This window comes from Emydura macquarii, unplaced genomic scaffold (genome assembly GCF_026122565.2).
Source record: "Emydura macquarii macquarii isolate MOO-44397 ecotype Brisbane River unplaced genomic scaffold, CSIRO-AGI_Emac_v2 contig_1483, whole genome shotgun sequence".
Lineage (NCBI taxonomy): Eukaryota > Metazoa > Chordata > Testudines > Chelidae > Emydura > Emydura macquarii.
In genome coordinates this window covers 1,740,718-1,880,203 of record NW_027131620.1, presented here as the reverse complement: position 1 = coordinate 1,880,203, position 139,486 = coordinate 1,740,718, and the positions used below count along the sequence as shown (strand labels likewise).

General features: G+C 50.5%; 7 protein-coding genes across 7 annotated transcripts in view; 6 read left to right on the top strand and 1 right to left on the bottom strand.

The window, feature by feature from the left end:
* Nucleotides 1-11,730, top strand: part of XKR7 (XK related 7) — a 21,951-nt gene extending 10,221 nt beyond the window's left edge. The window contains exons 2-3 of the mRNA XM_067554569.1: nt 7,328-7,527; nt 8,119-11,730. Coding sequence (XP_067410670.1) covers nt 7,328-7,527; nt 8,119-9,071 — 1,153 coding nt within the window. The 3' untranslated portion in view covers nt 9,072-11,730. The remainder of the gene's footprint in view (nt 1-7,327; nt 7,528-8,118) is intronic.
* Nucleotides 11,731-22,087: 10,357 nt separating this feature from the next.
* Nucleotides 22,088-37,733, top strand: CCM2L (CCM2 like scaffold protein). The gene is made up of 12 exons (XM_067553974.1): nt 22,088-22,117; nt 23,371-23,538; nt 24,645-24,728; nt 25,117-25,300; nt 26,610-27,085; nt 27,183-27,318; nt 27,546-27,609; nt 28,635-28,782; nt 28,973-29,111; nt 30,119-30,392; nt 32,891-33,014; nt 37,305-37,733. The coding sequence occupies exons 1-12, from the start codon at nt 22,088-22,090 to the stop codon at nt 37,347-37,349; spliced, it is 1,872 nt and encodes a 623-aa protein (XP_067410075.1). The 3' UTR covers nt 37,350-37,733.
* A 6,059-nt stretch (nt 37,734-43,792) lies between these two features.
* On the top strand, nt 43,793-67,250 carry HCK (HCK proto-oncogene, Src family tyrosine kinase). Its single transcript, XM_067553972.1, is given in 15 exon segments — nt 43,793-43,902; nt 44,092-44,152; nt 51,596-51,713; nt 52,462-52,489; nt 52,492-52,503; nt 53,328-53,427; nt 54,859-54,954; nt 55,821-55,924; nt 56,939-57,088; nt 57,985-58,137; nt 58,752-58,934; nt 59,570-59,646; nt 63,686-63,839; nt 64,178-64,309; nt 65,701-67,250. Coding segments are annotated over 13 exon segments (1,509 nt in total). The 5' UTR covers nt 43,793-43,902; nt 44,092-44,152; nt 51,596; the 3' UTR covers nt 65,904-67,250.
* Nucleotides 67,251-68,912: 1,662 nt separating this feature from the next.
* Nucleotides 68,913-91,578, top strand: TM9SF4 (transmembrane 9 superfamily member 4). Its single transcript, XM_067553970.1, has 18 exons — nt 68,913-68,953; nt 77,464-77,574; nt 79,030-79,129; nt 79,725-79,893; nt 80,017-80,143; nt 81,739-81,862; nt 82,896-83,014; nt 83,216-83,327; nt 83,952-84,022; nt 84,495-84,627; nt 85,270-85,351; nt 85,441-85,516; nt 85,894-85,977; nt 86,567-86,742; nt 87,149-87,212; nt 87,918-88,037; nt 88,633-88,722; nt 89,350-91,578. The coding sequence occupies exons 1-18, from the start codon at nt 68,933-68,935 to the stop codon at nt 89,497-89,499; spliced, it is 1,929 nt and encodes a 642-aa protein (XP_067410071.1). The 5' UTR covers nt 68,913-68,932; the 3' UTR covers nt 89,500-91,578.
* A 4,043-nt stretch (nt 91,579-95,621) lies between these two features.
* On the bottom strand, nt 95,622-102,485 carry PLAGL2 (PLAG1 like zinc finger 2). Its single transcript, XM_067553973.1, has 2 exons — nt 102,110-102,485; nt 95,622-101,148 (listed from the first exon to the last, which is right to left on the bottom strand). The coding sequence occupies exons 1-2, from the start codon at nt 102,370-102,372 to the stop codon at nt 99,927-99,929; spliced, it is 1,485 nt and encodes a 494-aa protein (XP_067410074.1). The 5' UTR covers nt 102,373-102,485; the 3' UTR covers nt 95,622-99,926.
* Nucleotides 102,486-105,526: 3,041 nt separating this feature from the next.
* On the top strand, nt 105,527-114,688 carry POFUT1 (protein O-fucosyltransferase 1). The gene is made up of 7 exons (XM_067553969.1): nt 105,527-106,363; nt 107,149-107,270; nt 108,897-109,079; nt 109,801-109,913; nt 111,275-111,467; nt 111,748-111,990; nt 112,740-114,688. Exons 1-7 carry the CDS (start codon nt 106,255-106,257, stop codon nt 112,926-112,928), a joined length of 1,152 nt encoding a protein of 383 aa, XP_067410070.1. The 5' UTR covers nt 105,527-106,254; the 3' UTR covers nt 112,929-114,688.
* Nucleotides 114,689-118,994: 4,306 nt separating this feature from the next.
* Nucleotides 118,995-131,503, top strand: KIF3B (kinesin family member 3B). The gene is made up of 9 exons (XM_067553968.1): nt 118,995-119,108; nt 125,866-127,316; nt 127,972-128,073; nt 128,811-128,933; nt 129,045-129,163; nt 129,405-129,518; nt 130,308-130,413; nt 130,891-131,069; nt 131,327-131,503. Exons 2-9 carry the CDS (start codon nt 125,934-125,936, stop codon nt 131,418-131,420), a joined length of 2,220 nt encoding a protein of 739 aa, XP_067410069.1. The 5' UTR covers nt 118,995-119,108; nt 125,866-125,933; the 3' UTR covers nt 131,421-131,503.
* The last annotated feature ends 7,983 nt before the right edge of the window (nt 131,504-139,486 follow it).

Genomic DNA, 139,486 nt, shown 5'->3' with positions numbered 1-139,486 from the left:
CTCCGTGCCTCAGTTTCCCCAGCTGCAAAACAAAAGTGATCCTACCTGCTGGGGGAGGGGAAGTTAGTGTGTGTAAAGTGCTAGGAAGAGCGAAACGCTGTTAAAGATGGTCTGGTTGTTATTTTATTTGTGTTTTGTGACTAAAACCTCCCCGTTCTCCATCAGAACAGGGCGGTGGAGGATTCTGAGACGTCTGCACATGCCACTGCAGAAAACACATTCACACCCGGCTTGGACACCGGCCCTGGCTTGTCCTTTGAGCAAAAGCTGCAGCTATTGCTAGGGTGTTAAAACCCGTTTGGTGCGGGTGAACTTGGGCTCCCGTGAGGTCAGACCGTGTCCTGCACGAGAGAGGGGATCCCGGGCACACAGCAGGACTTTGCCTTGTTTGCTCCCTTGCGCAGACACAGCCTGAGCCCGGACATCCAAGGGCTTGCACACGTGCTGAACTACAAACACGTAGCTGAGGCTTTGCCCGGTTGGGGCCTGGTGGAGGACGCGTCTCCTGTCTGAGAGGGAGCAGGGAGGTCTGGGCTGCACAAACTGCTCGAATTAGCCCCGCCTTCCGAGCAGCACATTAAACCCTCGTTCTTACACTAATGCAAATAACCAGCTTGGAGGCCGGGAGCCTGGCGGCAGGGTCCCCGGCCAGCACACAGCCGTAATTGGCACATAATGAAACTGGAATTGAACTATTAAAATCGCATTATTTGCTGACGCTAATGTTCCGTTGGGCTGCCAATGCTCTGAAGGTCCTTCGGTGACTCTCGGCAGGCGAGATGCGTAACTATCTTGCAGAAAGCGGGGGGGTGAGGGGGCTGGGAAATAAGGAAACGAGGCCATTAAAGCAGCTCCTAAAGGCACTATCCCAGCGACCGCTTGAGCATGACACTGCACCGGAAAAAGGGCCTTTTGTCCTCGCGTTACGCTGAGGGAAGAGCTGTTCTCAGCCCGGCCACGCAGGCTGGCGAGCGAGTGAGCGAGCTGCCCAGCCTTCCGTACGGTGCACCAGGAACGAACCCGTTCACACAGGAGATCGCAGCTTTTCAACTCCGTCGCTTTCCACCTGATGCTCCTCAGGCCCCATGCTGGCAGCGGCGCAGGCACTCAGGGAACAAACCCTGCAGGACGAAGAGATGGGGTGATGGCCAGGGAGGGAGATCCAGGGACCTGGGGTGAGATGCACTGGTGTCTCCCATCCCGGCCACCCGCAGGTCGCGGTTTCGTTACTTTCGCAGATTGAAGGCAGGCCGGCGTGTGGTTTGCTGGCTGGCAGAATTTCTTCTCTGCTCTCAGCTCGCTCCGGCGGCGATAAGGGTCTCTTTTCATCCAGGCCCTTCCCTGCCTTCCCAAAGCAACGGATTGAGGTTTGCACCATTCAGAGCCACTGCCAGACATCCTGGCCGTTCAGTGCAGCTGGGAAATTGTCGAGAGCTCTGTGAATCGCCCTCCCTGCTGTATATTGAGAATGTGGGATTAACAATAGCTGTCAGACGACAGTGTCCTGGGTCACGCGGCCTGCCCGGGCACTGCCAGCGCCGTGACAGCAGAGGGGCCCCCCATCGCTCCACCACCCATCCCAGCCTTCAGTCCCACTCTGCCTTCCCCCATCCCTCTGGCAGTCTGTCTGTCTTACTGTCCGTCACTTCCCCTCTGTTCCCCCCTTTGTTCATTCGTCTCCCTTCTCCCCTGGTGTCTGCATCCCACAGACCAGACACCCCTTTCCAGTGCACCAGCAGCCGGGAGGGCTTCCCCCGCCACACGGAGGGGATCTCTAGCAGGACTCCAGTTCTGCCGGGCTGTCTTTAGTGGGGCTCTGAGATTTCTGCAGGGCTCTAGCACTGCAGGCCGGGTCCCTTAGCAGGAGCCAGGCACTGTGTAGTTGGTTAAATCCAGCCAGGCCTTGGCAGCAGGGGGCATGTATTCCTGACAGGGCATCAGCAGGGCGGGGTGGGCAGCTCCAACACCAGTCTGCCACGGCAGAAAGGTATTGCGGGCATTATCCATCTTCCCTCTGTCTCTAGGGGCATCTCTCCCTCCTCTGCTGCTCCCTCGTTCCAGGGTCCAGGCACCCACCCTAGCCCACGCACCGTCCAAATTACCCCACGCTGCTGGGTCTTCTCCCCTCAGCCCAATTGTCACTTTTCAGCTGCTCTGGAACCTGCAGCATCCCCTGCAAATTTCCCTCCCTGCGGTTTCATGCTAGTCAGAGCATCCTTCAGGGCCGGGCTCCTTTCCCTGGCAGTTTCCATTGCCGGTGTGTGCAAGAGGTGGCTACAACACTGGGGAAAGTTTCCTCCGCTGGAGGCTGGGGAGCCGCTGCTCCGGTTCTGCCAGTCGGCTCCATATCAGCACACGGAGCAGCAGCCGCGAGGGTGGCTCAGTGCTCGTTTAAAGACAAGGTGGTTCCAGGGGCTAGTGGTGCATGTTTCACTGGAAGAGGGTCGTGCAGTTCATTTGCCACGGACTCAGTCAGGCCCAGCTGTCGGGCTGAAGTCAGAAAGACCCAGGATTTCCAGCAGAGGCCCCCTGCCCACCTATCCCTACCTGAGCACAGGTGCTGCTGGCTGTCCCGCACTTTCCCTCCCTCCGGGGCAAATTCATCTGTCTGCTTCAGTATAAAAAGGACTGCCCCATTAGAGCAAAGAACAGGCACTATTCCCAGGGCAGGATCCAATATTATCCGCTTGCCCCGCACTTCCTGCTGGTGTGGTTCCTGCGGGAGGTCTGAGGATGAGCTGTATTTCAGGTCCCAGCGGCCCTGCCCTGTCCCCCCAGCCTGCTGCTGCTGCATGATCTCATCCTCTCTCCTTCCCACGCCACGCCTTGCGCACTCCCCCTTTCTTCTTCCTCCTGCCCAAATCCCTCCCGCTGAGCTCTGGGAGCCGAGCGGTGCCTGCAGCTCGCTGCATGCCTGCTGGGCTGGATGAAGAGCGGGACACCTGGCGGAGCCCCAGGCCCTGGCCTGCCAGGCATCCTAGATGAGGACTAATGCCTTGGGGCCAGACTTTTATGTGGAGTTGTGCAAGGTGTGGAGTTCTGCTGCCATGTTCTCTTTGGCTCCTCCCTGTCCGGAACCGAGCTGCAGCTTTCGGGGGGGCATCTCATCTCTCCTTTGTCCCGCATTGGAGCCAGGCTGTCCTGCAGAACAGTGCCTGGATCCCTGCATTCTGCACCGTCTAGACACCCTGCACCCGGATCAACCTGCTGCCGGCCCCCTGCCACCACTGATGCTCCTAGCTCTAAGGTTACTGCTAGCACTAGCTGGCTCTGGTTGGTAAATAGACGCTGCCTTGCTCACTCCGGTTTGCCCGCTGGGCCAGAGTCTCACACACAGCCCCAAATCCCACTCTCCCAGGCTCCCTTCCGTGGACTCCCTCCCTTCGTGCCTCCTGAGCAGAGCTGGGTGAAACATTTTCGGCAACTCGCATTTTTCAGGACCCTGAACCTGTCCGTGAACTCAGCTCTAATTCAGCAAAGACCTCTGGCTGACAAAGCACCTGGCAACAGCGATTTCAAGGTTTTGTTCTGAAGAAATCAAAACCCACCATTCTGAAAATGCCCGATTTGATTCAACATTTGAAACGTCTCATGCTGACCTCAGCATATTTCCTTCTCTGCTTTATCCCACCAAGAAAATCCCCCCCAAATCAGTTTGGTTTGAAACAAACCAGTTTTTTCCCTTGGACTTTTCAGTTCAGCCGCCAAACGGACAATCAGTTATTTGTTCAGCTTGGCTCCTGAGTGCTGTGTTCTCAGCTCCGGACCAGCATTACCTTCCCGCACTGGGAATTACAGCCGGGCCATGGCGATGCAGTGATTCCCCAGCAGACTCAGCCATCTGAGCTTCCTCCCAGCCGTGCCCAGCCAGGGCCTCCAGGAGAAACCATGCAGAAAGCCAACCCTATGCCCCGAAGCTGACGTCCCCGTTTCCGGCTTTGCAAAGTTGATCTTTCCAGGAGCAGAACTTTGTAAAACCTTCCAGCACCGGTGGCCCACCCCACTGAAAGCATTCACCAGGCAGCTCACCCCCTCTGCTCACACAGCCTCATGTAGCCCCACCCTGAGTACAGAGGGCTCCTAGCACAAGGCATCCGAAGGAACATGTGAGCTGGTGCTGTGTGTGAGAAGCTGTTATGGAAAAGGACTCCAGGCCCCTGCTCTACCATCCTTCCTCTGCAGATCGCCCCTGCCCAGGTTCATCCCGTTCTTCCTATCTTTCTCAGCTCAAAGATCGCACAGGCTGTGCACAGGTTGGGAGGTAGCCCAACCCCTGGTGCTTGACGTCCACGGGGCATTGCTTGGAGCCGCGTTATTCAGGGGGAAACACGCCCAGAGACTCCAGCGGGAAGTCCCACGGGACTCTGGGAGCATCCTTCCCTGCCCTTCTCCGCGCACTGAAATCTTCGATGCGATCCCTCCGGCGGTGGGACACCACTTCCCGCGCTAACGGGAGGAGGAGAGCCGGGAGCTAGCAGGAGCCCTCGGAGGCACAGATGAGCTGACTGCGCGCGAGGGCGGTTTGTTGCAGGGGCTTTGCAAGACGTATGACATTGCAGCTGCCAGAGGAGCGTTATTTGTCTGTTCCCTGGCAATTTCCCTTCACGGTTTTACTGGCTAAATACGGCCCTGTCTCCGCTCAGCCTTTTATCACGCACCCCACAGCCAGGGGAGCATTTCCCAGGTAATAGTCACTAAGGAGCATTGACTTATCGCGGCTGAGAAAATGAACAAATGAACCCAGCGCATTCCTGTGTGCACGGGGGGGGGCCGCCAGGCCTTGGTGTCTTGCAGCTGTCTGAGCGGGGCCAGTCCCCACCTCCGTGGAGCTGATGGATGGGCTGAAAGTGCTGGGATAAGGTGTTCTCCTGGCTCTCACCAGCTAATGGAGTCGACTGGCAGCGGTTTATGGCTCTGACACAAAGGCCATCAGTTTGTGTGACAGTTTTACTAGGTTGGGAGGAAGCTTTATAGTCCAACTTCCTTCTGCTTAATCTTGCTGTTCTCCTGCTCGTTTGTCTCTCACCTTCCTACCCCCTCCGGAGGCGCTTTCAGCAGTGGAGCAGCGTGGAGCTGAGGCCAGCGCAGGTGCACAGGATCCAGCTCCCCCCGGCTTGCAGAGTTTTCCTCCTGCCTGGGGTGAGAAGAGAGAGAGGGATTTAATGGGGAGGGAATAATGCCGAGGATGTAATTGACTGTGAGCTCTGAGGGACAGGGACAGGGACAGGACAGGGACAGGGAGCCTCTGCCTGCGAATCCCCGGCCCGTGAGCTGGCTAAGGCAGGAGCGCCAGCACTGCGGCTCCCTTCACAGGGGGTCAATATCCCTGGAGCACCTGTGAATGGGGGATAATGAACAGCCGGGATTGGGGTGACAGGGCACTGCTGTGGGGAAGCTCAGACCTCGGGGACCTTATGGCCTGGGTCAGGCAGGGCTCCCACGCTGCCTTGCTCACTGACCTGCATTGCAGCGGGAAATTCCCACCGCGTGAGGCCAGGGGCGAGAAGACGGACGGGAATTTGCAGCTTGAACCTTTCTCACCCTGCGGGTCTGTCTACACTGCGCTCCGAGGTGTGGCTGCAGCACGTGTAGACGTGCCGGCACCAGTAGCAGGGAAGCCGTGGCCGCACAGGCAGGAGCCGGGTGATACCCGCCAGCCTTGTGCATGCCCTTGAAGGCGAGCTCAGGAAGCCACCCGTCTGCTGTTGTGTGTGGAGCTGGCTCCATCAAAGCCAGGCGGGTGTGTCTGCACATGCAGCAGCCTCACCTCGGATTGGAGTGCAGACAGGATCCCAGTGGCCCACTGGCTGCCTCGGAGCTCTCTGCTTCATTTGGGCAGAGGCCAGTGGAAAAGGAATCAACACAAATGCCTCTTCCTAGGCCCCTGTCAATGGCTCAGCACAGCCCCAGCGCAGCGGGTCTGTCTTGGCTTGCGGCTGTGGAGAGGGAAGGGACCCCTGTTTGCAAGGAAAAGGCCGGCCTGTCTGTAAATCACGAGCGTGCATCCACACAAACGCCTCCGCTGACCCCGGCCTGGCTACCAGATGGCAGGCACAAGCCATCTGATGGCAGCAGCAAGAGCCAAGGAAGGCTCCGTCATCAAAACCCTGTGAGTTTCCTGCCTGCACCTCCCTAGGTCTCAGTCAGAGCAGCTGTTGCCTTCTTCCTGAATGAGCAGCCTGGCAGGGGGAGAGGGGCAGGCTTCAGTCTGGCTGGGCAAAAAGAGATGGTCCGCTTCGGGAAAGCGGCGTGCGGTGTTCTCCGTGTGAGAGCAGCGCTGCCACGCCACAGGCCAGGCGTCGGGGTGCAGTCGGACGCAAGCCAGTGAAAGAGCGTGGCCAGGAGCCCCGTGAAATAGGCCAGAGCTCTGCATCCTCCAGGGGAAAAGTACGGGGATGTCCCAGGGCCATAGACCGGGACTCAGTGTGCAAAGAGGCCAGCCTCCGTGGCGTGGGCAACCGGGCTCTGTGCAGCCAGGAGCCCCCGAGTGTCCTGAGAGGGGGGCATGGCCACAGGGGCAGCCGTGTAAGCCCGATTCCTGCCCCTGCCCAGCACGCCCAGGCTTCCTTTGGTCCCTGGGAGGGTGGGTTAGTCTCTTGCTGATTGATTGATTGCCCTCAGGCTGAGCCGTCCTCTACCGCGCCCATGCTGCTCCCAGCCACCAAAGCCTCCTGCGCACGCTGCTGCAGGGAGTCTGCACGGGGCTTTCTTTCACGGTGTGCCGGGGACCCCTGCATGAGCCCCTGGCATTCTGCCCCACCTGGCCCGGGGGAGGGGAGGGGAGCGCACCAGTTCGGCTGCCTCGGGGGCCCTCCGCCCCCCGTCAGTAACAGCTATTAACATGCGACTTCCAGCAGTTAGAGCACAGCAAAGCCTTCGCACGCGGACTCGCTTGTCCTGCCCCGCGTCGTCTCGCCCAGCAAAGGCGTTGGCAGAACGGCGCCAGCCCCGGGGAGGTAGCACGGAAGTGAGAGTCGTGTGTGATTTTACAGGGCTCCTGTCGCACTCCGGGTATCTCTAAGGGCTTTGCGAAGTGGGGAGTTAAACGCAATTCGGGCAGGTGGGGCGGGAGGGGTCCAGCTATTGACGTGCCCGTGATGAATCTGAAAATACATGGAAGGATCCTGGAGCCCCCCCAACTTCAGTGCCTGACGCTGGCCCCACAGGGCGAGATTCTGCCGCCTCGCTCTTGTCCCCCGGCTCGGCCCACCCCCCAGCCCAGACTGCGTCTCTGGGCCAGCCGGTCTCTGCCATGAAGGCGTAGGGCCGAGTGGGGAGCCGCGGCTCGCCCGGGTCTCACCCGCTGTCTTCCCTGCCTTCTGCACAGGTACCTCCGGACCCTGTACCTCGGCCTGCAGAGCCGCTGGCAGTCGGACCACCGGCAGCGCCACTTCTACTGGAGGATGATGTTCGAGAGTGCAGACATCAGCATGCTGCGGCTGCTGGAGGCCTTCCTGAAGAGCGCCCCGCAGCTGGTGCTGCAGCTGAGCATCATGGTGCAGCAGACCAGCATCGAGCCCTTGCAGGGTAAGAGACCCCCCCCCCTCGCCCGCCCTGCCCCGCTTCTGCTTCTGTCTCGGCCCGGCCCGCCTCCTGCCCTCCGCCCACCTCTGGTCACCGCCCGCTGAAGGGGGCAGTCCAGGAAATTCAAAGGTGGCCAATTCCAAGCGGAGCGAAGGAAAAAGCTTCGCGCGCCCCGTGGGCTGAGCCTGTGGAACTCACTGCCACAGGGAGCTGGTGAGGCCAAGAATTTAGCAAGAGGCAGAAAGGGCTGGGAGGCTCCTAGGGGTCAAAGAAATAGCCGAGTTGTCAATCGTCGATAACATCCTGGAAAGGACAGAAAACCTCCAGCTTCAGGGCTGACACCAGCCTCTCACTACGAGGGGCCAGGAAGGGACCAAATGTGGCGGCAGATTATCCCCTAGCAGCTCCTGTGGCGTGCGCCACCTTTCCCTGCAGCACCTGGCGCTGGGCCCTGTCACAGACAGGACACCGGGCTAGACGGAGCCGGGATCTGATCCAGCCTGGCCATTCCCCCGTTCCAGCTTCTCTCTTTCCTCTCATCTCCTCCCGCTGTCCCTCTCCTCCAACTCCCTGTCTCGCTCCGTGTCTCCACAGGTCTCTCAGCCTCGGCCTCCCTGGTGTCCCTGGCGTGGATGATCGCCTCCTACCAGAAGGTGCTGCGGGACTCGCGGGAGGACAAATTGCCCATGTCCTACAAAGGGGCAGTGGTGCAGATCCTCTGGCATCTCTTCACCATCGCCGCCCGCGCCATCGCCTTCGCCCTCTTTGCCTCCGTGTTCCAGCTGTACTTTGGCATCTTCATCGTCACGCACTGGTGCATCATGACCTTCTGGATCATCCAGGGGGAGACGGACTTCTGCATGTCCAAGTGGGAGGAGATCATCTACAACATGGTGGTGGGCATCATCTACGTCTTCTGCTGGTTCAACGTGAAGGAGGGCCAGAGCCGCTGCCGCATGTCCGTCTACTACGTCATCACGCTGGCGGAGAACGCGGCCCTCACCGTGCTCTGGTACATGTACTACGACCGCCAGACCACCTCCGACTTCGACGCCTTACTCATCGTCTGCGTGGTCTCCTCCAGCTTCGCCCTGGGCGTCTTCTTCATGTTCATCTACTACTGCCTCTTGCACCCCAACGGGCCCATGTTTGGCCCCCAGGCCACAGGCTGCGTTTTCAAAAAGGCGCCAGCCGCCTGCGTGGGGCCCCCTGAGGATGTTATCACCAGCCCCCCGCGCTCCCTGCCGCGGACTACAGGAGGGGAGAGGGAAGGGGTACCAGGGGACAGAGACAGCTGTGGGCCTGTGTTTCAGGTCAGGCCAAGCGTCCCCCCGACCCCCGTTACCCGTGCCCCACGGACAGAAGGGCCCGTCATCCGAATAGATCTGCCCAGGAAGAAGTACCCTGCCTGGGACGCCCATTTTATTGACAGGCGGCTCCGTAAGACGATCTTAGCGCTGGAGTATTCTTCTCCGGCTACCCCACGCCTGCAGTACCGCAGCGTGGGGGCCTCGCAGGAAGTGCTGGAGTATGAGACCACGGTGTAGGGCCGCCACGGGAGCCACGTAACGGCCTGGCATGCACCCCCCCACCCCCGCCGTGGGGCTGACACGAGGGTGCATTTTCAGAGCCCAAGGGGTCACTGGTTGGCGCTCACTGGCCACCCACCAGGCCCGGCCTTCCGCTGCCTGCAGAGGGGCAGTCCTGTATCTTCTTAGCATTTTGCCTTTTGTGTTCATTAGCACTGACGGCCCCTCCCGCCTCCCCCGCTCTAAACCCCCTCCCAGAGGGGTTGGTGAGGTCAGCTGGTGCTACCCCCCTTCCCTGCCTTTACCAGCTCTCCCGCTAGTCGGTGCCGCCCGGGGCAAAGTTTTCCTGCCCGCACCCCAGTTGCATCCAGGCTGCCTCCCTGGCAGCCCCACAGACAGGCCCGGAGCAATCTGTCCTGGGTTTGTTGGTGCTGAAATACCTCACCTGTACCCGAGCCCAAACAGCCCCGGGTCTCTGGCGTAGGGACAGGGGAGCACTGGCGCAGGGGGAATTGCTCAGAGCCAGGCTGCAGAGGGTGGGGAGCAGCTTCCCTGTGGGGGCGAGGACCGGCCGGAGCCGTGGAGCAGCGTGTAGGAGGAGAGGGGCAGCGGAGTGCGCAGGGGGCCAAGGAATTGGGACACGCTGAGTGCCCCGGATACAGAAATGCACCGCAAGCCCCTGCCACTTTGGGCACAGTGGGGCCCTGGGAATTGGGGCACAGGCGTGGGGAGCTCTGGGGGAAAGGTGGGGCCCTTGATGCTGGAACACCCGCTGGCTGCTGGGTGCGGGGTACGGTGCACCGGGGCCATCGATCAACAGGCAAGATCAACGTCCAATCCTCTAGCATTCCTGCAGGGAGTCTGTCCCCGTGGTTCCCTGGGCCATGGAATTGGGGGAATGGTCTTGGGCCCTGTCTTCTTCGCTTCCCCCCACCCAACACACCCTAAGACGCCTGCAACTGTCAGGCCAGCCCACGGGGGCAGATGCACTTCGGCCTCTGGGGAAGGGATGCATAGGAAGGTTAAACATCCCAGAGTCCCATGGCCAGGGGGATTCTCCCTAGAGTGTCGGGGTCACAGCGGAGAGAGCCCAGGGGGTCCCCAGGAGCACATCGGCACAGCTGGGCCGGCAGGAGCTGGAGCCAGCAGGGGGGGAGTTGGAGAAGAACGAGGTGTTTGCTTGAGGCCAGGCCAACCCTGTGCCAACGGCCCTGGCAGACCCAACGCCAGACTCGGGCGATGGCCAAACTCCCTGGAACTGCAGTGGGAGCGGCTGAGCCCGGCGTCACCACGGTGCAAGAGCCCCAGGACCGCAGCCGTGCCAGCCGCTCTCACACGCCCTGCCTTGGCCGCTCTGCAGGGACTTCCTGTGCTAGGATACACAACCGAGGGGCCGGGATTGACTCGGGGGCCTGGGGCGGCGCGTGTTGAGTCTGCAGGAGGCTGGGTGGGCCCTGCTGGTGCAGGGATGTGGTGTCCCGTCCCGGCTCTGCAGGCATGACGCTGAGAGCTGAGCAGGCGGCAGTGGTTTCAGCGTGAGGGTGAACTGGCTGGTGTGTATCACCAGCACGCCAGGAAAACCTGCCACCTTTTCAATGATTGCTGGGGGGGGGGGAGAAGGCTGCCTTTTAGACTGAAGGTTAACAGGTCACAGAGCAAGCCGCACGCAGGCCAGCCCCGTCTCTTTTCCGACCTGACTTCCTGGCGGGCACGCAGCTGTGCGGGAGGGCAGAGTGAGGCCTGCATGCATAGCTGCAGACGTGGGTCTCAAGGGACAGATTGAAAACAAACGGTTAGGTGCCCAGGGGCTCACGGATTCCTGTGGCTGCGTGCGCAGAGCAGAGCACGGCATGTGCAAAAGTGCATTTACCATTCGGCCTGGGCAGCTGCATTCATTCAGAGCAAAAATTAGGTGCCCCTTTTACACATGCAGTTAAGAGCTGAAGCTTGCTGGATGTCTGGCCCACCTAGAAGATGCAGCAGGATCCCCCCGTGCCCTTCGGTCGCACATAGAGAGCTAGGGCTCCCAGTACTAGCCCCAGCACTGCAAAGCCCAAGGTCACCGTCCAGGCTGAAATGGAGGAAACTCAAGTAGCAAGAAGGCAGGAGCGTGTGGGACTGGGGGAGGCTAGATGTAGATTTACAGGAGGATGCTCTCTACAGAGCCCCCTACCTTCCCCCACCACATTCAGGCTGCTCACACTCCCCTGATCAAAGACCCACCAGCTCTCGGAGTCTCTCCGTCTACATGGGCAAGGTGCAGCCCCCAGCTGGGCCCTGCCCGTCAGGAGAGCACGCCCTGGCGCTCCCCTCTCTGCTGCCACTCTGGCTTCATCGTCAATGTGACGCTGGCTTGGGCTGGGGTGGGAGAAGCGGGGCAGTTCCCTGCTCTTCCTTATGGGAGGCTTGGAAATATCCAATTTCTTTCTGCCCTCACCCTTGGGTTTAAGCCTTCGGCCCCTGCAGCTGTTGGCTGTCCTGACTCTGGCCCCCGTGTGGGGGTTGGTTCTGCAGCCTGCTTACCCTGGGTCCTCTCACACAGCTGAGCAGCCTGTGGCTGGCGCCCCAGGGGGGCAGTGGGCATATGGGGGCACTGCTCACATGGGAATACCCAAGTCTGTCCTGTAGCTGGGCTGAGCCGCATCAGCTCTGGGGCTGGGAGGGTTAATGTGTAACTGACCCAGAGAACAAAGCAGCTGCCGCTGAGTCTCCTGACCAGTCTTAAATGCATTGCTTGCATTGGCTCCAGCTGGGCCCTAGGTGCCGGCAGCCTCTGCTCCTGTTGGGTGCCAGGCAGGACAGGGAGAGAGGGGGCAGGAGTTGGGTACCAAGGGTGGGAGCTCTGCTGGGCCATTGCCCCGGCCGGTTGGCGTTCCTGCCCCGGCTGCGTTCTCGTGAGCCTGGCACCGTTGGTTTGTCTGATTTGCAAGAACTGTTTTTTCTGGTTTGTTTTATTTTAAGTGAAATGATCTACCTCAGCAACGGCTGCTGGCTTCCATTGCTGCAGCTGGCCCCGCCGGCAGGGGTTGCTGTGGGGGTGGCTTCCCTGGGTGCTGCGGGGTGCGTCACCAGGTCAGAAAACCATGCGTTCGTTGCTCCACACGTCCCCCAGGCAAGCGAGATCCGTGGCTCTATGCCAGCTGAACCGTGGCTGCCAGCTCCCCTGGAGGGGCTGCTTCCCAGGTGAGACAGGCCCAAGTGTGGCTCTCGGGGGGGGGGAGGCACCCCCAAAGCAGAGAGCAGAATCTGCCCTTGGTCATCATCTGGGGCCAGATCCTGAGGGCCCTTGCTAAGATTTTAAGCAGTCCTTACTCAGGCAAGCTCTCACCGCTGTCAGCCTGTGCCTGAGGATTTATCCCTCGCTCAGCACTGGCGTGTGTGAGTTTGCCTGGGTAAAACCGAGCAGGGCTCCATGATCTGGCCTGCTCCTTCCCATTTCCACCTGGCTGTGCTGTGTGATGTATTCCCGCAGAGAGATTACACTGAGCGCCTCTCTCTGGGGGGCCAGGCCCATGCAGCGAGCGCAGCGCTGTGCCTCTTGGATGGCTTGCACGTGCCTGGCTGGCTGGACCCCAGGCCCTGTGACCTCACTAGAGGGCAAGCACAAAGCACGGTGCGTGCCCCCTCCCTGCACACTGATGGGTGCGCTACGGCCTGACTACAGCAGGTGCTGGGCACGCTGACTGCACGGCTCGCGCCAGGACCTGCACACACCAGACACTCTACGCTGAGTGCTGCGAATCCCCTGCACCCACTACCTGGAGTCCCACAAGCAGGGCTTAAAGGGCAGGGAGCCACGGTGACGTCTAATCTCAAGCCTCACAACTCCCCAGTCCCCTGTGGTCACAGGCCCAGTGCCGGTTAGAACAAGGTGGGCATGGCTGCATCTAAACTAAGGGGCAATCCAGCCCCCTCCTCCTTAGCTGGTGCAGTGAGAACCTCCTCCCCACTCCCCGTTTCAATCCACCTTAACCCTGGGCTTGGAGTTGTCAGTGCAGACTGTGCCGTAAATCGGTTCTGACTGTACCGTGCATCTGCCCCCTCCGCTATACACTTCTAGTGCACACTGGGAGCTAAATTACCCTCCCTTTTACATCACAACAGCCTCACTGAAGTTCATGGGATCATATGGGCTGGAAATCAGGACAGGATTTGGCCCCCCTGGACACCTGCCGCATACCCTACGGCAAGACTGTAGCATGTGATTGTAGCGGTGGTCCGTGGTGGACAATATGCACTGTGTACTGACTGTACGCTGCGCCCCGCACCGGCGCTGTTCTGACTGTGCTGAACCCTGCATTAGCTGTAAAGTACACCTCACTGTATCATGTTCTTGAACAACAGCCCCTGCTCCAGGTGTGCTACACAGACCATACTGCCCGCCCTGGGTACCTGTACTGATGGTGCTAAATAGACCGCCTGTACTTTGTCCCTGTGTTACACCAGGCACTGGTTGTGTTATGTACCATACGCTATGTGCTGACTGTGCTGTGCCTGCATCATGTGCTGTATCTTCCTACAGCCTGTGCAGCTGCATTGCTTTCTGTACGTGGCCTGCAATAGGTGCCTTCTTACACGTCACGCTGCAGTGCAGCCCCTGGCTTGGTGGCTGTGAGCTCCATATAACTCTGCAGACCTCACATTGTAACTGCACCATTGGCACTGCCTACACCAGGAGAGCTACACCTCTCAATCTGACTGTATTTTGCACACCAACCGCCACGCTCTTGTCCTGTACACCATGCTGCACGTTGATAGTAGCACACTCTACAGACATTGCACCATATGTCCACTGTCCTTTTCAGGCACCCCTGGTCCTGTTGTACCAGGGACTGTCCCAGCTTATGATCTCAGTTCAGGGGCATAGATCCAGAGTAACGCCACAGTCAGTGGAGTCTGCCAGTGTAAGTGAGGGCAGACTCCGACCCAGTCCACATGGTGCTGCCGCAGCATGCTGACTGTCCCATACCCCCGGCCCAGCCTGCCCCATGGCACTGCACGCGTGCTGCCCCGCAGGCGGGCCCGTCTGTACTGTAGCACTAAGCGCTGTCTGCAGCGTGGCTGGCCAGTGCAATAAGCAGAACGTTCGCGTCTTCCATGGCAGAGTGTAACCAAGGGAGGCCGACCTGCTAGCAGGCAGAGTGCAGCTGGAGGCCAGCTCCTGAGGATGGGTTGAAACAGATGATAGAGCGATCGCTGGGGGGGGAGAGAAATAGACACGTCTGGACAGAAGCTGTTTCTGTGCAAATTCTGCAAGTGACTGTCCACGTGGTCTGAGGGCTAGTCTCACCTGGATGAGGCCAGCTGAAGAAACGGGTCCAATCCCATAGCAAGGGCATCGAGGCAGCCAAAGCATCTCGTGCAAAAGAGCTGGTCAGTGCCCCTGCAGCTGGAACCTGGGCTTTTGCTTTCGCCCTGGGCTTGTTTGTGTCGCTGTTTTGGAGGCAGCCTGTTGACGCGAAGCCCCGTAGCATTAACTGGTGTGTCTCAGCGTCTCAGCCAGACCAAGAGCTAGCAGCTGTCTGGCTTCGGGGAACCGGCGGCTGAGACTTGCTTGGACCTGCAGTATTGCGAGGTCATCGTGGTGTTCTGCAAGCCCCCTCTCTACCCCCCCAAAATCGCTGAGGTACCGAGGGTCTCCCCAGGCGTTGCTGGGCTGCTGCTCTGTGCAATGTATCACAGTGGACGCATTGCCTGGTGCGTTGTATTTTTTGTAATCTGAAGAACTGGGATAATCTGTTGTCTGGGCTGTTTTAAAGATTTCCGTATTGCATGGCGGGCGCAGAAGCCTTTGCTGCAGACATTTCTGTTTGGCTCCAGATTGTGGATGGCGGATCGCGTCCTCACCCACACGAGCCACTTTACAATAATGAAGGGCCAAAAAGCTGTTCTGCTTGCGTAGTTCCTCTGGCCCCCCCAGTGCTGACGGGAATTTCAGCCCCTCAGAGCACCTGGCTGGGTCAGGAATAGCCCCTGTGAATTGGCCCTGTGGGACGCGCTGAGTTTGGGGTCAGGTTTGGGTGTCTGTTTCTCAATGGCTCTTTTGCATCAAGGCGCCATTTACGGGTCTGAAATACTGGGACAGCCACTCCCCTGGGGTCGTGCAGAAGGAGAACTGACGAGGAGCATTGTATAGTGGCCGGAGCGTGGGGCTGGCAGTGCAGAGTTCGGGGTTCTGGCCGTAGTGCTGATCCGAAGTGACTGCATGACCTAGGGCAAGCTCACTTAATCTTTCCTTGGCTCACTCTGTGCCTCAGTTTCCCATTCTGTAAGATGGGGGCGGTGACACTTCCCTACCTGACGGGCGCTATGAGGAGTAATCAGTGTTTGTAAAGGGTCTTGAGATGCCCAGCAAAAAGGTGTCAGGGAAGTGAGAACCGATTAATATTATTAGTTCCTCCATCCACGGACTGCCATGCCAGGAGGTCAGTATTTTGGCTATTGGAGAGATGAGGTGGGGAGGTGATACTGTTTATTGGATCAGCCTCTGACGATGCCTGACAGTTACAAATACTGGAGCCTGCCTTTCCCACTGGTCAGGATCTAATTCGGCTCTAGCGTTGAGTCCTACGTGAACGTGACAGCTGTGGGCGCACCTTTACCTCGTACACTTAAGGAAATAGTTTTGTAGCGAGTTTGGAAGTGTTTCTTCATGTTACTTGGGTCTTAGGCAGACAGACAGACGGACAGAGACAGAATTAGCAACTATGGAGAAGAGAGAATAAAACCGTTTGAGATCATGTGCCAGACTAGAACCAACCTACAAATCTACAGTGTAAGCAAATGGGTCTGGTCGTCAGTTCTCTGGCCTCCAGTTACCCCAGCTGTTATTAAGGGGTAGATACATTCTCAAGCCTGCCTCAAAGCCTGGGGCCAGCTCCTGTGCAGAGGCCAGGGGGGCAGTGAAAGGGGCAGGAATAGCCTTCGGGAGCTGAAGCTCTTTTTCTGGCTGAAGCACACACCCACTGAGGCCCACACGCTGCCAGTGCAGAGCTGACGCCAGGGTTTGGATTTATGCTGCGGTGAGAGCACAGGGCTGCCTGGCGCGCGTGGGGTATTTGGCACCTTAGGGCATGTCCTGTGTGTCTCTAGCATAAAAGCAGCAGGACAAAGGGGTCGAACCAGCAGCCAAACCCAGGAAATAACCAATCAAACCGTAAATCAACCCAAACGGCACCCCCATCCCTTCAGCACACCATCCCCAGAGCACCCGCCCGCCCCAGAAGGGTAGGGCTTGCCAGTGTGTCTCAGAGGTCAGGAGATGTGGGGTGGGTTAGGCCAGGGGGTGTCAATAGGCGGACGGACCGTGGGCCAAATCCGGACTGCCAGACGCTTTTGAATGGACCCTGAAAATCTTTGTATTTACTTATTCGTCTTGTTGTTATTGTTGTTATTTTCTCTGGAGTCTGGACCTTGGCTGGACCTTGACCAAGAAATGTGGACCTGGGCAAAAAGGTAACTGGCCAGCCCCGGTTTAGACTGAGGTGGGAGTGAATTCCCGAGTCCAGGGCGCTTGTGGCCTCCAGCCCAGACGTCTCTGCTGAGCATCGCAACGGCAGCAGGCTGGCCTGAAGGAAGCCGCGCACAGAGGGGCAGGTCCCAAGGCGCTCAGGGTAATTGCTACTCTGCAGTTAGACACCCACGGCTGACTCAGGGCTAGGGGCTGTTTCACTGCAGTGTAGACGTTTGGGCTCGGATTCACACCCAGGGCCGTGCAAGGCGGGAGGGTCCCAGGCTGCAGCTGGAGGAGGAATGCCTCCAAGGCAATTAAACAGCCCCCCAGCCCCGCGAGCCCACGTCAGCTGGCCCCAGGCCAGCCGCAGGGGTCTCATTGCAAACTTTCCAACCACTGCACTGCAATCCTGGCTGTATCCTTGCTGGGCCTGGGTCTCACCGTCCTGCTAATGGGTCCGTACCTGCACCTTCCAACTTGGCTTTGCAGTCTGAGCTGTGTCCACACCGCAAAATGCCAGGGCTGGGACCAGAGTCAGAGCAGGACGCGGGCTCTGACCCACCCCAGCAGGGCCCTGGGACCTAGGCCCTGAGGGTTTGCTGACACAAAGTCCGACCGATTTGTATGTGGACAGAAAAGGGGCTTGGGCTCAAGCCAGAGTCAGAGCTGGGGCTTAGTGCACAGTGTAGACGCACCCAGAGAGCCTTAAACTTCACCCAGGATGCAGCTGGCAGCCAGGGCAGATCCCAGCGGTCGGTGCCTCGCACTCCGAGGGGTTCTCTGCTTGACACGTGGCAGCAGCGCTGAGACGGGGTCAGTCAATCACCGCTTGGATCCTCAGGATGCAGGTCAGAGGCTCCTTTTGCTGCTACAGCCCAGGGGCTGGGATAGCAGCCATGCGGCATCCAGCCACCAGGTCCGGGGGCGGGGGGAGGACGACACCTTCCTCCATACCCCTGCTTCGCTCTCCTGCACAAATCCCCTTGGCCTGGGCTTTGTGGGAGAGGCGAGGAGACCGGCGTGAGCCCCTTAGACACTAGGGCAGCTTCCCATGTCCCGGGTTTGCTTCAGCTTCGATCGGTATTGGCCATTGTTAGCCAGAGGGCGTCTGTCAGCGGTCGGGGCATCGCCACCCTCCACTGACACCCGTGCTGTGGGCCTCTGCGGGAAGCCTCAGGAGCTTTCTCTAGGGAAGCGATGCCTCGCTGGGCTTGTCACGGGATCCTTACCGCCGCATATCCGCATACCCTCCTCGTTAGAGTCCCGGCCCCACCCCAGCCCCAGGGCATGAACGCAGAGGGGGCAGTCGTTCCACGGGGGATTCTTGAGTGGTTCCAGGGCACTGGGGGGGATGTTCTCCTTTGCTTTGCTCAGCAGTTTGCTCCTTGGTATAGAGAAGCTAGAGCCTCAGCTGCCATCATCTGCATCGCCCGCTGAGCCCAGCCCCGGTGCAGCAGAAAACCAGCTGTGTCCGCAGTTCTTCGCAGCCACTTGCTGGGACCCAGCAAAAAGCCTTTCCGGGGGCCAGGCCGGCGTTGTGTGAGACGGGCGGGCCGCTGGGTGTTTATACTGGACGTGTCTACGTCTGGGACAGCTCGAGAGCTCCTGACCGTGTCCAGGGTCTCACGTGGGCGGACAGTGGTGTGGGGGGTGGGTTTCCGGTGTTTTGCTCTGTGTCGACGTGTGTACGTGTGTTTGTGGGCCACGTGACGTGGTCTTGTCCGGCACTCATGACCTGAGACCTCCAGCCCAGTGCTGGGGATCAGGTGTCTGACACGCCTCAGGGAAGGGGGGCAGCCTGGGGGTCTCTGGGCTCTGTGCACCGTGACTGGACGTGGAGCGGCCACGCTCTCCTGGGAGGTGGGTGTGGGCCCTGCTGGCAGGTAGCAGGGGATCGCCCGAGGTGGCCACAGCTTGCTACAGGCACGGGAGAGTCTGGCCTGGGCTGTCCAATATAAGACTCCTCCCACCCAGCGGTTATGTGGCTCTCACGAAGGAACGCGTCACCGGGGAAGGGCGGGTGTCTTGGAAGCTGGCCCGTCACCATGTGGGAGACAGGCTCCCGATCAGCGGTGGGCTTGCGGTGGTCGCTGGCTCCCGGGGCTGGCGGGGGGCGCGGGGTGGGAGCACGGCCGGATGACTGTGAGGAAGGGGCAGGTTTTTCTGTGCACTGAGCCATGGGCACGGGAACCTGCTCAGAGCACGAGCTGGGAAAGCGAAGCCCACTGATAAAAGGGTCCGTTTTCTATGCACTCTAGCCACGGTATTCCCAGCCTCTCAGCTGCTCACGGGAGAGGGGAAATGCTCCCTAGCCCCTGCAATAATTTCAGGGCCGATCCTGCAGCCAGCACGCCGTGGGGGGTGCATGTGGGGATGGGGGGCGGCGAGGCAGCCGCGGGAATGGCTGGTGGGAGAAGGGCACTGCAGCAGGGGAAACAGATCAGCCCGTGCGAGTCTCTGCTCTCCTGGCAGATGATCCCTCCAATGCAGCCTCTTGCTTGTCTGGCCCATCTATGCCATCTCCACGTCAGAGCTCCAAAGAGGAAGTCCCTAGGCGTCCCCTGGCTAGCGCCTGAGGGACTCGGGAGTCCAGCCCCCACCCAGAAGTAAGCCCGTTCTCTGCAATGTCACGACTGTTGTGAAGTTCTCAATAGGGCGGAATGACCCAAACGGGGCGGAAAAACTGCCCCTCGCTGCTGGGCCCTGGGTTTGCAGATCTGCTCTTCTCTAGCTGCTGGGCACACGCCGCCGGTGCAGGACAGCACGGCATCCCAACAACCCCGGAACCAGGCCACCCGGAACGGGCCCGGGAGCTCTTCCATGAGGGGAGAGGTGGGTTCCCCCCCTACCCCTCGACCCCACAAAAAGTCCCAGACCAAGATTTTGGCCCAACCAAAGGGACACCTGCAAACTTTGGGCTCAGGGCCAGGTGTGGATTCTGCTCCCGCTGTAAGGATCGGGCCGGGGGGGGGTGGGAGTTTGGTTCCGATTGAGGGCTGGCTTCTGCCCACTGGTGCCGGTGGTTCTGAGTCCTGCTAACCCCCCAGAAGTCAGGGCGCTGGAGCTGGGCTTCACCTGGGTTAAGCCAGTGAGAACGAAGCACCCGCCGGTTACGGACTTGTTGGGGCGCTGGAGCAGATCTGGCAGAGACGTTTGTTTCCCCTCTCCCTCTTGTCCAGCATCTGGAAGCACTTCCATCATGTACTGTAAATACTCTGTCTGCCACCTTCTTCTTCTTCCTTCCCTTGGGAGGCGGGAGGGGCCGGGAGGGGGGGCCGGGGGGGGGGGGGGGGTGAGACCGAGGTTCTGGACTAAGACTTTTTTGTACACCACAAACTTTTTGTATATTTTTAATTTTGCTGCAACATGAGATATTAAATTCCTTTCAATACTCCCTGCCTGCGGGCTCTTCTCATTGCTGTCACACAGGCTCGGCCCGCCTTCCCCGCACAGCACCGCACAGCTAGCAGCGGGTCTCCCACGTGGCAGAGCAGCAGGGGTTGGCAACAGAGGCGACGGTGCTGAGACTCTGCATCCCTTGGGTGTGGCTGACTTGGGCTTGTCTGTTGGCCAGAGCGTGGGGACGGGGGAGCCAGGACTCCTGGGTTCCATTCCCAGAGCTGCCCCTCCCTCGGGGAAGTTGCCTCTCTCTGTGTCTCGGTTTCCCCGTCTGTAGAATGGAGACAATGACTCGGCCCTCCCTCCCGAGGGGTGGCACCAATGCACGGCTGCGGGTGACGCACTTTGAGACCATCGGGGAGGCAGCGGTAGAAGAGCGGAGTGTTATTCTGAGCAGGTTGGTGAGACAGGGCAGCAAGGGGGCTGTGATCCCCCCCGCCCCTGTATCTCATCAGGGATCTAGCCCCGCACGTGGCGGGAGTTCAGCTCTCCACAGCCCAGCTCTAGGGGCAGGCTGGGCTGGGTCCAGGCACGCAGGCGTGTGGGGGGCGGGATCTAGGAAAAGGAATCCGGGGGGCAGGACCCCCCACCTCACTGGCTCTTCTGATCCCCACAGCAGATACTGATCAGCCCCAGCGAGAGGCTACTGCTTAATGCCAGCCCCCGTCTGCTCCGGCCCCACGCTCTTTAGCCGGCTATTTTGCTAGGACCATCTCCTGTTGGCGGCGTGGCAGGAAACAGCAGCCTGGCTCGGTACCTATGCCCCTGGGAGCAGCGCCGGAGACCGCCAGCACTGCCTGAGTGCACCAAGCGGGAAACGGACACACCACCCCCCAGGCAAGCCCTTGCAACTCCAGGAGACTGCCTGGGGGCAGAAATCAGGACACGACGCCCGTTTTAGTGCACCCGGCGGGCCAGGTCCATTCCTGACTTCCATGGGCCTGCACCAGGGATGAGACTGGCCCCCGGGAGAGCGGCGCTTGCTCTTTGGAGAAAGCTGCCATCATGGTAGCAAGTCACCTTCCCCCCGGGAGCCAGGGGGCTCACGCGGGAGAAATAATGAGGCTTTGCTGTCCCCAGGAGATCCCCTGCTGAGCCCAGAGATTTACACGCGCCTGCAGGCGTCAGTCCCCGCATGTCTGTCCCCTGTCCTGGCCTTCGCTCGCTGCTGAGGCTCGCCCGGGAATCGGCTGCTGCTGGGACCCTGCTCAGGAAGGGGAAGTCTCTGCAGCTGCCGGGCAGGATGCAGAGCACAGGCGGGAAGGAACATCCCTTCTAGCCTGGAATTGCTCTTCCCACCCAATCTCCCCCACTCCTGTGCGGGGCCCTGCCCCAGGCCGAGCTCCCCAAAGATCACCGGCCGTTTCAGCCGTGGGGGCCGCGGCGTGGGCCTTGCGTTTCCTTCTCCAGAGCCGGGGCTCCTTGGCGGTGGGGGTTTGGGTCCCTGCTGATATTTTATGAAGCCCCAGGGCCTTGATGCCTCCCACCACGAGCAGCATCTCAGCTCCCTGCTCTCCTCACGGCCCCGGGGCCAGCTCGGGTTCCTGCCTAGCCCTCCCGTGGCACTGCGTCCCCCACAAAGGCACCCTGGTGCTCCTTGATGCCAGGCCCCGGAGCAAGTCAGAGACAGGCGAGCACCCGAGGAGCTGGCAGGAGCGCCTGCTGCAGAGGAGACCCGGGAGAGCCTTGGAGAACGTCCCGTCAGCAGCGGCACTAGCAGCACCACCGAGATCTCCCCGATGGGCTGTTAAAATGATGAGGCCTGACAATGCAGGGAGGCAAACAAAACCTTTCCCAGCACGGAGAGCGAGACGGAGGGTGTGTGACAGAGCCGGACAGACGGGGTGTATGAGAGAGGCAGACAGACAGCATCGGTGCCTGGAGACAACGCGTGTCAGGAGCTGGACAGAGGGCCGGGGGGGGCTGTGATCCTGATGGGAACGGGGTCCCAAGTGGCTGAGCAGAGTGGCTGTAGCGGGGCAGAGCCCAGCAGCCCCAGAGCTCTGTCTGCTCGGCAAACGCCCAGCTCCAGGCACATCTCCCTCCCCGGAGGGGCAGGAACTCGGCGAGTTCACATCAGAGCCGGCCCTGGTGGAGTTTCCGACACAGGAAAAAAACAAAGGAGCCGCCCGTAGTGGAAAGAACTGCCTTGGCCGTGACAGGAGCGGAGCAGGGACAGGACATGGAGTACGAGGCCAAAAAGGGAAAGAAGGTACGGCCGCGCCGAGCTGCCATTTTCTTACGGCCCAGCTCCGCGGGGGAGCGTGGCAGTGCCCGATGGCGCTACTGCACGGGGAACCGAGGCACTGCCTTGGCCTGAGACGAAGGGCCCAGTGCTCGGCTCTGTGAGACAGCATGGAGAGGAGCCGACGGGTGGGATTCAGGCAGAGCGGGCCCCACAGGGGAGAACAGCCGCCATGATTCCTCCCTCCTTACACCAGGCCTGAGAAGAGGGATATGGCCTAGCAGAAAGGGGTGGTGCCAGCTGACCCCTTGGGTGTGGTAAAGCAATGATCGCACAGCCCCAGGGCCAGCCGGGCTGCAGCCGGTGGTGCTGGGAGCTGCATGCAGGATCCAGGAGGCATTGGACTGCCTCTCCACGTGCACACAGCTGGCTCCGCTCTCTGTCCTGCGTGGCCGGTGGGACACGATGGTGCAGGTGTGGATCTCAGAAGCCAGCTAAATGCTTTCCCTTCTGGGACTGCACCGAGGGGCATGCACAGCCTGACCCTGGGGCCTCTCATTTCCCCTTCCTCCCTGCAACTGCCCTACACAGTCAGAGCCCCCGGGGCAGAGGCCCCTGGAACCGCGTCCGGCAGAGCCCCACTGGTGGCCCGGCGTCCTGGCTGGGTTTGCCACGAGGCAGCGCCAGGCTCTGCGACTGCACGCCTGGCGTTCTGAGCTGCTCGGCCTGGCGCCCGATCCCGGGGAGCCTGGGAGAGACTCACAGTTCTGCTCTTTCTGGCTGGAAATTCCAGCCCCGATTAGCCCATTTCTCTCCCCCTAAGGCACATCTTTCATCTCCTCGCTGCCAGGGGGTTGCACAGGGCTTGCTTGCTCGAGCCCCTGCCCCCGGTAACGGTATCCCCTAACACCTGCCTGTGCCCTTCATCCAAACCCATCTGCCGGTCCTCTTCCAGGCAGCGCAGACGCCTTAGGCCCAGGGTCCTATGTTCATGGGATTTATTTATCTGGCGCCGTTAGAGCCAACCCCCGAGGGAGCTCTCCCTGTCTCTTGGAATAGCTCCTTTCTCTCTCGCAGCATTTCCAATGCACCCGTTACTGCACATGATCTGGGGGCCCCCGGGGGACACTGGCTTCCTCTCATTGGGGGACTGTTGTTGAACGTGTGAGTGACATGTTAATGCACGTATGATCCTGCCAGGTTGCAGAGCAAACACCAGCCCCTCTGCTGTCACAGGAGATGAGAGACTCCCGCTTCTCAGCCTTCCTGTTTGTTCGCAGGGGTTTGTGTCTCCCATCAAGCGGCTGGTTTTCCCCAAGGCCGCTCGCAGGCAGGCACTCAGGAGCAGTGTTTACCGGAGGCCTCTGCATTCGGTCCCTCTCTACCCTCCAGATTATCTCATCGATCCCCAAATACTGCTGCACGACTATGTGGAGAAGGAGGTGAAGGTAAGGAGGGGTGTCGTGGGGGGCCAGGCAGCATCCCAGTGGCTCAGATCTTCTTGGTAGCTGGCAGGAGCGGAGGTCACACGCAGGCCTGGTTTCCTTGACCCTGCTCCCCTTGCTGTGCTCCAGGGATGGGGATCGCCTCTCCCTGTAATCCGTAAACCCCGGCCTGTGGGAATCACCACCTGGGGATTTGGAGTGCGCGCGCCCAGAGAAACGGGCTGGCACCACACCAAACTGAATGGCTGTGCTGAGTGTCTGCCCAGACGCAGGCAAGGCCCAGCGAATACCCAGGAGGAAGGACATGCCGAGGTGGGGCTCTTCAAACTGTAAAGGGACCAGAGGATAAACTGCAGCTTCAGAGCTGCACACACGGCAGGGCCAGGGCGGGACCCCCACAGCTGTGAACCCTTTACCCACAGGGCATCCCCTATTCTCAAGGCTCCCCAGTGGGCACAGGGTTTAAATTGGGTTTCTTTTTCTCGGCCCGTGGAGGTCTCCAGTCCACAGTTTGCAGGGTGCTCCAGGCGACTTCGGGCCAGCCCCACACAGATGGGCATCACCAGGTGCTCGAATACCTTCCCTCTCCCCCCCTGGTCTGACAGGAGCAGCGCCCCACCCCTTGTGTTTGTTTGAAGGGGCAGCAAATTGCTTCCCCTTCAGCGTTGCTGCTGCACGTTCCCCCTGAATTCAGAGACCTGGGCCGGGCAGGACAGGGAGAGGGGACCCCTGCCCCTTGCGTCCTGCAGAGAGGGGCAGGGCTATAGACATACCCTGTGTGATGGGGGAGCATCCACCCAGACCTGAATGGGTTTGTGTGGGCCTGAGGGGCCAGGCCTGCTGCACCTGGAGGGTGGGCCAGACGTAACTGACCAGGCGTCCCAGCCGGGGAAGCAGCTGGGTGATCACTATAAACAGAGGACATGCAGGGCAGAAGGGGGCTACAGGCGGGGAAAACTCTGCGTCCCTCTCTGACACTGGGCTGTGCATTCTCTCTGAAGACATATCCCTGGGAGTGGAGATCCCCGGAGCACCCCGGGCTCCCCGCGGGGCCTGGACAGCAGGAATCTCCACCACCTGTCACATTCACACAAGTATTTTCTCTTTAGTTTTTAGGCCACCTGACCTGGGTGACGTCCTCCTTGAACCCCTCCAGCCGGGATGAGCTGCTGCAGCTCCTGGACACAGCCCGGGTAAGAAACCGGCCCCGGCCCTGGCAGGGTGCCGAGCTCCCACCCCAAAGCGCCTCCACTCAGCACCTGGGTTAGAAGGGAAATGTGTGTAGGTCACGGCACCAGCTGCCAGCTTCCCCACGCTGCAGAGGGGGTGGATGGGGTGCCAGGCTCAGGCTGCTTCGATTTAGGATAGGGCCGGCGTCCTGTGGAGAGAGGGGACAGGGTGATCTCCCCACGGCAGCGCCCTGGCAGTGCCCGTTCTGACTCAGGACCTGTTCGCTGCGTCTCCGCCCTGCCCGGCTCAGGCGAGCTGAGACCCAGCAAGGCGGGCTTCCGCAGAGCCCCAGCACCACCAGCTGGGCCGCCTCCGTCCTGCCTGTGACCGCCTTCCTTTGCCCACCTGCAGCAGCTGAAGGAACTGCCCCTCCAGACAAGCCCGGAGCAGGACAGCATCCTGAGCCTGTCCGCCCGCTGCCTCCTCCTCACCTGGAGGGACAACGAGGAGCTCATCCTGAGGATCCCCACCCATGAGATCGCCGCCGCCTCCTACCTGCGGGATGATGCCCTGCACCTCCTGGTGCTGAAAACAGGTGCGGAGACTCACCTGGCCCCAGGGCTGGGCTGGGTTCTTCCCTGGAAATCACTTGCACCGGCCAGGGTGACTGTGAGGAGCGGGCGAGCCCTGGGCTTATATCCCCAGTCAGACAAGCACGCAGAGGGGTTCCGCTCCGTGCACCATCCTTGCATGGGGCGATGCAGACGCATGCCGTGTCAGCAGGCCCAGCCACGTCCTTAGGGAGCTCTCCTGCCCCATGGGGGGCTCCAGAGTCCAGGCACGTCTCTGGCATGATCGAGGAGCAGCCCAGCAGGGCTCTGCTTGGCCTGGCAGCCCACTCCAGACCCTCCTCCGCCCCACAGCATTTCCCCATGGCCAGCGTGGAGTGAGAAGCAGGGAGCAGCAACATGCCCCACTCCGCAGTCATTGCACGGCCTCTCGTCTGCGGCCAGCTCTTGACTGAGCACCATGGGCCTGGGAGTTGCAGTACCAGGCGCACGCTGCTGGCATGAGGAGAGGGCCCTGCCCCCGGAGGATTGGGACCATCCTGGCTGCCCTCCGTTCATGCATGGGCCAAAGCCAGCTCTGCTCAGCTGGGGGTCCCTCTCCAAGGCTGCCCCTGGCTGGCAGGGCTCTGATGTTCCCAGCCCTGCCGTTTCCCCGGAGTGCATTTAAGGGCTGCAGGGGGGAGCTGGTTTCTTTCCCCTCACCCACCATATGCCAGGACCCACGCTGCGGATAAGAGGCTCTGAAAGTTTCTGACAGGAAACCACGGCCTCAGTCAGTGACTGCCGCCGGGATCTGCGGGGCAGGGCGTTTGCCTCAGGCTGCGCACACGGCGCCCCACGGCCCTCCCTTCCCACAGCCGCATCGCTTGGCCCGGGGACCTTCGTAGAGGGGGTGTCGTGTGCTCCTTCTCCACGGTAGGGTGCAGGGCTGCTACTGGCTGCTCAGGCGTCTCTCCCAGACATGGCCCAGCGATGGAGCTTCCCTCCTGGGGGGCGGGCGCAAGGAATGGATTCTCTGCCAGCTCTTCCAGCGCCCCACGGGGCTGGCTCCGGCTGTTACCCGCTGAGGGAAGGTGTGTGACACGTGGTGCCATGTCTGGGTTTTAGCGTTCCCTTACAGGGCGGCCCTGCATCCTACGCAGACGTTCAGGGACCTGACGGAGTGGGGAGGCGGGAGAGTCACCTTGTAAACCCCAGGGGAGGGGGCGAGACAGGGGCAGGGAACAGCATCAGGGTGGGTACCAGTCTGCCCCACAGTGGGGGAGGCGGCACCTCCTCACGCCCCCCAGGGGAGGGAGTTTTCTGAGCACAGGTCTCTCCTCGCCTCTATCCCAGGCCTGGGAGTGGACCCCGTTCCCGCAGGGGGCAGCCTGGACGCGTACCCAGGGGGCAGCCTGGAGAAGAAGTTCCCCGGAGGGGCCGGGGAGAAGAGGCAGGCGGGGGTCTGCCTGGAGCCCAAGCAGCTGGGGGGCACCATGGAGCGCCGGCACACCATCTGCAGCCTGGACTGGAAGATGGCCCGGGGCGGGCAGGAGGCCAGACCGGGCGGGGGCGGGAGCCTGGAGAGGAAGCAAGCCAGCGGCAGCTGGGAGAAGAAGCACAGCCGCAGAGCCAACGGCAGCTGGGAGCGGAGGCAGACCTACAGCGGCAGCTGGGAGAGGAGGCAGCTGGGCAAGCCTGGGGGCAGCTGGGAGAGGGGCAAGACCTACGGCAGCTGGGAGCGGAGGCACACGGGGAACAACCCGCTGGATCCCAAGGCGCTCAGCCCCGAGGCCTATTGCAACCTCATCATCCTGGCGGTGGCCAACCGGGTGAGTGGCCGCGTGCGCTGCCCCAGCCCTGCCCCTCCCGGCGTTTCACCACCCGCCCCCCGATCACCAGGGCAGCCGTTTTCTCTCCCGGGTGCAGGATGCCGCTGAAGAATCCTGCGCTCTCATCTGCCAGGTCTTCCAGATCATCTACGGGGACCAGACCATCGAGTGCGTGGACCGGGCCGGCTTCCACTACACCTCCACGCCCGAGCGCCCCTGGCTCTCCAGCAGGAGTGAGTGCGGGGCCCGCCGGGGCAGGCTGAGTGAGGTGACGGGACCTGGGGCCCTCCCGCTGCCGGGTGTTCGCCCTGGAGCTCTGAGGTGGGGTGGGTGAGGGGGAAGTGGTGTCCCTGGCTCCTGGGGTGATGGTTGCAGAGGCGGCGGCACGCTGACATGGGGCCAGGGGAACGCAGGGGTCGGGCTGTCCCCTCATCTTGCCCCTTGGGTTTTCTTTTCCCAGGTGAGAGCTGCCGCACGGATGGGACGTATGGATACGATGCTGATTTCAGCTGCTGCAGCTCATTGTACGTCCTGCTCCCCGCCTGTGTGAATGACCCCCCGATTCCTGCGTACGCGCTGGGCAGTGCTACACGGCCTCTTTGCCCCTTGTGCGAGGCACCCAGGACCAGTCGGGGGACTCAAAGCAGATGGAGTTAGAAAGCGGGGGACACATTTATCGGCCCTTAAAGTGCCTGCATCTGTGCAAGGGGCTGGGAACTCCCAGCCCAGGGGCCAGGACAGGGTGCATGAAACAAAATCTCTCCCTCCTAAAGAGAAAATGGGAAAGTACAGAAAAGAAACAGGAACACGCTCAGCCTGGTCCCAGGAGTTACTCTTGCTACCTGCTGGTGAGCTGAAGCCAGGCTCCACCTGCATCCAGCAGAGCCTGGACCCTACCTGGAAACATCCCAGCTGGTTGCTTGTAATGCAGACACCCCCATCTACTGGCTGGTTCCTTAGAGGATAACAGTCTACTACAGCTGCCAGCTGGTGGAGTTGCTCCTTTAGTTCAAACAGGTATTGCAGCCCTGGAGGTCCAAGGGTTCTATTCCTGTTGACCACCCGTGCAGAGAGTCATTACTTGTTCAGCTCAGCTCTCTGTATGGGAGGAGAAATTGCCCATAATCCACCCCGCAGCGATTTAAAACCTTCTACTTCAGCCAGCAAATAAATAACCAGCTAACACACAGCCAGTGCAGCTGACCGAGCCGCTCAGCACCGTATTTCATCATGAAAAAATCGTGCTTATTTTACTCAATTGCAAGCATGCCGGTAGCAAAATGGCCACCCGGCTATTGAACTACATTTCCCAGAATGCTGAGCGCTAGGTCAGAGGTCACGACCCCTTCTCAGGTATAAAAGGCTCCAGCTGCCAGAGCCAGCTCCCCTTTAGGGCAAGCTCCTAAGAAAAGGAAGCACTGTAAGAAGCAATCCCACCACTGCCTAGTAAATGAGGGGGTGGGTTGGGATGACCAGGGCTCATGTTTTGAGCAGGTCTCAGTGAGCATGTCTGGGCAGCCCAGGTGATCTCCTTCCCTTCTGCCTGCAGCAACGGCTCCCATGAGACGTTTGAAGCGTATTACAGTGGGACTTCTTCCCCTTCCTTCCGCGAGTCGCATCACAGCCTGGCCACCGCCTGCAGCGGGAGTGACCAGAGCAGCGTGGGACTGGAGCAGCTGCAGGACTACATGATCACAGTACTGCACTCCATTGCTACTGCCTCCCCGGGGGAGCCTTCCTCTCCGCTGGCCTCCTTCCATCCGCCTGCTGTCCAACCCCGAGTCCTACTGCATCACTTCCAGGGGGAGGCTGGGGCTGGGCTGGGCAGTGACTGCTCTGGTGGGTGTCTGCAGCCACCTCTAACCTTGCTCTCTCTCTGCTCTGCAGCTGAGGAACAAGCTGTCTCCCCAGGAGATCCAGCAGTTTGCGTTGCTGCTCAGGGAGTACCGGATGGGCATGTCCATCCAGGAATACTGTTCTGATCTCCTGCAGCTCTACGGGGACAAGAGGAAGTTTCTTCTTCTGGGTAAGTGGCTTGTTCTGAATGGTGTATCCCCGCGCCGGCTGAGCTGTCTAGTGCCCACGGCATCTTGGGTGTGAGACCTGGTGGGGCCTAAGGGAGTTAACGTGACCTTGTCTAGGATGCAGAGAGGTTGAGGGTTGCAGTATTCAGACTGGCACTGTCCCCGTAGAGACGCAGCCCAAACTAGGTTCCAAAGTTGAACTGCCCTGATCCGAGCACTCCTGAATGCTGGGTTCAGATTCTGCACACTGGGTTTCCCTCATCACCAACCCTCCTGCCCTGCAAAAAGCTCAGGGCCCAGGTGGATCCAAGGTGCTGCTTTGGACGACTGAAAAGAGACGCCTTCAGGATATAAAGGTTCTGATCCGACGGTGGCGACTCTGCCAGCCTCCGTGAACCATCCCCTCGCTTACACTGATGTGAGATCAGGATCAGGCCTTTGGTCCTGAGAATAGGACCCAGGATGAGGGACAGAAGGAACTAGGTGTGCGTGAGGGGGTGTCAGGAAGGTGGAAGCTGCCCCTGGGAGAGGAAGGATGGCCCAGAGGTTAGGGCACTAGCCTGGGCGTGGGGAGACGGGGAGTCAATGCCCAGCTCTGCCACCGTTGACTGGTGTGACCTTGGGAAGGCTCTAGGACTCAGTTCCCCCTCTGCATGATGGAGGGGACAGCCCGGCCAGGGCTGTGAGGAGAAATCCGTGAGCCAGCGTGAGGGCCATGGGTGCTGTGGTAACAAGGGTCCAGCCATGGACAGACTTGTCCACGGGCGTCCAGGGCAGATCAGGGAGTAGCAGCCAGATTGTCTGATATCCTTTCCCCTCCTGCATCCACTAGGCAAGGCTTCCCCCCAGCCCGCTGGCAGGGAGCTGCTTTTAAACACGCAGACCCAAGGGGGTGGTGGGTGAGCTCCCCTGACCCCGCTGGCCCCTGGGAACAGGAACGCTTCCCACCCAGGGCGCTAAACACCTGCCGGCTCCCCGCCCGCGCCTCATGGCTGTGTCCCCCCCTCAGGCATGCGGCCCTTCGTCCCCGACCAGGACGTCGGCTACTTCGAGAGCTTCCTGGGGAGCATTGGCATCCGGGAGGGGGGGATCCTGACCGACAGCTTCGGGCGCATAAAGCGCAGCATGAGCAACACGTCCGCCTCGGCCGTGCGCAGCTACGACGGCTGGTCCCTCCACTCCGAGTCGGAGTCCTTCAACCGCATGATCACCGACATCACCCACGACATCGAGGCCCTGGCGCGCGATGAGGAGGAGGAAGAGGAGGAGGAAGACAACTATCTGTGAGGGACTGTCCCACCCCCTCCCCAAAGGGTGCTGGGCGATTCACTCTGCGGCCAGGAGTTTCCTTGGTAGCCTGAAACCTCTGGGCTCCCGCCTGTCCTCAGGGCGGGGCTGGCCCCGATCCATCATAGCCGGCTCCTGGCCTTTGAACCCCCCCACGCTTCCAGCACTGCTGCTGTTGCCTCCCCTCCTCCATGGTGGTGGACTCTGCTGCGGGGGGATGGCGCTGTCGCCCCTCGCTGGGACTTGGCTTCGCCAGGATGGGCCTTGCCACCGGCTTGGATTGTCGCAGGAGAGGTCGGATACCTGCCTTGCCTGGCCTTGGGAGCAGCAATTTACCCTGAAAAGTTTGGGATCCGAATCTGCCTTGGCTGAGGCCTGTCCCCCATCGTAGGGCTGGGGAGGCTGCATGGGCAAGCAGAACATCTCTCCCCTTCATTGACGCTCATCCCAGCGGGACGGGGGCAGCCGCTGCCCTCCACGCGCCCTATGGCTCTCACCAGCGTTCGTGGCATTCCCGCGGCTGCCCCGAAGGGAGCAGAGACGCTGGGAGCCAGGCGCAGGCGAGCGTTGTGATGAAGTAGGGACAGAATTAAACTCCAGGGCTGGCCACTGCTGTGTGTTGTTGCAGAAGGCGCCAGACAAACTAGGCCGTCAGGCCGGAGGAATCCCCTGGGTCCGAAGCCTGGGACTGGTACCCTGTGTTAAGGGCCGCCAGGAAGGAAGGCCTTCTCTGGGGCAGCACCCCTTCCGGCGGGGGCGGGGGGGGAGGTCCCCCCAGTGTCTGAGCGCTGACACTGCTGACAACGGATGTGACAGGCCCTGGATCCCAGGATTTGCTGTCTAACAGGGCAAATCAAACACCCGGCGTGTTGTAATTAACGTGCCCCGGCTCAGCCCTGCTGTGGGTGGGTGGTGGCTCTTCTGAAATCAGGGTTGCTCCCAGTTACACTGGGGCTGAGCTGGCCCCAGGAATTGTTCTCTGAGGACTGAGCTCGAGCATGGGTCAGGGCCGTGGGTCAGGGCTGCCCCGCAGAGGTGTGGGGGGGGGGAGGAGTTTAAAGGAGAACCTTGGGCAGAAAGGTGAGCGCCCGGCTAATCCGCACCCAGGGCAGCCCAGTGCTGGGCGCTGAGGACGGCTGGGTTTGCGCCTCTCATCTCAAACAGCAGCCACCCGGGCAGTGGGCTTGCTCCACGTGTGGGACTGCTGACTCAAGAGTGGTTCGAAGGAGGACGTCTCCCCGCCGCTGAGATCTGCATAGCCTGCCCACTGGGTCCACAGAATCAGCCCCCCCGCGAGCCCCGGCAGTGAGGGGGCGGGAGAGCAGAGCGCGCGCTCTGCGGGGAGCGGCTGGTGCCCAGCGGTCGGCGTGCGAGAGGCTACGCACAGGCAGCGTCTCCTGGCACAGACAGTGGCCGTTCGCTCGGGCTCCTTTGCACGCCGCGGTGTCAGCAGAGACGGGGGCGACGCACCGGCCCGGGTGTGCGCTCGGTGCTGCGCGGTGGCTCGCTGCCCAGGCGCCAGCGGGCTGAGTTTCAGTAGTCCCTGCGCTGAAGGCTTCCGGGTTAACAGGCCCCCTTGGCTGGCGGGAACGAGCCAACAGCATGGCCCTGCCTGCCCAGGCCAACGGCCCGGCTGTAAATGGCCTCCAAAGCAAACATTCCTGTCCCAGGCCATTGCGGGAGATGGCACTAGGGGGTGGACGTGTGGGGTGGCAGTGACGTGTGTGGGGGGGAGGAGGCCTGTCTGCAGGGAGCCCTGGTGCTGGTTGCTGTCTGGTCAGTCAGCTGTGTGCTACACCTCCCTCCCTCCAGCCAAGGAGTCCCGCAGAATGCGAGAGCACGGGGCCGGGCGGGGGGAAATGCAGAGATGGGCTCCAGCAGCAAAGCCCAGAGCCCGTTTTTGAACCGTCCCTCCACTTCCCCAGAGCCCAGGGTGTTTGGAGCCGGGGGTCCGGTCCCGCAGCATCTGCTCGCTCGCTCTGCCGGCGCAGGGCTTAATCTGCCGCCCTGAACTCTTACCGCCTTGGCAGGAGAAGAGGCCAAGGTGGTTCTGCTGCGCCGCACCGTGACTGCTGGGCACCTGAATCCGGGCGCCACCTTGGAGTAATTCGGGAGAGAAATGTGGCTGTTGCTCTAGGCCGCTGTGCACGGGCTCCATGCTCCGGCGTGTGGTGTTAATGCTGCAGAAAGCCACTCGGCGGCACTGTCCCTCTCTTGGCTGGTCTGCAGGAGAGCCGTGCAGAGACATAACCTCAGTCGGCGTCTAAACCGAGCGGGGCACCCGTGTCAGAGGCTGTCCGCTTGCTCCCATTGGGGTATGGGAGGGAAGTAACAAGTTTCTTACGAAGAGGCTGAACTAAACAGCAATAAACCACTCGTCAGTGTCCACAGGGCCTTTTGCATTGGTTTAACACTTGATTTAAATCAACACCTCGTTCTACCCTGTAGCTGTCCTGGAGACAAGCTCTCACACGCCCCATTTTGTATTCGCAAGTGTCCCGTTGTGGGCTGGCCTGCCGAGCAGCCGTGGGGAAGATCCTGGTGGCCGGCCTTGCATGCTCGAATGTCCCGCGTCACTCCAGAGGGAGCCTCGCCGGCCAGCACCCATTGCAATGCAGGTGAGTCTTGGAGGGAGCTGCAGCCCAAGGGAGGGTCTCTGCGAACTGGGTGGGGGAAATCAAGGACAGTCCCCATGTGAGTGAGTCACTTCCCAGCGCTGGAGACAACACTCTAGTAATGGCTATTGGTGGTGAGAGTGTGGCGAAGACACCCCCGTCCCATTGCACCCCAGAGCACATGGGGCAGGGGTCGTGAGCGCTGCTGCTCTGGGCCCAGTGGGAAGCAGGGGCGCTGCTGATCTCACACGAGTCATTGCTGTGCCGGGAGGAGCCTCCTGCTTGAGTCAGGAGTGCCTGGCCGGTGCTGAGTGTGCAGCTGGCATCACGGAGTATATGCAGCGCGCCATCGCCTCTCAGGGCAGCTGACGGAGTCCGGGCAAGGCCTCCCCTGCTGGCTGATAAGCAAAGAGCTTATTGCATCAGAGCCACAAATGTGGAGCCATTTGCATTTCAGAAAGAGAAGTTCCCACCCTTCCGCTGACGATTCCTGCTCAGCAAAGAGCCCCGGTCCTCCGCCATTTGCAGAGGGTTTCTCACATCGGGCCCTGGGGCCTGCTCCCGCTCCGTTCAGTGGCAAAGCCTGCTGCGGCAGAGCCCGCTCGCTCTTGGCCAGTGGAATCCAGTGTGTCTTTGGGAGGCAGCGTGGCCCAGTGGTTGGAGCTGGGAGCTCCCAGCTCTGCCGCTGCTTTGCCGTGTTTCCTTGGGCAAGTAAGTCACGTCCACGTTCTGTGCCTCCACCCGGTTAGCTGTGCGGCTCAGCCGCCTGGCTGCTCACCAAGCACATGGGAGCCCTGGCTCGGGGGGACAAGTGACGTGCAATCACAGGGCAAGATGTTCAGTGTCTCCCACCATGGAGACCTCTCCCCAGACCTCTTCTCATGGCTTTTACACCAGAGCCCATCAGCCTGGAAGTGGGGAGTCTGCGCCTGGGTGTGCTCTAGGCCTGGTGTGTCCAAGGGATGGAAGAGGGGGGCAGATGTGATGAACCCTTCCCCCTGCCGTGCAGCCCCGCCCCGAGACCTTGTCTGCATCTTTCCCCCATTGCACAGGTGACAGTTCAGCTCCAGACGTGCCGCCTACCCTGGGAGCCCGGGTGTGGGCGGGGCCCAGGCAGCTGTCTGCATTTCCAGCAGGCTGTGATCTAGGCCTGCTGTGCACGGGGGCAGACGGCACCTTGGCTGACGCACCCGCACCCTCTGCGCTAGCGCTCCCAGCCGTGCTCCCGCGGATGGGGCTGCCCTGCCACGACAGGCTGCTGCAAAACTTGCAGCCCGAGCTCCGTGCAACCCCTGCCTCACCCTGCAGTTCTCCCGCACGCGGGTGCTGAGTGGGGATGCTGGTTATCCCTGTCTCTCACAGCCCTCTGAGCCGCCTCCTGGGAGCTGTCGCCCTCCTGCTTCCGCGAGTGAACAGGGGGAAAACAGGGCAACTGCAATCAAAAATTGGCCTTCCCTTTTCTTCCCCTCCCACCGCTCCAGGCTGCTAGTGCAATGCACACTCACCCCACAGCTGAGCGGGAGGGGGTCTGTTTAGTGTTGGTGATGGTGCGTAGGGCTGGAGCACCTCGAGGCCCCCGTCAGGGAGCAGGGCCCCAATGAGCCAGGTGATGCGCGCACACACAGAACAAAAAGGCGGTCCCTGCCGCAAAGAGCTTCCAGTCAGCGGCTCTGTCCCTTTGTGCCTTCCTCTGCTTTCATTCTGACAGTTCCGCCTGCCGGTGCCCAGAGCCCCACCCCAGTGTGGGGGGTGCCCCTGGCCAGGTGTTCTCGGGGGGGAACCTCCATGTTTCATATCACCTGTTTGCACCATTTCCTCCAGCAGCCCGAGGGCTTCATGTGGAGCGGGGCTCAGCCAGTTCCCGTTTCTAATCTGGTGCATTTACACAGCCCATGTGTGAGAACAACAGGAAAATGCCTCCCTCACAGCACCCGCAGCGCGACGCTCAGAACGGCAAAAGGGAAGTCCTTGATGTGGACTTGGTCCCATCTCCGCCACTGTCCTGAAAGCCCCCCGGCTTGCCCCTGGCTCTTCACTTGAGGCCGGTTCTGCTAGCGACATCCCAGACAGGAAGTGGTGGCTGGGTTATTCTAAGAACGCCCGGGGGGGTGGCTGAAGTTAACGAGCTCAATTTCCAACTCCCTCAAGTATGGCCAGGCTGAAAAGTGACCTGAGCTGGGCAGCTCGCGGGTTCATGGCCCATGCAGAGGAGAGTTTAGCAGGGTGGAGTGCTGGGGGGGGAGAGAGAAACCCTACCGAACGCTAAAGCCAGCTCCCAGCCCCTTGTGTCCCCAGGAGCAGCTCAGGCTGTTTTTATTGGGATCGTTTTAGGGAACATAAAAATACCTGGGCTTAAATGACAGGGTGAAAAAAAGGGTTTTACCAAAAAAACAAAGCGTCTGAGGGATTGCCAGCCCCCTGGGCGTCGCCCCGCCCTGAACAGACTCAGGTTAGATTCCAGGGGGCAGCTCAGAGACCCCAGCACCGCGGTCAGAACAACTGTGCATCTCGGCCAGGCGTCCCCAGCGTGGTTGCCATGGGCACAGGTGGGCATTGGTGCGCTGAAGGGCAGCCCTGCCTCCAGCCAGCTGTCCCTAAGGGCCGCTGGATGAGCAAGCAGCCGGCGATGTGTGTCACCCAGCCAGGCACGGGGCCGCACAGGGAAATGTTATGGCTGCTGGCATCTATTTAGTTATTTAAAACAAAAAAGAGATACGCAAATGGCAATGCAAATGAGGCGCCATTCGCAGGACGCCTGGTAAGCTTCCTGTAAGGCCATCGGAGCCGTGCATTTGAGCAAGCCCCAGGCTAAGATAAGCGTGCGTCCCTCCTCTTCCGTCTGGCCTGGAGGTGGTGCGCTCGCTTCTGGAGTCTGCAACTGTCTGCGTGATGCTGCAGCTGCAGCAGGCCCTGCCAGCTGCTGGACTTTCCAGTGGGAAGTCAGAGGTCCTGGGCCTTGTCAGCAGCCGTTAGGGGCTAAGCGGAAGGCCGGGGGTGGCAGAAGGAGTGTGAGCATTTCCTTTGGGAGGTGATGGGGCCGTGGGCGGCTGGAGACTGGCAGCAGTCCCCTGAGAATCAGCCAGCAGCACCCATTCAGTGGGGGGCCCCGTAGGAGACACTGTCACAGCAGAGAGGACCCTTCCCCTCTCCCTGACTGAAAGGAGTTTGTTCCCACTGGAAAAAAACAAGACAAACGGTGCATGGGGAAAGCAGGAGGCAGGGAGCCCCTCAGCAGGTCAGAGCCAGGCCTAGCCAGGTCTCCACACACGAGCTCACGCTGCCTTCCTGGCCAGCAGTTTCTGATTCAGGTTTGACTGTTAAAATACCACCTCCCCGCTGCATGACGCGTCAGCATTGCTGCACCGGGCAACTGCCATAGACGCTGGCCACAGCGCAGGCTGCAGAACAGCTGCGTCTGTTGCTAATGAGTTGTGCACCGAGCCTGGCGTGGGGCTGGCTTTCTAAAACCTACACGGGAAAATTGCCTTCAGTGCAAGAAGGCAAGCGGCGGGGGCGGGGGAGTGGCCTCCATCCTTTGGCTGGCTGGGGGGCCATCGTGCCTGGCAATGCCAAAGGGAACCAAAAGCCAGAGAGGCCCTCTGGCCTTAGCAAAGGGGAAAGTGGAATGACCTTCTCTGACCTGCACTTTCTTGCTCCGCTGAACTCAGATACCCCCCTCCAGCTGCTGCCCCTCCTACCACTTCCTCCTCTGCTGATGCGTCCCACCGCCCTGCGCCAGCGGTGTGCTCTGAAAAGTGCTGCTCCAGGGTAGCCTAAAACCATGTGCATATTCTGACAGGCGTCTGCCCACCGGCAGGATTCGGACCTTCCCAGGCCCTGTAGACAGGAGCAGAGTGCAACTCACCAGCCAACCCTTTCTGGAAGGAAGAGTGAGGAATGCAGATGGGAGAGTGACGCCTGGTCAGAATTTGCTGCCTGTTGTTCCAAGGAAGGGAAATGCCCTGGAAATGGGCAAACACTTCCCAAACCCACTACCTGCTAACAGGGAGGAGGAAGGAGGTGCTGAGTATTCATTATGGGCTTGATCCAATGCTCCCTGAAGGCAGCGGGAGTCTGGCTTTAACAGAGCAGCTTCAATACTGCTCAGGAAAACACTCCTGAGCCAGTTCCAAGCAGGGAACAGGGCCTGAGGCACAAACTGGGATGGGAAACAGCATTTCAGGAGCCAGCGCCCCATGGCAGGGACATCATCAGAACGCTTGAACTGTCTCCAGCTCTGGCTGGATTTTATAAGGACTGACGAATGCTGATATGGGCCATTTTTTGCCCCAGGCCCAGTGCTTCACCCCTGTGCTAGTACAACAGCTCCAAGTCTGAGAGGCTCCGGCCACGTCCCTTTTAACCAGTTTAACTGTGGGACCGGGCCCTGTGGATGCTGGTGAAGGACAGCTCCAACCACCGTTTGCCATGTAAATATCAGACAAAGAAGAAAAACAGCACGGACCCTCCACCCCAAGCCCCAGAGCACCATCTGGGCTGTACGGCCTAATGCAGGCGTCATGGCTTGGAGAGCAGGGAGGGGAAGTTGAGGGGTATTTCCTCTTTTCTCCTCCCCAGAGGCTGTGAGCTAGTTCATGCTTTAGACGAGTGACCGCCCCTGTCTCCCCTCCCTGCGGCCGCCCCAGTGACAGGAAGGGCACCAGCTGGGCATTCCAGTGCAGCTAAGCAAGAGAAGAACAGTCTCTGAGCAGTTCCTGTGGCATTTCTGTCCGTTTCAGGCCATTCTCCACAGGTCAGCGTGCGTCTCTGTTGATTCATTCCTCCGGACTCTCTGCGCTCTGCCTCACCGGGAGGAGGGGAGCAGCAGGGGCATTGCCAAGGGTCAGATTACCCAGCGGAAAGGACTAGTTTGTACAGCCTAGGTTAAAAAGTGACTATTGTGCCCTGAGATTTAAGTCTGCCAGCCTGCTGGGAGTCTGCTAAGATCCCAGAACATGACCTAGCCCGCGCAGCCTCACCTATCCTCCGGAGGGAGCCTGCCCGCAAACCACTGGACCGTACCGCTAACGCTGAGCACCTGCCATCAGACGGTTCCAGAGAACGTTGTAAGGTGAGTAAAGCCATTCTCCCCGTCTTACTGAAACAAGGTCCAGGGCTGAAGTGACTGGCCTGCAGCCACACCGAGGCATTAACAAACCAGAGGCCAGTGCCCTGTTCCCAGAGCCAGCAGGGCATAGATGTTGGCGCTGGCAAAGACCTGGCAGGTTAGAGCGTTCATCTACCAACAGGTGCAGAATGCAGCTCCCCTCTCCCCCAGCTAGAGGCTACTTGGGATATTGAATTCATGCTGCCCTTGAGATGGGGACAAACCCAGCCTGGCTTATGACACTTGTAGACCTGATCTGAGGTCCTTTCGTGTTTCAGTGCACTGGCTGGTGTGTATGCGTGCCACTTGCCACGTCTGGAGAGACTCACAACTGCTCAGCCATGTGCCATATCCCCTGTAGTGCTAATGGCGACTCTGCTGTGGCTAAGAGAGCAGGGAGCTGTGATGTTGGAGCAGACGCAGCTGAGTTCTTTCCCCATCCTTGCTGTGACGCGCCAGATGAGTGAGGTGTGCAGTGTACGGGGATAGCTGGCTACAGCAGGGATACAATGTGCAGTGAGATAAAGAGAGTTGCTAGTTTTTCCACAGGCCCCCTGCCTCATTCAGTGCCCAGGGTGGACAGGGCTCATTTCATGAGCAACTGGTTAGCATTTTATTTCATTGCCGTGTGTGTGCCCCAGCCCTTATCGACCAAGCACTATTCAAACCCTGCTCTGAAGACAGACTTATTCATTTCCTCAGAGACCTTTTATCAGGTGTTCATCGCTATCGTGTCTGAGTGCTTCACAAACATTAAGTGAGCATCACACTTCCCCTGTGAGATGAAGGGGTGATGCGACCCCCTTTTTCCAGATGAAGAACTGAGGCCCAGAGAGACTGTGAAAGGTTTCCACTAATTTTGGGTGCCCAAATTCAGAGGCCCCCCAGAGCTGGTTTTGCAGAGTACTTAGCATTACACAGCACGTTCGCTGTTCAAAGCCCTGCAGCTGTCAGTGCTCAGCACGTCTGCAAATCAGATGCCTGGGTCTCAAGTGGGGCACCCAGAAAATGAGGCACGCACAATTAGTGACCCTCTGCCACATGCTTGGTTTAAGTAAGTGTCCCAGTTTCAGGGTAACTCCATTCCCCTTCTGTGGTCCCTTGAGGGCACCCGTTTAACGCTCCCAGCCGTCACCTCTCCTGGGCGGAGACCCACGTCTCTCCCTCCTGGCTGAGGATTTGAAGGCAACACAGCTCCCTGCCTCCACTGTGCTATCCTTAGCCAGGCTGCCTATACAAGCCAGTGTCTGCCCTTTGCTTCTCCCCAAGGGCTACGCCCAGTGGAGGGCCTGCAGTTATATGTCACTGCACAGCTCCTTCTAAGCCAGCACAGTTATTCTTAAGGTGAAAGCACTACAGAGAAAACATATTAAAACAATAACAGAACCTAGGCGCATGCTAAAAAGCTCACCGGAGGTCACCCGTCAGTCTCATAGGGCCCTAGTAGGTAAAGTTCTTCCATCCCTTCCCCAAGGATTGGGACCCCCCTTGGACAGAAGGTCCTGTTCATTTGCTAGAGCAGAAAGCAGGCCGTGAGTCAAATTAAACTCAGCTTATTTATCCAAATATCATCGCTTTGTCCAATGGTGTCTGGAGAATCCAGTTCGGATGAGTAGCTACGAGCATTCCCAGGCGGTGTACCTGTTGTTTGTGTGTGGGGGTGGGGAAGGGAGGTTTACAACCTGGCTGATTTGCCTTCATCACCACCCACATGTTTAGTTCGTGTGGCAGCCCATCCCCATGGAGTGGAGCACAATCATACAGAACCATTTGTTTAAAACAATGGACCCCAAAGATACTGCAGGAAGTTGTCTTATCTGTCACCCAGCATCACGTAGGAACTCCAGGGTGGAGTCAGGGATAAAGTCCTGTTCTCCAAGGTAGCAGTCAACTGCCTTAGCAATGAGACCACCTTTTCCCTTCCTTCAAGCCCCTGCCTCATTCTCTGCACAGCCCTGATTAAACCCTAAAGCAGATCTCTCGTGTGCACTGAATGGGACAGTGGTTCCGCCGAAAAATAGTATGTGGGCGTGTAATTAAAGACTGTCTCATCATGCATACGAACAAGGGGGCTGACGTAAGGTTGCCCGGCCAACCTGAATGCTGGCATTTCCTTACTTTTGAGGGCTTGACTTTGCCACCTGAATACTGTTCTTTTAGCACAGTTACTGTGAATAATTTCCTGTATTTCAAAAATCAAAGAACTTCCCCCCCGACGTTCCATCATGCAGCATCATATTGACACCAGCGTGGGTCATCACATCTTTAGCGCCACCCACTCAGCCCTCTGCCACTTCAGCTAATGGCATAACGGTTAGCAGTAGTAGGCTGCATCCCCTGTGTGGCCCAGCACCACAGGGGACTAAGCCACGTGCTTTGCCAGGGGGTTTCACAGCTATTTGCTGGCAGCCAACGAATGGACTCTGGAATCTCGGGCTCAGTCCCGGGTGCTGGAGCGGGTGTGCTCAGTCCACACAAATGCTTCTGTCTATTCCCCCATGCCTGGCCCCTTCTGCCTCATCCCTCCAACTTGTCCCTGTCTCTGTCCCCATCTGTCTCTTCCCTGGTGCTTAGGCTTCTCCTCCCAGTGCCTTTGCCCAGCACAATCCCAGCTCACCCCTCCTGGCTCCTGTCGAAGCCATCTCTCCCCTCCCCCCATCTCCCAGTCCTAGTCTTGCTTCCTGGGCTCCTCAGCCAATCTCCGTCTCCCCCTCCCCTGCCCTGGCTATCCCCCGTTCCTTGTGTCCTTGTCTGCGTCTCTTTGCCCAGCTCCTTGTCAGAGCTGGCTGCCCCCTGCCCCGTCCCCCTGTCCTGGTTCCTAGCCCTAGTCTTCCTGTCCAGCCAGTCCTGGTTTCTCCCTCCATCCAGCGCCTTCTCCAAGCACAGTGTCTCTGCTCCCATCCAACCCCACCCCGGCTCCAGTCCCTGGCTCCCCCCAGCACCCAATCTCCTTGCCCAACCAGTTACAGCTATCCCAACTGAGTCCCCAGCCCAGCCTCCTTACCCAGCCCACCTCCTGGCTCCCAGTCCCACCCTCCCCGCCTTCTTGCCCAGCTAGTCCCAGTCTCCCCAGAGTCCACATCCCAATCTACTCCTTTCCCCCCTGTTGTCTGGCTTTTGTCCCCTCTGCATTTGAATCTGACAGCGTCCTCCTCCATGCTGCCTGGGCACCCTCAGCGGGGTTACTGGGAGCACAGGGGAGACATGCTTCCCGCTCCCACTTCTGGTGCCCGGCCCTAGCCCAGCATGGAGCAGAAGAGAGCTGCCATTGCAGTGAAAGATCAGCTCCCCCCTGTAACCCTGGGCTGTAGAGACCATGTTCTGTGGGGATGGCGCATACTCAGTCTGGTCCACCCCAGGAGCTGTGCGAGGATGGCGTGTGCTCAGTGAGGATGGATTCTTCCAAGATTTTAGCTGCTAAAACTGAAGAAGGCTCTACCAAGTATGTGCAAACGGCAGGTTTTCCAAGGCTTGGAGCTGGACCAAACGTGGGCAGTTTTGCCTGGGGATGGTAAAAGGCACATCCCTGACACAAAATCCACCCCTGCCAAATATCACGTCCCTGCTCCAAGGCATGGCGGTGCCAGGACAGTTCAAAGAAAAGCTCACCAGAATTTTTGAACGTGCATTTCCCCCCTTGCCTCATTCTCAGACCTGGCCAAACCGTTTGGGCAGAAATTAAAAAGCAAGACAGAGCAGTCAGCCTGAGGCAGACATCCAGAATGGAACACTTCAGCCTGAGTAGTTACACTTTGGCAAAGTTGTAAACAACTGAAAACAGATGGGAAGTGCCAGGCAACCGAATAAGCGGCAGCGCTGTCGGCCCTGTCGATAAGAACCCCAAAGAGAGAGCAAGAGAGCGAGCTGTTACACCTCCAGAGAGCCGAGGAAGAGCTCCGTGGAGCTGGAAAGCTGGGCTCTTTCGCCAACAGACCTTTGTCCCAGGCAAGCTGTTCCCTCCCCCACCTTGTCTCGCTCATATTTAGAGCAACAGAAATGGAGCGCGAGAAAGAGGCACGCTTCGAGAGAGATGGCCCAGGGTTCCCGGAGACACAGAATGGCTTGCTGCTCTTCCTGTTCCTAGCATGTTAAGCTGCATTCAGGGCCAGTTCCAATAACTGAAGAAGGAACTTGAGGGGTGTCATAAAGCAAGTTCCTTAATTTTGCTGAGAACTAATCTATTTGTAGCCATCACTGTTCAGTCCCTAGAAACGCCCCCAGTAAAAAGCTGCTGACCTCTGAGGTCCAGAAATAATGTTATTTTCTGAGGACACAAAAGGGGTTCAATCCAAGGGGAAGGTAGGTCAGATTCTGATCTCCCTTATGCCACTGCAAATCCAGAGAAGCGCCGTAGACAGTTCACGTGCCAGGGCGTCTGACGCTCCACTGCCAGGTCGCAAGGTGGCCTTTAAAACCCACCTTTCACGGCTCTCAGGGGCAACACAGAGTCAGGCAACGGAGAGTCAAGCCCTGGGATTCATTTGAAGGCCTCTCACTGAATTCATTGGTTTGTAGAACACAGCGAGCGCCGCAGATGAAGGACGCGAGACGGGCCGAGCATTGCCTGGACAGCTGGTGGCTGGGGTGACGGGTGGTGCAGTGTTTTCCTAAGTCTCGCTCAGGAGGCTTTTGTTCGACATGTCACTGGTCTGAACTGTCGCAGCATCAGAGGCCGGTGGAGTCTCCAGCTGTGCCCTCCTCCCGGGCCTGCACAAGTTCTCCCAGCTGCTCAGCTGAGAGGTGAAGGCATTACCCTGGTTCCACAACCAGGTGCCTCTGTTGACTCCAGTGTCCTAACACTGGCATCAATCTAGTATCAGAGCCAGGGAGCCAGGCCTGAGGGCTGGTGGCAGCCAGCTCCCTGAGGGGAAGGGGCCACAGTCCGGGGGAGAAGAAACAAAATCCTTGGGGGTAAGAGATGGTGGCTGTAGGAGGGGCCCTGGGGGCAGGGAAAGGAGCCTGGACTCCGAGGCAGTGGAGGGGACAGGGGGGTAGAGCCAGGTAGGTGCCAAACGGGTAGTGGGCGGGGCTAGAAGTCGGTGGGCGGGGCATGCGGTGGTGGGCGGGGAATGTGGAGTTTGCAGGTGGTGGCTCAGATGCCGGTGAGGAGGGCGGGGGCAGGGTTTGCTGGGGGGGGAGGAGCCGGCAGCCCGAGGGCGGGGCCGAAGGATGCTGCGCCCCCCTCCCGCCCAGTGCAATAGACAGCGGCCCCGCAGCTGGTGGGGCAGGGCCGGGGAGGAGAGCGGCAGCGGCACCCCAGGGGCTCCGGGCTCGGCGGGGAGCCATGCCGCACGGACGGAGGGGCTGAGCCCCGGCTGCGGGCGCTGGTGAGGACAGCGGGGAGCCCGGGAGCCTGCCCCGACGGGCGGGCCGAGCAGGGGGCTGGGCTCGGCGGGGCTGGGCTCGGCGAGCCCCGGGACAAGGCTCCGGAGCTGCTGTGGGACGCGCCCCGGCTTCCCCCCGCGAGCCCCCGGGCTGCCCCGGCTCGGTGGACTTCTGCAGCCGGCGGCCCCGGCCGGTGCTCGGCGCGGCAGAGCCCCGGGGAGCAGGGCCGGGGCAGTCACCCCGGCTCCGGCCGGGCGCTGGGCAGGGTCCCGAGGCAATGCGTGGGAAGGGAAAGCAGCTGTGGGCGTTCCGGGGCGAGGAGCGCAGGACGCGGCGCGGGGGGTCACTGGTCATTCCCCAGCCGCGGCAGGGGAGCAGCCAGGCCGGCTCTGGGGCAGGCCGGTCCAGCGGGCATCGTGCCTCCACCGCGGGCCGGGACCAGCTTCGTCAGAGGCAGGTGTAAGAAATGGCTCCGAGGGCAGTGAGGGGAGAGCCTGGCCCCAGGGGAAACTCCTCTCTCCTTTCCTTGCACCCAGCCGGAGTGCGCAGCGCCCAGACAGCGGGTGTGCACACACCCAGCCGCAGTGGGCGGGCAGGAGGCTGTCTGAGGATTAAGGCTGACTTTTCAAACGGGTCCTCTCTTTTCAGGGGCTGAGGGTCCTCGCCAGGCTGCGGAGAAGGAGAAGGAGCTGACCTTATCAGCACTCAGGTACTGGGGTTTGTTTGTTTTTTCCATGTGTGAGATGAAACCGCTGACATGTTGACCTGTGCGTTCCGTTCCACTTAAGAGCTGCCCTGTAACTGGTCCCATCCGCTGGTGTGTGTGTGCAACCCCTGAGAGCTAGGTGCTGGCAACTCAATGAATCTACCCCCCTCCTCCCTCCCCACATGCTTTTACCGCCAGCTACACCCTTCCCGGGTCCAGTGCCCCCCCAGATCTACAGCTGGGCCTGGCTGCCTGTGGTCAGAGGAAGGCGGTGTTGTTACCTCCCCTCGGACTTTCTGTTGTTGCTAAGGTCAGGGGATAATTTCGTCGCTGCTGGTGTAGCTGCTGACCTCAGTTCAGTGAGGTAGCAACACGTTTGGCCTCTGAAGTTTCACACATTGTGGTGACTTTCCCTCCCCTCCACCAGAAAGAAACACACCAGACACATTCTGATTATAGCCGTCCTCTCTCGGCCCCATTGCTCAGCGTCTCCGGCTGGAGCTGTGGGACGGGCACTAGCGCTGGACTTCTAGTACAATGGCGATCAATTCCAGCAACGATGCCTGTCACAGACCGGTGACCTCTGCTTCCAATAACCACCCAAAATGAAGGCCCACATTTCCAGCTGGGACACAACCTGGCTTCCCTATTTAGAGGTGCAATTTGGGCCTGCAAAATTGCCCTCCAGTTTTCCCTCCAGCTAGTGACTATCACTCATGGGCCGATGTGAGGAGCTGGGGGGCTAACTACAGGATGTGAGAGCCATCCATCTCCAAATATTTGCTCTTACAATTTGAGCCTGTAGCCAGGGGAGGCTGAGCTTTTGAAAACATAACGCTGACTTCTAGTACTGTGTCATAACGTCCTGGCCCTTAGATAGAAAATGTGTACCTTTAACTATTCCGCATTTATTATGAGAGTGACACAGAGAAAAGTCAGACCACAGTAAAACAAAGGGCTGGAGGGTCTCAGCCCCGTTCCTAGCAGGTATACCTTGTCACCAATGGCCCCCTGATTGACAGCCGCAGCAGAGACTGCAAGACAAAATAGGCCTGTGACCCGCTGACTGAGCAGTGTGGGGGGAAAGCTTGCACAGTACCTCCTCTCATGCTGGACCTGCTCTATGGAGAGATGACTCCTTCCATCTTTGGGCTTGTTCACCTGAACCCTTTGGCCAACACTAAATGGATCCAAACAAGTTGAGGGTGGAGGCAAACGAAAACAATAGACTAAAATTAGTCTCTAGTAAGCTGATTCCTAGTGCTATCAGGAAGGTGGCATCCATGCTTCTACTAAGCATTACAAAGAAAACCTTTAGTACTTTCTACTGCATAAAACTTACCGGACCAAACCCACAGGTTGGGGTATCCCCAAAAACTCCCCCTGACTCCTTGAGTAAGGACTTCAGGGCTGGCCTGCAGACATCCCGTCAGAATGACCCGTCAAGGTCAGAACTCTGCCCTGTGTTCTAAAGCCCGCTGCTGTAACTTTATTTCCCCTTTACCGAGGGCTACTGCTGTCTTGCTGCTCTGGGCAGGGCGTAAAGCACTATGCAGGGGGCCCAGAGGGCTCTTCATAAAGAAGGTGGCAAGTGTCTATGAATCTGGGAGCTCCTTCTGAGAAATGAGGTGCAGGACAGCTCAGTGGGGAAGGTATTTGCAGCTGCTTATTAGCAGACCCGTGTTACCAGGAAGCAGTGCCTTGCAGTGGGCGAGCCTGTGCTGGAGAGGGCATGTTCTCCTGGGCTCTGATGAGGCTGGTACTGGCAGAACAGAGGAGTCCAAGAACAGATCCTGGAGGACAGAAGGGCCCGAGTCTCTCTGCTGTTTGGAGAAATGCAGTTATATCCCTGAGCAGGCTACAATGTTCCTTCCAAAATGGAGAACTGTTGTCAAATGCCCCTTAGTTTGCTGTCCACAGCCTCGCCTGCAGCTGAGGTGCTGGGCCCCATCCTGAGAGGTGCTGGGTGCCCTCAGCTCCTGCTGGGAGCCACAGGAGTTCACCATCTCGCAGCATGGGACCCAAGCTGTGCTTCCTTCTCGGGGAACCCCCTTTGCTTTGCTCCCCACCTCCTGGTCTCCATCAGGGCTGGAGTAGTGCAGTGTGTGCTGTCAGTTACAGGGTGTCTCTTGCTGGGTGGTGGTTCTCCCTTTCCATCTACAGCACCAAGCTCTTCCCCTTTCGCTCGTACTGAATGAGGTCTCCACAGGATGCCAGGAAGCTGCTTTTTCCACTCTCTGCTTCGTGTGGTGCATTTACTGCTGACGCTCTAAAGCTTCACTGACCTTTCGCAGGGAACTCTGGACAATCCAGTGTTTGCAAAAGCTCCGTGAGAGGTTGGGCTGCTGCCATCCAAGTCCTCACTGCGCTCTTACGTACTGCGCCCAGAAAGGGCAGGGATGGACAGCACCGAAGACTGTACGGAGGAGTCATGGGAGGGCGTTAGAGAGGTTAAGTTAAGGTGGATATTAGGAGTTGCTCCCTGAAGCTGTGGAATATTCTCCCGAGGAAGGTGGTGGAAGCTCTGTCACTTGGCAGGTATAAAGCTACAGGCTGGACAAAGCCCTGGAGAATGTGCAGTAGGGAACAATCCTGCACTGGCACCAGGATGGACTGGACGATCTCATGGGTCTTTTCCATCTTGAACGGGTTTCAAAAAGAACTAGATAAGTTCATGGAGGATAGGTCCCTCAATGGCTGTTAGCCAGGATGGGCAGGGATGCAACACCAGGCTGTGAAGTGTCCTCAGCCTCTGTTTCCAGAGGCTGGGAATGGCCAACGGAAGGGATCACTTGATTACCTGTTCTGTTCATTGCCTGCACTGTGGGAAGACAGGATGCTGGGCTGGATGGACCATTGGTCTGTCCCAGTGTGGCCATTCTTAGCTTCTAAAACAACGGGAGTCCTGTAGCACTTTAAAGACTAACACATTTAATTTCTGCAGGTATAAGCTTTCGTGGGCTGTAACCCACTTCGTCAGGTGTGGACTCTCGTTTTTGCTGTATACAGACTAACACAGCCACCCCTCTGGAACTTATGCTTCTGTGATTTTTCTCCAGAAGTCCTTTGCCTCTGGCAAATTCAGTTCACGTGATGGGCTCCCCCACTCTGCATCTCCCATCGACCCCACACTGAACTCCCTTAGCCCTGGGATTTCTCCATAACCCTCCCCCCACCATTCCTTTTCTCTGTTAAGTCATTGTGTGGTATTTCGCTGGGCGGGCAGTTCTGCAGAGGACTGGATGTTACACTTGCCAGTTTACGGGATTTCTGTGTCTGTTATAATTTGTCCTTCCCCCACTTATTGAGGGTGGGGTTGCCTTTCTCATAATTCTCGGGGCCTGAGTCACTAACATGCTCTTATTGTTTTGCATCCCTGTGGCAGTGCCAGAGGCCGGGGTACACGGGGAATCTTGTTCTGGGTGTCCAAGAATGCTTCCAAGAGAGGGAACTGCAATGGGCAGGGATCACTAGAGTAGCTAGATGTTGTAGTAACTTTTTCTCTAACAAACCCCTGCTTGTTTGTCTGTGTTTTTCAAAGCAGGTGTCAATGGTTGTACTCATTTTGATGGACTCAGTGGGCCTACTGAGTCCAAGGTGTTAATCGGATTCCGTCACTGTACAACATTACACAGTTAAACATGGCTCGAGGTTTCAAGTGCAGTGACCTCAATCTGCTTTGCCCCAAAGCAAACACACCATTAAAAATCTTCCTAATCTTTTATTAAAGACTCAGAAAAGCAGGGAAAACAAAGCATTTGAATGTAAAGTACTAAGTAAGGTTTCATTTTAACAATATCCCTGGCTCCTGTTCGCTGTAGAGAGGAAACCCCCAGCTGGGGTTTTATTTTTAAGATGGTAATAACAGTCCTTTTGGGGGAAAAGAGAAACTGAGTTGAAATGGTCTGGAGCTGCTGTTAAAGTCCAGCCCCATTTCCTGGAAGATAAAGCAAGCCAAACACACATGATGGGGAGAGAAAATAACAGAACAGCAAAGGCAGAAAATGCAGCTTCTGTCTCCGGTACTTGCAATCTCACCGCTGGAAAACACCGGCCCAGCAGATGGTCTTATCAGCCGCTGGGAGACCTGGCAAACTTGTACCAACGCCAGGCTGTTGAGGGCACTGCTTTTAGCTCCTCTGGTCCCAGGCTCACAGCAGTGTTGCAAAAGATGCAGATGTCTTGGCTGGCTGAGCCAGACTCCCATTAAGCAGAAGGCAAAAGGAGAGAGATAGGAAGGGGAAGAAATTAAATGGGGAAGGAAAGGGTCACAGGAGGGAGGGGTGACAGCAGGAACCCAAGTCTCACTTTCAGTGCTCCAGTCCTAAAACAATGAATAGGAATGCAGGGCAGAGGGGTTCTGGGGGTGGTGCGCCACTCTCTGGTGACCCTGATATCTGGCTCCCAACATCCCCAGACTCCTGGTGGCTCCAGCCCCCTTGCTCCTCTGCCCAGTCCCAACTGCCATGCCCCATGCTCTCGCCGCACCGACCCGCCACCAAGTGCCCCTGGGCCTGGCACAGGCACCTGCCAGCTAGGAGGGAAAGGAGCTGCCTGGCCCGGGACAAGCAGAAGTACCCGGACGCCATTCCGGCTCTAAGAAAAGGGTGCCGGCATGGCGTTCTGTAACGTTCTGGCATGACTCGCACGCTGCTCACGTTCCAAGGGGTGGTCGGGATTTAGTGGGAGCTGGTGGGGTCCCAGGAGATTGAGGGGGTGACAGCTATGGGGTAAAGGTGGTGCCTTCAGTCTACCCTTCTCCTGGCCATTTTGATCCCCCCCACAAGTGTCTTTTTCCAGACCCCAGAAGGGAGGGATGGGCAGAATAGCCCAGCCCCTCATTATTTTGTCCTCCATTGAGGACTAGTATCTGACGTGCCAGTTTTGGGTCATTCATTTCCGGTTCCATTCTCCTTCTGTTGACCAGTCACGAACTTCCCATGGTGTTTGTATGGTGTCAGGAGACCTTTGGTTAAGTCTGATCTCCTGTTGGTACCGTCCATTTCCAGTCCTTGTAACAGATTATTGGGACATCTTAGGAACCTTCACCCACTTTCCAACAATTGAGCTCGCAGTTGGGATTGACTTTAAGGCCAGAAGGGACCATCGTAATGATCTAGTCTGACCTGCCCACTTCAGGCCACAGAACCTCGCCCACCCACTCACCCCTGCAATAGACCCATCACCTCTGGCTAAGTTAGTAAAGTCTTCAAACCAGGATTTAAAGACTTCAAGTGACAAAGAATCCACCATTTACTCTAGTTGAACCCAGCATGTGACCCATGCCCATGCTGCAGAGGAAGGCAAAAAAAACAAAACCCAGAGTCTCTGCCAATCTGACCTGGGGGAAAATTCCTTCCTGGCCCCAAATCTGGCAATCAGTTGGAGCCTGAGCATGTCAGCAAGACCCAGCAGCCAGACCCCTGGGAAAGAATTCTTCGTTGTAACTCTGAGCCTTTCCCATCTAAGGCCCCATCTCCAGCCACTGGGGATATTTGCTACTAGCAGTGGCAGGTTGCCTGCAGTGGCATGTAGCCCATCTCATCATATCATCCCCGCCATAATCTTATCAAGATCAGTCTTAAAACAATCTTAAATCTTGCCCCCACTGCTCCCCATGGAAAGCTGTTCCAGAACTTCACTCCTCTGATGGTAGCCCTGCTGGACCCTGTTATCACAACACTACCCCAGCAAATCCTCACTTGTGAAAAGCCCTTGGAGGGAGGGGTGGAAGGGACAGGAAACCTTTAACATTTTAGATTGAGGTTTTGTTTTTAAGTAAAGCCCCAACCATTAGTTTTGATGCAAATTTTAGATACAGCGCCATAGCACAAATAGACCAAAGCTGACCCGTGATGTGAAAGCCCTTGAACTGTGTGGACATTTTGAGCTGCATCTGAATCCTGTGGTGCAGGCCATACATTTATTTAAAACAGTGTTAAAACTCGCCGGCCTCCAGCCTGTGACCACAGTCGCAGTGTGTCTATCTTTGATGAAAGACGATTCAAAATAGCATTGCTGTCCAAGACAGATGAAAACTATCTGAGCGGACAGCAGAGAGCCACCAAAGCGAGCCGGGAGTAATGCGGCGTCATCACAGGGGTGGCTTGGATGAACAAGAGACAGGGAATACATTTTTGCCTTCCCAGGACTCTGAGACCCAGAAAATACCACGCAGTTTGCCGAGCTGTGGCGTAGGAGAAGTAGGGTCAAGCGCAGTCACTGCTGCAAGCAGATGTGGGAGGCAAAGCAGGTCACCGGTGGTGCGAGGAGCTCCGGCCCCATTAGTCGTGTGGGTGCTGGCATGCTCATTGAGCCAGACGTGTGCATCTCCCTCCCGGCCAGGGGCACGGTGCAGATTAACTAATGTTAGGAAGATGCTTCCACCACCCCAAAGATTTTTTTTTCTTTCTTTTCAAACAAGGATTATCATCATCTGGCCAAATCCTGCAGCCCTCCCTTAGGGGAACTCCCACTGAATTCAGGAGGCGCCGTCCTCAGAGATACTGTGTAGCTGCGGTTCCCACTGCAGTGGATGGGAATTTGGGCCTGGTGGGAGTCTTGTCTGAGTTCAGGCTCTGGTATTTGGGCTGTTGTTTGCATCTCGGTCCCCAAAGGTCCTCCCAGCTGGGCAGTGCTAGGGGGGCCGTGTCTGGGAGCCCACCGGTAGGGCTGGGCTGTGATTGTGGGTGTTTGAGGCGTGAGCTCTCTGCTCTGCAAGCCTGAATTGTGGGAAACGGTGTCATCACTCACAGCCTCCTCCGCTCTGCCAGTGGTGTTGGCCTCCATATGCCATTTGTCCCTTCTCCCACAGCTGTCTCCACCTGCCTTCTGTGCTCCCGACGCATGGAACGCTCTTCCCGCGTGGGTCTGCAAAGCCACCAATCCTCCTCAATCCTGCCCTGCCTTCAGGCCCATAGCAGCTGCGACACCCTCATGAAATTCACCAACTAAGACTTTTCTCCGAATAAAACACATTTTTTTAAAATCTCATCGTGATTCCTGAGTAAGCACAATATCCTACTGATAAGGCCCATCACGCCCGCCCCGTTCCTCTCTCTCTGTCCTGTCTAACGTTATTTTGTAAGCTTCTTGGCGTCAGGAATCCTTCTCTTTATGGAAGTTCCTACCATGTCTTTGGGCACTATTGGAAGTAGTAATAATAATAAAATCCTGCTATATGGTGTGAGTTGACTGCGTGGGATTAGGGAGAGATTTACGTCTGGACTGATTCTTCGGTAATTGCTCGTTATGGGGCTCCAGCACCTGGTACTGGCCGCTGCTGGTGACCGAGCAGAAGGCTAGATGAGTGTGGGTCTGAGTGGGTCTGGTGACTGCTATGTAGGCATTAGCATGGGTTTGTTTGTGTTGGAATTGTTTTCCTTTCTGTGCAGAGTTCAGCACTGAGCCGGAGAATTTGATTTCTTTCACTTCTTTCCCCTGCAGGATGGGCTGTGTGCAGTCCAAGGAAGCCGGGGTGACTGGCAAGGGCTTAAAAGCTGATTCTGGCCCCCAACTCCAGCAGGCCCACTATGTGAAAGACCCCACGTCCACTAACAAGAAAGTAAGTGGAAATGTCAGGAGAAATTCCTTTCTGCGAGCTAGGGAAGAGTCACTGCTACTCGTGTATTTACTGATGAGTCAAGGCCAGGGCCAAAGGGAAGCGAGGTGCAAGATCCAGCCATTAAAAGACAGAAGCTCTGGGCAGCTCTTCCCCCACCATCCAATGTTTCTGTTTTTGTTTGGATTTGACCTAGGAAGCAGGACAACCTGCTCTTGGAGCATCTGGGGAGTCTGTTACTGGTCCTGGTGCCTGTGGTTTGGGGGTAATGCTGGTTTAGTCTGGGTTGAGAGTGCAAATGAGTTGCAATCCTTCCTGGGGTTGGGCTGGAGGATAATCTGATGGAAATCCAGAAGCTAATGGAGAATGAAAAAGAGAGGAAGTAGTCAGAGAAGGAGGAAGACACTTCAGAGGGAGGAAGAGGAGGAGAGGACGGTCATGGGTCTCTTGGCGGTCAGCAGTGGGTTGCTTAAAGAGAGAAAATAAATATTGCAGGAGTTTCTCATCGAGAACGGGCTGTCCCGCTGGGGGTGACAGCTGTGGCACCCACAGGAGTGTGAGCTCCATCCCGCTGTCCATCCAGACTTTCACTGTGCAACTCCCAGCTCCACTGAGCCCAGTCTCCCTCGGTATGCCCTCTCCACATGGTCCCCAATGCCCTCCACCGCCTGTCTCCATTCCGCACGGGAGCAATTTGTCGGTGTAACATCTAGGGACATCATCCTCTAACCGTTCCCCTCTTGCTTTCCAGAGCAATAACGCCTCCAGTGCACCTCAGCCCCCCCAGCAAATGGTAGGTATAAAATGTGATCTGCAGGCAGATGTGTTCGGAGATGAATGCGAGCTGCAGCCACCAAATCTGGGTCAAATTCCCCCAGAGCAGGCAGAAAAGGGGATTTTTGGAGCTGGGGTCTTTGAGCTGGATCCCTCCCTAATACGAGATGTGTGAGTGTTGCCACACAGCAGGGGTCTGCAGTGCTGCATGCCACACACCAGAATTTCACCTTTGGGAACCTGGGTTCATATTCCACTTAGGTCCCAAGTGCCAGTGACTGTCATGGTGTCAGCGTCGTGATTCTCGAGGCTCAGACATGTCCCGTGCTGCCTACACTGGTTCATCAAAACCCCTGAAAACAGACCTGTACATAAATCATTACCCCCCCCCCAGGGGCCTCCCCCAGATCTGCAATCCCCTCAGTTACCCCAACTGAGTGGGGGAGAGGGATGCGTGTGCTGATTATTGGGAGGGAGACGCGTGTTTGCTGCTGGCTTTGTGGTTTCTGTTAGAGTGGAGGGGACTCAGCTACTCGAACGGGGTGGGCTGGGTGAATAGGGAAGGAGCCACCAGAAGGGCCTGATCCTGGCAAGTCAGGGTTTAGAATCCATCAGGGAAAACTGTGTGGAGTCAGCCAGGACTGAATGGACATGGAAGCTGAATTCCCATCACCCAGGTGGCCTCTCCAGGTGAATAAAGGAGAGGTCCCTGTGACCTGTGGACAGAGAGGGGTGAGGGCATCTCATGTATGAGTGACTTGCTTCCCCCCAAATCCCGCCCGTGCCCAGGATAAGCTTTTTTGCCATTCTGAGGGAAGGGGGGGGGCGTGTTTTGCCTTGCAGACTCCGACGACTACATCGCCCTGGCACTCTATGACTATGAAGCGATACACAACGAGGACCTGAGCTTCCGGAAGGGAGATCAGCTGAAGATCCTGGAGAAGTAAGTGCACTCCCAGCACATCTGCTCCCTGGCTGCAGGAGGAGAAGGCGCTGAGGTTAAATGAGTGGCTGCATAAGACTGTAGCCTGTGTTTTTTTTGAGCGCCTGGTGACCTCACACTGTGCCCTGGCTCTATGGGTCCTGGGGAGCCTTGAAGTTGTGACAGGATCCCCAAGGTACCACCTGGAACTATGGGATCACTGGGCCCCTTTTAACTCTCCAGCCTGGGCTGTCTCTCTCAAAGCTCTGTCAGTCACAAGCAGCAAACGCCTCGAGGCGCTGTGATCACCCAACCCAACCCAACTACATTGCATGAAGGTTCTCCAAGCCACTCATGAATTACACAGAGGCACCAGCCAGTTACCCCAGCCCCTAGCCTTGCACCTCAGAAATATACCGTCTTACACTGCTCACGGCTCCCTTGGACAATGCATGCTCATTAATCAGCTCTCCACTCTGACAAAGGGTAGTGGACATGCAACAGCCCTTGTTAACCTGAGCTAAACACTTCAACCAAAAACCCCACTGATTTAGATAAAATATAAAACAGATTTATTAACTACGGAAAGATAGAATTTAAGCGATTATAAGTGGCAGGCATAGAGACCAAAGTTGGTTACGTAAGAAATAAAAATAAAACCGCAGTCTAGATTCTACAGACTAAGCAAGATTTGAACCAAGCAGGTTCTCATCCTAATAGATGTTGCAGGCAGTTTACAGTTATTGTTACACAGGCTGTACTCTCTTTCCAGCCTGGGGCAAATCTCCCCACTTCAAAGTCTTTGTCTTCCAAACAATCTTCCAGGTGTTGAGATGAAGGAGGAGAGAGGCCCTCTTTTATCCTTACTTCCAGCTGCTAGAAAGATCCTTGCTGAGATGTGGGGGTTAGACAGTCCCCACTGCGTATATGCCCTCTCTGAGGAGTCTCTGCATGAATGGATTCTTCTTGATGGGCCATCAACACCTGTCTGGCTGGTCCGGATGTAAATCTGTCTTGCTAGGTGCTCCTTTGTTGCCACTGAAAGGCAGGCTGTGGGCACCTCCCACATATTTCAGTAACAGACCTAGAGTAATACTTCATCACTTCACATGCAATGAACAAGATATTAATGTTCAGCAGATCAAGACTTTTTAAATGATACCTCGCAAGGCATACTTTGTACAAAACAGAGCATAATCATGTCCCAGTGGTGAATGTGGGGGTTCCAGGGTGCTATTTTGAGGTACACAGAAGGTTTATTCCCTGTGATTACTCTTTTCTAGGTTTATGGCCCTGTAGAGTTTCCTCTGCTGCAGGGCAGCATGGCCTGGTGTGCAACATGCATTAGAACTGCTGCCTTTGGAGAGATAGGGAGAGCTGGAAATGCTCTTCAGACCCTGAGTGCGATGTCAGAGTGATGGGAGCGATCTAATGTCTGTCTCCTCTCCTCAGGTCGGGAGAGTGGTGGAGAGCAAAGGCGCTGACGGGGGAAGAAGGCTACATTCCAAGTAACTATGTTGCCCGGGTAAACTCCCTGGAGACAGAAGAGTGAGTCTGCCATTCGTTTGGGTGGGGCCGGATCTCTGTGCAGGGATAACATCACAGATTCCTCTTTATCTGAATAATCTGCGCTCTGCTGCCCATTGCGTCTGCTGTTCTCTGCCTTTTCTTTTGCTGGCTTAATCTTCCCATTTATGTTCTGCTGCCGTTCTGCTTCCGCTTGCTGCTTCTCCAGGAAGGTTAAACTCTTCTTCTGCCTAGAGACGGACTCGGGGCTGACCACCAGAGTCACTTCTTCTCACTTCCCCACACACTCCTTCTTCTCCTTCATGCGAACAATAAGCTTTCTCTGCACTGCCCCATATACCTCAAAGTAATGAGTTGCCTTAATTCTATCCTGGCCTCTCTCCGTCACTCACTCCTTCAGGGGCCTGGGAATGCCCTGAGTGTGAAAGGGATGGCTAAATGTGGCTCCAGGCCCCAATCCTTTGTGCTCCTGACCTGTTCAGAGTCCAGAGGATAAAATGATGCCATGGGGAGAGATCACCCTCTGAAAGCCTCCATGCTGCTCCTGTGTTCCAGGGAGGTCCATTTGAAAGGTGTGATATGGAAGGCACAGTGAATCCCACAGAGCATAGATAATGAAGGGGTTTGTGGGGTGAGGTCTTCGCTTCCCAGTGATGGAGACACAGGAGCTGTGACTGTCATGTTACATCAACAGGGAATAATTCTGAGAAAGCAGAGCTGTGATGTAGGGTGACTGTCGTGCGGTCTCCTCCGGACTCACCATCTCCCTTGGTTTGGGTCTGTTCTGGAAAGGCTTAAATGGGCAGAGTTTCAGGAATGTCTGATAAACAGAAACCCACCTGCCTGCTCAGCATGTGGCTGGGATCATCTCTGGTTTCGCCCTACAGGTGGTTTTTCAAAGGAGTCAGCCGGAAAGATGCAGAGCGTCACCTCCTTGCTCCGGGGAATATGATTGGATCCTTCATGATACGAGACAGTGAGACGACCCGAGGTAACAAAGGGGGCAGTGGAGGAGGTGCTGCTCCTTCTCGAATCCGAAGGCTCTCTGCTGTTTGTGGGCGTTGCTCTTGGGACAGAGCAGGAGGAGATTGGGTGGGAGAACCAGGCAATTCAGCAACTATTGGGAAAGGAAAGAACAGGGTGTGAGCCCCTTCTCTGCTGTTGGCGGCTAACTCGGTCCCCCTTGATGCCATGAGATACAGTTGTGTGCTAACATATTGCTGTCATTCACTCTGTTGCAAGATATCCTAATCTATGGGGGAAGGGTGAGATTGCAGGAAGTGACCCCGTCTGAGGCTCCTTTTGAGGTTAGGAGGAACAGAGGAACTGGAAGAGCAGAGTTTATCTGATTATCAGCTCAGTGCTTCAGTAAACAAGCCCATTGCAGGGTGCAAGGGGTTGAATTTCAGCCTAGAAATCCCAGTGACGTGTTCTAGAAATGACTGCACCAGACAAAGGGGTGTGGGCACTTAGGGGAGATGGGAAGGAGGGGTGAGCAGAGCTGATGTCCCTTGCGCAGGGCTGCAGGCTGTTGAGCTAGCTAGCTGCCGTTGGCAGCAATGGGCTGGGTTGCATAGCGAGGCGTTGAGGTGACCTGGACAGTCTGCACGAGGAGGCAGGGTGTGATGGAGGGGAGCTCAGGCCGGCATTATTGGGGTAACCTGTGCCAGCGTGGGAGCTCCACACACACTCTGCTGCCTCTCTGCGGGAATGACAGGCAGCTGAGCATCAGAGCCATGGATTTGGCAGTGCCCCAGCCCCCTAGAGGAGCCCAAGTGGGGCTCTGGAGTAACACTGCACTGCAGGATGAAGTACCAGGGTCTGGTCCTACAAGCCCTTACCTTTTCCGCCACTGAATCTCTCACAGACTATATATACCGACCTATAGGAACCTCAAGGTAATGCAAGGACAAGGGAGCAGAGCTGGAGTCTGTAGCTACCTGCTTTCAACAGGGCCTGCAGATACCCCTGGAGCCTCAATTTGTGTATCTGTCTCTTGAATCAGGGAGCTACTCCTTGTCCGTGAGAGACTTTGATCCCCAGAATGGAGACACAGTGAAGCACTATAAGATCCGGACGTTGGACAGTGGTGGCTTCTACATCTCCCCTCGGAACAGCTTTGCCACCCTACCGGAGCTGGTCAGCCACTATAAGAGTGAGTCCCACATTACACGTGCTGGGTCCTCCGCTGGAAAAGTGCTGCCCATGCACACTGCGGCCTCAGGGCTGCCTCTGCTAGCACCATGGGCAGGCGGCGTCCTAGAGCCTCCTCTCTCAACAGCATCCCCCTGCTCCTGCTATCTTCGTCCCTCTCTCTGCCCATCAAGACTCTGTTCCTGGTTTCTTTCCTGCAGGGAGAATTTTAGAAGCTACTGCGCACAGAGTTGGCGACAGCGGGGCTGGGTTGTTTTAGGGTCTGTCGATGGGTTACGGACTCTTCCACCTATAGGTTGCTGCTCTGAATCCAGACCAATCCACGTCATTGGTGCCTGCAAGTTGTTAGTGCCTGACTGCCAATTTGGTGCTCTTGGATGTAATTTTGATGGCTGTAGTGCAGTTCGTAATGGCAGGTGTCCACACCCCCAAACTACCCCTATGCCTACCGAGCTCTGTGCAGGAGCAGGGGATTGGAGAGGCACTGAGTCAGTAACTTCCACATGCTCCAGAAGTGGCTCCTGCTCCCCGGTCTCCAAAAATCCAGGATGCGTGGCACTGTGGGGAAGCTTCCTGAGCTGTACCTGCGTTGTGCATAGAGGGGCCTGTGTGCTCCAGGTCACACATCGTGAGGATGAACGTCTAACCCATTAAAGCAGAAACAGTCCCCAGGCTGGACTGAATGGCGCTATATACATAGCAGGCTGTGATATCAATCATGAAATGCTGGTTATGGTGAAAACACCTGCACTCAGTCTACACTAACGCTTATGCTATTGCGAGCCCCAGCGAAACTGTTCAGGTGCTGAAGATCTGGCACAGAGCTTTGTAGCTCAGACTCACCCTGCCAGGGAGAAAAGACTGATCCTGATCGTAGATCTTGTTGCTCTTTTTCAGGCCAAAGTGATGGGCTCTGCCAGAAGCTCACTTTCCCCTGCATTGTGCCAAAGCCACAGAAACCCTGGGAGAAAGATGCCTGGGAGATTCCCCGGGAGTCCCTGAAGCTGGATAAGAAGCTGGGAGCTGGGCAGTTTGGAGAAGTCTGGATGGGTAACAGCAAATATTGGGGGTAGAAGGGAAAGGGAAGACAGAAAAGGTAATGACGAAGGCAAGAGGGGTATTGTAGACAGAGGAGGAAATGCCACTGGAAGGAGGTAGGTAAATAAGTGATCTCTCCAGCTGGAGACAAAGGAGGATTTGAATAATTGGATATATGAAGCCAATTTCTGCTCTTCTTTTTATTATGATTTGCCTCTCAGGGCTGGGCCAGGTCCGGGGGGAAGGGGGGAGCACTGAAGGGTATGTCTAGCCACCAGCCTTCATGTAGCAGCCGTGTCCATACAAACCAGTGTCATGCCTCTGAAATCTAATGATCTCCCAGTGCAGAGATGCCTCAGTGCAAACTGAGAGGGGTTGGGTCACTGTAGGAGGAGGAAGAGAGATGAGCTGCCTCTGGGGTGCTAGCACTGGGACACTGCACCTGGATCAGGTTCCTGACCTGTAACCAGAACAGGACCGATCTGTCATTGTCCAAATGGGACAGACGGCTCTTCCCATGCAGACACGGCCATGGCCCTTGGGAGAGACAAAGCCCCAGACAATTTTGCCCCCTGCTGATTGGGAATGGCCTTGAAGTGTCCTAGTGACCCCCCTGTCCCTTCCAGCCACCTACAACAAACACACCAGCGTAGCCGTGAAGACCATGAAGCCGGGGAGCATGTCAGTGGACGCTTTCCTGGCGGAAGCAAACCTGATGAAGAGCCTGCAGCACGACAAGCTGGTGAAACTGCATGCGGTGGTGACCAAGGAAGAGCCTATCTACATCATCACTGAATTCATGGAGAAAGGTAACCCCTCCCCCTGCCCCCAGCTGGCCTGCCTCTGGGACAGCGGGAGAGGTGGAGCCCAGAGCTCACCAATACCACCTGGGGATGCTGGGGGTTCAGGTAGCAGCCCCAGCTGACCCAGTTTGCCCAGACCCCTCCACAAGTGCTGTCTCTGGGTGTGAGAGAAGTGTGTCGCCCTCGCTAACTGCTCACGTGCAAGTGCAGCTGGCCAGGATACGGTTCATGGCTGGAAGTGTGTGATAACTGGTCGCCAGGAAAGAGGGAAGGAGCGTGGGAAATGACAGGAAGAGAACAAAGAAAAAGGCAAGAAGCATGTGAAACCCATGAAGTCGAGCTAGCCCCACCCCCACCACAGACTAGCCCACCCCCCCATACACAAAGAAGGGAGGACGCATGTCTCTCAGATCAGCGCAAGTGGTGTCCCATCTTCTGACTCACTCCCTCAGGCTGCAGCTCTGGGGACGTGCAGGACTGAGAAATCACTCTTGGGAGGCTGGTTCTAGAGTGGGCCCCTCTACGTTTCCCTGAGCAAACTTGGGGAGCATGCTGAGTTTGCAGGCCATGATCCAGGGGCTTGGTGAGGTACAGAACATGCTGGCCAGGCCCTGAACACCTTCCTGTCATGCCCTTCGCAGGCAGTTTGCTGGATTTCCTGAAAAGCGACGAAGGCAACAAGCAGCCTCTACCAAAGCTGATTGACTTCTCTGCCCAGGTGAGGAGAGAGGGCGTAACGGGGCAGCTATCCCAGCCGGGGCCTGGGAAACGTTTCCTCCTAGTTTGGGCAGGAGCCACTGAGGAGGAATTGAGTTGTGTGCAGGGGCCAGCAGTGACAGAGAAGCCAGGCCAGCCTGAGCTGAAGGCCTTTGTGCTGAGATCTCAAGTCCCCGCAGCAATTGACCTTTTGGTGTCAAAACAGGTGGGCTCTTGGGATATCAGTGGTCGGGAGAGAGGCCAGACAGCAGACTGGGGCAGTTACAGAGCATAAAGGCCCTTGTGGACAAAGCCAGTGTGGTCTCGAGGCCTGAGCATAGGACTGGGCGCTAGGAACCCTGGAGTTCTAATCCTGACTCTGCCACTGAAGTGACTTGCTTATGGTCACGTGCAGTAAACTCAAGGCTGGCCTCGTCTTGCTGACAGCAGTGCAAAATGGGTGTGGCTCCACAGACGTGCAAGTGTGATGAGGGCCAGGCTGCCCTATCTTTAGAAGGCAAGGAGCATTACTGCCTTATCTCCCATGGGGTTGTGAGCTATAACTGCGAAATTCTGGGAAGCCATGGGGAGGTAGGAAGTGCCCAGTGGGGTTACTAGGAGGAAGGTTGGTGGAATCAAAAGCTGAAGTGACCGGGAGAAATAGTTGGTCTTTGGGTTACTAGCTGCTGGGAGCATAGCACTTGCCTGGGATGTTCAGCCAGGTAAAAGCTGGCGATGGGTGGAGGGGGTATGGGGGAAACACCAGGAAGGTTCTGTGAAGAATCCAACTGTTCGGGATTTAACAATGGTGAACTGTGAGCCTGATTTGAATATGCAAATAGGCCTTATAGGCCCCAGGAAAATGTGCAAGTGAGGGGGAGGACCTGGGGCTTTTTCTGCTTACGGAGAGGAAACTTGGAAATAATCCAGTGAGTTTCCCCTCTCTGCGTCTCCTGGGACGCGTTGCTATTCTCACTCTGCTCTCTGAAACAACTGGCCACTTGTTCACAACTGGCTCTGGGACCCATCGTACAGCTGTGCAAAACTTAGGAGCAGCAGGTGTGTGGTCGTGGCTGAAGGGGAAGTAGTTTATTCTCTGATGAATGTGGGAGTGGCAGTTAGAGATCTGGAGACTGTGCAGCTGGTCAGTGTTGCAAAGGATCCTGACAGTCAGCTGTCTGGCAGAGAACCAGTCCCAGCCTACCCCATGTCAGGATCTGGAGGAGCCTGTGTTTATCAAGACCCTCAGTTTTATACTCTTCAATGGCCATAGAATTTACTACAGATTCTGGTGACTTTTTTTTTGTGGGAGTCTAGATGGGGAAAGTTTCCCTTTTAATTTCATTCTCCAAGATACAACAGTTCTGGCTGAAGTAATCTAATTGCCAAGTGTGTAGCTCAAAGAGGAGCAGCAGAAAAAACTCTCTATAGTGGTGACCTGGTTTAAAAGTCACAGGCCACCCGGTGCCGCCACCTCTGGCACTTTTCTGCCAGACCCCACAGTACTCATACAGGGCCATGCAGATTTCCAATCAGGTCATTCTTTACTCAGTCAAAAGTTCTTGCTTTGAACTACCAGCCAATTTCTCCAGCTCCTCACAGCTCCAACTATTTTCCACTTTACCCCATGTTGGGAAATCATTTAAATATGAGACTCGTGTGTTAGCAGAAGACTTGGCTAAAAGTAGTTTCCTGGCAGAGGGGAAAGGGGGTTGGTTGCAGACAGGGCTGAGGAGAGTAAAAGATTTCATAGGAGTTCACAGACTGCTCCCTGAAAATAGCCTTTGAAATAACATTTTCAGTACTAGATAAATTGGATTTGCAGTTGTGCATCTAATCTGTGTGTGCAGTGATCTGCTTGTGTATCCAAATGTATTCTTATTTATATTTCAGCAGCAGCTAGAAGCCCCAGCCAAGGTCAAGATCCCAGGGTCATAGGCACAGCACACACACAAGCCAAGTTAAAAATTTTGCTGGCATAGCTACAAAGCATACCCCCCTCTCCAGGATGGCTATGCTGGTAAAATGCCCATTGTAGCTGCCGCTACGCTGACAGAAGGGTGGATCTGTCAGCATAGCCAATGTCTTCCAGGGAGGTGGTGGTGTTATGCTGGAAGAAAACCTCCTTCTGTTAGCATGCACTGTGCCTACGTTAGGAAGTTCTGTCATGCAGCCAGACTGGTGTAGGTGTATCAGCAGTGCCTGCGTAGTGTAGACTAGCCCGTGGCAAGGGCTTGTTTACACTTAAAACTCTACAGAGGCACAGCTGTCGCACCTCATTGTAGATACTAACTATGGCAAGGAGAGATTCTCCCATTGGCATAGGTAATCCACCTCCCCGAGAGGCAGTAGCTAGGTGGATGGAAGAATTCTGTCTATACGGGGACTTAGGTCAGCTTAACTATGCTGCTCAGGGTGTGGATATTTCACACCCGACTGACTTAGTTAAACTGACCTAATTTTCTAGTGCAGACCTGGGCTTAGACTGTGTCTGAGGCCTGGAGAGCTGATCATCAAAAAGACAGGCAAAAAGGGGGAGGAGCAGGAACGTGATGTGGCTTGCACAAGGTCTCGGCAAAGCTGGGAAAAGAACCCAGGTCTCCTGAGTCCAGGCTCAGTCCCTCTCCACTACACCACACTGCCTCAAGTACATGCAGCTGCAAACGAGATATGCACTCGTGCATACCATTTTTCTGGCGCTCAGAGCCTTCACAAAGGGCCGACCTAGAATTTTTCACACAAACACGTTAATATTTCTTTCAGCTTTCACAGCACGTTTGCATATTCAGAATGAGTAATTGTGGGTGCAAATAGGTTCCTGGGTGTGAAATTATGCTCTTGTGTTTGTGGCACTTGTTTTTGCCTAGACAGTTCAGGTGCAAGTATTTGATAATTTAGGCCCCCAAATTCTATGGGCCAGATTCGCCGAAGGGGTAAGCAAGTGCAGTATGTATACTTCATCCCCATGCATTCTTTCCTTTTCAGCTCCATGGTCGAGCCCCAGTGTACCATTCTCTGTCACCTTGTGCTCCCTTTGCTCTGTCCCAGCGCCTCTTGATGAATGCTCTGTGTTGTTTGAGGCGAGTGCCATCTACTGGGCTCTCCCACATATGAGCATGGTCAGATAAGAAGGGAGTGTTGTTTAGATGCAATATTCAGTGCTGCCGTGGGCAAGTCTGAATTTAAAATTCCCATCTCCAGGTAGACATTTTGGGCACCATATCCACTGAACTCCATGAGAGAGAGATGTCTGGGGGAGAACTGTGCTCACCGTATGCTTAGGTTTTGGGAGAGTTGCTCTCGGTTCTATAAAGTTTCTCCGTCCCAATGGGAGATCTGTGTACTCTCTCACTGCAACTTCTTCCCATCTGCATTCTTCTTCACGTATTAGGGCAGAGGGGTTGGCAGAGATAGTTCAGTGTGTGCAGTTATGGTGAGATCTGGAAAAACATTATCACTGAGTCTGCTTGAAAACAGACATGAGCATAGTATATTCCCACAGGTCCAGATAGGAGAGTTGAGGGCCTATGGCAGCAGATTTGGGTTTTGATTATGTACACACTAGCTCATGTGTGGGTGCTGGCAACTTCAAGATGAGTCTGTTTGCCTGCAAGTTCACATGTGTTTGTGTGAGTCCATGTGCATGACTGTTGGTGAACAGGTTAGATTCCAGATTCCAGTTCATGGAAATTTGTTCTGCTATGTCAATTCAACAGCCACTGACCCCTGCCGTCTCCCCACCATGGACTTAAGTGGTGCATAAACTTCACGTTGGCCCTCTCTAGAGGGCTGAATGTCACCCAGAATCCTGGACTTTGCCATAACTGATCCCCCGTCTTCAAGATCAGTGAACAACCCTTTCCTTAGGGGACAGGGATTTAGTCCGTCACTCCACTCTCTCCCAGAGAGAGGGGAATAGCTGTGCACTCATGGTTCTATTCCTGGATTTCTAGGTGCTTGTTAAGATGAGTTAACTTCTCTCACAGTGCTCGTAAAGTGTTTGTTTTTATGGCTCACAAAGTTTCTGAAACACATTTGTATTTTTTCTCTCCTTTCTAAAGATTGCGGAAGGAATGGCTTTCATCGAGCAGAGAAACTACATCCACAGGGACTTGAGAGCTGCCAATATCCTGGTGTCAGCCACCCTGGTGTGCAAGATTGCAGATTTCGGACTGGCCAGAATCATTGAGGATAACGAGTACACAGCCCGGGAAGGTAGAGACCACTGCTGTGGATGCCCTGTGCAAATGCATGGCATAATAGGCATAAAATGCACATGGATGGCCAAATTCAGAGGTGATGTGTAAGATGGTGTAATCTGAACTCCTTTAGGCCTACTTACACCCACATACCCATATATACGGGAGTCTGTGGTGGCGTAATTTGCACGTCGAGGACATGTGGAAGAAGTTACCACATAGGTTAACGTAGAATGGAGGCTACTTAACTTGCTTCTCCATACATCCTTCTGTTAGTTACTTATCTTGCTATGCGCCTTATTTCTGGCCACTTAGCATGTGAATTACACCTGACCATTTTGATCTATTTGCCAGGTGCCAAGTTTCCCATTAAGTGGACTGCACCAGAAGCCATCAATTTTGGATCTTTCACCATAAAATCAGACGTCTGGTCCTTTGGAATCCTCCTGATGGAGATAGTTACCTATGGGCGGACCCCATACCCAGGTAGGAAGTTGAAATGTCTCCTCAAAGCCCAGCTCCATGTCAGAGGTGCTATTCGTGGCCTTTCCATACAATCTACTTCTAGGTGAAATTAGAAAGGGATTGGTGAAGGATGGGTGCAAAGAGAACTTTGAATCACAAAAGTTGGGGAGCAGCATTTAAAGACAGGATCATGAGCACAGGGTCCAAGGTGACAAAGCCTCGGAACAAAAAGTAAAAGGCAAAGTGCCCAGGGCATGGCGTAGTCACATCTCTGACCAGCATGTTTCATTCATTCATCCACCCTAGCTCTTTGAGCAGGTACCAGCCCAGACTGGATGGTGTGAAAGATTGAAACCCAGCTGGTACTCTTAATTTAACCTTAATTATTCACTGTCTAGACGCTGTCACCTAAAAATACACCCCAGTCGAAACATGCAGAAACCAAAGTGCACAGGGCCCAAAGCAGAAGCTGCAGGAGCCCCAATTTTAGAGACTGAGAAATGGACACGAAGTTAAGGTCTAAAGTTTCAAGTGTCCAGTAAACTTAGGTGATGCCACTTCTGGGTTCTGAGCTTGAGACACACATGGCCTGATTTCAGAGATGCTGAGCACCACTGATGGTGGGCATTCAGCACCTCTGAAACTCAGGCCCTAGCGATCTCAAGCTGGGTATCCAAATGTGCAGTGAGTGCTTTTGAAAATATGGGCTTGAGTGCATCACTGCTGGTAGAGCTGGGATCAGACCTCAAAAGTTCTTGGCTCTGAGCCTGTGTTCAGTCTACTAAATCCAACTGCCTCTTTTTATCACAGATGAAACATTGTTGGAGTTAGCATATTAGTGTGGGCAGGGGGGACAGCAAGCTGGACCAGATGTTTTAGGAGGACTGAAAAAATCTATTAGCAGCATCAGCAACTCTCTCCATTTATACTAATCTGTCTCACTAGTACCTCTTGTAGATAAGAAATGATTCTGCATAAGCAGGGTAATCTCTCCATGAATTATCCATGTAGGATAAGGGGCATACCCTAGGAGCTGTTTGGGGTAAAGGCCAATTCTACTTCCCAAGTTGACCTTTCACCTAGTAGTTCTGGAGGGAATGGCTGATTAAAGACTCTCACCAAATGGAGAGTACGATCTTTATTTTTGGAGTGTTATGCAGAACTGGACTGTAACTGATCTCTTTTATTGGGATAAAAATTTGATTATGTTAATAATGCTTTGAATGTCATTTTCTCAGATTGCTGCACCTTTTCCAGATGGCAAGATAGGGGCTTATCCCACCCTTCTTCCTATATTTTCTTCCCTTCCCTCTTTGTCAGGGGGATCACATTCCCTAAAGGGTTGTTAAAAATCAAAATTAAAACACCCATTTTAATACTCTGTTTCCCTCCTGCTCGCTGTTGTGTTATAGGGATGTCTAACCCAGAAGTAATCCGTGCCCTGGAGCGTGGGTACCGAATGCCGCGCACAGATAACTGCCCAGAAGAGCTGTATGATATCATGATGAGATGCTGGAAGACCAAACCAGAAGATCGTCCTACCTTTGAGTACACACAGAGTGTTCTGGAGGATTTCTTTACTGCAACAGAGAGCCAGTATCAGCATCAGCCTTAATGTAGAAAATCCAGTGACAGCAATTGATATCCATGACTGTGCATACTATAGTACCTGTAATATATGCACACAGTCTATTCTTCTCCTGTCCCATCCCTCCATTAATTTCAGCCTCCTTGGGCTGTGAACTCATTGGATAAGCTAAACACCATCAGGCCTTGTTAGCACTTGGATGTGAGTCTACTATGGAAACCCATTGCTGAAGAAGTCTTCAACAGGTGGCTCTGTTCTCTTCAAATCCATATAGAACTATTGCCCGAGCGTAGAGCAAGGAGTCACTGTGATGGAGAAGGTGCCATCTTTCCGATGGGAGATAAAACTCTGGTCTTGACCCTAAAAAGATCCCATGAGGCTTGTTTGCTTTATGCAGATAGGACAACAGAGCAAATTACATTATGAATAATTACATTCTGACTAAAATCTCCCCATGCAGTTTCAAATGAATATAGTTTTCACCCCTCATCACAAACTGTCATGGGCTGGAGTTGTGTACGGTTAAACAGCTGCTGGATTTCACCCCAAAAGTGGTCACTTGTAAAGTGATTTCTAAAGGGCCTCAGGATTTCTGGATGAAAGATGCCTGTGAAGCCTCATTCAAACCCATTTCTCTTTTGTGATGGTTGCCTGCAAGGATCTGATCATGGACAATACCTCTGTATCTTCTTGTGGGTAGACTATTGGCAAGTGTATTATATTTAACTGAACTAGATATTGAGCTCCTTGGAGCAGGAACCTTGTCTCTTTACAAGATGTAAAATGCCTCGCACGTACATGGTGTTTTATAAATAACAGACATTGTCCTGATATTTTCCCCTCCATTGCGCTGCAGTAACGACAGCAGAATTTGTCATTTTGCTTTTTCAACTCCTTTTTCTGGAGCTGTTTCTGCAGATTATATAGTGGCACCTTTGTGATTGTATGAGAATTAAAGGTGTGTTTCCTAAAAACCAGATTAGGAACAGGAAGTTAGGGACTTATATATTCTCAAGCATTTTACAATGTGTAGAAGACAAAGTAGTTAACTTCGGTGATTCCATCCAATTTCTGTTTCTCTGGATAGAAGAATGGCACAATTTGCAGTTTAATAACTTGCATTTCTACCAAGGAACTCTGCATTTCTTGCATACTTATTTTACGTTTTTTAGTATTTAAAGATAGATTTGGGGGAGGGACAGAAGGGTGGCAGAAGTGAAGATAAAGATTTTGGACATGTTTGTCTTTCTTTTTCCTAATGAATTTCTGAGATAATTATGTGACTTTCCTGAATAATATTAATGGAGACGCAGTGGATGATGTGCTTCTATCTCAGCCTTGATTTTCAGTCAATAAATATTAAAACATTTTGCATTATTTGTGGCTTTTTTTTAACATGATATTTTTGATAGCCAGAAAAGCACTAGTATTATCTGTTCCTAGCTATTGGTACACACTTGCACATGCACATGCGCACGCACGCACACACACACACACATACACACGTACACCTCCAACTAGTAGGGAGGAGATCTCAGGTTTCAGGGCAGGGTCTCTTCCTTCTCATCTTTATCTCAGCAGAAGTAGCCAATATTGCCAATGCCAAGCATTTAAAAATCATGATTCAAGCCCCCATGAGTCACAAAATTGACTTAAAAATCAACAAATTTTTAAAAACAAAACTGGGTTCTTTTTATTTCTCTTCTGCCTTAGAGTTTTTCAAACTTTCTGTGCAATCTTGAGGGCTGCAATGCTTACTTAAAACAAAACAAAAACCAAAACCCTTGTGATTCTCATGTAATCACGTCTGCAGGAGCTTTAAGGAAAATATCAACTTTGAGTCAGTGATAAAGTGTGAGAGTTGGCAACAATGGCCAGTGGAAGGGACTGTCTGACCTTGCACTCAGGCCACCATGGTAGTCAGGGCTGCATCTCTCTCTCCTGGGTTTTACTTCTTAGTGTCCCTCATATACAGACATGCCCACGGTGGATGTTTGCTGCTGCTAGAAGGTGGGCGTGGAGCAGCTCACACTGACCATTCTAACCAACAGCTGCAACAACCCTGCTCACAAAGGTATTTCTCTGGCCCCCATCCCGCAGCGTTTGAGCCCCCACTACCCACCCTGCACCCTTGTGGGGGGGCAATGCTATTATCCCTGTTGCACAGAGGTGATTGGTTCCAGGCTGCAGAGGGAGCACCTGGCGCAACAGGGATTTGAACCTAGATCTCAGGGCAGACCCATTGGGCCTACTTGGCACCACTCAGGGAGGCTGGCAGGGAACAGGGTGTTTGGGGCACTCGCAGGTCTCTTGCCTTTACCATCAGGTTACACTGGTCCCAAGCCTCAGGCCAGGTGCTCCCCTGATGGCCCTATAGCTGGGAGGGGTGCAGCCACCATCTCTCTGTCCAGCTGTGGGGAGGGGGTCTGTGGGGCCAACAGCCCTCACCCGGTGTAACCACTGTGGCAGAGAGACCATCATCGTTCGGCTCCAGGGTTAACAGCACACGGGAGAGAAGGGGAGGGATGGAGCACTTCCCATTGGGCTACCCTGTACCCTCTGCTGCCCTCAGTAAAGATGGCGCCGGGGAGCAGACAGTAGGTTACCTCCTGAGGAAACTGCCCTCAGTAAAGATGGCGCCGGGGAGCAGAGCGCAGATTACGTCCTCCTGAGGAGACGGACCGTGCCCCCCCCCTCCGCCCTCAGTAAAGATGGCGCTGGGGGAGCAGAACGTAGGTTACCTCCTGAGGAAACGGACCGTGCCCCGCTGCCCTCAGTAAAGATGGCGCTGCAGGCAGGCCTATCCGCGGACAGGGGGGGCTCTGCTGCTGGTAGTTCGGGGATGGGAGCGTGGCTCGGCGAGAGGCAGTGCCTATGCTCGGCCGGGGCCCCGGCGGCCTCCTCGCTCCGCCTGGCGGTCTCGTCCCGGAGCCCGGGCCCGGCTGCCCTCCCGGAAGGGAACCGACTTCCGCCCGTCGCCGTCTCCATGGTGATAAACTTCCCCAACCAACCACCAACTACTTCCGCTTACGTCGGGCCCGACACGTGGATCCAAGATGGCGGCATCGGGGGCCATGGTGAGTGGAGCGGCCCGTACAGCCCCTCTCGGGGCCCGGTGCCAGCGGCCCGGGGCCTTAGCGGAGCCCGCCGAGCCCGGCACCCAGGCCCCGCCCCGCCCCGCCCCCTCCCGGGGCTTGTCCCGGCCTCTGGCTCCTGGGCCTGAGCTGGCTGCTGCCCGGGCCGGGCCCACCAGGGCCCCGGGACGGCTGTGGTGGGGCGAGGGGTGAGTGTCGAGCCCTGGCTGGGGCGGAGCCGTGCGCCGGAGGCTTGGCGGGGGCGGCGGCGGGAAGCCCGGGACGGGGATGGCTGGGTCCACTGGCTGCTGGGCTCGGTACTGCCCGGGGACCGTGAGCTGGGGGTGGCCGGGGGGGAGGGGAGTGTATTGAGTTTCTAGGCTGGGGGTTGCTTAGGGAGAGTAGCTGGGGGCGTTGGGGCCCCGGGCTCGGTTGGTGAGTTGCTTTAATTCTGCGCTGTAACCCCACTACTCTCACAACTTCGCCAGCTCCCGGCGCTCTCTTGCAAGAGTCTCCTGTATCTCTGGGATTTGTCCCCAGAGTTGATCACGGAGCACCAGAGGCTCCAGCTTGAAAGAAGCGCTCTCCCTTGAATCCTGCTTCCTTGGAATTGCATGAAATGAACATCCACACCCTTCACGTGTGACACTGACTTGAGTCCTGTCCAGGGTCAGGACAGGGTCAGACTTTGCACCAGTCAAGTTTTAATTCAGGGAAGCATGAAATGCACTAGGTATGAGGCCTTTCATTCTCTTTGGCAGTGGTACTTTCTCTAGCCCTTGGTTCAGTGATTCCTGTTTTTGCAAGGAATAATCTTCTAGCAGAATCACAGAAGTTAGAGATGGAACAGACCCCTGACTTTGTCTTGACTAGGAAAAGTGGTCATGTTTAGGTTGAGCATAGTTAGTACATGTTAGCTGAGCCCAATCTAAGGTTGGGCATTTGACTGGTCTGAAAATAATGGACAAAAATGGTCAAAATTTGAAAGCACTAATTTATTAGAACACTAACAACAGTAACAGGAAAAAAAAGTAAGATTCTGTGATCTCCAAAAGGCTTAGCCGAAGTTAAATACTTAACTAACTTGTTTTTTGTAATTAGTGATAACTGAGTTATTTTAACAACAAAATGCAAAACGCAGTGAAATGAAGTTCTAAAAAAAAAAAAGAAGGATTGGCACCATGGTGCCACCAAAGAGGTAGGTAGGCAGGCTGCTGCCTGCATCAGGGCATTCTTGCTGGAATATTTGACTGGTCAAATAATAGACAGTCAATTGACATTATATGTCTGGTCAATTGACTGGCCTAACCTAAACTAAGGTTATGTCTGTGCTAGGGACCTTACAGCACCACAACTGTATTGCTGCTGCTGTGTTGCTATAACGTCTCCCGTGTAGCTGCTCTATGCCGACTGGAGACCACTCTCCAGTCAGCATAATGAAACCACTCCCAACAAGTGGCTATAGCTATGTTGGTGGGAGAGTATATCCCGCCGACATAGCACTGTTCACACCGTCACGTCTGTTGATGAAACTTATGTCAGTCAGAGGGGTGGTGGGGTTTTTTTCGCATCAAGGACCGACAAAAGTTTTACCGACAAAAGTGCTAGTGTAAACATAGCCCTAATCGCTTTTCCTAGTCAGGACAAACCTTAAAGTTTAGAATCATCCTCTCTTCCCCACCCCTGCATGAGAGGGAGATGGGTGTGTTACATTAAGCAGGAAAGTTAGCATGGCTAAGAGAAGGTATTGATGTCTTTATCACCTCCATTCAGTAGCAGGAATGACTGCTAAATGGGGACTGATCTCTCTGCTGACTTTACATTTATGCAAAAAGATTAAATTGTTGCCTTATAGATAGTTCACAAAAGTAGCTTGTAGTTAAAAATTCTTGACCAAACATCTTTTTGTTTTTTTCCACCCTAGAACTTTCAACTTGAGGTTCTGCCTTACCTTCACGTAGCTACCGTGATGGCCTGTTCTAAGACAGTGGTTCTCATAGTAATCTGCAGAGCTGCTTCTGTCATAGTGATGAATTCTCACAGTCTTCAAGCAGTAGTATTTCCCACTATTTGTAACCCAGTCTGAGACCTATTTAGGTCTTGTTTATTCTGCACTTCAAAAAATACATAAACCTCCCCCTGTTTCACCACTACCAGAAGAGCTCCACTGTTCTTAATAGGAACAGTTGCAGAGCTAATGTAGGCAAGGCTCTGGATCTAGATGGCACCGTGGTAAAAGTGCTGGTCCTCTGTCTATATGAGCATTACCACTGGCAGTAGTGAGATGGAGGGAGATTTCCTCCCAAAAAGGTAATAGAGAGACAGGTTTATGGTTTCTAGAGGGGTTTTTGACCAATGCATCTCTTTTAAAGTCCCTCTTTGCCTTTTATGTGGCTACTTTGTCTTAAGTGGTGTGGGCTTTTCGTTTTTTAGTGTCAATTCAAGTGTAATCAAATTTGTGGCTGATACTAATATACAGGAGAACAAATCAAAACCACAAAGTAACTTGGAGACAATAGAGCAGTGCAGAAGATTCCTAATTATTAGCTGTATAACTAGCTTCCAGAGGTTCCAGTCAGGTCAGGGTCCCATTGTATTGGGTATTGTGCAAATGTAAGACAGTCCCTACCAAAAAGAAATTGCAAGATAAAATCCTGCACCGAGGAAATAAACAGAACAGTGATAAAATAGGAGATGTGTAGATTGAGCCAACCAGAAGAGCCCTGAAAATCCACAGATATCTGCTTTATATCTGCGGATCATTTTTTGTGGATGGTAGATCAGATGGGGATCTGAAAGGCGGTGAAAGCAGCTGTCTGCAGCTCATAGCCTTTGAGGCTGCTTCCCTGCATTTGAAATCCAGAGGTGGGGACTAGACACCCATCAGCTGTTCGGCAGGGACATAGGGGCTGTGCTTTTTTCTATCATTCATGTTCTTTTATGAAGGATGCTCATACAGATTAGAATATTGTGTGCATGGCTTATAAATGGGTGACGCTTGTAATTCATCAGCATACTTTGTGGATATAAATGTTGGGGCACTAATAGCTGGGAAGGGATGTGAGAGGTGTGAAGTGTGGTGTTAGGGCCAGAGGATGCCATGGGAGATTGTTTCAAGATTCTTTGCATGGAAGTACAGGAATTTTCATTTATTTTGTTTCAAACATCTTTATTACCTTGTTTGTTCTTTCCCTGTGGAGTTATTTCTGTGCCCATTTGGAAGGCTGAGGCCTCTGGGCTTGTACACGCTAGTGCTCATTTCAGTATAACTTAAGTCACTCGGGACTGTGGAAAAGTAACCCCCCTGAGTGACGTAAGTTACACCAACTTAAGTGCTGGTGTGGACAGCGCTATGTCAGCGGGAAAAGCTCTCCCACTGACATAGCTACCGCTGCTCAGAGAGGTGAAGTAATTATGCTGATGGGAGAGCTTCCTTGCAACGGCATGGAGCATCTGCGCTAGTGGCACTACAGCGAAGCAGCTGAAGTGATTATAGTGTAGACTAGCCCTCTGTCTTGTGTAGATTTGAGAGCAAAGGAGGCTCTCAAAGGGGCAGTCTGAAACCAGTGTGAATGCACCATTTGTCTCCTTGCCAAAGGCTTTCAGTGGCTCCACTGAGTGCATGTGAAAGCTGGTCAGAAATATAATAAAGATGAGCTTGTCTTAGCACAGTTGCCAAGAATATCTAACAAGACTGCTGTAAAAACACTGGGACCTCAGATGGGGCGAAAAGCAGGTGCCAGTTGTCAGTGTCATTCTTATCTGTTCATGTAAGACATGGGTGATGGTATATGTGCTCTATTTAGAGGGGAGCTTAGGTTTGCTTTGTCTTCCAATTCTCATGGAAATGACTGCTTGGGGTTGGCTCACTACATAGGTTTCTCTTCTCTATTTTGCTGCTTTTTTCCCCCCCAAACATGGCTTTATGTGAGTTAAAAGGAGGCTGGCACTGCCCCTAGTATAGAGGATGGAAAGATGCACAGGACTGGAAAGAGCAAATCACACTGACTTTTTTCCGATCAATGTGTATATGGTGTCAGTCACCATTCAGCACCCTTACCCCTCCATTTCCACCCTTTGAGTAAACATATAATATTGTCACTGGGTTTACAAGTGAACTTTGAAACTGGTCAGAAGGAAGTCCCAAAGCAAGCCCTGTTCACTGTCTGTGATATGAATCATGTTACTGCCATCTGAGTTTAGCCTGTGTGAAATAAGCTCCTGGTCTTGGTGCTGTCCCCAGTGGACACCTCACACTCCCAGTCCTGTGAGCTGGCCTGCTTGTTGGCAGTCTCGGTAGAGAGGCCACTGATTTGAGTGAGCTTGGTGACTGGCTTTCTCACCCCCCTGGAAACGATCCCTTCAGATTAGTTTTGAGGCATGTTAGCAGACTGGCATGGAGAGAAGCTTGTAGTGTCTTTGTTCTGTGGATAAACTATGAAACTCAGGCTGTGTCTACACTGGAGACCTTACAGCGGCACAGCTATGCTGCTGGAGCTGTGTTGTTGTGAGGTCTCCCGTGTAGCCGCTCGATGGTAATGGGAGAGAGCTCTCCCATTGGCATATATAACCACCCCAAAGAGAGGCGGTAACTATGTCCCAGCAACATAGTGCTGTCCACACCAGCACTTCTGTCGCTGAAACTTGTATCAGTCAGGGGCGTGTTTGTTTTTCACACTCCTGACTGACCGAAGTTTTACCAACAAAAGTGCTAATGTAAACATAGCCTCAGTCTCCTGCACTGGCATCTTCAGTGGCTGTAAATTCTCACACATTCTGTGTGCACTTTTAAAAATATAATTTAAATAGCTAGTAAGCTCCTGTCTAGCCAAAACACAGGCAGAAGGTTTAGCTATAGACAAGTGTCTGTTTTGGAAACACTAACAGATTCACAGATTAACTGGTGGCCATTCTTGATGACTTCATAAATTAGATTAATAACAGTCAGTGGAACTTCCTGCTGGAATTGTTTGCTTGTGTCAAGTCTGGTGCTGATTATTCAGAAGGAACTTCTTGGAGAGGATTTGGCATGTGACTGTGCCTGAGGCTAGTCAGTGCTGATTTTCATGCATGAAGGAACGTCACATGTCTGGTGGTGTCATTACTATATTATGTAGTTGTGGGAACCCTTTTGTGACACACCAGGAATTCCTGGCAAGGAAGGGTCCACTTAGCTTCACAGCAATAAGGAAGTTATTTCTCTGGTCTGTCTCAGTGAGATTTACCTTCCAGGTCTGTGGAAAAGCTTAGAATTCCTGTGCAGCTCTTCGCTTGTAGAGGTCTTAGAAATAGCCTTTTCCAATGCTTTCCTCTCCTCCAGATTGTGTTGTGGATGCCTGTCCCTTTGATGGGTTGGTCACAGTGGAATGGGAACAGTGATTCTTGTCTTGCTATCTGACTTCAGGGTGAATAATGCTGCTCCAGCTGCTTGTTTTCTCCCTTGTTTAGGGCTTAGTTGTTTTGTGTGAGAAACTTAAATTATGAAACTTAGTCCATTAAGATGACTTTCATGTGCTTAAAGGTTTTCTATTGGGATTTGGAATTGTGTAACTCCATGGTCCCGCTTGTTGCCATATGCTGCAACTTCCCAGTACACCAATGGGATTTTCCATCACGAGAGTGATATTTCTTTTTGAAATACACAGTGTTGGTGAAAGCCACAGTTGCACAGACCTGTGATTCTGGAGGTCTACTTTGATGCATCCATCAGAATACCGTACTTTAAGTAGAGAGAGAAGGTAGGTGAGGTAATATCTTTTATTGGACCAACTTCTGTTGGTGGAAGGTACAAGCTTTCACTCTACACAAAGCGCTCTTCTTCAGGTCTGGGGAAGTAAGCAGAGGTTGTTTTTTTTAAAGGAGACAGGACACAGTCCTGCAACCTAAAGGAATCTCTCATGCAGAGGACCTGCTGGGCTAGGTCTTGGAGTTGTGCAAATCTGTTGGCACATGTCCATATTGCTGCAGCTAAGTTTCTTTTTTATCTTGAAACAAAGAAGGAAGCAAACCTGCAAATGTGAAAGAAAAGGTCCTGATAGTAGCATTAACTCCTTCCATTGCACATGCTACATGTTGTTATGCATTGGACAGCCATGCCTCGAATCTAAACTGTAGAGTTCCCTCAAATCCCACCTGCTTCCCTCGTCCTCTTGGCGTCACCTTCAAGGCCTGGCACAATCTCACCCCTGCCTGCACTGTATCTCTGCTCTTGTTCCCTCCTCCCAGTTCCCTTTCTTTGGGTTCTCTATATCTGCAGCTTTCCGCTTCACACCACCTTTCTGGCGTGCCTTTGCACCTGAAACAGTCTCCTTATTCTGTCAAATGTCTACTGAAGACTTCTGCAAATCCTTCCTATGATACCTCCATGCCTGCTCATTTCCTGAGCCCATCCCATGTTCCTTTTTATCCAGTTATATTGTAAGCTCATCAGGCAAGAATTGCACCTTACTCTGTTCTGTAAAGTTCAGTGTACATTTCTGACACTATGTAAAAAATGAACTCTAGTAGCTGTGGGGAGGATGTGTGACACACAGCAAGGTTTCTCCTCTTAGCCCTTTATCCACGTAGGGGACCTTTTTCATCTTAATGGGACCAAACTAGGGCCCATGCAGAGGCTTACATTATAAAGCCTTTATTTTCTAGAGCAGATTATTGGACTGGGTGAATACTTGTAAAGCTGTAATCTTGTGTTGCATTGAACGAACATGGGAACTCTAAGAACACTTCTGTACTCTTCTGATACTGTGACAGGACATCCAGTGCTTGGTTGTGCATCTCTGTTCAGGGTCCTTTCTGTTGACTCTCACTGGCAGCCAGCCCAGGTGGGTCCTATTAGCTCCAAAGGTACAGAAGGTAGAGGGGAAATAGGGTCAGGTACAGTGGGGCTCTGTAGGGGGAAAACATAGGAGTAGCTAATCTCAGAAGGACGCTTAGCATGAGGTTTGTTGTTTAAACGAAAAATAAAGAAAACTCCAGGAAGGGGTAAGTTTGGGCCATATCTAGTGTGTGCGTTTACAGATATTTTCATCCTTTATCACAGTTTGGGACAGGTGTCCTCGCTCACCCTCCTTGTGTGAGGCAGTGCTTTGTCATGGTTGGTGGGCAGATGTGAATTTCCAGGGGCCAGCGTCTTCTCCTCACTGCTCTGCACTATGTTGATTGCCTCTGGCCAAAGAGGGCTGACTTACATTAATTCCCTCGAGCCTGCCAATCCTGCATTAGTTGGACAACAGCAGTGCGTAGACTCTGCGAGATGCTCCATCCTCAGATACAAAGTGTGCTGCCTCCACCATCTTCCCCAGACCCTGCTGACCCAGCAGCTAAACTTTGTCCCAGCCTGGGCAGTGATCCACCAAAGCATCTTCCTCCCCTCTTCCTCCTCTAGCCCCAAGCCATTTGGTCAGTCTGGTCCTTCTCTTTTCTATTTTCTCTGCTCCCTTCCTGTTCTCTTTTGTGCTTCCTTTCACCACCTCTCATGGCCCCTGTGCTGCTGCCTGTAGACATAGTGGCTCCAGCAGAGTGACATGGATTTTGCTGCTCCCATAGGGGAACTGTTTGGGAAAGTGTTGCCTGTAGGCTTGTCTTCACTGCACTGTTAGCTTGAGGTATAACTTGAATGTTGCCCCAAACCGGACCCTATCTATACACACATCTCTAGCCTGAGTTTAGTGGTGCTTTAAACTCAAGCTATCTGACCCGTCCAGGGGCATGGGTTGATGCTTGAGCTTGTGATGAAGGGGTGGGTGTAGCTACAGGTTACAGCTGGAGTTAGCACCGCTCATCTGCTGTTAGTCAAATTGCGGTGTGCAACGCCAGTGATTAGAGAGAGAGTTGTTTTACAGTGTAGCAGGAAACACTACTCCTGTGAACAGCAGCCCAGGGGTTGCGTCGGGAGAACTACTGAAGTGCCCTGGTGGGCTGAAATCCAGTGCCACATCTAACACCCTTCTCTATAGCTAAACATGGAGTTACCAGGGTGAAGTATAATGTGTATTTGTACGTGGGAATAGAAATGTCAAGCGTCAGCCCAGTGAATGTTACATACCTAGCAGATTATGTAGTGTGCAACAAGAATGTGTGTGGGGGGTGGAGTTTAGATACAGCATGTCAAGGAAAGGCTTCTTTGTAGGTAGTGGAATGAGAAAAATGGTGATCATCAAGTGTCCATGGTCAACTGCTTCAGAGCTCTTGTTTCCCCAAATCTGCAACATGTTGCAGTTCTGTTCTGTAGCACATTCTGCCTAAGAACTTTCAAGCACTTTACGGATATTAATTGCGTTTCACAACACCTCTGAGATAAGTAAATAAGAGAAACAAAGGTGGGAAGTGATTTGCTTAGAATCCCAAGTTGGGAATAGAGAGCCCAGTTCTGTTGACCTAGTTGTACCTGACTTGCTAAACCATGCAGCCTTTATAAATGTCATTTGCTGAGTGGGGAATTTCTTGTCCACCATGTTGCCTTTGTCCCATCGGGTGTTGTTCTGATGTGGTGTGATATTTTTTTTTCTTTGCAGGAAAGACTGATGTGCTGGCTGCTGCTCTCGCTCTTTCATGAAACAAGCTCCTTCTATGTACCAGGTGTAGCTCCTATCAACTTCCACCAGAAGGACCCCGTAGAAATCAAGGTAGGATGGATTACACAGGAACAAAAATGGGCAGCTGTGAAAAAATGGCCAGAGGGCATTGGAGCTTCTACACTGTGTTGTTAATACCTGACTCTAGAACTGCTTCCATCCTGCTGGGAGAGAGTTCAGACTTGGTTTCCAGACATACAACAGTCTTAAAGCCATTTATTTATTTATTCTAAAGCTGTGGGCTTAGTTACTTACAGGCCATCCAGAAAAGTGGATGACTGTGGGGATGCTGGGGTTGGCTAGTCATGTACGAAGCACAGTGCAACTCATTTTCTGGCCGCAAATCCCCAGACCTAAGCTATTTTTAGGCAAACAAGACTAGCCGCGGGCTACAGTAAAATTGCACGGTAGCCTCAGGAGGGATTGGATCAGAATAGTAACTCGCAAAGGGATTTCAAAAGCCAGCAATGAGACCAGCTGGCAAATCTTTCTTTGCATTTCCAATAAGTGAGGTTGGCTTCAGTTAGCTCCTGTTTGTCAGAACAGATATTGGATCTCTGCACCTCCGCTGTACCCTGCATTTTTGTGGGTACCCTCCAGCAGTATTCAGTTCTGTCGCTATCTGATGTCTTCAGAAGCAGCTTCTGCTCAGTTCTTCTTCATATAAGATTGAGGACATGACTAGGCCAGGTCTAGATGACAAAAGTTTGTCAGCACATCTATGTTGGTCAAGTACGTGGAGGGTGATCTCTGACCAGAACTGTGAGTAAACGCCCTTACTGGAGACACAGTTATACCCGCAAAAGTGCAGTTTTGCTTGGATGAGCTTCCTCCACACTGAGCGTTATTCTGGCAAAGCCCTCCTTGTGTAGAGCTGGCCCAGGATTTTTCCAAAGGTAATGACAGTGGTAACGCCAAACCATTCTCACAAACCTGTGACCAATTCAGAAGCTTCAAAAAATAGGCATGGGATAGATTCAAGAGGGCGGTAGCTCTAGAGGAGTAACACCCAGCTACATCAGCCACACCTGCTTCAGGCATTTCTCCGCTACTTAAAGCGGAGTTGGCTACAGCTGGTGGGTCACATAGAACTCTGAATAGGCTGCAGAGGTGAGGAAGTTGGGAGCTTTCCCAGTAACTTCCATATCTCCTTTCCTAGAACAGGAAATTCCAAATAAATGCTTGGGACTAATGTGTCTGGGTATCTCTGCCTTGTGAAGAAGACAGTTGCATGATGACATTTGTCATACACAGTGGTGTTCGCTACCCCACGGCTGCCCAGCCAGCCCTTTACATACATTCCTGCTCAGTTCTGGCTCTCTAGTGCCCTAGTTAACGTCACTCATGGAGATGTCACTGATTGTTCCTGGGCTTACAAAGTGTTTTCCTTTTGAAATCAGCCTCCTGAATGAGGCTTCAACTTCCAGCTGATGTAGGGAGAGTAGGAAGTGGGCTGAGTTTTTAGCGGGTCACAGTGGGGAAGATAACGGCTGCTTCTTTCTTCAGGCTGTGAAGCTCACCAGTTCACGAACCCAGCTGCCATATGGGTACTATTCATTGCCCTTCTGCCAACCCGACAAGATAACATACAAGGCTGAGAATCTGGGTACGTACCCACCACGCAGCACGCTCTCAGTATGTAAATATGCTGCTTTTGAGGCCTGTACAATGTCATAGGCTGAGCAGTAACAGCACCGGTGCTTGGAACACAGTAACATTTGCAGCCCTACCTCTTGCATGGTACGGGCGTGAGCGACTTCACTGTGTGCATTTAAAGTGGGAGAAATAATTGCAAAGGTAGCCTATGATAAGCTGTGACTTCTGGAGGGGGAGCCCTCTCCAGTGTACCGTGCTCTCCTTGCTAGCCGATCAGAGGCAGCCACAGGCTGCTGGAATATCCAGTTAGCCAAGGAGTGAGGGGAAACACTTCTTTGGTGGATTATTATTTTTGTAGTTCCATCAATGTACTTGGTGGCTTCCGACAAACAAGACGAGATCCTTGCTCCAAACGATCCTTTCGCATAAAGTCACCGTGTGCTGTAACCTCTCCAGCTTCCACAAGGCTCTGCTGTCCACACTGCAACTCACTGAAGCTGCCCTCATTGCTCCAGGATGTGTAGTGTGCTAGAAACCCTGTGGCAGAATCAGCGTTGCTTGATAATGGTGTCCCTCCCCCCTCCCGTTATGTATCTGTTTCTCAGGTGAGGTTCTGCGGGGGGACCGGATAGTAAACACGCCCTTCCAGGTCTCCATGAACATAGAGAAGAAATGTGAGGTTCTGTGCGACATTCCCAACAAGCCAGTGACCCTGACTGTGGAACAGAGCAAGCTGATTGCAGAGCGTATCCGGGAGGATTACTATATCCATCTGTGAGTCCAGCTCCGTGTGCGCGAGGGGACGTTAGCGTGCCATCAGAATCCCACTGTAGCAGGGTTGGGTTGGAATCGCTGTACTGTGGACTGGTTTGATCTGAAAATTTTGTGTGTTCTCAGTATTGCTGATAACTTACCTGTTGCCACGCGGCTGGAGTTCTACTCGAATCGTGAGGAGGAGAAGAAGAAGGAGAAAGACGTGCAGTTTGAACATGGATACAGGCTTGGGTTCATGGACAGTAATAAGGTACACTGTTCTTGAAGTTTCCTATATAAAGTCTCTGTGGGACCCCTGAAAAGCCTGCTCTGGAGAACCTTGTGGGCCTCCTTCAAAAAGTATAAAGCTCACAATGAGGTCAGATGCCTGCCAGGGGGAGTGAGGATTGGAACTGCTGCTGAACGGCTGTCTAAAGGACTGAAATACCTGTATGGTATTGTAGATCCTCAGACCTAGGTTACGTCTGCACTTGACCACTACAGCAGCATAGCTGCAGCGCTGCTGTAGCACTTCAGTGTAGACACTCCCAACAGCGATAGGAGGGTTTCCTCTGTCACTGTAGTTAATCCACCTCCCCGGCGGCAGTAGCTAGGTCAATGGGAGAATTGTTCGGTCAGCCTCTCATTATCTACACTGCGGGTTAGGTCGGCTTAACTACGTCACTCAGGGATGTAGCTGGGTCGACCTAATTTTCTAGTGTTTAGACCAGCCCTGATGGAATGGAAAAAAGAGTTGTTGATTCGGGGATGGGGAGCCAGGGCTCCTGGGATGTGTTCATAACTCTGCCACTGATTCACCAAATGACTGAGAGCATGCTTTGTGCCTCAGTGTCCCCATAAGTGAAGTGGTGATGGTGGTGATGACGATTACTTCCCAGGAGTGCTTTGAGGATTATCTAATGCTTGTAACTTGTTCGAGTTCCTTCTATAAATGCCTCTGAGTATTTTTCACAGTATTTTTATTAACAAAAGGAATTGGCTGGAATATAATAATGGAGAGTGTATTTATTCAGGTCAGAGAACAAGAATGAGAATTCACTTGAGTGTGTGTGAATCAAACACATGTGATTGAGAGGGAGGGAAAGGGCATGTTGCAGCAGGGAAAATTAAGGCATTGGCAAAGTTATAAGAACAGACCCCTGGCCACTTTGTGGGGGAGATTTTCAGACTAGTGTGCAATTGCATGCGTGGTTTGTAAGCACAATTACCATCATTGCATGTGCTAGTGGTCAGCTGTGTGTCTGGCTCCTTTGTTCGTGCACTTGGTGTAATTGTGCGTGCAGCTGCACATGCACTTCTGATCACTGGGCACGCTTAAGCTCTTTTGGATGAAGGAAGCCATGTGTACTCGTATGGAGCTGCTGTGCGTCCCATGTATGGCAGGATGAGGTTGAATCGAAGAAGCTGTGCTTAGCATGTGGCAACCAGGACCCTGTGCAGTGTACATATCTGATGTAATAAAGGGACCTTGTAGAGCAGTAAGTTCAAAGGAGCCCTTGTAGCTAGTCGAATCCCACCATGCAAAATGCTGTTGAACAGTTTGCTGGGTTCTGCCCTTAGTATATAGTATATCTGTGGTCACCTGGTCCGAAATGGATTGAAACGTTGTCATCCCATTTGGATCAAACACCTGAGACAATTACTGAGGAGAGAAATCCTGTTCCTTTAATCTGAGAGCCCAGAGAGAGAGAGTGCAGCCTTGCTTTGTAGCTCAGAATATCTGAGGCTGTTGGATTCCTTAACCATCTGGAGAATGTGCTGCTGCTGTGGGCAGCTGTTGCCCCCAGGTGTTGTCTATTTCTCCCTAAGGTCACTAACACTTCTTTTAATGTCCATCTGTTTTAGTTCTACCTGCACAACCACCTCTCCTTCATCCTTTACTACCACAGAGAGGAGGTGGAGGAGAATCAGGAGCCCACCTACAGGGTCGTGCGGTTTGAAGTGATTCCCCAGAGCATTAAACTTGAAGGTAAAGTCTGTAGTCTACCGTAGCCTGCAAGGATGGCAGCAGAGCTCCCTATGGTCACTGCCATCTGCATTGCAGGTCCAAAGAGGAAACCAAATCCCAGTATGGCAAGTTCCAGCTGCAGAGCAGAGCTGGGCATTGGAATAAGGGATTTTGAAATATGTCCCAGTAAATAAAAGCACCTGCTGTGATATAAGAGCAGTGGGATGTGCATGAAATTGAATTGCACCACATGAGAAAACTGATCAAAGGAAATATCCCTTTTGCATAATTCTCCTGTGAAACTCATTGCCACTAACTTTCATGGAGGCGAATGGGGTTCACAAAAGACAACAGGCATAGACGTTAATGTGGAAAGGAGAACAGCCACACTGGATGGAATTTGAAAAGATGTCTTAGATGGGATATATAAGTCCAGCTGATGCAGGGCATGAGCCAACCTCTCGCTGTTGGGGGTTAGAATGAAACTCCCTCTATGAGCTCTGTTGTCCTGTGCTCCTTCCTAAGCAGCATCTGGTATCAGACCCTGTTGGAGATGGGGTGGAAGTAGATGGACCCTGGTCTGATCCAGTATGGTAATTCTTATGATCCTACCACCTCCCTGGGAGTGGGAGGATGTAGGGGGTTGATGGGTCTTCAGTGTTTCTGGTGGAGTGGAGGATCCACCCCTTTGTTTCTCTTCCAAACCTCTGTCTTAAGAGGCTCTGTTTCTGTAGCATCTATCTTTCCAGCTGAGGATGGGCCTGGCCAGGGTTCCCCACAGGAATGCTGATCCTGTGTTGGCTGGAAGGATAGCTTTTGAACAATGAAAGGCTGCTCAGCCACCGAGGGAGAGAACTTCTTCTGCCTGCCGCCGCCCCCCTCCCCCCCCCGGCCGCTCCTTGCCGCCCCCACACACACACAAAACCCACACACACACACAGTGTGTTCTGCTGCCTTCAGTAAGAGCAAGACCGTGCCTTAGAACTCTGCGGGGAGCTTGGTGGAGGGAAATGCCAGTATGGGGCATACAATGTGGGGGTGTTTTCTCCTGCAGATCTGAAGGCAGATGAGAAGGGCACGTGCATACTGCCCGAAGCTGCAGGCTCAGCCCCTCAGGAGATAGATCCTGCTAAGAAGAATCAGCTGCTCTTCACCTACTCTGTCCACTGGGAGGTGAGTAAGGGGCGACTTGGCTGACCTGGACTCTGGGATGCGCTGAGTTCCGGGCTGCATGCTGAGACAAGTGCCCTGGTTGTCCGTGTGGCAGACAGGAGTAATGAATTGTGTGCGGGTATGCTTTGATGAGCAAGTGCGGGGAGCCAATGGCTTTTGGGGTGTCTCATCAGTTTCCAACATGCTGTTCTCTTCCTCCAGGAGAGTGACATTAAATGGGCTTCTCGCTGGGACACGTACCTGACCATGAGTGATGTGCAGATCCACTGGTTTTCCATCATTAACTCAGTTGTGGTTGTCTTTTTCCTTTCAGGTGAGTGACCTTGGGGTGGGGGTTTATCTCCCCATTGCTAGCCAGCAGGGTCAGGAACGTGCTTTAAACATCAGCTGCAGGTGGGCATGTCTGAATTCCCAAATAGGTGCAGTAAACAAATAGAGTTGTGCCAAGGGGCAGTTTGTGTAAAACTCCCATCCCAGGAAGCACCTTTTGGAGTCAGCCCTGGGTTCTTGTTTCTTGTATGGTCCAACTGGACTTTAGGTGGAGGAGTCTGCTCACGCTTTGACTTCTGCCACTCGCCATGTGCACAGATACTGGTGTGCAATTGTCTCTGCCTCTTAGTGTTCCCCGTCTACCCCCTAGTGAGCTGTGGAACAAACTTGGAAAGACAACATGGCCTTGTTTGTGCATGAATACTCCTCTTTGCCCGTTGAAGGCAGTGACAGCTCCCACTGACAGCAGTGGTGCAGGAGTAGGCTCCGGGGGAGCAGCTGAGTTGCTTAAGTCGTGTCACCTGGGCTCAAGCACGGAAGGAATGAGTTCTGACCCGGGAATGCTGAGTCCCAGCTGTGGTTCTGCAGCATCTAGGAGAGGAGGAGGGGCAGGTCGCTTGGGTGCCTTGTAACAAAGCCTCATTTGCTCTGGGTTTGTGTATTGCAGGTATTCTCAGCATGATCATTATCCGCACACTCAGGAAGGACATTGCCAACTACAACAAGGAAGATGACATTGTACGAAATGTATCTTGTTCTCCTGGGGGGGAAGGGTGCGCCAAACCAGAACAAATGGGAAGGGGCCCTTCTCTGAAGACATGATGCATTTCACCCACCCCTACTTTGTCAGGGGTGTTCTTGAAGGTGGGAGGGGCAGCTCTAATAAACTGATGGGGAGGGTAGAATGGTTAGATGAACCACTGGTGTATTGATCAGCTGAGCTGCCAGAGGTTCGTTACCACTGACTTTATTAAACTCTTCCGGAGTGACTGAGTAAATAACTAGCTCAGTAAACGTGTCCTTGTATGCGGTAGCCCAGATATAAAGCTGTGTTTAGAGACCCTCAGTTTAAAACCAAGCGGAAAGCAGAGTGAGAATGATGGAATCGCTGAAAAAGAGTTGGTGTAGGGGGAGTGAGACATCCTGAAGGAGCCTATATTTCCATCTGGGTAAGGAAATCTCAATGCCCCCTTTTCTGGTCTTGCTACAGGAAGATACAATGGAGGAGTCTGGTTGGAAACTTGTGCATGGAGATGTCTTCAGGCCTCCACAATATCCCATGATTCTCAGCTCGCTGTTGGGCTCTGGAATTCAGCTCTTTTGCATGATCCTGATAGTTATCTGTGAGTATCACCAATGGGTTTGGAGCAGTCTTAACATGAGGGGAAGGATAATTCTGTGTCTTTACATAGGCCTGATCAGGAGCAGAGCTTCAGCAGCTCCCCGTGCGGGTGGTGCTTGCCTTGTCTTGGGCTCAGCCCCTACGTTTGCTGGCCATGTCCTGATTCAGACTACAGGGCCGTACTTAGTAGATCCAAGTTTCTAGGTGTCTTTCCCTAAGGAAAGCACCCAGATTTTTCTGTGTCGTGTCAGCCATTGTGGAGTGGTTTGGATGCTGTGGTCCACCAATGATCTGAGCGCTGTGTTGGGCGGGGTTGTGGGAAGACTCTAGCAGGTAAAGGAAAGCACACACTGTCTTTCTGAGTGCACCTCTTAAAATAGTTGGAAATACTGAGCGGTTTGACGTGTGTTGCTCCTGGCTGAGACCAAACAAAGCCTTGGTGCTACTTGGAAGGGTCTTATCCCTCCTGTCTCTGGTCACCGGAGGCTGCTGGTCTCAGGTCTGGCCTGAGAAAATGAGTTGTGTGTGGGAGGTGACGCGATCCCCGGCTGCTAGATTCTCCAGCCAGCTGGAGTGAGGCAGGGCCCCTCGAGAGAGCGTTTGTCCATCTGTTGCCACCTTTCTCTTGTGCTTTACGTCGCAGTTGTTGCCATGCTGGGGATGCTGTCACCTTCTAGCCGGGGCGCCCTGATGACCACTGCCTGCTTTCTCTTCATGTTCATGGGGTAGGTGTGTCTGCTGCCTTTAGGCCATGACACTGTTGCCTGTCAGGTGATGGGAGATAACCTGGCCTCTTTCCTGTTTTCCATCCCAGGGTTTTTGGGGGGTTCTCTGCTGGCCGTTTGTACCGGACGCTGAAAGGCCACAGATGGAAGAAAGGGGCCTTCTGTGTAAGTGACTTTTAGAGTTCCTTTGCTACGCTTGCTCAAGGCAGAATCCACTCATTGAATGACCATGTGCAGTTAAGCATCCTGCTGTAGTGTTGCTGGGCAGGTGGGCATTGCCCAGCTGTATCAGAGAGAGAGAGGCTGGGTATGGGGTTTGGGTCCTGGCAGCTCTGTGGGGGGGAAATCCTGACCAGAAAGAGGTCTTTGTGGTATGGATCACAACAAAGCAGAAGGGCATGGGGGTGGGATCACAGGCAGGCATGAAGGGGAGAGGTGAATGGGTGTTTCCTCTGCACCTAGTTTACCCCAGTGATGGTCCCATTATGAACACCTGGTGGATAACAAACTCCCGCTTTCTTAACATATGCTCTTTCCCACAGACGGCAACCCTATACCCTGGCGTAGTCTTTGGTATCTGCTTTATCCTGAACTGTTTCATCTGGGGGAAGCAGTCCTCTGGAGCGGTGAGTACCCAGTTCTTGCAAACCTGGCTGGGTAGGGTGATCATAGAGGTCTGTGGGGAAGGGGGGCACTTAATCTCTGGGTTCCTCTAGTTTATGGAGGTGTCTGCAGTCAAGCGCTGGCCCTGTAATGGTGAGTGTCCTGAAGCAGATTTCGGTAGGTGGGATCTGGAATTCTAGGAGTGCTGTTGAAGGGAAGTGTTCCAGCTACAAATGTCCTGGTGACGGGCCTCCCCTTGCTTCCCCTCTTGGCTGTGTCCTTTGGAGGGGCACAGTCTGACATGTAAACATGCACCGGCAGAAACAGTTCAGAAAAGCAAATAAGTCCATGTTGAAAAGCGCCTGCCTGCCTGCTGTGATGTGTTTGAAGCTGTCCCTGGACACAGATGGGATGTGAGGCGAGGTAAAGCCAGTGTGAATGGCTGAATCTAAAGCATTCCCATGCTGTGAGAGGGAGCCAACTGTGGGGTCTCGCTGACATCCCCTGTTTGGTGGTGAGCTAGACTTTGAAAAGCTGCTCTGGTTGTTGGCATTGGTGAATTTGGTGGATGGACTTGCTAGGACCCTAGGATGATGCTTGCTGTGGTTCCAGGTTCCTTTCCCCACCATGGTGGCTTTGCTCTGCATGTGGTTCGGTATCTCCTTGCCCTTGGTCTACCTGGGATACTACTTTGGATTTCGCAAACAGCCGTATGATAATCCTGTGCGGACCAATCAGATTCCAAGGCAGATCCCGGAGCAGAGGTGGTACATGAACAGATTCGTTGGGTGAGTGGCAAGTGTTGAGTAAATCTGGTGGTTTAAAAGACTCCCCCAAGTTCCTCTGCCCACTGTAGAAGTCAGCCATCTGGTGCTCTCTGGACATGACTGGTGAATTGCATGTGTGTGGGCAGCCCCTCCCACTGCACCCCCCAATGTTTACTCATTGTAACATTGTGCTGCTTAGAGGAACAATAAATGTACCCTGGTCTGTGGTTTAGTACCTCCTGACCACCTACCTGATGAGATTTATTAAGGGCCAAGAAAGCAGTTGTTCATTTAATTAATTGTGAGAGACTTATTCCAGCTGTGTCCTTTGACCCCGAGTGTGTCTGGCTGTGGGTGGTGGTTTTCTAATCTTTGAGTAAAGACAGTCGTGCTTCGCTGGTAACCGAATTTCTCCCTCGCTGTGTAGGATTCTTATGGCCGGCATTCTCCCTTTTGGAGCCATGTTCATTGAACTGTTCTTCATCTTCAGTGTAAGTACCCAATCCTCCTCTCTTTGAAATAGAGTCCCTACCATCACTGAGCCCCCTGCTGCACTCTCCCTTTAAAAAGAGGTCTGCTCCAGGCGGAGAATCCTCTATCCTGGTGAGTGCGTGCAGGGAGTGGGAAACAGTTTTGCTGCTTCCTTTCCTCCCCCCCCAGTGGCCTTGTGAATGAAAGCACTACTAGACTATAGGTCTTCCAGCCTGTTTTCTCCCTGGGGTTCTTGAAAGAGGTCTTGGGTTAGAGTAAGGACAGCCAAGGTGAGGGGAGGCCCCAAGGCTGCTTCAAAGCATAGAAACCACGGGTGCCGCTTTTCAGATGAGACAGCTGCAGTTCCTTCCCGTGTTCCACCTTCCTAAGGACTGTGACCAGCAGAAAACACAGGGGTCGTTACTGTGAAGAACGAAGACCTGCTCCATCAGCAAGAATTCTTCCCACCTCAGTGTGTCCCTGAGATTGCATGGCCCCCTTTCCCTTAGCTATTTGGGGTCTGGGCAGCTATTTCTTGCCTAGCTTTGTGAACTTGCTCTTCCAGCTTAATGCCTTTCCAGGCGTGTTGTGAAGCATACCAGGCTCCATGTATCATGTTAGACCCACCCTCGTAATGAGCAAACCACTTAGTTACTTAAGTCAGCTGTTTGAGAAGTTAGACTAATGTCCTTTGGTTTACACCAGTGTTGCTGTCCTTTTCCCAGGCAATCTGGGAGAACCAGTTCTACTACCTCTTTGGCTTCCTCTTCCTGGTGTTCATAATCTTGGTGGTATCCTGCTCCCAGATCAGCATCGTCATGGTGTACTTCCAGCTCTGTGCTGAGGTGAGACATGCCCCTGTTGCCTCTCAGTAACTCTCTGTGGACGGCCCTTGTGTCTTCCAAGAAGGGCTGTTACTTGACTGCTACTTCACAGCAGAAGTCTAGCCGGCTGATGTGGGGCTCCAGCTTACAAGGTGTTAAATGCCCTCAACTGCTATAGACTTCAAGGGGTGTGAGGTTGCTGAGCACCTTGCAGGCTGAGGCTGAGTCTGTCTCAAAGGGAGGTGCAGGAAGACTTGTTTCAAGTATAATCGTTCCTGGAGAAGTACCTCCGATCTGCAGATTTCTGAAGGAGCTCTTCCTTGTTTCCCATTGCATGTGTCACGATAGTGGCCTGGCTTTCTGTTTCATTGTTAACTGTTTGTTTGTTCTCTGTTATACGTCCGACAATTTGGAAATGATTCATAAGTTTCTTCTTCATAACAAGATGAATGAATCCCCAGACAGTGGCTTTCTTTTGAAAAAAAGAGGGTGGTAACCTGCCAGCCTCAGGGGATAGTTTGTACCCCATCTGGGCCAACGAGGCATGTGTAGCTAGGAGCCCAAGAGGGAAATAAAGTCCTGGGAATAATGAAGTCTCTCTCTTCTACCTTGTCAGGATTATCGCTGGTGGTGGAGGACCTTCTTGGTGTCTGGAGGATCTGCCTTCTATGTGCTGATTTATGCCATCTTTTACTTTGTGAATAAGGTATTGTCCATCCCCATTGTGTAAAAGCTCTACATTTCCCCCGGGCATTTCAGAATTTGGAGAGGGAAGTCCTATTGGGTCATCTGGTTCTAGTCCATCCTGCTGCCAGTGCTTGGCTGTTCTCTGCAGTATCCTTCTTTGTTCATTGTTCAGTGCTTTTTTTTGCCTCTAGAGATGATTCTGCTAATTACACTATTGAAATGCAATAAGGTTCAAGTACTTGGTGACTCCAGTCTTGCCTGCATCCACCTACAGGGAGTGATCTAATGTTTGCTTAATGTTCTCAACCTCTGCCTTGGCGGGATCATCCCCAGCTGGGGTGATATTAATTCAGTTTGGGGTTACTTCCGTCTCTCTTCCAGTGGATCCCTGCTGTGACTTGGAAGGAGCTCCACCTTTTAGGAGTGGGGAGAGGAATTTAGATTCCATGTTCAACTTGTCCTGTGCTTTCCTTTCTCACTGTTTCCCCTGACCACTCTCTTGTGGAAGAGGGATAGAAGTAGATATAGGAAGAGGAGTAGGTATAGGAAGAAGAGGAAGAGGAACAGGTTACTGAGTGACTTGGGGAGTTGACGCTTAGCATCACTTCGGATTCAGCCTCACTTTGCTTTTTCTCCTCTATTCTAGCTGGATATCGTTGAGTTCATTCCCTCCCTACTCTATTTTGGCTACACTGCCCTCATGGTCCTGTCTTTCTGGCTCCTTACTGGCACCATTGGCTTCTACGCAGCCTACATGTTTGTCCGTAAGATCTACGCTGCAGTGAAAATAGACTGAAGATGCATAGACTCAGCACAAAGCAGACACCTCTGTGTGCATTTCCTCCTGGAAAGGAAGAGGATGATCCTTTCCCAGTTCTTTTAAGGAAACAAAACCCAATGGGGGAGTGACAAGAGAAATAAATAACTCCTGCTCATTTTGGAATGTAATTTTTGGCACAGTGTACATGGATTCTGGGGCTACTTCTGGGGGGACGGGTGTGTAGAGACCTTGCATTTTAACTTTATTATTTTATTCCAGTTCTGAGGGATTTTTAGCTGAAAATATCCCTCTATGTAAGTAAGCCCCTTTTTTGCTAATTCATTCTTTTTTGATGTTGAATAACAAATGGATTTGAGACAGCAATGGAAACACTTGTGAAATGTTTTTTCTTCAGCCCTTATGGCACTTGGGTTCAGAGAGAGACTTCAGACCAATAACACACAGGGTTTGTCTCCTGCCTTGGGTCTGTTTGGAAGAGGTGGAGGGTACTTCAGTGTGTGGTGAGCTAGGAGGATCTTGAAGGCTTCCCCTACATGAGTGAGTCTGGCATGCTTTGACTACAGCAATGTCCAGCGCTCCAACTGGCTTACAGTTCCATGGAGACGCCATTCAGAATCTGGCAAGTGCAATTTCTCTCTGAGTCGGCCTGAGAATCGTAACAGTCTGCATCATTTCTCCCTCCTCTTCCTTTTGGACAGCGCATACCACTCCAGGTGCATAAACTGGAGGGGCTCAGAGGCGGGCAGGAGTTATTCTCTTCTGGAAGAGCTGAGTCACCTTTAGTGGCAGCACGACGAAGCAGGACATGCCATTGTACCAGAAGCAGCGGGAATACTTGTTGATTATCTAGAGCACAAGGCCCTGGACCCTGGAGAACATTTATGAGATGGCCACATGGTTTTGTTCCATTAATTGCTTTGTTCTGGCCATCTGAGGAAACGGGACAGTCCTACTTCTTAAGAGAGGCCTCTGTGGTTGGCTATTGCCCTGTATAGAGAGACTCATTACAGTGTTGCTTTAGTGCCAAGAAATCTCTGCTTCTGAGTTGGGACATGTCTCCTGCAAAGTGCACGTAGGCTATCTGGAAGCGGCCAGGGGGAAACGGAGTAAGTGGTTTCTGAGGATTTCCTCCCACTTCTGTTTCTTAAAGGGGAGGTGTGCTTCCCACCTGCTCTGCCTCTTGGCTGGTCCCGCTCTCCACTCCTCTCCTCACTTTGCCTCCAGGGAGCAGGAAAGATTCACACCTCAATAACTTGTATTCTGCTCTTGGGTGCAAAATGGGATGAGCCCTCTGGACTAGCCAGGGAGTGCTATTCTTTAGGGGGTTCCTCCTTTCCCATGGCTGGATGTCTGACTCTGCCCACGGGAGGCTCTTTTTAACTTACCTTTGAATTTTTATTTGGGTCATTTCAAACAAAACTACAGCTACTGGCAAATCTAGTCCCAAATTGCAGCAAAGCCTCTCTCCATCCCCAGATCTAAGCTGACTTCAGTCAGGCTACAGGGGTGACTTTAGTCAGGGCTGTAAGAGTTCTTTTTATTTCTTCAACAGGACAGGGGGGAAAAACGGTCTCCAAATATTCTGCCGTCACAGGCAACAGTGATATCATTTAGACACAGACGTGACTCCAAACAAGACCCCTCTCTGTTGCTAACAGTGAGTCTGATATATTTGAGGGTTTCTGTACCCTGAGTATCACCGTAACAATCCACACGGGGGCTGTGTAAAGGGTTCTGACTTTTAATAGTGACCCTTCACTCCCCAAGCAGGAAGAATGGAGAACTAAAATCCCAAACCCTTCAACTTCTCCTCTGCATTAAATCTTGCCTAATAATCTTCAATTACCCAGCCAAGAATCAAGGATGGAAAAAGGGAGCATGGGATACACTCGTTAACTGTGTTGTGGGATCCTTAGTAATCTCTGATTTAAAATATCTTTCTGAGATTCTGGGTGATTTCCTAGTGCGGAATTTCAGCCAGCATTAATTTCTCTCCCTCCCTCCATACTGTTCTCTCTGTATTCTATTCTTTGTATTTTTAATTAATGTATGTATTCTGTGTCCTACTGTAAATAAATATGCCATTGTCCTGTTGTCCTAGTATCCTGTGTGAGCAACCTTTCATGGTCTTCTCTCCCATTACACCTGTTTTGACCTAATCTTTTGTTCTTAAAAGATGATAAAAGTTTGATGTGTAATTGCAGTAGGAACTACAATGTGAATCTATTTAGGGAGAAAACCTACCTTTATTACTCCAGCGTAAAGCTTAGGCTCTTCCCAGTGCAGCATGTTCTTCATAATGAGGGGAACTGAGGCACAATCGTTTGGCTAAAACACAGGTCTTAGAGTTGGGGTTCTGTTCATGGCTATGATACTGATTTCCTGTGTGATGCAGCTAGACAAATTATTTAACCTCTCTGCCAGTTTTTTCAGTTTTCGGCAAAACCTATTAGGGACTTATCCCCATATCTGTTTATCACACTATCAACAAATGGTCAACATAATATTGTTGCTAATAATTTGAATAGGGATTTTTTGAGAAGCGTTACAGGTTCTGTCTACACTACAAATTCAAGCAAGCCATGGCTGGTAATGTGAACATTTCTTGCTGTGGTTTAGTATTGCAGTGTGGATGTATGACCTTAGCATGTTGTTAATCTCATTCAACACTTGAGTACTCTTCCAGCCTACACTGTAAATGGATGCTGCCTTGATAACCGTGTTGTAAGCAGGTCCCCGCTATGACTGGTTTTTGTATAGTGGATATATGGGCAAGTTAGCTAGCATGCTTCCTTGAAAGTAAACCAGAGTTTTGTTCACTCTGGTCAGGAAAATGGTGCTAGAACCTTAGTAGCAGCAAGTCATGTTTCAAACGAAAGCTATAGCTACCAGCAATCAAGTGGCCAGCGTGTTTAAATGTAAGCCTCCAAAATAGTGTGGTGCCCCTGAAAGAATGAACATACGAGAGCTGTCTCTTCATCCATTTGCTCAGCCATTCCATATATGTGAAGGCAGAGATTAAAAGTACATCCAGATCCATGTAGGGAGCTGGAGCTTTGTGATCTACCCTGGGCTTCAGCCTCTGAGAAAAAGTGCAAGTCTCCCCCAAAGAGAAGCTCAAGGCAGATAGTTCAAACATTTTTAATAAACAACTTCATTATAAAAACCTTTTCATTTTGGACTTAATTCTGTAAGACAATGGAAAAGCTAATTTAACAGAGCTGAGCTGTACATTTCCTAATGGCACTTGATATTTTACAATTCAAAACCTTGTTTTATATAAAGCCCAAAAATACTTCAATAAAAAGAGGTTATTCACTGTGTGTACAAAAGTGCTAGAGAGTTTCTTTAAAAAATAATCCAGCTTTAAGGAGGGGAAGCTTCTGGCCTTGACAGCTGTGGCTGTAGGAACAGAGATTGGCAACTGGTGCTCTGAAGGTGCAGCAGGGAAGAGGGTGAGTTGCACCCATGGTAAAAGAAAATAGATGCTGACTCCTTCCACCCCAGCTACACTAGCTGAGAAACTCCAAGTTGCTGCTTTTGGAAAGGGGTACTCTCAGCCTTTGGACCAAATACTGCCTTCAGCTAGAGGCCCCACTCTTGCAGAATATAACAGTACTGTGTACTGGAACCTGAAGGCAGAATTTGTCCCACGGGTGGTAGAGTTCACCCTGATTTGGAGAGGAACCTCAGCCTGACTTTGCCATAGCTGTGAAGGCCATTGTAGCTTTTCCTCCAGTAGCAGGTTCAGAGCTTGACTACTTCAACAGGTGAATTGGGGTGGCTTCCAGAAGTTCCCTGCACTGTGCCTCTTGCCACCACCCAGTTTTTGAACTTTTACTAAGGCAAATCTTTCTTTTTTAGTTAAATATCCTTGTTAAAGTAAAATATTGATACAAATGTTACAAAAACTTCTAAAACAGCTCCTAGATATTAGGGAAAACTACAAAAAGAATCAAGACCTTAAAGAGGCATTAAGAAGGGGGTGGGGAGAACTCATAAGCTCAAAACATGAGTATCCAGCACAAGTAATCAAATCTGCCTCGCAGACTTCGGCATTCAGAAAGAACCTGAATTTCAGCTCTTGCCCCAAACTTGCTGGTCTGCACACCAGCCAAAGGCTGCATCTCTGAACAGAACGTGCTGGTCAAGTCCACAAGTGGAAACCTTAAACATTACTTTGAAAGTAACAACAAAATGCAGAAGGAAATTTTGGGTTTGCTGGTGCAGATGCCAAGTATGAGCTGGTCTTTTCAGCTGGGTACTTAAATTAACTAGGACCCATTTTCTGAGTGACGGGTGGTGGTTATTCCTGCACTACAGAAATAGTTTCACATAGAGCTTTCCCTTTATCATCTCAGTATATCCTATGCAATAGACCTGTTTGTTCAGATTCTATAGCAAATTCCGGGTAAGATGCAGTGCCTGTGCTAAATCACTAAGAATACAGCAGTGGAGTGGGGGAATTGTTAAAATATGCTTGTCTTAAAAAATAAGGAAGTTCAGACACTTTGACGGGTTGTGCAGTTGCCCTGTTTAATAAATGAAAATAAAATCCCAAATTCTCTGTTTTCTTCTGTCAGACTTTGTTTCCTGGTCACTTCCACTGGTTTTTCTTGCTACATGTTGTAAGAACATAATTTGAAATGTTTTCCAAGTTTTGTGTTTGTTGCATGAATGGCTAGAGGCTGGTGGGAAAGGAACAAAACTGCATGGTTTGGGGGTGGGAGGTGTACAGCAAACAAAAGAACTGAGCACTTGTTTTCATGTCTAAGAGGATACTGCTCAGATTGGTTTTTTTTTTTTTCTACTTACAAGACTGTACATAGAGTTTCAAGTCGCCTATTAGTAACATAGGAAGCAAAATGAATTTTCAATAGGAAAACCCAAAGTGGTAAGTTCTTGTGTGTGCTCCATTTTGAGGGTCTAATATCCTTGGTGACCAACTCAAAGGTTTTTGCTAAAGCAGCCTTTATAGAGACAGGGATGTGTCCAGTGAGAAGCAGTCTATGAAAGTGTGGGGAAGATGACTCTGGGTATTTAGATCAGGTGGTTGTATGTTAAGGAATTGCCTTGGTAGGTAAGAGCTCTCGCCTTTGCTGAGGCCGATAGAATGAAAATCATGCCAAAGCAGTATGACTCGGAGTACAGTTGGCTTCTAAATGAAGGTTCTGGGTTGCAATTTGCTGGCATCAAAGAATAAAGCAAGCCCAGAACAGAAGGATGAAATGGAGGTCAATCTTTATAGATTTATGGCAGACAAATACAAACTCCTTATAGGCAGTAAAGGAAGAACCTGGGACAGATCTATTAACATTGGAAAAACAGGTCCAGGACTGCAAACAAAGGAAAGAACTCTTTTATGTCAGTAATAGTAATATCTAGCACTTTTCATCTACTGATTTCAAAGTGCTTTACAAAGGAGGGAAGTATCATTTTCCCCATTTTACCGATAAGGAAACTGAGAGGTGAAGTGACTTGTCTATGGTTACCCAGCAGGCCAGTGGCAGCGCTGCAAACAGAACTCAGGTCTCCAGAGTCCTGATCCAGTGCTCTATCCACGAGGCCACATTGCCTCTCGCCACAGTATAAAAATCAAATGAGCCATATCAGAATCCCAGGTATCAGCCTTCTTAGTGCTGAGATTAAAATATACATCAGAAGGGATGAACATGACACAAGGGGCTGGAGGAGCAAAGATGAAGAAATATTGACAGGGCTAGGATGGAAAGACCCAGAGGAGGATTTTAAATGAAACAGTCCTGTGCAAACCAGTTTGCTATAAGTAGGTTCCACTCTGTTTTGTGGGAGAAATGCGTTTATGGTTTTTTTAAGGAGATTAATCAATTTGTACAATAATCTGTTCCCATCATACACCATTCTGGATACTAGGCGTCATTAGTACAGGCTTTGTGTATACAAGTGTAATAACTCTTGTAATTTAAAGGGACTGCAGCTATTCTCATCAGTGGTGACAATGTTGGACTATGGGCATAATCACTGAGGCTGATCATTACAGAGAAGAAAACCTCATACAGTCTGGATCAATTGAAAAATATTCTTCAAAATGTGGCTAAGAGGGAACCTGAAGAGCAGTTAACTACAAAGAGGCAGCCCATGAGAGAATCAGTGGTCTGGGAGAGAGTAAAAAGGATGACCAGAGCATAGGAAGACTGGGAAAGCATCTTAAATGACTTTTTTGCACCAGTCTTCATCACAGAAAACAATGGGAAATGTCTTCTGCAGGTTTATTTTTTCTAGGCAGTGAAAAGGTGAAGCAATGTCAGAAAGGAGTGATGGGGGAACTCCAGCCTGATTTTCAATAAGTCATCTAGAGAGCTGCTCTTCACCTGTCACTGCTGAAAGAATTAAAGAACAAAGAGCTGAGCTTCCAAGCAAAAGTCATCAAATCTAGCATCTACTTAACCTGGAAAAGAGGGTGAACAGTGAGGTGATTTTCCAGCATTATTCAGGTTAAAAAACAGGCCCTATTGTGAAGCACTCAGAAACAACCTAGCAAAACCAGGTAAGTAGCTAACATGGTGGCAGATGAAACTCAGCATAGACAAATGCAAAGTCATGGACATTTTCTTCCTATTTAAGATGCCAGTACACAGGAGGGCTCTTGAACCAGCTGTAATCCCTGAGTAAAAAGGTCTAAGTGAGTGCCATTCTCCCAGTTCTAGAAATCTGAAACTGAGGAGCAGGACTCTCTCTCCTTGGCAGTGCAGGGTTATTCCTTACTGTTAGGTTTACTAAAATTGAGCCAGGCTGGTCTGAAACATCTTAACTTCCATTCAGAGACTATGCCACTGGTTCTTACAGGTCCTTCCTGTTGTTCAACCTAAACTTTCCTTTGTATTTATTTAACCTTATTATCCCTCTTGTACTACCCTCAGTAATTCCTCTCTCTTGCCTGGGTCTTTACATTCTGGGAGGGGTGTCATTATTTCTATTTCTATTAATCCTTTATAAAGTGAGCCCCTCCAGCCACTTAGCCATTTTAATTTCTTTCCTCAAACTCAATTGGTCTATGCCCTTCTGGTACAGTGATGCTAGAAACACAGTATTGTAGGACACAGCATAGTCAGGCATTGTGCAGAGCTGGAGTCAAGAAGTAAAGACTCATGGGTTCTACCACTGAGCACATATAGATTTTTTTAAAAGGCACTTCTCAAGTTTTGATGTTGACTTTAACCTCTCTGCTTCATTATCCTATTTTACATATAGGGAAAATGATACTCAGTTGTCAGAGTGGTAGGAGACATAGGGAATGTAAAGCACTATACCTCTACCAAAATAATTATTACAGATGAGATCTTACCAGTTATAGAAACTGATGCTTTGCTTTATCCAGTCTAAAATCCCATACGGCTTTTTTACTGTCATATTTCATTGTAAACATACATCTAACTTGCTGTCCTCCATCACCCCTTTAATCTCTTTTGTGATACTGCTTTCCAAATGTCTCCTCTCCAATTTTTTCCCCTCCATGATGTTTTAACTTGCATTTGTCCTGCATGAATCTCATTTCGTTATTTTTCAATCTCAATCTCTTTTGCATTATTTCTATGTCTGCAATGGTATTTGTGACATTTGGCATTTTAATCTATTATCTGCATATTTAGAGCCTGTTCCTATATCCATTAACGTCAATAGGAACTGTTACATATTGGGATGAATCTTTGAATCAAGTTCCCAGTGCAAACAGTTGGTTTGAGTTCCAGATTGGCTTTCCATTTCCCTAATGTTGGTTAAACATCACTTTATATATGAATATGCTTGTAAACTTGGTTGCTAGAATAGCTGTGGTAATCACATCAACTGGTGCAAAAACCAGTAATATTAATTCCATTTATTCTTTGAGTATTCGTTGAAAATGGATGGATTTGCCTGGCTCTAGACTTGACTATCACTGAAAATATTTCAATGAAGACATCTGCTCAAAGCACAATGAAGGCAAAAAAAAAACCCAAAAGAGAATCAGGTGTCAGAAATATAGAGATGAGGAAAAACTATTATGGCACTGCATAAATCTGAATAATGCTTTCAGTTTTGATCACCTCTCTGAATTTGTTTCCTATTTTTTGCTTTTGTTTAAAAAAATTTAAGGACTGAAATCAGGCTTACACAGAGGAGAAATTGTGAAGCTAATTTGGAAAGAGAAGAGCAATAGGCGACACGACTGAGGTATTTAAAATAATGAAGAGTTAACAGAAGACCAGTTGAGATGCCCTATTTACCTTTCCAAATTAAAAGGCACTTGCTGAAATCTGAAAGGCAACATTTGAAAATGGATAAAAGGAAGTACTGCTTTTAATCCATAGAATTCATTGTCACAGGATATCGTTGAGGTAAATATGACTTAAAAATTACACTGCTATGAACAAAAGTAGTATTTGCAATTTAACTGGCTAAATTAAAATGACAAGGTCTGTCGCTCCTTATGTTTCAGAGAGTAGCTGATTCACTAGTTGGGGTTAGGACAACATTACTAAAAAATGACTCAAATCCTTGAGTAAAGTGGAGGAAGGGCCAGGCCTCTAAGCAAATGAAACAGGACTAATTGCACGCTTTGGGGTTGAGACAAATGGCTGAAGATAGAGACAAATGTGTCAACTGAAGAGGGAGGTGGACACATTCTTGGAAAAGAAGGGAACCCAGGGAGACAATAACTGACTTCATTTATGGAGTTAATATAACAGGATAGAGGTAGATCTGTAATTGTGGCGTTTGTAAAGAGATCTATTGATAAACTCCCTGGGTTATCTTGGCCTGTGATGCTCCTACATGCTGAGGTATGAAAAGCTGCATGTCTGTCTGATAGATATGCATTAAAACGTAGCTGGATTGAATATACCCAAGATCATGGGCTACTGAGCATGAGTGCCCAGGTACATGTGAACAGGAGCTTATATGGAGATAATCACATCAGGAGCCCACTAAGCCCTAAAAGTTTAACCGTTTTGTTATCAACAGGTGGAGATTCCTCAAAGGAGAACTCAAAGGTTGCAGATGATGGGGAGCAAGGGAAGTGGAATCCAAGGTTCAGGAGGTATGGCAGGAGAAAGGACGAATAAAAAAGACCCAGAACTCCTGGCTGCAGGAGAGGAGGGGGAACTGTAGTCCCAGAGACCTCAGCTATTGTTAGGATGTTTAGTGTTGGGGAAACAATTCATATACAATGATTAAGTGTAAACAAAACTAGGACCAATCTTCTTTTCTCCTGAATGCTATCACTCCACTGTGGAGATCAAAGTATGTCTCTAGACACTGCTTTGTGGATCAGCCAGGAGGGCCGTCACCCTAGCAAACTGGTGAGAGAAAAGATGTCAGCTCATACCCTGTCCTTCATCTCCATGCCTAACCTATGGAGCAGAAGCCCAGAGATCACTCCCAAACCTGGGTCTCCTGTATGACAGCACTGTTGCTGCCAGCTACTAGCTCTTAACATTGCTTTTTCACATGCTTTGGTTTCCAATATATCGAGGCAGGATCTGTGTGGTTGTGGTGTTTTTAAAAGGGCTCACTTCGTACACCACAAAAGTGACCCAGATGTCTAAATTGCTCCATCCCCCTCTGATGCCTATGGACAGTCAAAGGGAATGTGCAAAGAACTACCATTTAAAATGGCAGAGGCTGAAGTAGACCAAGTCAGTTTATTTTCCCCATAGGGGAAAAATGTGACCAGTGAAGAGGAGAAATCAGTGCAACCTGACTTCATTGTGTAAACAGTATTCTAGCTACACCAGTTACAAAACCAATGTACACTGGTGCCTCCTATTTTTGTAATGATGGAAAAAGACTCATGTTTAAAAAAAAAAAAAAAAAAAAAAAATCACTGGAATGAGTCTAATCTAATGGTTCTGCAAAAACAAATGAGGTGTTCTGCATCCATCATGTAAATGGTATCATTATTGCTTAACACTGATGCAAAGTGGCATAAGCTGTATAGGTGATGGGATAGGGGTAGTAGGGAAGGACAGCTCTTCTCCTGTCTGCTCCATGTGGGACAGGTCTTTGGACTGCCCCTCCTCCTGACTCACCTGCAGGTACTGGCTGTGATGCCAGGATTGCAATGTGGTAACAAAAGGGAAGTTGGACTCTTCAAAAGGCTAGCCCAACTCTTCGGATTCAATCCCTTCCCAAAGAGGAACAAGGCTCCAACACCTCAGGAAAGGTCAGTGCTAAGTGTTGCTCCTGATTCACAGATTAAAAATTTGAAAAAAAAAAAAATACAGCTGAAACCTTTTCACTATACAGGACTGGGACATGCACAGGGATATTTGCTGCTCCAGTCTACAAGTGCTCCCTCCAGACAACAGAATCCTCCGGTCTGAAAAAGCTTTCACATCCCAGTGGGGAAGAACACGCATTGTGCATTTTTAAGGCTCTTCAAGCAAGTGTTAAGGGAAGACCCCCTCACCAGGGCCACAGTCATCTTATTGGAATGCCTGGTGGAAACGTGGCAGGGTAGTTGTGCTCAAGCTGGAGGTGAACATGGGGGGTAATGAATGAAGGGGGCCAAAGTTCAGGGAGCCTCCAGCTCCAGGAGATTCTTGAGGTTGAGGTTGCAAAGTGGTAAGCAATGGCTGGCTCTCCCCCTGTGAGTAACCCATGACCAGTCCCCCGGATGACACAGGTGGGTTACATGACGGAAGATTCAGGGGAAGGAAGCCCAGAAGGTGAGAAAAGTCCATGTTAGCAGCACAGAGAGCCTCTGAAAGGTTAGCAGGGCTCTTGGAAAGCAGAGTCTCATCCAGAGTGACTGGCTGAGGCGAGGAGGACTGAGGCTCACCAGATGAGAGAGACAGACTGCCAGGAAGCTCTGACAGAAAGCTCTCCACCTCTGCTTTGGGTAGTTTCTCAGGTAAATATGAGGTAGATCCGAGCTGGTACTTCGGAGGAGGTTGTGGTGGGGAGGAGATGGGAGAAGAAGATTCCAGAGGATAACTCATTCCCATTGGAAGAGAGTTGGGAACCAAAGAATGGGGCATCCCTGAGCTGGGCATAGCTTGGAGGTGTGTACTGTACATGCCCATAGGCAGCATGCCAGGAAAGCTCTTACCACTCATCACGTCTCTGGATGCCATACATAAAACTGGACTCAACTCTTCTTTCACTGCTACAGCTGAGCTGCAGCTTAGGAGACCCAACATGTCAACTGGCTCTGTCTTGATCTTCAGCAATTCTTGGGAGTGGCTCTTCTTCATATGCCTGGTCAGATGGTCCTTTCGCCCAAACCTCTGAGCACAGTACTGGCACAGGAAGTCCTTCCGCCCTGTGTGCACCACGAGGTGTCTCCGCACATCTTTACGTGTGTAGAAGCGTCTATCACAGTGGTCACAAGGGTGCTTCTTTTCCTTCGTTCCACCAGATGCCCTCCTGGAATGAGCCTTGAGGTGTTCCAGGAGAACCTGAGTGCTCTCAAAGGTCTGCAGGCACACTTTACAACTCAAATCACCACTGGCCGCTGCATGCATGGCCAGATGTCGCCTGAAGCCTAATTTGGTGTTGTAGTTCTTGCCACACTCAGGGCAGTGGAGGGCCTCTTTGTTGGGATCGTGTGTCTGCAGGTGATTGCGAAGGTGGTCCTTCCGGTGGAACATTTTCTCACAGTACATACACTGGTGAGGCTTCTGGGCAGAGTGTGTGGCCATGTGCCTTGTGAGAGGAAAACAGAGAAGGAAAGTTAAGGTAGTGTTCAACCCACAGCACAGTCAGCGCTGCTTTTTTTTTTTTTTTTGTTTAAAATCTTGTTTGATATTTTAGTGCTTTTTAAAGGGGTTGTATTGACAGCCCTAAAAGCACAAGTCCTGTATCCACAAAACCAGTAACGGATCATGGGGGTAGTGGCATTTCAGACTTCCCTCACAATGCCCTTTCTAAATTGTCTCAGTCCTGACAGAAGGCATCACTTCTACACAAGTGTACTTTAGTCTTCCATTCAGTTCTTGCCTGCTCTACTGCACCTGCCAACCAGGGCCAACTTTGGTAGGTTTTTGTGTTCGACACTTGTCTACCGGGAACTGGAGTGAGACCAGCAGTGCATTTCATCAGCATCCATCAGAAGGTGGTAACCTTCTGTCACTACCAATTTGGGCTCAATTCTAACTTGAAACCTACAGATGTAATTTTCTTTACCCTCTCAGAAACTTTGATCCATCCAACCTGCCTTCATAGGGAATTTATTTAGCAAATGTAATGATCCCATCCCATTCTTCAGCACTTACGTCTGGCTCTTCAGGGCTAGCTACTAAGTGCAATAGAAATGATTTTGTGATTACAGCCCAGGACAAAGATTTGAGAGACCTGAATGCTATTCTGGGCTTTCTACTGTTTGCTTTGTAAGATTAACTTCTGTGCCTCAATATCCTCATTAGTAAAACAGAGAATACTTAACCTGGGGCTAAACTTTTAAAGTAATTTGAGGTCTTCTGATGAAAGGGGCTAAATAAATTTCAAGTATGGTGCAACACCTGAAAATTAACTACTTGCAAAGTAACAAAGGTTTTCCCTCCTCCACACTGGCAGTAGATATGTCAAAACCCTAGTGTAGTGGGGTTCTCCCTCTCCTATGATGGGAGAGAACTGTTAATTGGAGGCACTCAACATAGTCACCTACCTATACAGCTTGTACTTGGATGCAAAGGCCTTCCCACAGTGCAGCTGAGGACAGTTGTAAGGTCTCTGCTCCGTATGAGCGAATGTGTGAGTTCTCAGCTTGTCCACGTTGGTAAAGGAGGTCCCAGAAATTTCACATTGGCACCTCCCTTGACTCTCAGCCTCTCGACCCCTTTGCCTGGGGACTAATTTCCAGCCCGTCTCCTCCTCCTCCTGCTTTGCATCTTGAATCCAGGTAGGAACACTGGTAAAAAATGCCGTCATGGCAGGTCTAGTAGAACAGGGCCATGTTAAACAGAACTCATCCCTGTGGGTGACTTGCTGTTACACTGTCCTGGTATAGCTGGAACCTTTGCAATGATATGGCTTTAACAGCAAGAAATCTTCATCTGAAATGACAGAACATAGGGGGTGAGAGTACTGCATGTCTCCACTTGGGCACCCAAACAGGTACACACATCCCTTAGTAATTGCTAACGTATTTCTGCATGAAGCCACTCATATTATGTTACCCACTGACATAGACAATTCTTTCTGCTTCCCTTGATTAAATTTTGTTCTGAATAAACAATACACCAGGACCTGATACAATGGATTAGTTTGGGAATGCTTCCACTCTGGTAAAATCTGGATGTGAGATTAACCTGCTACCCAATCATCCACTCCATGAGAAGAAATGTTAGTAACAGGTTGAAGCATTCTTAGCACAGAGGGAATAATGTACTGCCAAGGAGAGAGAAAGTTCTTCTCCAGTCCCTGGTCACCTCACCAGTCCTCTTCCTCCCTTAATCCCATTCAGATCCTAAAGGCACTTGTACTAATTTTTTATGAATAAAATTTAGAACTTTCCCACCCAATAACCATTACCTGATTATATAACCTAAACTATTAAAAGCTAGTGTTGCCTGGTGTATTCATTTCCTCTGAACATTGTGGCTGGCCATGCCTCTACTTCTGTAAGTTTATCTTTTTCTCATCAGCTTCTTCAAACTAAAGTCCCCTCCTCATCCAAGTCCCTTTCTTCATATATTTCGCTTTTGATTTGCTTTTGATCATTGTTCAACTGGGCTTCCCTTGCATCATCTGTCTCAGAAATTCTACAACTCTCAATATTTTTTGTATTCTTAGAGCTGCCTAGCAATCTGGTGAGCTGACAAGACCAGCTCCCTTCAAGTAAATCTGAGTTCCTCCAAGTGGGTCAACAAGACAAACAAGCACATATGACCCTCTCAGGGGGGCTAATGCAAGCTGCTTCTGTTTCAGAGTTTGACTAGTCTTAGAATTTTCTCTTCAGCATGCATGGAATTGTTTTTGGCTTTCTGGATCAACAGGCCTACTGTGATGATGGACAGCCACCCTTTTCCAGTCTGACCTGACCTTATCCATCATTAGGGGTAGTTAAAACATCTGCTCTTCTGCAAAATTAAACCTTCGTCCTTATCTCTATGGATTTTCTGGCTCCTTTTGGAGTATTTCCACTAGTAGGTTAAAACTTATGTTGATTTCTCACTACAGCTCCAGGAGGCTCCTGAGATTTGACAATCTGTCCCCTCTTTTGCCTTTACACTACTGTTTCCTATACCTCTCCACAACCTCCTGTGCCAGGGAAGGGTTAACTTGAATGGCTGTTTTTACCAGACAAGTCACAGTGGAGTATATCCTCCTCCTTTAAACTTGGCTGCATGAGAAACTCTTAAAATAGCATCAAACCCTCTAACCCCTTTTCCATGATTGCATATGAGGGAGGAACTTTGTACCCACACAGCAACAGCGGTGCCAGATGTGGGCCAGACCAGCAGCCAGGAAGGGAATGAACCAGTCCCTCTGTTAAGACAGAGCCTTAATGAACATTAAAAATAGATGAGACAAGAATTGGCCCAGACTACAGGATCAAACCATGACACCACAAATGGTTCCCTCAAACAGGATGGAAAACAGTGGGGATGGGACGACTCCAGGAGAATTCGTATTCATAAGCATGATGGTTTGAAGTCATACGAAGAAAGAGAATTTATTTTATATAGCTTGAAAACTTTACCAGACTGAGGACAAGAAAGATGGGATGGGCTAAGGTATCCCATCTCTAAAATCCAGTGGCACTGTGCTGGTTCCCTCTCCTCTATCCCCAATGTTCAGGAATCCCAAACTTCATGTCAGCCAGTGGTTGGCAGATATCCCATTATTTTCTCCTCATGAAGATACTTATATACTGTAATTAAGTCACCTTTCAACCTTTTTAGATAAGCTAAAACGTCAGCACGCTTTAAATCCCTCAAAGGCATTTTCTCTAGCTCTTTCTTCATTTTTGTGCTCTTTTCTGAACCCTCTCTAATTCTTCAACATCCTTTTTAAAATGTGCACACCAGAAATGGCTGCAGTATTCTAGTATCTGTCTCACTAATGCTGTATACAGACATAAAATAACCTCTCCTTCCTATTCATTATACCTTGTTTATACATCAAAGGAATGCATTAGCCCTTTTTGCCACAGTATTACAGAAGGAACATATGTTGTTTGCTTGTCCACTATCACCTCTGAATCGTTTTCAGAGTCAGTGGTTTCCAGGAGACATTCCCCACCCTCAACCCTCATTCTGTAAGTATGACCTGCATTCCTTGTTCCTAAATGTGTAACTTTACATTGGCTGTATTAAAAAACAGTTTATTGGAATGGGCCCAGTTTACCCAGCAATCCGGATTTTGCACTGTGTGACAGTCCTGTCTTCCTCCTGATTTACCACTCCACCAACCTTTGTGTCATTAGAAAATTATCAGCAGTGATTTAATATTCACTTTCCCATCATAGATGAAAATGTTGAATAGCATTGGCCCTAGTACTGATAGCTACAGAACCCCATTAAACACCCCCCCATTTGATGATTCCCCATTGACAACTACTGTGAATCTGTCCGTTCTGAATCCACTTAACATCTGCTTTACTGATATTGTACAGCACTTTCTTAAAATCACATGAAGTAATAAGTCAACTGCCTTATAAAACTCTATATCTTTCATCTTTATTAATACATATGACCTCATCACCTTGCCTATCTAGTTACCTTTATCAACCAAACTCCTCATCCCACAGAATCATGAAACTGGGTTGAGGAGACCGATTTCCTATAAAGCCGTGTTGAACGCTGATTGGCACTGAATTATATTCCTGTTCGGTATCATTTACATCCTCTGCCCCTTGACCGTGTCCCGGACTGAGGTCAGGCCAACCAGCCCATACAGTTCCCGTGTTTGCTCCTGTGGAATGCTGCACCCGCCTGGGGAGAGCCTCACTACACAGGCCGTGGTGGCGGATAGGACGAGCGGGTTTGCTCGCCTGCAATCAGCCGGAGCCCGAACCCGGTACCACGCGCGAGCTGCAGCTCGAGGCTGGCCACGCGGGGTCGTGACGCAGATTAACGACGGGCATTGGTCGGCCGGCCGAGCGGGGCCGGGGCAGAGACGCGGGCCCAGCAAATCACGAGCCGCGAGCTCGCCTCCTCCTCCCTCCCCCCTCCCCGCAGCCGGGGACCGCGCTCAGCGGAGCGGCTCCCGAGTCCCGGGCCCGGTCCCGGCCGAGCGGGACGAGGGAGGGCGGCCTGAGGGAGCGAGCGAGCGAGGGGTGCCGGCGGGTGCTCGCCGCCCGGGGGCTAAATAACCGTCTGGCAAGGCACGGCCTCGGCTGGCTGCCCGGGCTGAGGGGGGGCGCGGACCGCGGGGCTCCCCCCCCGTCCTCCAGAGCCGCCAGCGGGGCCGGGCTGCCCCTCAGGCGCCCTCGCGCGAGGGCGGCGCCCCTGCAGCGGCGGCCACGGCGAGAGGGCCGCTCCCGCGCGGCCGTGGCGTGGCGTGGCAGGCTCCTCCCCCCGCCCCCCGGGGGCTCTCCCCGCCCGCCCCCCCGCACTCACCCCGTTCCCCCGGGCCCCGCCAGGCACGGCTCCGGCTCAGGCCCCGGCGGCCCCATTGTGCGGGGCATTGTGGGAGCGAGTGACGCCGCGCTCGCGCTCCTTCCGCCTCTATGGTGCCCTTTCCCCTAGAGCGCCCCCCCCCCCCCCCCCCGTTCCGCAGCCCGCTGCATGCCGGGATAGGCCTCCTGCCCCGCTGCTCCCCGTGCCCGCCCGCCCCGCCGCCGGCGGTGGGTTCTCCTCTCCCGCGATGATGGGGGCTCTCGGGCTCCGAGTCCTGCTCCTGCTGGTGCCGGCCGGCGGCTCGGCGGTGCCCGCCTGGGACCCGGCCGGGTACCTGCTCTATTGCCCCTGCATGGGTGAGAGACCCTCGCTGCGGGCTCGCTCCACGGCCCCCCCCAGTGTCCCCCTTCCCGAGCCCCTGCCTCCGCGGGGCCCCCCAATGTCCCCTCCCGGACCCCGCCAGAGCCAGACCCCTCCAGTGTCCCCCTCCCGGACCCCCACTTCCCCAGACCCCACCCCCCAGTGTCCCTCCTCCCGGACCCCCACTTCCCCCAGACCCCGCCCCCCCAGTGTCCCTCCTCCCAGACCCCGCCCCCCAGGTGTCCCCCTCCAGGACCTCCCCCGAGCCAGACCCCTCCCCCCCCCAGTGTCCGTTTTCCCGGACCCCGCTCCCTGGAACCCTCCCGTCTCCCCGTTCTTGGTCCCTGCCCCTGCTGCCCCCCACGTGGTGTCCCCCTTCCTGTGTCCTGGCTCCTCTGGAGCTGCCGCCCACTGACCCGCTCCCACCAGGTCCATTCTTCTTTTCTCTTGCAATCAGACTTTCCCCCTTTCAGCTCCCGGGAACGCTGCTGCCCCAGAGACTCGGCTCCCCACACGGTGCTCGTCCTTCCTCCCTTCTTCCAACCCAACAGTCCCTCTTTGCATCACCCTTCACCCCCCTCGGACCTTCCCTCGTCCCGCCTCCAGCCTCCCATGGATCCCAGATCTCCCCCAGCCCCCTGCAATTCCTGGAACACCTTGGCTTTTTTTTTTTTTTTTTTTGATGACCCAGTAATGGGGGAGGCCATTGGTTGTAGTGAATCCGTGGCAACATGGGCATCTCTGATTTGGCCAATAAATCCAGCTCTTGACACTCTTTTAGGGAGATTTGGGAACCAAGCGGATCATTTCTTGGGCTCCTTGGCGTTTGCCAAGACATTGAATCGCACCCTGGCTGTCCCTCCCTGGATTGAGTACCGACACCACAGGCCTCCCTATGCTAATGTGAGTCCTGTTTAGCCCATCGATACTTGGATGTTGGGTTCTTTACAAATGAAACATTGTCCCACTCGCTGCTGGTGTGGTGACATGTACGTTGGCAATGCTACATACATATTCCTGATTGGTCCATTCAGCACAACTTAATATAGCAACTGGGCCCAAACGTGTTAGATGGTGTACAGTCATACAGGAAAAAATAGACTCTGCTCCAAACAATTTACACTAATATTCTAGGGAGACTCAGGCTTCTATGCGGCTATTTGCATATTTACATAATGGCTCTGGTTGTTGGCCCTGAAATGTGAAAAACAGTTGGGTTTTTGGCTCTTGTTCCGCATTATTATTGTTGTTTATTAAGTGCTGTCAGTGTGCTCCAGGATGTACAAGACGCAAAATAAAGACAGCCTCTGCTGCAGAGAGCTTGCATTCTAGAGGAGAGAGGATGTGCTGATACACAAGAAAGAGACTGCTGAGTTTGGTGGTCTCAGACTAATTCCCAGTGGACAGATATTGCCACTGGCACTAACTGACCTCCTTACTGACAGTTTGAGCAAAGGTGCCAAGGTCTAAATGGATTGTGGACACTGAATTTCCATCTTGCTTGTGGAAATGGTTCCTCTGGCTAAGGCACATTGCCAGGGCAGTGTGGGCATTCTTGTCCTGCTGTTTGCATGCATTGAACCTGTTCTGTTGATCCCCAGAGAACTTTAACCTTTGGGGCTATTAAGCCAGCTTCTTTTACCACCTCTCTCTTGCATAGACAATACTGAATGTGAATAATACATCACATCTCATGGGGTGTTTTTAAACCATTCAAAAAAAGTCCTGTTTGTGTTCTAGTTCACGTAGTCAATGTTGTGATGGGAAAACACTAGTACTGAGGGGTTTGTGTCAGCTCAAACAATTACTGTCTAATCCTCCTGTCCCTGAGCTCTGCCTCCTTGTAACAGAGGTCCAGTGTTACTTTTATAGGATTCAGAGTGTCACCTGTTCTAAATGGGGTATAAAAGTCAAGGTGATTACTAGTGTTTACAGGGGTGCCTCTCACAGACCATCCAGGATGCTGATGCTGCATTAGGTGACTCCATTTGGTGGTGGTAAGGGTGCGCACTGATTATTTTCTCTTTATAGTAGCTTTGCATTTATATAGTCCATTTCATCTGAAGATGTCAAAGCACATTATGAACACTGCGCCACATAAATTACATAATAGCGTTATGCGGTTTTGCCATCTGTAAAATGGAAATAATACTCACCTGCTGTACAAGATTTAATCAGGTACTGTTTGTAAGGTACATTGGGGGAAAAATATAAGTGCCTGTTCCTTGTTATGGCTCAAGGTCTCAGCATGCCAGTGGTGGAGCTAGGAAACCAGGAGTCCTGACTTCAAGTCCCCTCTTCTAATCTCTAGATTGCTGTGCTTCCTCCCATCAAATTCTGTAGAGTTGTGGATCCTTAAGCATATGTTTACTTGGATCATGAGATGTCCTGAGCTGTTCATCCTGCTGTCACTGAATGAAGAAAAGGGTGCAGATCACAGTGTTCTCCCATTCATTTGACTAGAGATTTAGCTGGGACTGACTTCCAGTCACACTGTACTGTGAGTAGGTCTTGTTTTCTCTTTCACAGCTGCATGTTTCCTACAAGGAATACTTCAAGATGGAGCCTCTCTTAGAATATCACCGGGTTATCAGCTTGGAGGACTTCATGAAGAAATTAGCACCCATTCACTGGCCACCTAGCAAACGAGTGGCATACTGCTTTGAAGCAGCGGCTCAGAGAAGCACTGACAAAAGGACTTGTCCCATGAAGGTAAGTGTCTCACTCCTGTTTTGCTAGCTTAGGTAAGGAACGATTGAGTCTGAGACTGGTACATATTCATTATTCTGGGACCTTACTTGGGTTTGGTGCTGGGCCTATCCCTATGGCCCTTGCATTCCTGGTTAGTCACTCTGCAGGGCATTTCAGGCAATCCATCCATGTGCAGCTTTTCCACTAGAACCCATCTGGGGGGTACTTACATTCAGGTCTGGTCGTGACAGTGAAGAGCTGGGAGTCAGTACGGGTGTAGGTTTGTGTCAATTTATCATATTCAAAGTAACTGTAACTTTAGGTAAAAACAAGACTTCAACAAAAAAAAGCAGGCATTCCACTGGCCTTTTACCCAGATATCACATCCATACAGCAGTTACCCCAACTGATTTTATAAGCCCAGCTCCTTCATGACAAATGAAGGGGACCAGATCCCTGTTATTTGATATGTTTTAGGACAGCTTTTGGAATAGTCTTTTATTTTAATTAACAAGTGCTCCATCCCAGCAAGTTGTTAGGTGGTGAGCCTTCCAGACTGCAGTCAATCCTTTGGTAAGTATGTCTTTCTCTAGCAGAACTCTGGCTGCAGACCTCTCTAGTTCCTCCACTTTTTTTTTCACTCCTGCTCTAAAGCCAGAGATCCTGTTAGAAACCCTGTTGGTTTGCACATGGCCAGTTCTCCATGTGCTGTGATGAATGAGCAGCTCTCTTTGTTTTGCAGGATGGAAATCCCTTTGGTCCATTTTGGGATCAGTTCAACGTGGACTTCAATAGGTCTGAGCTCTTCGGGGGCATTTCCTTCAGTCTCTCTTACAAAGACCACTGGATCCAAAGGTAGCAAGAGCTTGGGGAAGCTGTGCACAGTGGTGGATGTAGTGATGTCAGTAGCTGAACACGTGCAGGCCCATGGAGTGGCTCTCAGGGAAACGCTCACCCTCGTCGCATCATAGAGCCCGGCCGTCATTTGGGATGGCATGAAGTGATTGTTTAACATTTAAATTAGGAGTGCATAACCTTGAGACAAAAGCCTTGAGACTGTTTCCATAGTGCATTGGCCCAACACTCTGTTCCTATGGGCAGTATTGGGTGTGAAGCATGTAGGGCTGAGCGACTTGCCAGCCAATAACTGATAGCCAATAAACATGGTAATGAAATGTTAAGTCTTTAATTGCTCTTTAGAAGTAAATCAGAAATTATTCAGCTCTCAGCTGGTGAACAAAGATCACACTACACTAAACTTATATCCATTATCCACCTCCTGTTATCAGAGCCACAAGTGGCCTAATATTTATTACTGCAGTGGGCCTGGGCATCAGAACTCTTCTAATCTGGGGTGAGGAATATCAGTACTCTTTAGTTAAGTAACTGATCCACTACCATGAATGTCATTGTTCTATCACTCAAATTGCATTCATTCACTTCTGATTTGCTCTTGAATTTGAGGTAAAAAGCAGTGTCTTGACACGATAAACTGTGTATAATTCACATGCTGAAATGGTGAGGATTCGTTTTATATGACAGCAGGAGTGATAGACACTGTTATATTTCAGATTGCATAATGGTTTCCATTCTAACCCACTGTTTTCAATATTTATTGCACAGGATCTTTCACCAAGCTCAGAAAGTGCACAGCTAAGGATGGCTACACCATGCATGCAGGGCTAACAAGCTATGCACTGAAAATTGTAGTGCAGGAGTGGAGGCTAGGGGTCAGTGCCTACATCTCCAGTATGGTTGTTTTAAGGTGCACACAAGCTAGACTCCTCCTTGCACCTCTGAAGGTCCACAAGATGGGGTGGGTAGGAATTTCTCTATTCCTTAGGATGCGTAGAGGCGATAGCTAGCCAGAGCTTGCAAGAACAATGGATGGGGTGAGGTATAGAGGGACCCAGGGACAAGTGAGAGAAGTGAGAGGATGATGAAGGTGAAGAAGGCATTTTGTTTGTCTGTGATTGAGTGGCTATCCATGTAATCTCATAGTTTTTAGTCTGGAATTCCACCTACTGCTGGCACTTCTTTCCTTGTTGATTCACTTGACTTCTATAATGCAGGATCACTCAGTTCTTTTCATTCCATGGAGTACCTGTCTTTTCTTATTTGCCCTGGCAATCTAACAGGGCCATAAGATATCCTGCATACCTGTTTCTTTTTCCTTCTCTTTCCCAGAGATGCTCCTATCTTATTTCTCCTTCCAGGTTTCCACCAGCAGAGCACCCTGTTCTTGCCCTACCTGGAGCGCCAGCCCAGTTTCCAGTCTTAGAGGAGCATCGACCTCTGCACAAGTATGTTGTGTGGTCTGATGAGATGGTGCAGAAGGGAGAGGCCTATATTCATTCTCTCCTGGTTAGACCCTACGTAGGAATTCATCTGAGGATCGGCTCAGACTGGGTATGACTCTTATGTAGATTTCAATGGGTCTGATGCATGCAGTCAGTGTCATCACCACATAACTGGACTGGCAGCCATCATCCCTATAGAAAGTATACCAAAAAAGAAACAGGGAGTAGCCCTGGTATGGTCAGTCGTTCGGATGGGATGGGAGTCTAAACCTAGTTTGCACTCAATAACTGGCTACGTTTGGAAAATAGAAATGCTTTGTTGGAGCCAATTCTTTTTTCTTAGCTGTTGCCGTTCCCATACGGTGTTCTCTCTTTTCATCCCCTAATAGAAGAATGCCTGTAATATGCTGAAGGACGGGACGGCTGGATCTCACTTCATGGCATCACCACAGTGCGTAGGCTATGACCGAAACGCTGCTGTGCCTCTCACAATGGACATGTGCTTGCCAGACCTGCAGGAGATCAAGCGTGCACTCAAGCTCTGGGTGAAGAAGGTGGAAGCTAAGTCTGTCTACGTTGCCACTGATTCTGAGCCCTACACCATGGAAATCCAGCAGCTTTTCAAAGGAAAGGTAAGTCTTTCATTCTGACTGACAGGACTGCTCTAATAATATCCTTTCCCGACTATTATCTGTTAATGCAACACCTGCTGCTGCTGCTGCATGCTCTGGACTTTGAGATTGTGTCGTATGTGTTCAGTGAAATTAGGACTGACTAACTTAAAGCAGATAAGAGGAAATACTCTTTGTGCCCTGGTGCTGCGGTAAAATTGACACTCACTGAGATCACTTAGTGTGTGTCAAAGGATTGGATGTTCATTGACTTGATTGTTTGAGGTTGAGTGTCTGAAGAATTGGGGCATTCAGAACCTTACAGGTTTGGGTCCTAGATAAATAACCCTAACATTTTAAGAATCCCAGCACTCTTCACTTTCCCATTAGATAGGGTGGGGTATGTCAGTTCTCACCCAGGCATTATCCCTGGGACTGCCTATCTTCATATTGGGAAATGTAATTACTGACGTGTGGAATGAGAAGTGAGCTTTACCCACAGCAGCAAGAGTAAGGTACTAAGGGAGCTCTGAAGAATTCAGCTTCCTCCAAATGTAAAAGATCCAGTCGTGTGTGTTGGCAAGGACTTGGGCTGACCTGAGATACCTATGCAATAGCAGTACTTGCTAGAGGCCTTTGAAAGGACAAGTTTAGATTGAGTCCAGTTTGTTTCCTGTTGCTGTGTTATGGCCAGGACACTTACGCCCTGGGAATATCTGTTCTGTTCAGTGATGGCTGGATTAATTTGCTCTTCTCCTTTCACTTTGCAGATCAAAGTGGTGAATTTGCAGCCCGAAGTGGCCCAAATAGACTTGTATATCCTTGGCCAATGTGACCATTTTATTGGGAACTGTGTCTCTTCGTTTACTGCCTTTGTGAAACGAGAGCGTGATGTGCATGGGAGGCCCTCCTCATTTTTTGGCATGGACCATCCCCCAAGGCTGCGAGATGAATTCTGACCAGGAGAGGAAGAGGCAGATTTTGATTGTTCTTATAGCTCGGAACGCCAATGCACAGTCAGCAGACGCACCACGATAAAAATGTCATCTTAGGACATTCAATTCCACTATGACAGGCCTGTCCCCAAATCTTTCTCCTGGCCTCACATTAATCTTTGGATTCATTCTGATCACCTTCTCAGTTATTCCATGATGCCGGCATAAAATTGGAAATGGAAGGTGAATTTTAAACTATGGAGTGACCTCTCATTATTTGGGATTTATCAGCCATCACAATCAGAGAGCTGCTCAGATTCCACTCTATTCGTTTCTCATATCTTACTATTTCTCCTGCAAGTGTTGGGAAGCATCTTGCAATGCACCTTGGATGATAGGTGCTCTAGAAGTGTAAACTAGTATAACAAGGGAGCATGGTCCATGAAAAGGAACATTGCCTAAAGCTTAGGACTGGGCATCAGAAGATCCGAGATTTATTTCAAGCACTGCTGCTGTCCCACTGCAGGAAAGTCCCCTCTGTTGCCTGTTTTCCCATTTGTAAAATGGGTTTAATACTTCTACCTCACAGGAGTGTTGACACTAAATTTAATAATGTCTGTAAATCACTTTGAGATCTTCAAAGGGTGCTGTTGAAGTATGGCAATGTTAGATCATCATGACACCGTTGTCTGTTCAATCTGTTTTAGTGCCTGCACTGTCCTGGGCACACAGGACACTGATGGGGCAATCTCCTTTAGCTTGTCATGGGCTGGCATTTTATGATTTCATAGCTGTTATCTCTTACTCTGAGATGGGGATTATGACATTTGGTCCTAGGAATCTGTGAAGATCGGTAAATCTTATTGAAGCCAATATCTTTAAATTAAACTGAAACTTTAAAATATCCTCAACAAAGAACTAGGAGGAGGTAGGGTGGGCTTTAACCCCATGTAGGCTTGTGCTAAGGTTATTCTGCATTTTCTCAAAAAGGGCCCTCTCTCCACAGACAGCAAAATCTAATCCACAGTGATGGTTCCTATTAAATTAATTGGGGACATTATCCCCTTGTGGTGAGATGCTAACAAAAACTTGGATTAAAACTTTGGACCACTACACTTTAATTTTGCATTGGTGACTGTGATGATGTATGTTCTTATCCCGGCATAGATCAGTCTTGATTGGAGTAAGGCCTCTTGTTACACCTGTGGCTATTAGTAAATGATTACATTTTGGCACTCACTCCCTTTTCAGTATTGATTTGTTGTACAGATAGGGAGGGCATCTTCTCGTGATGTGCTCTTTAGATCTAGGGAACTCTCATATCTGGGCATTTTCCTTTGGTTTAATTCTCACTGTCTCCTTACTTGTGTTCCTGTGGCTTGTAAGGAATGTCAGAGGAGTTGAGGCCCATGTTAAATTGGAAGCTAACTAAGTTGTAGTGTCAATATACAGTAGCCTTGTGCTTTTCAATGCTAACTTTCAAAAACTCATGGGATTTGGTCATTTCAGTGGGGTTAACTGTGAGCAGGCTTTAGGTTAGCCAGGGATTTATGTAGCTGTGGAAGACCATAAACCTAACAAGTCTAGATCCATCAGTATTTTCCTCCAATTTAGTGATGCTCTTGAAAGATGCAGTCAAAGGCTGCATTGATTAGGAATGGCAAATGAAGGAGATTGATTATTGAGATTTGCAAAATATCATGGTTGAGAAGATGTATTTTGACTCAAGGAGCATTGGAAATAATTTTTGTATCTTTTTCATAATAAAAAACAATGACATTAAATTTTTGTCTTAAGTCTTTCAAAACTTACTCCATTGATTCCCCTTCTCCCCAGTTTGGATTAATGTATTTGGCCGTCGTTCTGCCCAGATCAATTTATTCTAAAGCTGCAACATCTTTTTTTTTTTTTTTTTAAATAAATACAAATCCCCTACAAAGGTAAATCAGTATTGTCATTTCACTTCAGTTAGGAATATCCAAGAACATAAAAACAGCCTTATCGGGTCTGACCATGGTCCATCTTGCCCAGTATTCTGTCTCCTACAGTGGCCCATACTTGACCTTCAGGGGGAATGTACAGAACAGGCCAATTATGGAGTGATCCATCCCCGGTTTTCTACTCCCAGCTTCTGGCAGTCAGAGGTTTAGGGTCATCCCCAGCATTGGGTTGCGTCCCTGACCATCTTGGTTAATAGGTCCATCAATGACTATCTTCCATGAACTTATCCAGTTCTTTTTTGAGCCCAGTAATATTTTTGGCCATCACAACATATAATAGCAATGAGTTCCCTGGGAGTTGTGCTGTGTGAAAAAGTACTTCCTCTTGTTTGTATTGAACCTGGTGTCCATTAATTTCGCTGGGTGATGCCTGGTTTTTATATTGTGTGAAAGGGTAAATAACACTTCTCTATTCACTTTTTTCACACCATTCATTATTTTATAGCCCTTTATAATACCCTCCCTTAGTTGTCTCTTTTCGAAGCTGAACAGCCCTAATATTTTAGTCTCTCCTCATAGGGAAGCCATTCCATAATCTTGATAATCTTTGTTGCCCTTCTCTGAACCTTTTCTAGTTTCACTATATCCTTTTTGAGATGGGGCAACCAGAAGTGGACACAGTATTCAAGGTGTGGGCATACCATGGATTTATATAGAGGCATTATAATATTTTGTCTTATTTTCTATCCCTTTCCTAATAGTTCATAACATACTATTAACCTTTTTGACTACGGCTGGGCATTGAGAGGAAGTTTTCAGAGAAATATGCATGTTGACTCCAAGATCTTTTTCTTATGTGGTAACAGCTAATTTAGAATCTATCATTGTATATGGATAGTTGGGATGATTTTGTCAGTGTGCATTGCTTTGCACTTACCAATATTGAATTTCATATACCATTTTGTTGCCCAGACACCCAGTTTTGTGAGCTTCTGCTGTAAGTCCACACAGTCTGCTTTGGACTTAATAGTCTTGAATAATTTTGTATTGTCTGCAAAATTTGCCACTACACTGTTCGCCTCCTTTTCCGGATAATTAATTAATATGATTAACAGCACAGGTGCTCACCATCTTGTAGTTGCCATGATCTCCTCTGGAGCCCTTTTTAAAAATTGGAGTTTAGTTAGCTACCTTCCACTCGTCTAGGACGCAATGATTTCAGTGATAGGTTACACGCTACAGTTAGTAGTTCTGCAATTTCATATTTGAGTTCCTTCAGAAATCTTGGGTGAATACTATCTGGCTCTGGTGACTTATTACTGTTTAGTTCATCCATTTGTTCTAAAATCTCTTCTACTGGCACATCAATTTGGGATAGTACGTCAGGTTTGTGACCCACATCAGAGCATGCTTAGCAAGGTTTTGCATACTTAGAAACTTGCTTCTCAAACTCTTTTCTTGCTTGCCTTATTATACTTCTACATTTTACTTGCCAGAGTTTGTGCTCCTTCCTATTTTCCTCATTAGGATGTCTTTTTGCCTCTACCAGCCTCCATTACTCTCCTGTTTAGCCATGCTGGCATTCTTTTGGTCCTCCTACTGCCTTTATTGATTTGGGATATGCATTGAAGCTGAGCCTGTATTATGGTGTTTTAAGTAGTCTCCATGCTGCTTGTAGGCATTTTACCCTTGTGACTGTTCTTTTATTGATTTCCATCTAACTACCATCCCCTTGTGTAGTTCCCCTTTTAAAAGGGAGACGTTACTCTGATTGGCTTTTTTTTTTTTTTTAAGGTATCCCACCCCAAGGATGCTAAATTTAATGACATTATGGTCACTATTACTGAATGGTTCAGCTATGGTTACTTCATGGAGCAGACCCTGTGCTCCACTTAGGACTAAATCAGGAATGGCCTCTCCCCTTGTGGACTAGCTGCTCCAAGTAGTAGTCATTTACAGTATCTAGAAATGTTTCTCTCTGCAGCCTGTCCTGAAGTGAGGCATTCCCAGTCAATATGGGGATAGTTGAAATCTCCCATTATTTGGTTCTTTGTTTTTGTAGCCTCTCTGATCATCCTGAGCATTTCACAATCACCATCACCATCCTGGTCAGGAGTATATTCTGACTGCTATACTCCCATTATTCAAGCATGGAATTTCTGTCTATAGAGATTCTGTGGTACAGTTTGATGAATGTAAGATTTTAACCTTTTTTGACTGTTTCTTTTAACATAGTGCCACTCCCCAACCAGTATGACCTACTTTGTCATTCCTATTTATTTTGTACCCTGGTATTACCATGTCCCTTTGATTATCCTCATTCCATCAAGTTTCTGCAATTCCTATTATATCAATAATCCTCATTTAATGCCAGGCAATGTAGTTCACCCATCTTAGTATTTAGACTTCTGGCATTTGTATATAAGCACTTGTATATTCTGTCAATATTTAATTGCTTGCCTTAATGTGTCACGTTTAAATGGGACTCTTACATTTGACTGATCCTCATTAGCCCTGCCTCTACTTTACCAATTTCTTTCCTATCCTCTATAGTAGGATATAGAATTCCCCCTTTAATAAGTTCATCCCTAAGGTCTACAACCAAACCATGAACTCCTCCGCACCTCTCAGTTTTCCTCCAGCACTTAGTTTAAAAGATCCTCTATAACCTGTGTAGTTTTGTGTGTGAACAGTCTGGTTCCATTTTGGTTAAGGGGGAGCCCATGCCTTCTAGATAGGCTACTTCTCCAAAAGGTTCCCCAGTTCCTAATAAACCTTAAATCCCTCTTCCCTCCACCATCATTCATCCACATGGCAATAACGTATGTCTAATTAGGCTAAAACATAACTATGGAAGAAGCATGTGGCTTATAAATGAGCTTATGGACTCACATTTTGACAAGATGCATACACAGTGTAGTATCTGCCTTCTGGGGATCAATAACAGTGCTGTCCCCTGTCACTTGGTGTAATGGTTCAGCCCAGTCAGGAGGATTACGCTGTGCTGCTTTCCTGTGGCTCCTAATGTATTTAAAGAACTTCTTATTTCCTTTTATGTCCCAGTTAGGTGTAACTCATTTTGTGCCTTAGCCTTTCTGATTTTGTCCTTACGTGATTGTGCTATTCGTTTGTACTCTTCCTTAGCAATTCACCCATGTTTCTACATTTTGTAGAACTCCTTTTTGATTTTCAGGTCATTAAAAATCTCCTGAGGGAGCCATATTACTATCCTTCCTATCTCCGCTTGGGATAGTTTGCTGTTGCACCTTGAATATCGAAACTTCCAGCTCTCCCAAACTCCTTTTTCCCTTAGATTTTCTTCCCAGAGGACCTTACATACCAGTTTTTTGAATTGGTTCATGTCTGTGAGGGTTTTTTTGTTTTGTTTTTTTTTTAATAAATTCCACTGTCTTTTATTCTGATGCTTTCACGCCTTCCTGTCATTAGAATCATGAAATCATCATTTGCTGATCACTTTGTCCCAAACGGCCCTCGACCTTTTGCTTTGTAACCATCCTCTTGGCCTGAATCAAGTCCAGACTGGCTGCCCCCAGTTTCTTGCTCAACTTTCGGTAACAAAAGATGTCCCCAGGGACACTCCAAGAACTTATGGGAAAGATTTGTTTTGCCATCTTACTTTTCCAACCGCTATCTGGGTAGTTAAAGTCCCCCATTCCTGCCCCCCACATCCTACACCTCTCCCCCAGCCCCACACATCCACGCTCTCATCCCCCTCCTGCCTTCCACCCCCATCCTGAACTTCTCCCCAAGCCCTCATCCCGCATACCTCCCCCACATCTACTCCCTGCCTTCCACCCCTATCCTGCATGCCTTCCCCACCCCCACCCTGCAGACACCCCCCACCCTGCATGCCTTCCCCTCCCCCACATCTACTCCCCCCGCCTTCCACCCCCCCCCCCCACATCTAGTCCCCTCGCCCCCCCCACTAGGTCCCGGCCCAGTCCACTTCTACAGGTCCCTCACGTCCCGTCCCGCCCCGCCCCGCCCCCAGGTGAACAGAGTTCCCCGGATGGAGCGGGGCGGGGCTTGTTGTTGCCGGGGCAGCGAAGGCGCCTCGTCTCCGGTCGCCACGGCCTGGAGACCGGTTGCTAAGGCGGCCCGTGGAGCCGGTTGCTAAGGAAGTGATGGCTTGGGGGGGCGGGCGTCCGGGTTGCCAAGGAAGTGAGCGGTGGTCGTCCGTCCCCCCCGTTTCCGGTGCAGCAGGAGAGGCGGTGGGGGAGGGGGCTCCATGGTGACGGCGCAGGTGAGTCCCGCGCTGAACCCCCGGCCCCCCTCCACAGGGTCCGAACCGGGGCTCAGCGGGCCCCGGCTGAGGGAGGCGCTGCGGGGGAGAGGCTTCACAGCTGCCGGCGGGGGCCCTCCGCTCCTAGCATAGGGGCGTGCGAAGGAGGGGCGGCAGCCCCTGCCGCACACGCGTGTGCGCACCTGGACTTGCAGAAGCGGGACAGCAGCTGCCCCCGTCGCACACGCGTGTGCGCACCTGGGCGGTGCAAAGGAGGGGTGGCCGGCAGCCCCTGTCGTGCCTGGTGGCGTGCAGCTGCATGCAAAGGAGGCGTTGCGGCCCCTGTCGTGCATGCGTGTGCACATCTGGGCGTGCAAAGGTGGGGCAGTTTCCACCCACACCGGCATGTGAAGGAGGGACCATCCCCCTGAATGTGGAAAGGAATACATCGCTCGTGTGGGCACGTCAATGGATACTCTGCCTTTCTCCCTGCCTTTCCTGTGCCTGGGTCAGCCTCCGAACAGGCCGCCTGTGTGCCTTCAGAATGATTTCAGGGGCCTTCCAGGCAGTTGCATGATCTCATGACCCACTGCAGTAGCTTTGAATTCTCTTCACCACGAATCTCACTGTTGCTCAGCTGCCTTTATTGTTTTATGATCATAACACCTGAAGTCAGATCATAGATCCAACGTGTCACATCATACACAGTACCTACAGTATAGGACTACTCGTGACGTGGGTTTGAAGCCAAAGGCTGACGCTCAGACACTTTTTGATCTCATAACCAGAGATGACAGTTACAGCCTCAAACTTACATGTAGCATGGGGTTTACATGACTCTCCGTAAACTCTAGTTTCTCACTCAGTGGGAGGGAGGCGTCTGGGAAGTAATAATGCCACAACAGTCTTGGGATGGTAGTGGGCAGCAAATTAAACATGGGTTTACATTGTCATATGGCAGCAAAAAAAATAAAAAGCAGAGAGGTGATGGTCCTTTTCTGTGGTGTTTTCACATCTGGGATAATCTGTTCAGTTCTGTGCAATTCTTTACCAGAGAGAGAGAGAGTGAAATCAGAGGGCATTTAGAAAAGAGCAACAGAAATGTTTAGGGGGTTGGCGGTATTGGATTATGAGGAAAGATTAAAAGAACTAAATGCAGTTAAGTGAGGCTAGAAGTCTACAGATATCTGAAGACAGTACACAGCAAGCAGGGAATGCCATTATTTAGGATGATGCCTGGTGGCATAACCAAAGTAATGAGATGAGATCATGAAAAGTAAGAATTAGGCTGCCTATTAAGAAAGTCTTCCTGACAGGGAGACCTGCTAAGCTTTGCAGGGAAATGTAGCTGCTCCTTTGCTTGGCAGTGTCAAAAATAGAGAGGTTAAAGCACTAGAACGTGTCCAGTGTGGTACCAGTCCTATACTGGCCCCATGGACATGGACTGGTTGGTCTAGCTGTTCACTACCATCTCTGATTTCTAAAATTCTCTGATGATTAAATGTGACAAATTGTGACATCACTTATTTTTTCAGGTGTGATCTCATATTGTATTAAAAGAGAATAGGGTTTAAAAATCTTCCTACAGTCATTCAGGGCATAATTTAAAATACATTAATCTCAACCTTGAAGTCTAATGGATTAGAGGTAAATTGGGGTTTTATCCAGATCTCTTTGGATTTACTGGTTTCATGAGGAAGAGCTGTTGACTGTAGCATACAAATAAATGGTGCAATGATGTAAAGCAAGTATAGTTTACAAGCTATTCTATCTCATCTATCTCTGGTTCTTTCTTATAATTCAAATTTTGCAATAGTATTTGTGGTGACTATAAAATCTACAGGCTAAATTGCTGTTTAATTTTTAGGTGAGACAAATTTCTGTTCAGATTCCCCAGAATAATGTATAATGCTTTCATTAGGAAGAAGAGTTCAACTAATTGATATGCCAGTAACTGTTTACAACTGCAACCAGTATCTCTGGAAATGGATCATGATGGGTTAGCATGACAAATCAGGGGTGAGATGAGTTGAAGAAACTGACTTGTTTGTGGCAAAAGTAGATCCAAGATGTGCATTTATTTGAGCAAGGCAGTCCCAAGGAACTGACAAATAGACAACATAATTCTCACTAAATATATATAGGATACCAAAGTGTGAGAGTGAGTGGTTGGTTCCTCCACTGCTATGTATATTTTCTCTTACATTCAAGATGGCCACATGTGAATAGCAGTATGCTCTTGCACTGAAAAAAAATCTACCAGTAGATTAAATGAACTAGGATCACGTAATCCTAGTCAATATCTCTTGTGGAAGGTGCCAGAGATAAAGACAAAAGGATAACATTATAGAGAAGCCAGGAGTAAAACACATCTCTGGCTCTGGCCGCTGAATGAAATTCATTTGGGAATAAAAAGTTAGTTTGTTGTTGATAAGGTACATCCCTTGCAGTATTAATTATTGTATGGTTTTGTTTTATTTTCTATAAACTTTTTGGCCCAAGAAGAATCTGGAGAATATGTGCTGTATATAGTTTTGATTAACAGAGTCTGCTTCAAAGAACCCTGTAGGACAGTTTGACTGCTACAAACATTAGTTTAATCTGTTTGACAGAAGAGTGCTACTGAAGCGGTCAGAAATAGTCCTATTCAAGATTAACCACATTGATTAGAATAACATTTCTGTAACAGACCATGGCTTATGTTTTCAGAATCTTATGACCATTTCCATGCCTAATTTGAATTTACGTATGGTGGCTAAGGTGCATACATATGCACATTCATTTTTGTCCATGCAGTTCTCAGATATTTTCAGCTGCAGAAGCACTGAATGCCAAGGCAGAAGTGGAGGGAGACGCATATATGTGATTGACATTCATAAGTTTATTTATCAGCAAAGACGGAGGGTCTGCTCTGTGTGCTTCTACAAGTCTTGAATCTGACTTTCATATTCTCTCTAGACTGGCATTTTAAATATATATAGTCCTTTCTGTCCAGAGAGTGAACCTATCCTTATTGGAGCTGTGAATCAGGAGGGAAAATATCTCTGTGTTTTAGTCAATAGCATCCTGAGTCATTTGCTTTACACTGTATTGAATCCATTGTGCAAGTTTATAAAGCAATGAAGATTCAGCCAATTTGGTCAACTCTTTGCACATTCCTGATTTTCTATTTTGAGTTCCAAGCATCTTGCACAAATGGCATACCTTCTGCATTCAGGGAGGCCAGCAATTTCCATTAAGGCATTGAGACAATTTAAAAGGTCTTACTGAAATTTCAATAAATATTATTACATATTTTTGGGTGCTATAATATTACATCCTGTTCTTATTAATGCCTTGTTCACAGCATGGGCATTGGGATAGAAAATGTTTTTGGTCCTCTAGCTCTACACCTGAATTTCTTGGGAGGTCCCCTCTAGTAAAGAGACAAAGACAAGATGCAATTTCAGAATTAAAAATTTAGTCCTCAAATGTGGTATTTTTGCTACCAATCCAGCTAGCATTAGAATAGAGGGAAAGCCCTGAGTGAACCAAACAAATCGACTTTAAATCCTAGATGGACTTTTCTAATATGTACTTGCTTTAGACTTAGGTCCAGCTATTAGAAAGATTTCAAAGAGGCATCCTTCTTAGAGGGTGCATTTTTTAAAAATTGGTTTGTCTGAAACCTTTCAGTTGCATTTCACAAGCTATGCAGTCACATATCTTAGTGTCAACCCATCGATGAGTGGCTACACATTTTCTTTTAAAGGGAAGCTCAATGTACTAATGACGAGGAAGGGATCAGCATGTTTCACCATCTCCAGGGGTCTCCTCATTACAGAACCCATAAACTGCAGGGCTTTGTGAATCAAATTGTTATGCAACATGAGTTTTGTCTAATGCAGAACCTTGTAAAACCAGATAGCATTCAATCACTTAGTACTTCAGAACCTGGATGTGGAATATATTCCATCATGTTAGGGTACTGGAGCAGAGCTGGCCTATACAAAGAATCTAAATAAAAGTATTTTGGGAAGGGAATAATAATGGCATAGGTCTGTTGAAAACCCCATGACAGTTAGAGTGCAAATGGCTATCTTCAACTTAAGATGTGTGAGTTGAAGCAGGGGAAAACTGTGTTGTTTTTTTGCAAGCCCCAACACACTAGAAGAAAATGGAATATGATCAAAGACCCTTGTACTTTTTGCCGGTGTTATTTATTTTGATATTAAGTTCAATTTATTTTATACTTCCCTCTTATTTTAAGGACAGGGTCTCCTAAGAAGTGGTGCAGAAGGGCCTTAAACTAGCTTTAGGGGGCAGGAATGTTGGGCTGATGTAAATCTGGCATCCTGAGTCGCCCATTCTCTAGCTCTCAGCTCCATGCAGCAAATGTTTTGGGACTGGCTGTGAGGAGATAGGGGCATGATGGGAGTTTGAGGGGGAAGATCCAGGACCAGTCTGCAGTGCGCTTCACTGATCCCTCACCAGCTGAATAGTCCTAAGGGGACTGTCCTAGCTAATGCAACTTATAATAGCCACTGGCTGCTCTAACTTGCACCGGGAGCCGGTTCAGGACAAGGGAGGCATAAACATAACCTAAAGCCATCTTTATGGCTTCTTCCTACCCGCTCCAATGTGCTAACTCTGAGCTGGGAACTGCACCCTCTATTTTTAATGGTACAGATGGTTTGTATTGCAAATGCATAATTGCACCATAGATGATGATAGGGAGGAACCTGAAGGTTTTGGCAGCAATGTAATGGGGCAGTTGAGTTTTACAGCTCCCAGAGAGGTGTGGGAGGCAAAGATTTTGTTTTTCTCTCTCATGTCAGATTTTTAACACTGGACGAGAATACTTCTCCTTCCATCTACCGTGTGAGCATAGTTGGAGGTGACTTGAAATTTTGTCATAACCAGCAATGCAATCCTTAACAGTAAAAGCTGTCTGACTGCGCCTGCTCCATCATTATCCACTCTCTCTAATATCAGCAACAAGCACATTAGCTAAATCAAGTGTTGATAATTCATTGCTAGTTGGTTTGAGTTAACACACCGTTGAGATGATGGGAATGGTTTACATTACTTACAGGGATTTCCCAAGCATGCAGACAACTCTGTCCTGGTTCATGCTCAATTCATATTGAAAGTTTTCTTTGCAATGATAAGGAGAGGATTAGAAATGTATTTGTGTGTGTGTGTGAGCAATGTAGTCATACCAACCTAACCCCTGGTGTAGACAGCACTATGTCAACGGGAGGGCTTCTCCCGCTGACATAGCTACCATCTTTTGGGGATGTAGAGTACTTACAGCAATGGGAGAAGCTCTCCCATCGCCGTAGGTAACATCTTCGCTAAGCGCTACAGTGACGCAGCACTACAGTGATGTAAGTGTAGACCTTTAGATATTGCCGCATGTTTCTGTGGCAGATAGTAGATTCTGCATCAAATTCCATGGCTCGGGAATCACAGGATACACACTGCCCTGGGTATAATAGAAGGTGAAAAGATGTTTAATGGGTTTCTCTTGAATCCTGGCAGCTATGGCAGTTGCATTAAAGATTTATAATGCTGTAATTAGACCTACAGAAGGTGACTTAAAATCTAACAAAGAAAAGGAAAAAGCATCAGAGCACTTTTCCAGGCAATAGCTTTCCTTTAAGAGATCCTAGCAATGAGTTTTAAACCTGTGGCAGGAAACTGAAACACTGCATCTTTCTGATGACATAACGTGTAGATAACATAGGACTAGTTAAATCTGAATCCTGACCCTGAAGTGCCAGACCCAAAAGGGACTCTCTTTCTCCAGAATCCAGTGTATTTATATTTGATTTCCAAATAACCTCACAATCTGTCGGGTGCTGCTGCAGTAGAAATAATCAAGTTCAATTTTTAGGCAACTAAAAATGCAGGCAGTTAAAGCTGGCGGTGCATAAGAAGATGCACAACGCCTGCTGTTCACCAGTTCCTTTTATCTCGTTGTGGTGCTCTGTAACCTTCCATTTCTCTGCAGCATAAGGGCAGCTGAAGAGGGGGAGGCAGCAACATTAGGTCTGTGTAACTGTTTCACACCTCTTCCCTGAAATTAAATGTGGTATGCCAGGAAGGGTATTGGCAAGGGAGTGGCCACTGTAAACTCTTCATTATGAAATTAAAATGGTTAGTAACAGAAGGTAGTTTTAATCATAGACAACTTTCTAAATATATGTACAAACTTCTTCAGGTCTGTCCTGAATTCATAATTTTGCTGGGTGAGTTGAAGCATTTGATCTAAACACTGACTAGGTTTCTCACAAGAGCCTCTAAACAGCATCTTTAATGCAGGAGGCAGCAGCATAAGCACCAGATAAAGTGACTCAAAAGTGCCTGTGTATGTTAGATTTATAAGTGCTGTGATTAGGACCTGAAGCTAATACTTTTACCTGACTATTACAAACCAGAATGTATAAGTTTATTGCAATGGGTTTAACTAATTAAAAAAGTGTTAAATAGCATTTTTAATTTTTTTTAAAGAGACGGGAAAGGGGTAAATAAATTGGTAAACTTCAGTGACTTTATTTTGTGACGATTCTTTCAACATGTTTCTTTACGTAATCAAATATTAATCAATATGTAAGATTTTGAGATATTGTTTTAATTAGATTGACTTTTTAAAATGTTTACCTTATGCATTATTTTTATGCTTCAGAATCCTCCACAGTTCAGTTGACCCAAAGCCTGCAGAATTAAATGAGTTGAATCACAGAATTATTTACTGAAAACTGTATTCACATGCCCATTCTTTCTTTATTTCTAGGTTTTCAGTGCTCCTGTCCTTCCTGGATCACCTGTCTGTCAAATCTCCCCAGCCATCAACCTGTCATCATGTCCAAGTTAAAGAGTTCTGAATCCGTCAGGGTGGTGGTGCGGTGCCGGCCAATGAATGGCAAAGAGAAGGCAGCTTCATATGATAAAGTTGTTGATGTGGATGTCAAATTAGGACAGGTATCAGTGAAGAATCCAAGGGGAACACCTCATGAGCTGCCTAAAACTTTCACCTTTGATGCTGTCTATGACTGGAATTCTAAGCAGTTTGAACTTTATGATGAGACCTTCAGACCTTTGGTGGACTCTGTCCTGCTAGGGTTCAATGGGACTATCTTTGCCTATGGACAGACTGGGACAGGGAAAACATATACAATGGAAGGAGTGCGTGGTGATGTTGAAAAAAGAGGGGTCATCCCCAATTCATTTGACCACATCTTCACCCACATCTCTAGATCTCAGAACCAGCAGTATTTGGTTAGAGCTTCTTATCTGGAAATATACCAAGAAGAAATCAGAGATTTGCTCTCAAAGGATCAGTCCAAGAGGTTGGAGCTGAAAGAGAGACCAGACACTGGTGTGTATGTGAAGGACTTGTCATCTTTTGTCACAAAGAGTGTCAAGGAGATTGAGCACGTCATGAATGTGGGGAATCAAAACCGCTCAGTTGGTGCTACCAACATGAATGAGCATAGCTCCCGTTCCCATGCCATTTTTGTGATCACTATTGAGTGCAGCGAGGTGGGACTTGATGGGGAGAATCACATCCGTGTAGGAAAACTCAACCTAGTAGACCTTGCAGGCAGTGAACGCCAGGCCAAGACTGGAGCACAGGGGGAAAGGTTGAAGGAAGCTACCAAGATTAACCTCTCCCTTTCAGCTTTGGGCAATGTTATATCTGCCCTAGTAGATGGCAAAAGTACTCACATTCCATACCGGGACTCAAAACTAACCAGGCTACTTCAAGACTCGCTAGGTGGCAATGCCAAGACTGTGATGGTGGCCAATATAGGCCCTGCTTCGTACAATGTAGAAGAAACTCTTACTACCCTGCGATATGCCAACCGTGCCAAAAACATCAAGAACAAACCAAGAGTTAATGAGGATCCTAAGGATGCGCTGCTACGAGAATTCCAGGAAGAAATCGCTCGGCTCAAGGCACAATTGGAAAAAAGGTCCACTGGCAAAAGAAAGAGGAGGGAAAGGAGAAGAGATGGGGAGGAAGAGGAAGAGGAGGATGGAGAAGAGGGTGACGAAGGGGATGACAAAGATGACTATTGGAGGGAGCAGCAGGAAAAGCTAGAAATTGAGAAGAAAGCTATTGTAGAAGATCACAGCTTGGTGGCAGAAGAAAAGATGAGGCTGCTAAAGGAAAAGGAGAAGAAGATGGAGGATCTGAAGCGAGAGAAGGAAGCAGCAGAAATGCTGGGTGCCAAAATCAAGGTAGAGTGCTTGTTAGACTCCTTGAAGGGAATGTTCTCTAGATTTAGGGAAGGATGGCAGTTCGTCAAACTGGGAAGATAACCTTGTAGAGAAAGTTTCAGAGTAATGGTGATGGGGAGTGCCTGGATCAGAAGTTTTAAAAAATCAACTTTATGTAGACAGAGGTGGGAATTCCTTTAATAATTGAATTTAGAATTAGTGGTGCACATTTGTAAGATATGTGTTATCATTTATGAACTGTGGTTGTAGAACCTACTTGCAGGACCCTGGGAAGTCAGTACAATAGATTAAACGTGTTATACACACTTCTTATGGTGCTGTAACTTATAAATAACAAGCTTCATTCTGTTACAGTTATTAAAAGCTTTTATGTGTGAAAGCATCCTTCTCAACCTCGCAGACCAAATGTGGGACAGATTGCCACAATGCAAAACACAAAACAAATTACTAGTGCATTAACCTTACAATTATGTAGGATTTAATACAGAGAACAATTTCCATAATAACAGGTTTAAAACTGAATGTTCAGTCAGTGACAGCCTGATAAAGAAGGAGAGTTCAGTGGTAACTATGTAAGGAGTTGTTACTGGTTTTAAAAAGGGCTGGTTACATGGCTGCTTCAGAGGTTAAGCTCTCGCCATGGTTTTTCTTTCAGGCAATGGAAAGCAAGCTTCTTGTTGGAGGGAAAAATATTGTGGATCACACAAATGAACAGCAGAAAATCCTGGAGCAGAAACGTCAGGAAATTGCAGAACAGGTAAGAGGGGAAACGTTTATTTTGTGGCAAAGAACTGCTGTTCTAGACCTTTAAGAAAACATGAAAGAAGGTAAGAGAAACCATAAACTAGTTAATGGTAATTATTAAGGTAATGATTGATCCCTAGTCCTAGTTTAATGATTGTTTAATGATAGTTTAATGGCAAAAGAGAGGAAAAAGGAGCTTTTGTCCTTTTTGTTGCTTTATGATGTATAGAGAAGGCCTGTAATCTTTTTTCCTCATTGTTTTTTACATTAGAGACTCTGGTCCTGTCTTGGTGGGAAATTTCTGTGGTGGAGAACTAATGAAATTAAGATATCATAAAACACTAGAGAGTGAAAGTTGCAGCAATTAAATGTGGAGAGGGATATTTAGTCAGGCTATTTACAATTTTTTCTATTTTGTGTTTTTGTTGGGGCGTAATTAACTGCAGTGACTAATTAAAATTTTGGAGAAAGAAAGTCCTGGCTAAGGATTCAACACTCCCACTCCTTTAACTGAGCTTATTCACAATAAATATCCTATGAGGCACCCAACAAATCCTTCATCAAAGTCAAATAAACACAGGGTTGATGTTCCTGATATTTCTAAGGTAAAAAACAAATGGAAATTGGAATCTAAATCCAGAGTCCTGGATCCCAGGCAAAAGAGACACCTTCGATGTTGCTTTCATGTATGTGGGCACTGAAGGCAATAACATGACAGTTTAGCTCTAACTTTGTTTTGGTATTCCTTAGAAACGTCGAGAGCGAGAAATTCAGCAACAGATGGAAAGTCGAGATGAGGAAACACTGGAGCTAAAAGAGACCTATAGTTCCCTACAGCAAGAGGTGGACATCAAAACGAAAAAACTCAAAAAGGTAAAAAAGTAAATAATGCTAGTGAGATGGATTAGAAACTGAATGGCACTGTATGTGGAGAAGATAGCAACATTGAATAGTCATTGTTCTGGTTCTTCTCATCTGTTGCAGCTATTTTCCAAGCTGCAAGCCGTGAAGGCAGAGATCCATGACCTCCAGGAGGAGCACATCAAGGAGCGGCAGGAACTAGAACAGACCCAGAATGAGCTTACTAGGGAGCTAAAGCTAAAGTAGGTCCCATTGCTCCATATGCTGCCCTTAATTCTTACTGAAGTCATTTTATTCTTGGCATTGGGTTGCAAACCAGCTATTTATAGAACAAGATTTAAACATGAGAGGGAACTAGAAATTCCTTCTCTTTTTCTAGGCTGTGTTGGATCAGTGGGGGAGAGGTGATGTGGCGATTCAGAATAGAGATGTTAATTTCCTATTTGCATATGTCCCATTTTTATTCTTGCCTGTTATCTACAGGCACCTGATTATTGAAAACTTTATTCCCCTGGAGGAAAAGAACAAGATCATGAACAGATCTTTCTTTGATGAAGAAGAAGACCAGTGGAAACTGCATCCCATAACCCGGCTGGAGTGAGTTTACCACCTAACCTTACTTTAGGACTGGAATGTGGGTCACATGAAGACTTCGAGTTAGCCAGAGCAAGTTACTCCAGACAGTTTTAGCCTCACCTCGCTAAAGTGTTTAACTTCTCGCTGTACTATAAAGTCAGAATAAAGTTCTAGCCAGACTGTAACCTGAGTAGAATAAAGGGGAAGGCAAAGCTAGGAAAATTCTAACCTGTGAAGGAAGAGGAAGAAAGTTCTATTGATAATGTCTTACATATATTTAGCATCTTTCCGAAAGGATCACAAATTGCTTTTCAAACTGCATATAGTACTGTGTTCACCATTTAAAAAGTCAACAGATTCAACGTACCTATTATCATAGTTATTTCTTATTTTAAAGATAAGATATCTCAGAGGTCAGTGTGTCGGAACTGTTGGCAAATCCTAACTATATATGGGAAGTTCCAAAGAGCAAATGTAGAATGACAGGGCCAGATGATTGTACATCATCCTATGGTTTGTATCATATGTATGTGTAGAAATCCCACAATAAGCAGAAAAGAAGAAATTGGAGAGGCCAACTATCCTACTTTCGGGTCTCTAACTGCACGATAATGTGAAGGACTGTATCTGATACCACTTGCTAGGTTTTTACTGTCCAGTTGGAGCACATTCCCAGCAATAGCAGTCTTCTTTTTCCATATAGATACACTGGATTGCCTCAGTGTATTGCCGATGTTTTGACTTATTCAAATAATGAGAAACCTTGTCAGATTTGGCATGTAATGGATTTAGTACTACTCTCCTTTTCAGTAACCAGCAGATGATGAAAAGGCCAGTCTCAGCAGTGGGATACAAGAGGCCTTTGAGTCAGCATGCCAGGATGTCCATGATGATTCGTCCAGAGGCCCGGTACAGGGTAAGCCCAAACATGGATGCAGCCTGCATCTGTTTACCTCTTGTATTCAGAAGGGTATGAATTTCTGAGGATACATGGTTGTCCTACATAAACTGAGTGACAGATGCAGAAGACTGTGGAGAGGAAGCCTCCTTCTTGACATATAAAAAATGTGTCTTAAAATAAACCCAGCTGTCTGGTGTTTGTTTATGACCTTCATGCTGCTGATAAAGTTACTTTCACCTGGTGTTGATCAAAAGGGATAAAGCAAAAGCTTTAGCAGAGTGATAGGAAAGTTACAAGCCAGAGAGCAGTCTTTGCGACAGGGGTGATATGACCATAAGCATAAGGGAAATATACATTTCCAATAAAACTATGAATTCTGATAACAGTCCTTATCAAAGCATGGAATATGTCTGTACAGTGAGTGGAAAGGAATTTGTTTGTATAAATATGTATGGACATTGATGGTTCCGGTTCTGCTTCCACTTTTCTTAGGCAGAAAACATTGTGTTACTGGAGCTAGATATGCCTAGCCGAACAACCAGAGACTACGAGGGCCCAGCCATTGCTCCTAAAGTGCAAGCTGCTCTAGAAGCAGCTTTGCAGGATGAAGATGAGATACAGGTGGATGCCTCCACCTTTGAGAGCACATCAAATAAAAAATCAAAATCCAGGTGAGTCAAGCGTAGAAAGTAGGTTATGTCCACCGGACCCCAGTTAGCAATGTATGCACACATAGGGTCACTGTCTGTCTGCAGGACTGGTCAGTGGGATGAAAACTAAATTAACCATGAGGTGTGTGGAGAGATGGGAAAATAGTGCAGAAAACAAGCTCAGATTGGTTAGAGAACTGAATCCAATCAAACCATTCAGCTTTTGGGAGATTAGTTTTGATGTGTAAAGGCAACTTTCTTTGTTTTTACTTCTTCAGGCCTAAAACTGGAAGGAAATCGGGGGGATCCTCTTCCTCAGGCACCTCTGGGTCTCAACTCTACCCACAGTCCCGGGGGCTGGTTCCTAAGTAAAAACAGCAATTCCTCTCCAGGGCGTGAACAGCATTTGCCTTCTGAGAGCAAAGACAAGTAAAAACCTGCAGAGAGGACTCTCAGCCAGACTCCAAGCCCTTTTCTTTGGAGAATAGTAATGGTCTCTTTGCAGTTTTACTGACGTGTGTCAAAGTGTGCCAGTCCCAGGTGTGCTGAATCTTGAAGGAAAAGATTTTCTCACAATCTAGCAATCAGCCCCTATTGGATTTTAGTTAGGAAATCAGAAATGCATGAGGTACGTTAAAGTGTGTTAGAAGCAATGGGAAGCATGGGAATCACTTCACAGCATCGCCCTCTCTCCTTCTGTTCCAGCCCCTTTGCTGCCCTGGCTTCTCTTGCTGTTGGGCAACGGGGCAGAGTTGAAAGTCATCTCAATAGAATCAACTCTCCAGAACCTCAGGATGAAAACTTAGTGAGGTTAAAAAGCGGAGAGCATATCCAAGCTGGACTAGCTGCATTGATTTCCTCTTTCTATTGAAAGAATGGCATATTCATTCGGGGTTAGAGGTTGACTTGAACAACCGTGAGAAGGGCAGGATTGGAGATCTGTCTCCATGCACTTCACAGCTAGACCTGTCTGCTTCCCTTTAGAAATGTAGAACAAGAGAGGGTCTTGTAAGTATATTTGTGCTCCTGTAGAATGGAAGCAATAGAAACTGAAGTTCTCTATCTGTTTACAGGCATCAATTAGAGCTCTTCTAAACTGACCTGCTAAAGACCTCAACCCCTACCCCCAGGGACCACCTTGTCACAGAATAAGTTTGCAGACCAGTGCCAGCTCCATACTAGCTCTCTTCCTCTCTCTTCCCCATCCCACACCTGGCGTCCATACTGAATATCTAAACCCTAGGGCATGCGTGTGTGGCCATTTTCTCAGATCTTCCACCATTTATAGGAAATGTAGATCTAGCTTGGTGCTGAGTCTCTGCCAGGAGGCACACATGGCTGGTTCTGCCATTCCCTATGACACGGATGGAATCTGGAGCACTATGAGGCAAAGCCATACCAGACTGTTCATTTCTGATGAGTATGCAACCTTTCCCTTGATGTTCTGAGGAGGTTCAGTGCAGGAGCTGCCTTTTATGTCTCATCCTGTTCCAAGTTAAGAGCATTGCGTTCCCACTTTTCAGTCTTAAGCTTTCCTGAATACAGCGGGGCTAGGTGGGAATGAGGGCCATATGTAATCACAGGTCTGGTGTAGTAAGGGGATCTGATATTAACTCCAAGGATGGTACACTGAAATTGAAGGGGGAAGAACTTCTGCTTTAGATGGTCTCTTTTCAAAGCTGCCCTATGACTAAAGTAGGCTACTTTAATGCCACAGGCCTGTATGGTCCAGTAGGGAGAGGGGAGCTGCTGTATTGGATGGGCTCAGAAGATGCAGTAAGGTGTTCCTGTCTTGCATCTCACTGTTCAGCTTGTAAGTTTTAGTTCTCTGTGTATTGAGAGTTGGGTTATTTTTTTGTTGTTGTTGTCAACTGTTGTCCTGTGATTGTTTTTACCCATTTGCCCTCTCCCTTGTAGATGATCTCTCCCTAGACTGACCAGTCTGTGTATGAGAATTTTCCTGTTTTTAGAAATACTGTAATGTATGGACTCTGCCTTATGTTCTTGTTATGTGTCCATTGACTGACTTGGTCCAGTTTGGAAAAACTCCATTGTATCTGACCGCCATGAGCAGAAGGAACATGACACTTTCAGCATAAAGCTCTCCTCTGCATCTTGCTGGCATGGTGCCTTGGTGAACCAGCTGCTCAGATGGACTTGAGTTAAGTTCTAACTCAGCTGCTTTGATTCAAGGAGTATATTTCTGGATGAGGACCAAATTAAATTTTTTAAAATGTTGATGGTGGGGAGGAGAGTTTTGCCTATGGGTGAGGGAGGAGCCTTCTGCTCATTATCTGCTAACCTGATAATGGAGGCCTGGCATAACTTTCATTTTTCATAAACCACTGTTTCTGTACAAAGAGCCTTTTAATTGTGTCTTGTGGTATAAAATGGAGTGTCACCTCTCTCCCTCTCTCTTTGGTATATGATCTTCTTTACGTCATAATTGAAAAAGAGGATTATATGGTTTAAGTGTTCAGAGAATTGAAGTGAGACAAGGTGACTGTACAGCCTGGGATGGTAATATATACATGATATATCTATGCCTCTTCATTCACTACTATTCCATTGGGTTTCTGTATGAAACTTGTAAGATCAGAATTCCCCATGTGGCAGGAAGTCATACATAGGAAATCATAGCCCAAACCCCAACTGATGTGCTTTTACTGTTAATATGCTAGAACGGCTAATTACCTCAAAATGCCCATTTATAAGTTTCTATAGGTTACGTGGCAGGGTGAGAGAAATGGAACAGCGTGGGCAAAGTAAAATTGCCTTTTTAGTTACCTTTACCCACAGCTCCAATTTAATTAGTATGCCCAGTGATTTGCGCTAATAAGCAAATCTCAGGGCTACAGCAGCTTTCAGCTTCTCACTCTGATTGTCCTACTCCTTGAGTAGATTCATAGGGTACGTCTACACTGCAGTTAAAAACTTGTGGCTGACCTATGCCAGCTTGACTTGGGCTTGCAGGGCTCAGGCTTGTGGGGCTGCTTAGGGAGACATTCAGGCTCAGGCTGGAGCTTGGGCTCTAGGATCCTGCGAGGTCCCAGAGGTTGAGCTGGAGCCCAACTCTGAACATCTGCACCTCAATTGAACAGCCCCGCGAGCCTGAGTCAGCTGGCACGGGCCAGCCACGGGTATCTAATTGCAGTGCAGACATACATTTTGTGGCAACAACATTGGGATGAAACCAACGCATTTTGTCTTAAATTGTACTGCATTAGTGAAGTTCTGGATTGACATGTCTAAAAAGTGATCCTGTCAAGCTTGTGCCTCTCTGCTGCATGTGGTTACAATCTGAACCATCTGGGCTTCCTGAAGACTAACAGCCAAAGAAGGCAGGAAATCCACCAAGTTCCTGGAAGAGGCCCTGGGAAAGTGTGCACAGTCAGTCTCTTCAGAAGAGTGTTTAAAACCCTCCTCTTCTTTCCTTTGGATCTGTCTAATTGGATCCAATTTTATTTTTCAAGTTACGTGCAGTTAAGGTAGCTCTTCTGTTCCAGAGTCAAATCCCACATGAAACTGAACACATAGGAATTATAGCACTTAAAATCCTTAATATAGGCCTGACTGCCCTTTACTGAAAGATTTGCATGCTGCTTGAATCTTATAGAACACATACCTCTGTGATGACCTTTTGAACTGTAATGATGCATTATACAGACTTTTGGTTTAATACAGAACTCTCTTTCTAGCTATAGTAAGGCCTTCCTCACTGTGTCTAGATTCATTGCCAGGTTTCAGAGAAGCGTTGATTCCTACAAATCTGGATATTTTATCTGTCCTGTCTTTAATTTCTGATGTCTGACTATACAACCAGGCCTTAAACGGGGAAATGATTCTTGTGGCTCTCTTTCTGCGGTGTTAAACATACAGACAAATTAGAAAAACATATGTGCACAATGCAAAAGCCATAATCAGATGCTCAGCTGGAACTGAACAAGAACAGTGGTGTCTGTCTGCTCTGCACCAGGCAATGGTGATTTAACTCCCTATGATCTAGGCACTTACTACCTTACCCTCCTCAGCCCCATATCTCTTGTTTCTGGAATTAAGTGCCCAAGGGTGCTTGTGGGCACAACTATCTTGGTCGGATTTCATACTCCTTGGTCTTATGTTGATCTTGACCTTTTCTTTGGTGACCTGTAGACAAAGAACATCCCTAGTTCTGTCAATAGGTTTTTACAGTGTATATTTATTTGTATCATCTCTTTTCTCTAGGAATGTAAAAGTGATCCTAAAATAAGATGTGTAATAAAATCAATCAGATTTATTGTATCTACCAAAATGTGCACTTTTTCCATTCTTAAATGAATTTATAAATCATTGCAATGTTCACAGATCCTTAGGCTTTTGTAAAACATAAGGTCCTCTTTCTATTCGGAAATGTTGTTTGCAGAAGCTAACTTATCATAATTAAGCAATGAAATGTAAATGTAATGCTAATGAAAGGTGACATACTGTAGCTCCAGAGAACAGCATACTCCTGTTATCAACAGAATAGGCATAGTTCAAGCCATAGTAGCACCAGTGTTCCAATCCCCTCTCTGCAAATAAGGTTCACCTCTACCTTAGAGAGACCACTTGTGGGGTGAAAGGGTAGTTTAGTCCTTGTGTTCTTTCTGCTGAGTGCAAAAAGAGATCCAATTAGTGGTAATTATGGTGGGGTTTTTTGTGATATAAACACCTAGAAAATGGAGTGAGATCACTGAGCTCATTTCATATAGATCACTGAATAGTGAATATGTTGAGGTCTCGAATGAAAGTTTAGTATTTTGGTTGGAAAGGAACACTGTCTTTCTCTCTATTTATTTAATTTGTTAAGTTTTATAAGCAGTAGCAAGTAATACTACCCTGTCTTTCATGAAGCCTGGCGTTCTGTTCCTCATATACTTTGTCATGGCATGGTGACGGATCTCTGTCCAAAAAAAAGAAAAAGTTCCAACAGAGAAGCTGGGGGAAACCCTAAAATTTCTCCTCAACCTTCTCTCACAACACGCACACACTCAACAATAAGGTCCAGATCCACAAAGGTATTTAGGCTCCTAACTCGTATTGATTTAAATGGAAGTTAGGAGCCTAAATACTTTGAAACTCTGGGCCTAAATCCTTTCGTCTTCTAGAAGGAAAGTAAGGTTGGAAGGGCATGCAGTCCCTAATTTTGGTCACTAGAGGGAAGTAAAGAGAACGACAATGGTCAAGGTTATATAGTAAAAGCTAGCTGCAGACAAGCAATATAAATAACACATGCTCTGGAGAGCCTTAACCTCTACAGCACAGCAATTCAGCTGATTGTAGAAGATAAAAGAAACAAGTCTGATGAGGAGAAGGTGTATTGGAAGCACTGAATACAACCCATCACTCTAAAATGCTCCAAACAACTACAGGAATCTGCAAGCTGGCCTTGAGGGGTTGTAATAAAAGAACGGCCATACTGAATCAGACCAATGGTCCATCTAGCCCAGTATCCTGTCTTCTGACCAGGTGCTTCAGAGGGGATGAACAGAACAGGTAATCATCAAGTGATCCATCACTCGTCACCCAATCCCAGCTTCTAGCAGAGAGGCACGGTACACTTCAGAGCATGGTTTTGCATCCCTGCCTGTCCTGGCTAATAGCCATTGATGGACCTATCCTTCATGAACTTATTGAGTTCGTTTTTTTTTTGTTTTTTTTTTAAACCCTTTTATAGTTTTGGCCTTCACAGCATCCTCTGACAAAGAGTTCCACAGGTTGACTATGCGTTGTGTGAAGAAATACTTTTTATTTGTTTTAATCCTGCTGCCTACTAATTTCATTTGGTGACCCCTAATTCTTGTGTTATGAGAAGGAGTAAATAACACTTCCTTATTCACTTTCACCACACCAGACTTGATTTTATAGACCTCTATATCACCCCTTAGTCATCCCTTTTCCAAGCTGAAAAGCCCCAATCCTATTACTCTCCTCAAAGAAGCTGTTTCATACCCCTAATCATTTTTGTTGCCCTTTTCTGTACCTTTTCCAATTCCAATTTTTTTTGAGATGCGGTGACCAGAGCTGCATGCAATATTCAAAATGTGGGCATACCATGGATTTATAACATAGCAATATAATATTTTCTGTCTTATTATCTATCCTTTTTGTAACGATTCTCAACATTGTTAGCATTTTTGACTGCCACTGCACATTGAGTGGATGTTTTCAGAGAACTATCTGCAATGACTCCGAGATCTCTTTCTTGAGTGGTAACAGCTAATTTAGACCCCATCATTTTATATGCATAGTTGGGATTGTTTTCCAATGTGCATTACTTTGCATTTATCAACACTGAATTTTTGCCATTTTGTTGCCAAGTCACCCAGTTTTGTGAGATCCCTTTGTATCTCTTCGGAGTCTACTTTGGACTTAACTATGTTGAGTAGTTTTGTATCATCTGCACATTTTGCCACCTCACTGTTTACTCCCTTTTTCCAGATCATTTATGAATATGTTGAACAGTACTGGTCCCAGTACAGTCCTCTGGGAGACATCATTATTTACCTCTCTCCATTTTGAAAACTGACCATTCCTACCCTTTGTTTCCTGTCTTTTAACTAGTTTCTGATCCATGCGTGGACCTTCCCTCTGATCCCAGGACAGCTTACTTTGATAAAGAGCGTTTGATGAGGGACCTTGTCAAAGCAGGAGGACCACGTGGTACCAACCACTTAGAGGGCAATAGTTTGACAATTTTTAATATTTATTTAACTGTTGGAGTTTTGTTTTAATTGCAAGAATTTGAATTTTGATTACGTATTTATAACAACCTGCTGGATCACATAATATAATTAGCACCCTAATAACTATATGCTATTAATCTGTTGTATTCTAAGTAGTTTTTTTAATACTGTGGTATTAGTCAAATACTCAAATGGTTTCTCTTTCCTCCTGCCCCACCCACCTGCTTCTCAAATGGCGTGCAATGGAGAGAGGCTTCTTTGTTGTAAGATTACCGGGTACTGAATATATGGCTAAATCAATTCTTTACAACAAAAGGGTTTGCTTTCGAACTGTTCTTCTAGTACTTTTTTATATTATATTAGCTTTGACTTTTGGCACGGGAAGCTGTGATTTTCACCAATTAGGAGGAAAAACCTCACTTTTTAAATAAGAATGGGAAAAAACATAATTTATTTTGTAAAATTAAACATAAATTAATATACTTTGTAAGCATAGTTATTCCTCAAACAGAAAGACATGTCCAAAATTAAAAGCTTCCAATTCTATAAGTAAAATACAAGAGCATAATTGTAGTCTGCAGTCTACTGCTAAAATGTCTATTGCTCTTTTGTAGTTAATCTTACATACCAACATGCATTTCCCAATTTATTTGCTATTTTAGGACCTGGCCTTTGTAATCAAACCTATGTAAATGAAGCTCTTATTGATACTGAATTGGCTGATCAGGAGTGGAAAAAAATTGTCAAAACACTGATTTCAACTGTCCTGGCTCTAATGATTTTATCTCCACAAATTTCCAACATTTTGGGGCAAAAATCTGTAACCCAACCTCCTTCACAAACAGATTTGAGGTAGAAATCTGGATCTGCAATTTTATATACTAAAAGAAAGGAACTGAGGATTGCATACACTCAGCCACATTTCAGCCTTTTCTTCTTTTCTTCTTGTGGGTTAAACGTACAACCTCCTTGGGATCCATTATGTTTGATAAGTAAAGGAAAGGGTTCAGTAGCATCTCTGAGGTTTTTTTGGTTTTGTTTTTTAGCCTGGTGCAGTTCCAGTCCTTTATTTAGATTAAGCCAGATTCCAATGAGGCTCCAACAAAGTGTCATTTGCCTGTACAGTACTTTGTGAAGTCCCCATGAAACCACCTTCATTTGGCTTTGTAAATATAGTGCCTCTCAACTGAGTGTCTCCTGTTATAAAAGCACTTGCTCTGTGAAGTCCTCATATTCATCTTAAAATACTTGGACACAATATTCTATGATTTCGGCTTATGAGAGAAATTGTTCTTTGTCACAAATGTAAGAAAATGTTATTGTTAGAATGTCCTTTTAAAATGTTGAGTGCCAAAGCCTTTCCCCATTACTCTTCATCTGCCTAGGACCAGAGTTGGAACACAAGCCTTTAAAAGATAGACCATGTCTACACTATGCATGCTAGAGCAATACGGCTGCAGCTATGCCCGTGTGGCACTATAGATGCTTCCTACATCGCTGGAAGGGATTTTTCTGTCAATGCAGGTAATCCACTTCCCTGAGCAGCAGTAGCTAAGTCAACGGAAGACTTTTCCCATCGACCTAGCCATGTCTACACCAGGGGTTATATTGTCACAGTTACAGCGCTCATGGCTGTGAATTTTTCACACCCCAAGCAAGGTAGTTAGGGTGATCTAAAAATATATAGAGCAGGGTTCAGCAACCATTCTGATAGAACAAAATGGTAATATTTGG

Coding starts and splice junctions, on each gene's coding strand:
- KIF3B (XM_067553968.1), top strand. CDS start 125,934: ATGTCCAAGTTAAAGAGTTCTGAATCCGTCAGGGTGGTGGTGCGGTGC. Junction 128,074..128,810: donor GTCAGGAAATTGCAGAACAG/GTAAGAGGGGAA, acceptor GGTATTCCTTAG/AAACGTCGAGAGCGAGAAAT. Junction 129,164..129,404: donor ACTAGGGAGCTAAAGCTAAA/GTAGGTCCCATT, acceptor TGTTATCTACAG/GCACCTGATTATTGAAAACT.
- CCM2L (XM_067553974.1), top strand. CDS start 22,088: ATGGAGTACGAGGCCAAAAAGGGAAAGAAG. Junction 22,118..23,370: donor AGGCCAAAAAGGGAAAGAAG/GTACGGCCGCGC, acceptor GTTTGTTCGCAG/GGGTTTGTGTCTCCCATCAA. Junction 28,783..28,972: donor TGCAGGACTACATGATCACA/GTACTGCACTCC, acceptor TCTGCTCTGCAG/CTGAGGAACAAGCTGTCTCC.
- PLAGL2 (XM_067553973.1), bottom strand. CDS start 102,372: ATGACGGCATTTTTTACCAGTGTTCCTACCTGGATTCAAGATGCAAAG. Junction 101,149..102,109: donor TCCAAGTACAAGCTGTATAG/GTAGGTGACTAT, acceptor TCCTCTCACAAG/GCACATGGCCACACACTCTG.
- TM9SF4 (XM_067553970.1), top strand. CDS start 68,933: ATGGCGGCATCGGGGGCCATG. Junction 68,954..77,463: donor TGGCGGCATCGGGGGCCATG/GTGAGTGGAGCG, acceptor TTTTCTTTGCAG/GAAAGACTGATGTGCTGGCT. Junction 86,743..87,148: donor TACATGAACAGATTCGTTGG/GTGAGTGGCAAG, acceptor CTCGCTGTGTAG/GATTCTTATGGCCGGCATTC.
- POFUT1 (XM_067553969.1), top strand. CDS start 106,255: ATGATGGGGGCTCTCGGGCTCCGAGTCCTGCTCCTGCTGGTGCCGGCC. Junction 109,080..109,800: donor AAAGGACTTGTCCCATGAAG/GTAAGTGTCTCA, acceptor TTTGTTTTGCAG/GATGGAAATCCCTTTGGTCC. Junction 111,468..111,747: donor TGAGGATCGGCTCAGACTGG/GTATGACTCTTA, acceptor ATCCCCTAATAG/AAGAATGCCTGTAATATGCT.